General features: G+C 43.1%; 5 protein-coding genes across 8 annotated transcripts in view; 2 read left to right on the top strand and 3 right to left on the bottom strand.

The window, feature by feature from the left end:
* Positions 1-24,536: 24,536 nt before the first annotated feature.
* On the top strand, positions 24,537-86,546 carry LOC135540047 (cyclin-dependent kinase 18-like). Its single transcript, XM_064966360.1, has 16 exons — positions 24,537-24,805; positions 56,031-56,166; positions 69,189-69,337; positions 70,799-70,945; positions 72,669-72,725; positions 76,438-76,552; positions 77,234-77,328; positions 77,443-77,505; positions 78,076-78,199; positions 78,666-78,786; positions 82,954-83,051; positions 83,167-83,272; positions 83,360-83,402; positions 83,496-83,586; positions 83,714-83,791; positions 84,142-86,546. The coding sequence occupies exons 2-16, from the start codon at positions 56,058-56,060 to the stop codon at positions 84,174-84,176; spliced, it is 1,431 nt and encodes a 476-aa protein (XP_064822432.1). The 5' UTR covers positions 24,537-24,805; positions 56,031-56,057; the 3' UTR covers positions 84,177-86,546.
* Positions 86,547-86,881: 335 nt separating this feature from the next.
* LOC135540044 (major facilitator superfamily domain-containing protein 4A-like) lies at positions 86,882-94,630 on the top strand. The gene is made up of 10 exons (XM_064966357.1): positions 86,882-87,427; positions 91,503-91,701; positions 91,884-92,138; positions 92,389-92,518; positions 92,811-92,926; positions 93,022-93,195; positions 93,610-93,757; positions 93,834-93,904; positions 93,985-94,105; positions 94,191-94,630. The coding sequence occupies exons 1-10, from the start codon at positions 87,195-87,197 to the stop codon at positions 94,235-94,237; spliced, it is 1,494 nt and encodes a 497-aa protein (XP_064822429.1). The 5' UTR covers positions 86,882-87,194; the 3' UTR covers positions 94,238-94,630.
* Positions 94,631-94,973: 343 nt separating this feature from the next.
* On the bottom strand, positions 94,974-115,144 carry LOC135540045 (ETS domain-containing protein Elk-4-like). 2 transcript variants are annotated; one of them, XM_064966358.1, is made up of 6 exons: positions 114,602-115,144; positions 103,813-104,027; positions 102,049-102,783; positions 101,634-101,882; positions 100,836-100,961; positions 94,974-100,620 (listed from the first exon to the last, which is right to left on the bottom strand). In XM_064966358.1, the coding sequence occupies exons 2-6, from the start codon at positions 104,017-104,019 to the stop codon at positions 100,522-100,524; spliced, it is 1,416 nt and encodes a 471-aa protein (XP_064822430.1). In that variant the 5' UTR covers positions 104,020-104,027; positions 114,602-115,144; the 3' UTR covers positions 94,974-100,521. The 2 variants fall into 2 exon arrangements, with proteins under 2 accessions (XP_064822430.1, XP_064822431.1); XM_064966359.1 differs by having other exon boundaries at positions 101,634-101,876.
* A 14,502-nt stretch (positions 115,145-129,646) lies between these two features.
* On the bottom strand, positions 129,647-141,342 carry si:ch211-117k10.3 (Krueppel-like factor 15). The gene is given in 4 exon segments (XM_064966356.1): positions 129,647-131,857; positions 134,100-134,244; positions 134,247-135,175; positions 141,242-141,342. Coding segments are annotated over 3 exon segments (1,188 nt in total). The 5' UTR covers positions 135,121-135,175; positions 141,242-141,342; the 3' UTR covers positions 129,647-131,688.
* Positions 141,343-141,996: 654 nt separating this feature from the next.
* The window catches only part of LOC135540042 (solute carrier family 45 member 3-like), a 13,734-nt gene continuing 11,551 nt past the window's right edge, over positions 141,997-144,179 (bottom strand). For all 3 annotated transcript variants that reach the window (XM_064966354.1, XM_064966355.1, XM_064966353.1), the window contains exons 6-8: positions 143,788-144,053; positions 143,357-143,584; positions 141,997-143,219 (exon numbers count right to left, since the gene is read on the bottom strand). In XM_064966354.1, coding sequence (XP_064822426.1) covers positions 143,028-143,219; positions 143,357-143,584; positions 143,788-144,053 — 686 coding nt within the window. In that variant the 3' untranslated portion in view covers positions 141,997-143,027. The remainder of the gene's footprint in view (positions 143,220-143,356; positions 143,585-143,787; positions 144,054-144,179) is intronic.

Genomic DNA, 144,179 nt, shown 5'->3' with positions numbered 1-144,179 from the left:
TTGAATTTACCACAGGTGGACTCCAATCATGTTGTAGAAACACCTCAAGGATGATCAATGGAAACAGGATGCACCTGAGCTCAATTTCGAGTCTAATAGCAAAGGGTCTGAATACTTATGTAAATAAGTTATTTATGTTTAAACATTTTTATACATTTGCTAAAATAAAATAAAACTGTTTTTTCTTTGTCATTATGGAGTATTGTGTGTAGATTGCTGAGGAGTATTTATTTTTCAATCCATTTTAGAACAAGGCTGTAATGTAACAAAATGTGGAAAAAGTCAAGGGGACTGAATACTTTCCGAAGACACAGTAAACACAAACACAGTGCATCAACAAGTTCATTTGCTCCTCCTCATGAAATATCATTGCTTTCTTCCCAGTTTCTCCATGTCATAGCCTGGGTGATGGGCTTGGGTGGGCAAGCCCATTGCACAAACCAGCACATACAGTACACACACACAATGTGGGCATAGAGGAATGTATCATCCCATGGGTTTACCTTCCACTCTTACTCTGTTCACCCTTTCTTTTTCTATCTTCTCTTCTAGTTTTCTAAACAGGTCTCATACCTTCTTCTTTATCTGGCTACATTCACCTAATTTCTCTTTGTTCATAAAGAAAGATATGCAGGCGACTCCTGATAGGTGCACAACAGATCTCCTCCCATTTATTTTTCCTACACCTGCATGGATTTGTCTCTATCGTTGTTCCATACAAACCAGACCTGACTACACCATTAATACATATATAAGGCAAGATACCTGCACCCACATTTCTCAACAATCCCCTGGAAGGCCTCCCCTTCACTCTCAATGTACTGCTTAATAGTTTTGTCTCCCAGCCACTTAGAAAAAGTGAACAGCACTATGGTGTGACTCACAGTAAGATGGCGCCGAAGAGGATGGCTGACGGTTTATATGCTCCTAACCAACTGTGCTATTTTGTTCGTTTTTTGTGTTGTTTGTAACTTTCCCAAAAACAGGCCCAAATCCCTGTCATTTGCGTGAAGAAAAGACGAAGAAAAAGGGGGTGCAGGTCAGGCTGCCTTCTGAGAATCCGTAGGCGAGCGAGTAAACTCCCACTGCCATCCGTTCAACTGGCTAGCATACAATCTTTGGAAAATCAAATTGATTACCTACAATTACGATTATCCTACCAACAGGACATTAAAAACTGTAATATCTTATGTTCCACAGAGTCGTGGCTGAACGACGACATGGATAATATAGAGCTGGTGGGATTTTCCATGCACCGGCAGAACAGAGAAGAAGCTACGTCTGGTAAGACGAGGGGTGGGGGTGTGTGTCTGTTTGTCAATAACAGCTGGTGCACAATGTCTAATATTAAAAAAGTCTTGAGGTATTGACCGCCTGAGTTAGAGTACCATATGATAAAGCTGTAGACCACACTACCTACCAAGAGAATTCTCATCTATATTATTCGTAGCTGTGTATTTACCACCACAGACCGATGCTGGCACTAAAACCGCACATAACCAACTCCATAAGAAAACAAGAAAGCAATAAGAAAACAAGAAAATGCTCATCCAGAAGTGGCACTCCTAGTGGCCAGAGACTTTATTGCAGGCAAACTTAAATCAGTTTTACCAAATTTTTACCAGCAAGTCACATGTGCAACCAGAAGAAAAACATTCTCCATTTGGCAAATCTGACCATTCTATCCTCCTGATTCCTGCTTACAAGCAAAAACTAAAGCAGGAAGTACCATTGACTCGCTCAATACAGAAGTGGTCGGATGACACGGAGGCTACGCTACAGGACTGTTTTGCTAGCACAGACTGGAATATGTTCCGTGATTCAACGGCATCCAACGGCATTGAGGAGTATACCACCTCAGTCATCGGCTTCATCAGTAAGTGCATTGACAACATCGTCCCCAGAGTGACAATACGTACATATCCCAACCAGAAGCCATGGATAACAGGCAACATCCGCATCAAACTAAAGGCTAGAGCTGCCGCTTTTAAGGAGTGGGACACTAATCCGGATGCTTATAAGAAGCTGTGCCCTCAGATGAACCATCAAACAAGCAAAGTGTCAATAGAGGATTAAGATTGAATTCTACTACACCATCTCCGACGCTTATCAGGTGTGACAGGGCTTGAAAACTATTATGGACTACAAAGGGAAACTCAGACGTAAGCTGCCCAGTGACGCGAGCCTACCAGACGAGCTAAATGCCTTTTATGCTCACTTCGAGGCAACCAACACTGAAGCATGCACGAGAGCACCAGCTGTTCTGGATGACTGTGTGATAACCCTCTCGGTAGCCGATGTGAGCAAGACCTTTAAACAGGTCAAAATTCACAAAGCCACGGGAACAGACAGGTTACCAGGGCATGCGAGGATGAACTGGCAAGTGTCTTCACTGACATTTTCAACCTCTCCCTGACCGAGTCTGTAATACCTACATGTTTCAAGCAGACCACCATATCCCATGTGCCCAAGGAAGTGAAGGTAACCTGCCTAAATGATTACCGCCCCGTAGCACTCACGTCAGTAGGCATTAAGTTCTTTGAAAGGCTGGTCAGGGCTCACATCAACAGCATCCTTCTGGATACCAGAGCCCTTGTGTTGTCTTAAGGGTTAAAAATGACCCGCCACTATGTTAAACAGCAGAAAAAAACACCTAAATAATATTTAATTCAACTTGAAATTTGTTGACTTTTCCTAGAGTGACCCCAACATTAGAAAAAGTGAAACATTGCCTTTGTTCATATTTCCATGAAAGCTGTACACCACCAGGGTACAAAGATTGTCTTAGGGTCATTTTTGACCTGGCAGTTATACAATCATTTACACACCACAAAAACCACAAAGACACACACACACACATACAATGAAAAATTTAGATTATGTGTGCTACTGATTGAACTCAGCCAGCAGCTCCTGAAGAGGAAGATCACCATAGTTGTCAGAGTTAGAAACAACAAGCCTGAGCTCCCTCCTGCACTCCTCGCAACAAGGGGGAGAGAGGCCTTCTCATCAAAGCCTTCACCCCCACCACCACTCTAGTTTCTTACCTCCCAAAGAGGAACAAGAATGTGGTCCTCCTGAGCACTGCACAAAGTGGCTGAGTTCAGTGATCGTGAGGTCAGGAAGCCAGCCATCATCCTCGACCACATCCTCAACAAAGGGGGCATAGACAACCTGTAAAAGGTGATTGGAACTTAAAGCTGCAGGAGAATGATTGCCCGCTGGCCCCTGGCCCCTGGTCATCTTCCATAACATCATTGATGTGTCCTCATACAATTCTTTCGTGATATGGAACAAGATCAACCCTACCTGGATGCTTGATAAGCAGAACAAGAGCAGGGTGTTCCTGGAGCAGCTGGGAAATGCACTTGTAATCCCACACATTCAAAGAAGGGAGCACCTCCCCCGCACAGCAGCCTCTGCAGCGCTTATGAAAGCTGTTCAGGGGGCTGAATCTTGTCCTGAGATGCCAATTCTGCCCCCCAAAGAAGAACTGTAAAACAAATACTATGTGCTGCACATATGAGAAATACATCTGCAAAGTTCATGCACACACACTTGCATACTGTCCTACATGTGCTAATTAGAGTTGATTGATTTATGTTCTTCATGTTTTTGTTTTGTATCTATTATCTTATTTTATTCTTATTTATTGTTGTTATTTATAAGACTAGTATTTTGTAGTTGAATTCCTCATTGTACAGTATTTAAGAATATACCACTATGTTGCCAAAAAAGTTCAAGACTGTTATTGTTTCCCTTCAATAAAATGTCTTCAAAACTACTTTCTGCACATTTCTGCTACTTACTAAGGCTATACAAGTGATAACTCTTACTAAAAAAATGTGTTTACACCTATGCAGTACCTTTAGTAATAATAATAAACCTCTACTTTAGTAAAGAAAACAATTATGACAGGTGTGTTGTAATAAAAAGAGTGGTGTCCACTGATTAAATGCAGTCTTTCTGCATTGTGAACAGGGAAAACCCAAATATTTACAAAGTTTGTGATGAATGACATGTTCTTTCTTCATGCAAAATAGATGTGGGGGTTAAAATCCAATTAAGCTGCTTTATTTTAGGGTTTTAGTGAAGGCGGGTTATTTTTTTACCTTAGGACAAGGGGAGTATACAAAATGTTAAGACTACACAAGGGCTAGACTCACTCCAATTCGCATACCGCCCCAACAGATCCACAGATGACGCAATCTCAATCGCACTCCACACTGCCCTTTCCCACCTGGGCAAAAGGAACACCTAGGTGAGAATGCTGTTCATTGACTACAGGACAGTGTTCAACACCATAGTGCCTATGAAGCTCATCACTAAGCTAAGGACCCTGGGACTAAACACCTCCCTCTGCAACTGGATCCTGGACTTCCTGACGGGCCACCCCCAGGTGGTAAGGGTAGGCAACAACACATCTGTCATTTGAATCGTCAACACTGGGGCCCCTCAGAGGTGTGTGCTTAGTCCCCTCTTGTACTCCCTGTTCACCCACGACTGCATTGCCAAACACGACTCCAACACCATCATTAAGTTTGCTGACAACAACAATGAGACAGCCAATAGGGAGGAGGCCAGAGAACTCTCAGTGCCGTGCCAGGACAACAACCTCTCCCTCAATGTGAGCAAGACAAAAGAGCTGATCGTGGACTACAGGAAAAGGCGGGCCGAACATGCCCCCATTAAGATTGATGGGGCTGTAGTGGAGCAGGTTGAGAGTTTCAAGTTCCTTGGTGTCCACATCATCACTGAACTATCATGGTCCAAACACACCAGGACAGTCATGAAGAGGACACGACAAAACCTTTTCCCCTCAGGAGACCGAAAAGATTTGGCATGGGACCCCAGATCCTCAAAAAGTTCTACAGCTACACCATCGAGAGCATCCTGACCGGTTGCATCATCACCTGGTATGGCAACTGCTCAGCATCTGACCGTAAGGCACTAGGTGCTCCTCTACTGGTCTTCTGCTTACCTCTTTAAATTAAGTATCTGTATCTATGACAAAGAGGAGTGCATGGGGTCCCAGAGGACACAGTGACACACTGTGCACAATCTCCTTTTGAACCAGCTCAATGGTGTTTTCTATAGGGCTGTATCGCCACTAGCCTGGTGCATCGACCACAGTGACCTGTCCACTAACACATTCTCTTGTCCCTTAACAAACTGGGCAGTTCTCTACAGTATTGAGTAGTGAAATTGAATGCTTCACGGGATGCTGTTTCCTACAGCACTCTTCCTACAATACCTGGAGCCTATAACCACAATACTCTCTGAGAGATGAGGAATATCACCTAAACAAGGGAGGGAGTTGACCAAAATGAACATTAGTTTTAGATTGTTGAACTTCAAATCAATTTCAATCAATTTGTCTTATGCACCGAATACAACAAGTGTAGACTTTAAACGTAAAATGCTTACCAAAATATTTACTTAGTAGACTAAAATAAAAAGTAAGTAATAATAAAAAGTAAGACAATAAGAATAACAATAACGAGGGGGCACCGTTACCGAGTCAAATTGTCCGGTGGCGATTTTATTAATTGTTCAGCAGTCTTATGGCTTGGGTATAGAAGCTGTTGAGGAGCCTTTTGGTCCGAGACTTGGTGCTCCGCTACTGCTTGCCGTGCGAGAGCAGAGAAACCAGTCTATAACTTGCAAACCAGTATCAGTCAGATAAATATCTGATTCAATAAAATAAAAAATATTTTTGACATCTCACCGCCTGATCTGGTTTGCATCCTCTTCCACTCATTTGATCTTTTGTTTTCTTCCTACTTTTTCTCTTCAACTTCCTGTAAAATCGTTCTGTCGATTTCATAATGTTGGCCTCTGTTTCTTTCCACCATATTCCTTATCTTCTTGAGCAGCTTTGTGACTTGAGTGCCATTACCGCTTTTCTGATTGTTGAAGACCTGACACCTTTTCCCATTTTCCTTTTAGAGCCACTGAAGAGCCTCCCCTTTACTGTCAACGTACTGCTCAATGGATGTCAGCCCGTCTCCTTTAGTGTACAGCACTATTGTGTGACACCAGACTCTCTCACTGAGAAGCTCCAAGTGCTCCTCTGCTACTCTTCAGAATTTCTCATAGAAGTTCTCTAAGTTCACATCAAATGAATAGAAGGAAAGTATGGAGTCCTGGAGTACACCGAGACACACTGCACGCAATGTCTATTTTCACAGTGACCTGCCTCCCTGCTTCTCTTCCCTTTCTCTTCACACACATAAGCGTTGCCCCTGAGTTAAAGGTTGCGCCTGTGTTAAAAGCCTCTCTGCCGAGAATGGTCTCTTCCCAACTTGTCTCGTCCACAGCAGCTCAATCTTCAGTTCTGAAGGAAGGAGAGACAGAAATTATATACATAAATCTCACAAAATAGACTATAAGAATAGTTTCATAAATCAAGTAATCTCATTTACAAATGTTAAGATACTTTAGGACACATTTTCTCATGACCTCTACAGGCCAGAATGCTGAATAAAATTACAGTTGTCTGTTTGGTTGGTCCTTTTTGCAGGTAGAAATGTGCGACAAAATATCCACAAATTAGTGTAATCAACTCGACCTTAAGTCTGCTGGTCTGTATAGCATTTGCATATCCTTTTTTATTTTCAATACTGTTGCAAATCAAACGTGACAAACACTTGTGTAATATGGCTGAGCCTAACTGAACTGCAAACAATTCCAGCTGATTGCAAGGAATGTGCTTCAGTCGACTACATTCGGTTACATTTCATTATTGTTTACACATTGTGCATCGCGTGCAATGCGGCAACAGATTGAAAATGCAAGTGACATAATTTACCAGCGCCACAAACAGCCTTCCTGTGGATACCCTACCTCCACCTCCTACCGTCAAAAGGACCAAGAGCATGTTCAACCGGCAAAGTAGGTATAAATATACTTTTATTCAACATTCTGCCTTGTAGAGACTATTTCATCTTTTTTACAGCGACTTCTTTCAGACTGATATTCATGGAGTAACCATGGCAACAGTATGATGTTTAAGCAACCATACTCTTTCACTGTTCTACAAAAAACAGTTTTTGTCTCGATCATTACTGAGATTGGGGGAATTCCATCCTCTGTCAGCCAATGATCTATCTACAGTGACTTCAGAATGTACTCACTCCACTTGACCTTTTCCACATTTTGTTATGTTACAGTCTGAATTTAAACTGGATTAAATTAAGATTTTTTTTGGTCACTGTTCTACACACAATACCACAATGTCAAAGATTTTTTTGTTTTTTTTCCAAAATGTTTACAAATTCATTTAAAAGGAAAAGCTGAAATGTCTTGAGTCAATAAGTATTCAATGACTTTGTTATGGCCTACATAAGTTCAGGAGAAAAAAGTTGCTTAACAAATCGCATAATAAGTTGTATGGACTCACTCTGTGTGCAATAATAGTGTTTAACATGATTTTTGAATGACTACTTCATCTCTGTACATCACACGTACAATTATCTGTAAGGTCCCTCAGTCAATTAGTTAATTTCAAACACAGATTCAACCACAAAGACCAGGGAGGTTTTCCAATGTTTCGCAAAGAAGGTCACATATTTGTAGATGGGTAAAAAAAAGCAGACATTGAATACCCCTTTGAGCATGGTGAAGTTATTAATTACACTTTGGATCGTGTATCAATACACCCAGTCACCACAAAGACACAGACTTCACCATGAGGCCAATGGTGACTTTAAAACAGTTACATAGTTTAATGGCTGGGATAGGAGAAAACTGAAGATGGACCAATTACATTGTAGTTATTCCACAATACTAACCTAATTGACAGAGTGAAAAGAAGAAAGACTGTAGAGAATAAAAATATTCTGTTTGCAACCAGGCACTAAAGTAATATTTCAAAAAATTCACTTTTTGTCATGATTATAAAATGTTATGTTTGGGGCAAATACAATACAATACATTACTGAGTACCAGCCTCCATATTTTCAAGCATAGCGGTGGCTGCATCGTGTTATGGGTATGCTTGTAATCGTTAAGGACTGGGGAGTTGTTCAGGATAAAAACAAAACAGAATGGAACTAAGCACCGGAGAAAATCCTAGAGGAAAACCTGGTTCAGTTTACACCAGACACTGGAAGATTAATTCACCTTACAGCAGGACAATAACCAAAAACACAATGCCAAATGAACACTGGAGTTGCTTACCAAGACAACATTGAATGTTCCTGAGTGGCCTGGTTACAGTTTTGACTTGAAAATCAATGACAAGACTTGCAAATGGTTGTCTATGTAATCAACAACCAATTTGACAGGGCTTGAATTTAGAAATTAATAAATGGGTAAATGTTGCACAATCCATTTGTGAAAAGCTCTTAGAGACTTACCAAGAAAGACTCACTATAACTGCTGCCTAAGGTGCTTCTACAAAGTCTTGACTCAGGGGAGTGAATATATGTAAATGAGATATTTCTGTATTTCATTTTCAATACATTTTCAATAAAATCACCTGCATATAAGTTACCCTTGTTTATTGAGGTGACAAGACATGTGTGCCCATTACCTAATTGGAACGTTATCTCAGGCTGAATGATGCTGGGGATACGTCAGTAGTGGAATGGTTAGTTGTCTGGTTGTGAAGGAGAGTCTGTGAATGGGCTGTCACAAACAGACCTGCTCTTAGATCTTTCCAACGCCTAATTTACCTGTGGATGGAGTTTTTTTATGTTGAATGTGGCAAAAATCATGCAGGTGCATTCCTTCATATTCCTTTAGAAGTCGGGTAGGATGATAACGTGGCCGATAGTAACTGTGGGTGGTTGGCTGGGATTACGGTCTAGGACAAGCCTAGAAGGAGATAAGGAGAGTGACGGAACCGGTGAGGGTGTTCTCAAGATAACTAGAGCTAACTTGGAGTGTAGGTCATAGACTACGACTAAGAACTGAGATCTGATAGACTAAGATCTGATAGAATGGTTATGTTTTTATTAATAATTTTCCATAATCTACTAATGTTTGTATTGAACTTTTGTTTTTAGAGGCAAAAACAAGTCTGTTTTGAGTATTTGTCAACTCTGTCATTGACTTGTCAACTCCATCACTTAATGGCTAACCTCCATTGAATGGTAATCACCATTCAGCAACATATACTATTTGCTGTGCTAGACCTAAGGGATAATGTTTGCTTTATAAATGTTGTTTTATGTTCTAAATCTAAAAAAAACATGACAAAATGCTAACACATTTAGCCCTCGAGCCTTTAATAGTGCTAAAATAAAATAAAAATTAATTTGGAGATTTTTATTACATATTTCAATAATCTAATGTTATAATTAAACAATCAATGCCTTTAAACACTTTTTGGAGAATAATTGTACAAATGAATTACCTTTTCTGGTGGCTGACAGACTCGACATATATAGCCCCAATGTTTTTTTAAATTGTTGTTGTTATGAACTTGAGTGAAGACCCAAACGCGGTTTTAACAGAAAACAGAGTTCTTTAATAAAAAACAGGAATGGCATAAATCCTCTTCCAACGTAGTCAATGGAACAAAAGAACGTAGTATAATGCAGGTTGCACCTGCCATGCAGACTCCGACAGGACAGGACAAGGTGGAAGCAAACGAGACGACAGCTTGCTTCTGGCATCAAAAAACACAAACAAGAATCAGACACTGAAAGTAGCAGGAACAGAGAAAGAAATAGAGACCTAATCAGAGGGGGAAGAGAGAACGAGCTAGTTAGGAGAAATGTAGAACAGCTGAGGGATGAGAGACAGAGAAGGTAACCTAAAAAGACCAGCAGAGAGAGAGAATGAAGAGAAAGGACAGGAACAGACATAACAAGACATGACAGTACCCCCCCCACTCACCGAGCGCCTCCTGGCGCACTCGAGGAGGAAACCTGGCGGCAACGGAGGAAATCATCGATCAGCGAACGGTCCAGCACGTCCCGAGAGGGAACCCAACTCCTCTCCTCAGGACCGTACCCCTCCCAATCCACTAGGTACTGATGACCACGGCCCCGAGGGCGCATGTCCAAAATCTTACGAACCCTGTAGATGGGTGCGCCCTCGACAAGGATGGGGGGGGGGAGGGACGAGCGGGGCGCGAAGAACGGGCTTAACACAGGAGACATGGAAGACCAGGTGAACGCGACGAAGATAGCGGGAGAAGAAGTCGCACTGCGACAGGATTAATGACCTGGGAAATACGGAACGGACCAATGAACCGCGGGGCCAACTTGCGAGAAGCTGTCTTAAGGGGAAGGTTCTGAGTGGAGAGCCATACTCTCTGACCGCAACAATATCTAGGACTCTTGGTCCTACGCTTATTAGCGGCCCTCACAGTCTGCGCCCTATTACGGCAAAGTGCCGACCTGACCCCCTTCCAGGTGCGCTCGCAACGCTGGACAAAAGCCTGAGCGGAGGGGACGCAGGACTCGGCGAGCTGAGATGAGAACAGCGGAGGCTGGTACCCGAGGCTACACTGAAAAGGGGATAGACCGGTAGCAGACGAGGGAAGCGAGTTGTGGGCGTACTCTGCCCAGGGGAGCTGTTCTGACCAAGACGCAGGGTTACGAAAAGAAAGACTGCGTAAAATGCGACCAACAATCTGATTGGCCCGTTCGGCTTGACCGTTAGACTGGGGATGAAAGCCGGACGAGAGACTGACGGAAGCCCCAATCAAACGGCAAAACTCCCTCCAAAATTGAGACGTGAACTGCGGGCCTCTGTCGGAAACGACGTCAGACGGAAGGCCATGAATTCGGAAAACATTCTCGATAATGATCTGAGCCGTCTCCTTAGCAGAAGGGAGCTTATCGAGAGGAATGAAATGAGCCGCCTTAGAGAATCTATCGACAACCGTAAGAATAACTGTCTTCCCCGCTGATGAAGGCAGTCCGGTGATAAAATCTAAAGCGATGTGAGACCACGGTCGAGAGGGAATGGGAAGCGGTCTGAGAGGGCCGGCAGGAGGAGAGTTCCCAGATTAAGTCTGCGCGCAGACCGAACAAGCGGCGACAAATCGACGCGCGTCACGTTCCCGAGTGGGCCACCAGAAACGCTGGCGAATGGAAGCGAGCGTACCCCGAAGGCCGGGGTGGCCGGCTAACTTGGCAGAGTGGGCCCACTGAAGAACGGCCGGACGAGTAGGAACGGGAACGAACAGAAGGTTCCTAGGGCAAGCTCGCGGCGACGGAGTGTGAGCGAGTGCTTGCTTTACCTGCCTCTCAATTCCCCAGACAGTCAACCCGACAACACGCCCCTCAGGAAGAATCCCATCGGGGTCGGTGGAGACCTCAGAAGAACTGAAGAGACGAGATAAAGCATCAGGTTTGGTGTTTTTGAGCCCGGACGATAAGAAATAACAAACTCGAAACGAGCGAAAAACAGAGCCCAACGAGCCTGACGCGCATTAAGTCGTTTGGCTGAACGGATGTACTCAAGGTTCCTATGGTCAGTCCAAACGACAAAAGGAACGGTCGCCCCCTCCAACCACTGTCGCCATTCGCCTAGGGCTAAGCGGATGGCGAGCAGTTCGCGATTACCAACATCATAGTTACGTTCTGACGGCGATAAGCGATGAGAGAAAAACGCGCAAGGATGGACCTTGCCGTCAGAGAGAGCGCTGAGAAAGAATGGCTCCCACGCCCACCTCTGACGCGTCAACCTCAACAACAAACTGTCTAGAGATGTCAGGTGTAACAAGAATAGGTGCGGATGTAAAACGATTCTTAAGAAGATCAAAAGCTCCCTGGGCGGAAACGGACCACTTAAAGCACGTCTTAACAGAAGTAAGGGCTGTGAGAGGAGCAGCCACCTGACCGAAATTACGGATGAAACGACGGTAGAAATTAGCGAAGCCCAGAAAGCGCTGCAGCTCGACGCGTGACTTAGGAACGGGCCAATCAATGACAGCCTGGACCTTAGCGGGATCCATCTTAATGCCCTCAGCGGAAATAACGGAACCGAGAAAAGGGACAGAGGCGGCATGAAAAGTGCACTTCTCAGCCTTCACATAAAGACAGTTCTCCAAAAGGCGCTGGAGGACGCGTCGCACGTGCTGAACATGAATCGAGAGAGACGGTGAAAAAATCAGGATATCATCCATGTAAACGAAAACAAAAATGTTCAGCATGTCTCTCAGGACGTCGTTAACTAGTGCCTGAAAGACAGCTGGAGCGTTAACGAGGCCGAAAGGAAGAACCCGGTATTCAAAGTGCCCTAACGGAGTGTTAAACGCCGTCTTCCACTCGTCCCCCTCCCTGATGCGCACGAGATGGTAGGCGTTACGAAGGTCCAATTTGGTGAAAAACCTGGCTCCCTGCAGGATCTCGAAGGCTGAAGACATAAGAGGAAGCGGATAACGATTCTTAACTGTTATGTCATTCAGCCCTCGATAATCCACGCATGGGCGCAGGGACCCGTCCTTCTTCTGAACAAAAAAGAACCCCGCGCCGGCGGGGGAGGAGGAGGAGACTATGGTACCGGCGTCGAGCGAAACCGACAAATAATCCTCGAGAGCCTTACGTTCGGGAGCCGACAGAGAGTATAATCTACCCCGGGGGAGTAGTTCCCGGAAGGAGATCAATACTACAGTCATACGACCGGTGTGGAGGAGAGAAGTGGCCTTGGAACGACTGAACACCGTGCGCAGATCGTGATACTCCTCCGGCACCCCTGTCAAATCGCCAGGCTCCTCCTGTGAAGAAGAGACAGAGGAAACAGGAGGGATAGCAGACATTAAACAGGTTACATGACAAGAAACATTCCAGGATAGGATAGTATTACTAGACCAATTAATAGAAGGGTTATGGCGCACTAGCCAGGGATGACCCAAAACAACAGGTGTAAAAGGTGAACGAAAAATTAAAAAAGAAATGGTTTCGCTATGATTACCAGAGACAGTGAGGGTTAAAGGCAGCGTCTCACGCTGAATCTTGGGGAGAGAACTACCATCTAAAGCGAACAAGGCCCTGGGCTCCCCTAACTGTCTGAGAGGAATGTCATGTTCCCGAGCCCAGGTCTCGTCCATAAAACAGCCCTCCGCCCCAGAGTCTATCAAGGCACTGCAGGAAGCAGATGAACCGGGCCAGCGGAGATGGACCGGAAAGGTAGTGCGTGATCCAGAAGGAGAGGCCTGAGTAGTTGCGCTCACCAGTAGCCCTCCTCTTACTGATGAGCTCTGGCCCTTTACTGGACATGAGGTGACAAAATGACCAGCGGAGCCGCAGTAGAGACAGAGGCGATTGGTGATTCTCCGTTCCCTCTCCTTGGCCGAGATGCGAATACCCCCAGCTGCATAGGCTCAGCATCCGAGCCGGCGGGGAGGGTGGCAGTGATGCGGCAGGTGGCAGTGATGTGGAGAGGGAGCAACGGAGAACGTGAGCTCCCTTCCACGAGCTCGGCGACGAAGATCAAACCGTCGCTCTATGCGAATAGCGAGAGCTATTAAGGAGTCCAGACTGGAAGGAACCTCCCGGGAGAGGATCTCATCCTTAACCTCGACGTGGAGACCCTCCAGAAAACGAGCGAGCAAAGCCGGCTCGTTCCAGTCACTAGAGGCAGCAAGAGTGCGAAACTCAATAGAATAATCCGTTATGGATCTATTCCCCTGACATAGGGAAGACAGGGCCCTGGAAGCCTCCTCGCCAAAAACAGAACGGTCAAAAACCCGTATCATCTCCTCCTTAAAGTCCTGATACTGGTTAATACACTCAGCCCTCGCCTCCCAGACTACCGTGCCCCACTCACGCGCCCGTCCGGTAAGGAGAGAAATGACGTAGGCGATGCGGGCTGCGCTCCTGGAGTAAGTGTTGGGCTGAAGAGAGAACACCACATCACACTGAGTGAGGAATGAGCGGCACTCAGTGGGCTCCCCAGAGTAACACGGCGGGTTGTTGATCCTGGGCTCCGGAGACTCGGAAACCCTGGAAGTGGGCGGTGGATCGAGGTGGAGTTGGTGAACCCGTCTTGTGAGGTCGGAGACTTGGACGGCCAGGGTCTCAACGGCATGTTGAGCAGCAGACAATTCCTCCTCGTGTCTGCCTAGCATCGCTCCCTGGATCTCGACGGCGGAGTGAAAAGGGTCCGGAGCCGCTGGGTCCATTCTTGGTCTGATTCTTCTGTTATGAACTTGAGTGAAGACCCAAACGCGGTTTTAACAGAAAACAGAGTTCTTTAATAAAAAACAGGAATGGCATAAATCCTCTTCCAACGTAGTCAATGGAACAAAAGAACGTAGTATAATGCAGGTTGCACCTGCCATGCAGACTCCGACAGGATAGGACAAGGTGGAAGCAAACGAGACGACAGCTTGCTTCTGGCATCAAAAAACACAAACAAGAATCAGACACTGAAAGTAGCAGGAACAGAGAAAGAAATAGAGACCTAATCAGAGGGGGAAGAGAGAACGAGCTAGTTAGGAGAAATGTAGAACAGCTGAGGGATGAGAGACAGAGAAGGTAACCTAAAAAGACCAGCAGAGAGAGAGAATGAAGAGAAAGGACAGGAACAGACATAACAAGACATGACAGTTGTTCCTTTACATGGTGTGATAGCGGATACTTCGTCTATCAAAATGTATATCTCTAATTTTGTTAAGACAAATGTTTGAGATTGTACCTTCTTTCAAGAATCCCTGAGCTCTAAAACAGCAATATTTTCTCTCAGTCTCATTGCAAAATAGCATGAGATTGGCTACAAAACTGCACATTTTCCCCATTGCTCCATGGCAACAGAAAATATGTATACAAAAATAAATACAAATAATAATTTTTCTTTTTTGTGTTGGGGGGGGCTTGCTCGAACCTCGCGAAACTGAGCTAAAGCACTGATGTTCATATTACAATCTGTATGAGGAACTAATTGATACATTTTTTAAAAGATGATAGCTCTGCATTATAAGAAAATAAGTAAAGCACAGGTTAATATTAATTTGACAGGTTTGCAAAAATTATCTTCCTTTGTGTTGCTTCAAGTTAAGGAAGGTTTGAAAGATACAGCGCAAAGTTAATTTCTCCCTCATAGCTACAAGATATAGGTTTAACCAGTTAAATGAGAGGAGTCTCTCATGAAAAGATACTGTACCTATGCCTATGACATATAACTTGAAATAAGAACGCACAACTGATAGACATAGACTAGTCAATAGAAAAAACTGTGAAACAAATGTTGTTTTTTATCACAATGACTTTGCTGGAGTTCCTATCCTGAGTGGACTCTTCTGTACTACTCTGAGAGAGACATGCCTTTAGTCTGACATCTAGTGATACAAACACGGCAAAACAACTAACTGGGGGAAAAGGTGTTATTCTGTCTTCCTCTCCTTTTATCTACAGCTAAACACAAAGATAAAATGACCAGGTTGACCATTTTAGGATGTCTCTGAAATCTGAAGAAAAAAATCACCACTGGTCAGTGAAAACTTGTGCTTGGTAAATAAGATTCTTGAGTTGAGCTTCAAACTGAAAAATACTTTTCTCAGGCTGGAAGAAGGTTACATGGGTAAACATTGTCACCTTCTGGTGTGTTGGGGAAGTACACAGTATGAGGTCCCCCTTCTCAGTCCCCCTTCTATAATTACATTTGGCTCATTTGGCAAAAAACGAATTGTGAGGTGTGGTAAGAAGATCACATACTTTATTGCAAATGCTGATCTACTGATTATTTTCTGAATTTGAGTCTTTTTCACACTTTTGAGCTGTATGTGCACTGAACATTTGAGGCTTAATGTGTGTTCTATTTGTCCCTCCCTCCCTCCCTCCCTCCCTCCCTCCCTCCCTCCCTACCTCCCTCCCTCCCTCCCTCCCTCCCTCCATCTCTATAAAGTCAGTCTTACCTGCTGGGCTTGTGGCAAGCGGTCTTGTTGGTAGAGCAGAAAAAAGAGAAGAAGACAGGTGGGAGGAAGGAAGAGGCAGAGCAGAGAGGGGGGGAGAGGCAGAGTAGAGAGGGGAGGAGGAAGAGTCAGAGCAGAGAGGGGGAGGAAGGAAGAGGTCAGAGCAGAGAGGGGGGAGAGGCAGAGTAGAGAGGGGGGAGGAAGAGTCAGAGCAGAGAGGGAGAGGAAGGAAGAGGCAGAGCAGAGAGGAGGGGGAGAGGCAGAGTAGAGAGGGGGGGAAGAGTCAGAGCAGAGAGGGGGAGGAAGGAAGAGGCAGAGCAGAGAGGGGGAGAGAGGCAGGGTAGAGAGGGGGGGGAAGGGGCAGAGCAGAGAGGGGGAGGAGGGAGAGGCAGAGCAGAGAGTGGGGAAGGGAGAGGCAGAGTAGAGAGGGGGGAAGGAAGGGGCAGAGCAGAGAGGGGGAGGAGGAGAGGCAGAGCAGAGAGGGGGAAGGGAGAGGCAGAGTAGAGTGGGGGAGGAAGAGGCAGAGCAGAGGGGGAGGAAGGGAGAGGCAGAGCAGAGAGGGGGAGAGGCAGAGCAGAGAGGGGGGAAGGGAGAGGCAGAGTAGAGAGGGGGGAAGGAAGAGGCAGAGCAGAGAGGGGGAGGAAGGGAGAGGCTGAGCAGAGAGGGGGAGGAAGGGGAAGGAGATGGAATGGCGGAGATGAGGGAGGCCTAAGCCCATTGAGGCTAGAAGGAGAGAGCTGTCTTGATAAAAGACAATGTGTCACTTACATATGCAACACGCCATGCTCATGAGTTGTTTAAAACAACTGAGTTACAGGGTTTAGGCCTATGTTCTATACAGCCACGCTGAACGGAACACGCAAAAGCACGCATAACAAATTACACGCTTGTTAGGGCTAAGACTGTTAGGCCTCAGAGGTGTGAAATAACATGCATGACTGGGGGATATTAACACTTTCAGCTTTAAGCTAGAAAGGAGGGGAAAGAACAAGCACAAAATGTAATAATTTCAATCAAAGTATTTTCTTACATCTTTTGGGGTATTTATGTACCTTTCGCCATATAATAATGATGGATTACATAACATTTAAATAGTGCTTGTCACATGGTTTTCCAAGTACCTAACCTGAGTGATGCACGGCAGCCATTTTGTGCTAGAATGGGCCATGTATCTACCTGCTACTCCCTGAATATTGTGGATGGGTGGATGATGGATGAGAGTAAGCAGCAAGCTCCACGAGCTCCTTGACCCTTACCTTTAACATTTGGAATTAATGCTTAAACCTAACCTTCAAAATCTCTCTGCCTCTCCCTCTCTGCCTCTCCCTCCCTCTCTCTCTCTCTACATTGCTCTTTAAACCCGCATCTCTCTGGTTGAGGAACGGTCCATTCTCTCTCCTCTTCCTCCCTGTCTTCTATAGCGCATCTGGATTGCATAATTCAAAAAGCTAATTTATCACTGAGAATTTAATTTGTATGAATGGAGCAGACTGAATGGCACACACACACACACACACACACACACACACACACACACACACACACACACACACACACACACACACACACACACACACACACACACACACACACACACACACACACACACACACACACACACACACACACACACACACACACACACACACACCAATAGAGTGTTTGGAGACTCTGAGATATCTGAAAGGGAATGGTATTCACCATAATATTAAACATAGACTAGTCAATGCACAAAACTGTGGAACAAATGTATTTTGGTAATGTCTAGATTTTTTTTTTACAACAATGACTAAAATCTCATTTATTTTGTAGTTTCAGAATAGGAAGGAATAGGCAAAATAGTTCCTATCCTGAGTGGCCTCTTCTGTACTTGTCTGAGTGGCACAGACACAGCAAAACCATTAACTGGAGATTTTTATTCATTTATTATGTCTTGTGCTCTCTTTATGTATAGCTAAACACAAATATAAAATGACCAGATTGACCATTTTAGAATGTCTCTGAAATTTTAGAATGATTAACTGAACTGATCAGTTGTGCTTTTTGTAAAGTAGATTCTTGAGCTGAGCTTCAAACTGAAAAATACTTTTCTCAGGCTGGAAGAAGGTTACATGGGTAAACATTGTCACCTTCTGGTGTGTTGGGGAAGTACACAGTATGAGGCCCCTCTTCTAAGTCCCCCCTTTGTAATTTTATTTGGCTATTTTGTTAAAAATAATTGTGGAATGCGGTAAGAAGATTACATCATTTATTGCAATACTGATCAACTAATTATCCCCCCCAGCTCTCCACCTCTCTGTCGCAGCTGGCAGGGACAGACCCGGTCCAAACATAACCAGAAACCCAGAGAGAACACGTCTTATACAGTCAGTTATGATAATTCATGGTAATAACCCGAGTCTCCAGCATATCAAATTGTCAGTTCTCCCAATTAATGTCACCTCTCTGGGAGTACATTTAGCAGGCAGAGGAAAGAACAGTCACCTGTTTTGGCAACCTGAGCCTCACCACAGCAGACAGAGAGACAGATGTTTACCTACATCTGAAAACCTACCAAACAATGATTTACACGATTTTAACTTAAACCTATCCTATGCATTATATAATATTTGTGTATGATGATACGTTATGTAATAAAGCTTGTCAATAAGGAACCATAGAACAGGTTAACATTTACTCCATTGTAGAGGCTCTTGTAGATACACACGGAAGCCATGTTAAAGTGAGGGAGTCGAGAAGAGTTGCAGAGTTTGAGGGGTATCTATAGATCAGATCTTTACTGGCCACATGTCCAAATACCTCCATGCCTCCACTCAGTTACCCAACTCTACCTAACTGGACTCAGGGGCAGACGTAACAGAGTAAACGTAAATCCGAGACACTCCTGTTGGTATGATATGTTCCCAAACCTTAAACCTTTAACATAACCATTCGGAGTGAATGCCTAAACTTAACCTTTGAAATCTGACGTTTATGGACAAACCTTCTGCAGTGAGACTGTGAGAGCTTGTTGCTCTCTCTCTGTCTGAGGAAGGGTCCATTCTCTCTCATTTTCCCCCTTTCATCTCTGTCTTCTAAAGCCTCTCTGTCTGGATAGCATAATTAAAAGAGCCATTTTATCACTGAGAATTGAATTTGTATGAATGTTGCAGACTGAATGACACACACTCACGCACACACACGCACACACACGCACACACAAACACATCTTGTATAACTAACACAATTCAGTCCCATTCAAAATTCTATTTTCCCTAACCCCTAAACCTAACCCTGACCCTAAACCTAACCCTAGCTCCTAACCCTTCCATAACCATAAACCTAAATGCATCCACACACACAGACGCACACACACCCACGCATGCACGCACGCACGCACACGCACACACACGCACACACACACACACACACACACACACACACACACACACACACACACACACACACACACACACACACACACACACACACACACACACACACACACACACATACACTCAGGAATAATTGCCTCTCTGCGATCTTCCCTCCAGTCTTTGCTGTCACCATCACCAAATGGACAATAAAATAATAGTCTACAGTGTGGTTCTCCAGTATGTGGCTTTCAGAGAGTTACACTATTGTGTAATTAGACAATATTTTAAACAGACAGTGAATACATTATTACCTGTCAATACAGCATAATCATATTGAGAAACCACTACAAAAATGTACATTAATTATAATTCACATTTCCTTTTGGTGTAGGATTATTTTCCTGCTGTAGCAAACTGGTTCAAATTAAGATCCTACATCTGTAATTAGTCTAGGCTGGAGGGTTCCTTCCTCTGCTTCTGAGATTCATGTGATGCTAGTCATCTGCCCCTGCTTACCAAAAGTGTGTGTGTGTGTGAAGCAGGAGACAGTTACCTCTACTGTATATGGTGAAATATAGTCAGTTGATGGTGAGACTCTCCTCCCACACTCAGAACTCAAAGTCCTCTGAGTAATCCATGTGCAAACCACAATAGTGCAGGCTAGTTTGCATTCATGTGTGCATGGATGTGTGTGAGAACATGTGTGTGATCTCCAAAGGAACGTGTGTGCAACAACCCATTCTGGTCTTGAAACTGTATCCATCAGAAATCCTACTGGACATCCTACTAACTCTTTACAGGCTATCCAACTGGTCCAGTTGACTTGGTTGATTCAAAGTGTTGGATTCAGCTCCTGCATTGGGCACACACAGTATATTGATTATACTAATTTCTGTCACCAAAATATGAGGACACAAACAGACTGTCCCCTCTCCTCTGCATATATTGGACCATTAAAATACCTGAGAGAGAGAGAGACTCAGCTCCATGTCCTGTTCTCTGTTTGTTTATTTTAATTTGAAAGATGTACCCCTTTTTCGTGGTATCCAATTGGTAGTAGTTACAGACTTGTCTCAACTCGCAAAGAGCCACGCGTCTTCCGAAAAACAATCCAACCTAGCCGCACTGCTTCAATGCACATCCAACCCGGAAGCCAGCCGCACCTATGTGTCGGAGCAAACACCGTACACCTGGCAACCTGGTCAGCGTGCACTGCGCCTGGCCCTCCACAGGAGTTGCTAGTGTGTGATGAGACAAGGATATCCCTGCCGGCCAAACCCTCTCTGACCAGGACGACGCTGGGCCAATTGTGCGTCGCCCCATGGACCTCCCGGTCATGGCCGGCCGCGACAGAGCCTGGGCTCGAACCCAGAATCTCTGGTGGCACAGCTAGCACAGCGATGCAGTGCCTTAGACCACTGCGCCACCCAGGAGGCCCATCTCTGTTTGTTTATTAAATAGTAAACCCCCACTTTGATGCCAGCAGCTCCCTGGAATAGATTTACATTTACTGTTATGTTCATCTCCTCATCCAGCACTCTGTGTGTGTGTGTGTGTGTGTGTGTGTGTGTGTGTGTGTGTGTGTGTGTGTGTGTGTGTGTGTGTGTGTGTGTGTGTGTGTGTGTGTGTGTGTGTGTGTGTGTGTGTGTGTGTGTGTGTGTGTGTGTGTGTGTGTGTGTGTGTGTGTGTGTGTGTGTGTGTGTGTGTGTGTGTGTGTGTGTGTGTGTGTGTGTGTGTGTGTGTGTGTGTGTGTGTGTGAGAGACTACATTTCATTCATGTGTTTATTTGTGTTTCAATGGATTGTGCTGTTGTAAATACAGTATAAGACCACATTACTGATCCTAATTCTATTTTGTTATTTATATGAACTAACAATGGTGATTCTAAATAGAGAATATAATGGACTATTCTGGGATAGAGAGCTGCTTTAAGAGCTGACCTTCCGGCCCTAATAATTATGTCATGAGCATAACCTTCTTTCTGCACTAATGACGACCTTAGCAAAAAAGATGGAGATGGATTGCTGTGATTTACTATAAGGTACATTATTATTTGCGTCAGTTCCATCAATATCAGGAAACTGAGACCATGAGATGACTTGGGTTTCCTAGGCTGTGCACACATCATATTTAATGCAAGATCATACCTGTACATTTAATTTGGTTGTGTCTCAAGTCAAATGACACCTTATTCCTAGGGGGAAGTAATGCACTATATGAGGTATGGCAGATTTTCCCTTTGTGACCCACTACCCGTGGTGGAAAGTTGTTTAAAAGGACACCTCCCCCAGAGAGGGTCAGATAGTCCCTGAATGAACAGAGAAGGTGTTGGGAGCTAAGGTGGCTGTAGAGGGTAAAATGAAATTAGGTCGTTGAGGAAGGTGAGGTAGCTGTGGAGGGTGAGGTGGCTGTGGAGGGTAAAATGAAATTAGGTCGTTGAGGAAGGTGAGGTAGCTGTGGAGGGTGAGGTGGCTGTGGAGGGTAAAATGAGATTAGGTCGTTGAGGAAGGTGAGGTAGCTGTGGAGGGTGAGGTGGCTGTGGAGGGTAAAATGAGATTAGGTCGTTGAGGAAGGTGAGGTAGCTATGGAGTGTGAGGTAGCTGTGGAGGATAAAATGAGATTAGATCGGTGAGGAAGGTGAGGTAGCTATGGAGAGTGAGGTGGCTGTGGAGGGTAAAATGAGATTAGATCGGTGAGGAAGGTGAGGTAGCTATGGAGGGTGAGGTGGCTGTGGAGGATAAAATGAGATTAGATCGGTGAGGAAGGTGAGGTAGCTATGGAGGGTGAGGTAGCTATGGAGAATAAAATGAGATTAGATCGGTGAGGTAGCTATGGAGGGTGAGGTGGCTGTGGAGGTTAAAATGAGATTAGGTCATTGAGGAAGGTGAGGTAGCTATGGAGGGTGAGGTAGCTATGGAGGATAAAATGAGATTAGATCGGTGAGGAAGGTGAGGTAGCTATGGAGGGTGAGGTAGCTATGGAGGATAAAATGAGATTAGATCAGTGAGGTAGCTATGGAGCGAGAGGTGGAAGGTGAGATAGTGAGAGATGGTTGTGTTGATATTTCACCAGCAGAGGCGACGTAACAATGCACCGATGCAGATGCAGACAGGAGAGGAGAGGAAGAAAACATCACTTCTGCCCCCCCTCTCCCCCTCTCTCCCTTCCTTCCAGACAGTCTTGCCTATGGGGACTGTTGCTAGTTACATTTTGAGGGATTTGTGTTAATTCCACTGCAAGCCAATAATACAATTAATCCTATAAGCATCCAATCATCAGCGGGCCTTTGTTACCCTACTTCCTGTTTTCTGGCCTCATTCTGGTCAGGCACTCTGATCCTGACATCTGAACCCTCAGCACCAATCTTCTGCACCGCAAAGACCACTGTTCACACCGGTACACCTCCATTGGGAGGTTCAACACGTCCCCGAGTTATTCAATACTTTCATGTCTGAATGTCTATTAAATGTTGTTGGTTGGTTGTCCAATAGACAGTACCAGGCGAATATAGACAGAGGCAGGCACAGAAGAGTAGTCCTGTGTTGGCATCAAACATCTGTGGCCATATGGGCATAACCATGCCAACGGAATGCAGACAAGCCTGAATCAGATGCTGGGAGTTCGTATCTGTCTGAGGAATGTCCACTTCTATGTTAAAGCAACATGAGCTCAACAGATAACATTCAGAATTTTATTTTTCCTAGCTCTCCGTTCAAGGTCAGGTTTGGTGACCACTCACGGTTCTACAGACATAGTGAATGATTGTATGTCTCCTTTCAGTGGCCTTGTAAGTCATGACCACAATACAGTCTTACTGTCCTACCAAACAGCTCTCATGTATGACCATTCACATTAGCCAGCTGAGCTGAAGCCTAGATGTTAGGTTAACCTGGGTACTCAGGTGTCAGGGAAGGTTACTCATAAGGTGAGGATTGCTCAGGGAACTACCCCTCTGCTACATTCACACGTCACTGAGTTCCCCACTCAATGCTCATAGATGCTGACTCACACACAGTCACACACACACTGCTGAAATGGGCTGCAGTGGAGCCAGTTGAGAGTTTCAAGTTCCTTGGTGTCCACATCACCAGCGAACTATCATGGTCCAAACACACCAAGACAGTTGTGAAGAAGGCAAGACAAAACCTTTTCGCCCTCAGGAGACTGGAAAGATTTGGCATGGGTCCCCAGTTCCTCAAAAAGTTCTACAGCTGCACCATTGAGAGAATCCTGACTGGTTGCATCAATGCCTGGTATGGCAACTGCTCGGCATCTGACCGTATGGCGCTATAGAGGGTAGTGCGTACGGCCCAGTACATCACTGGGGCCAAGCTTCCTGCCATCCAGGACCTATATAATAGGCGTTGTCAGAAGAAAGCCCATAAAATTGTCATACTCCAGTCACCCAAGACATAGACTGTTCTCTCTGCTCCCGCACGGCAAGCTGTACCGGAGCGCCAAGACTAGGACCAAAAGGCACCTTAACAGCTTCTACCCCCAAGCCATAAGACTGCTGCTGTTTATCATCTATACACAGTCACTTCACCCCTACCTACATGAACATGTTCACCCCTACCTACATCTAACCTGAACCCCCGCACACTGACTCGGTACCGGTACCGGACCCCCCTGTATATAACCTCGTTGTTGTTATGTTAATGTCTTACTTTTATCATTTTTTTATTACATTTTTTACTTTAGTTTATTTGGTAAATATTTTCTTAACTCTTCTTGAACTCCACTGTTGGTTAAGGGCTCGTAAGTAAGCATTTCATGGTAAGGTCTACACTTCTGGTATTCGGCTCAAGTGATTAATAAAGTTTGATTTGAAATGGCTCTTCTAGATGCTATGTCATTACAACTATCCCCAGTTCAAAAATGTATTTTACATTTATTTAAGAAGAAATTCTTATTTTCAATGACGGCCTAGGAACAGTGGGTTAAACAACAGATTTGTACTTTGGGGATTTGAACTTGCAACCTTTCGGTTACCAGTCCAACGCTCTAACCACTAGGCTACCCTGTCGCCCTGCCAGTCAATTGTCACCATGTTCAAATAGTTCTCTCTCCTGTCACACGCACACACACACACACACACACACACACACACACACACACACACACACACACACACACACACACACACACACACACACACACATGCTCGGAGGCATATTGAATTAGCTGATTAAAGTGAGAATCATGTCAACACTGCAGGGCTGGCTGAGGAAGGCTTGTGCTATGCTGAGCTGTGATTGGCTGTTGCTATAACAATGAGGGCGGGGGAGAAAGAGGCAGGGGGGCGGAGAGAGAGGCTGATTATAAAATCCTCCATATAGCTCTCTCTTTTCCTCTGGGGATTTTCTCTTCAGGTTTTCTTTTTTTCTATTTTTCAGGCAGCGGAGTGATTGCATGCAGGAGGACGGAGGGGTTGAGTCGTGCGCTGTCAGAGGGGAAGACTGGAGTTGTTGTCTCTCTCTACCATTCTCTCTCTGTTTCTCGCTCTGGTCTGCGTCTTCTGCCTGCTCCGTCAGAATAACATTAAGACACACAGACACACCTGGGAAGTCTTTGGACACCGTGAACAGAAGGAGAGCGGCTTCTGTTTCCTTTAGCAGACGACCTCTTCACTCCTGTAAGTACAACTGTTGCTGCTCTCGGTCTTTATCCCTCCCTCACTCTAGATCTTTCTCTGTATATCTCTCTCTCTTTATCTCTCTCTCTCTCTCTCTGTCTCTCTTTATATCTATTTCTGTCTCCTTACTTTGTCTTTCTATTTATCCCCCTCCTCTATGTCTCTGTGATTGTGCTGGTCTGGGACATGTCATCCTGACTATGATTGATCAGAACCAAAAAGGTGACATCAGGTTTAGACTGTCCCTGGGACAGTTCTAAGGGCATCTTCTCTACTGTGCTATGGACCATGCTCTGTTTTTACATATCTGGAACTTTGTGTGTTTCAGTTAATCCTAGTCACTCTGTGTTTTGACTCCCGCAGTATTTTATTGCCAGAAATATTATTGTGTGTGTGTGTGTGTGTGTGTGTGTGTGTGTGTGTGTGTGTGTGTGTGTGTGTGTGTGTGTGTGTGTGTGTGTGTGTGTGTGTGTGTGTGTGTGTGTGTGTGTGTGTGTGTGTGTGTGTGTGTGTACAGTGAGTTCAAAAAGTTCTGGTACAGTGACACATTTTCTTTTTGGCTCTGTACTTGAGCACTTTGGAACGATACAATGACTATGAATTTAAAGTGCAGACTGTCAGCTTTAATTTGAGGGTATTTTCAGCAATATCGGGGGAACTGTTTAGAAATTATAGCACTTTTTGTACATAGTCCCTTCATTTTAGGGGACCAAAGGTATTGTGTTCACTTACAAAGTAAAGTACCAGTCAGAAGTTTGGACACATCTACTGAAGGGTTTTTCTTTATTTTTACTATTTTCTACATTGTAGAAGAATAGTGAAGACATCAAAACTATGAAATAACACATATAGAATCATGTAGTAACCAAGTGTTAAACAAATCAAAATATATTTTAGATTTTAGATTCTTCAAGGTAGCCACCATTAGCCTTAATGACAGCTTTGCACACTCTTGCCATTCTCTCAACCAGCTTCATGAGGTAGTCACCTGGAATGCATTTCAACAGGTGTGCCTTGTTAAAAGTGAATTTGTGGAATTTCTTTCCTTCTTAATGTGTTTGTGCCAATCAGTTGTGTTGTGACAATGTAGGGGTGATATACAATTTCAAGAACTTTCAAGGTTTCTTCATTGCAGTCGCAAAAACCATCAAGCGCTATAATGAAACTGGCTCTCATGAGGACAACAACAGGAAAGGAGGACCAGAGATACCTCTGCAGAGGATAACTTCATTAAAGTTAACTGCACCTCAGATTGCAGCCCAGATAAATGCTTCACAGAGTTCAAGTAACAGACACATTTCAACATTGACTGTTCAGAGGAGACTGCTGAAGATATTTCTGATGAAACCACAACTAAAGGACACCAATAAGAAGAAGAGACTTGCTTGGAAAACGAACAACGGACATTAGACCAGTGGAAATCTGTCCTTTGGTCCAAATTTGGTTCAAATTTGAGATTTTTGGTTCCAACTGCCATGTCTTTGTTAGACGCAGAGTAGGTGAACGGATGATCTCTGCATGTGTAGTTCCCACTGGAAAGCATGGAGGAGGATGTTATGTACTTGAGTGAAGACCCAAAAGCGGTTTTAACAGAAACAGAGTTCTTTAATGAAAAAACAGGAATGGCATAGATCCTCTTCCGACGTTGTCAATGGAACAAAAGATAGTTAGTAGAGTGCAGGATGCACCTGCCAGGCAGACTCCGACAGGATAGGACTAGGTGGAAGCAAACGAGACGATAGCTTGCTTCTGGCATGAGAAACACAAACGAGAATCTGACACCGAAAGTAGCAGGAACAGAGAGAGAAATAGAGACCTAATCAGAGGGAAAAAAGGGAACAGGTGGGGAAAGGGTGAATGAGCTAGTTAGAGGAGATGAGGAACAGCTGGAGAAGGAGAGAAAGAGAAGGTAACCTAATACGACCAGCAGAGAGAGACAGAGTGAAGAGAAAGGACAGGAACAGACATAATAAGACATGACAGAGGAGGTGTGATGGTGTGGGGCTGCTTTGCTGCGGACACTGTAGGTGATTTATTTAGAATTAAAGACACACTTAAGCATCATGGCTACCACAGCATTCTGCAGAGATACGCCATCCCATCTGGTTTGCACTTGTGGGACTAACATTAGTTTTTCAACAGGACAATGACCCAAAACACTCCTCCAGGCTGTGTAAGGGCTATTTAACCAAGAAGGAGAGTGATGGAGTGCTGCATCAGATGACCTGTCCTCCACAAATACCTGACCTCAACCCAATTGAGATGGTTTGGGATGAGTTGGACCGCAGAGTGAAGGAAAAGCAGCCAACAAGTGCTCAGCATATGTGGGAACTCATTCAAGACTGTTGGAAAAGCATTCCTCATGAAGCTGGTTGAGAGAATGCCAAAAGTGTGCAAAGCTGTCATCTAGGCAAAGGGTGGCTACTTTGAAGAATCTCAAATATAAAATATATTTTGATTCATTTAACTGTTTTGGTTACTACTTGATTCCATATGTTATTTCATAGTTGATGTCTTCACTATTATTCTACATTGTAGCAAATAGTAAAAATAAAGAAAACCCTGGAATGAGTAGGTGTGTCCAAACTTAGGACTGCTACTAATATATATATATATATATATATATATATATATATATATATATATATATATATATATATAAAATATATTGTAACGGCGTTCTTCGTTTGTCGAAAGAGAGTCGGACCGAAATGCAGCGTGGTGGTTACTCATGTCTTTAATGAAACAAATGACGATACATGAAATAACTTATAAATACAAAAAACAACAAACGGACCGTGAAAAACCTATACAGCCTGTCTGGTGAACACTAACACAGAGACAGGAACAATCACCCACAAACACACAGTGAAACCCAGGCTACCTAAATATGGTTCCCAATCAGAGACAACGACAATCACCTGACTCTGATTGAGAACCGCCTCAGGCAGCCATAGACTAATCTATACACCCCACACAACCCCAAGACGAAACACACTACAAATAAACCCATGTCACACCCTGGCCTGACTCAATAATTGAAGATAACATAATAAATATAGACCAGGGCGTGACATATATATACTGAACAAAAATATAAACGAGACAATTTCAAAGATTTTACTGAGTTACTGTTCATATAAGGAAATCAGTCAATTGAAATAAATTTAGTAGACCCTAATCTATGAATTTCACATGACTAAGCAGAGGCACAGCCATGGGTGGGCCTGGGAGGACATAGGGTGGGCCCCACAAAAGGGCTTTATTACAGACAGAAATACTCCTCAGTTTCATCAGCTGTCCGAGTGGCTGGTTTCAGACCATCCCACAGGTGAAGAAGCCAGATGCGGAGGTCCTAGGCTGCGTGGTACCTGTGGTCTGCGGTTGTGAGGATGGATGGATGTACTGCCAAATTCTCTAAAATGACATTAGTTAGAGAAATTAACATTCATTCATTTGGCAACAGCACTTGTGGACATTCCTGCAGTCAGCATTCCAATTGTACACTCCTTCAAAATGTAAGACATCTGTGGCATTGTGTTGTGTGACAAAACTGCACATTTTGGAGTGGCCTTTTATTGTCCCCAGCACATGCTGTTTAATCAGCTTCTTGATATGCCACACCTGTCAGGTGGATGGATTATCTTGGCAATGGAGAAATATTCACTAACAGGGATGTAAAACACATTTGTGACGGACCACCTCGATTAGGTCTTTTGTAGCAAAATTTGAAACTGTGTTTTTTAAATTGGATAAAAGTAGAGACTAAGCGCTAGAAAATGGTATATCATACACTGCAGTTGAGGAACGATGGGAAAGTAATTCTGCTTTGAAAGTTCACACCTACTTAAGCCTGAGCCCCACCCATCTCTTTAAGGATTCACATGAGGCCATGTGAATGGCAGGAAGCACCAGTGACTAGATCAATAAAAAAATTCCTTGGTGTCCACATCACCAACAAACTAACATGATTCAAGCACACCATGACAGTCGTAAAGTGGGCACAACAAAACCTATACCCCCTCAGGCGACCAAAAATATTTGTCATGGGTGCTCAGATCTTCAAAAGGTTCTACCGCTGCACCATCGAGAGCACCATCGAGAGCATCCTGACAGGTTGCATCACTGCCTGGTATGGCAACTGATCGGCCTCCAACCACAAGGCACTACAGAGTCTAGTGCGAATGGCCCAGTACATCACTGGGGCCAAGCTTCCTGCTATCCAGGACCTGTATACCAGGCGGTGTCAGAGGAAAGCTCTGAAAATTGTCAAAGACTCCAGTCATCCTAGTCATAGACTGTTCTCTCTGCCACCACACGGCAAGCGGTACCGGGAGCGCCAAGTCTAGGTCCAAGAAGCTTCTAAACAGCTTCTACCCCCAAGCCATAAGACTCCTGAACATCTAGTCAAATGGCTACCCAGACTATTCACATTGCGCACCCTCCCCTCTCCACACCACTGCCATTCTCTGTTGTCATGTATACATAGTCACTTTAATTAACTCTACCTACATGTACATACTACATACTAACCGGTGCCCTCGCACATTGACTCTGTACCGGCACCCCCCTGTATATATTGTTATTTTTTACTGCTCCTCTTTAATTACTTGTTACTTTTATATCTTATTCTTATCCATATTCTTTTAAACTGCACTGTCGGCTATGGGCTCGTAAGTAAGCATTTCACCTGTTGTATTCGGCGCATGTGACTAATAAAATATTATTTGACGTGGTAAACACACACTTTATCAAACAAAATCTATGTTTATTTGTCACATGCACAGGATACAGAAGGTGTAAACGGTGCACTGACATGGTTACTTGCATAGTAGCAATATCAAAACAGAAAGTGTCCAGATAAAACTATTTTATCATTATTAGATGACGGTTACCAGACACCCTTTTCTAAATTGATGGGTCATGTGATGGAAATGCGCTAACCACCCCCCAGCCACATCGAGCTGAGTGGATGGGTCACTATAGTCTAGACATGTACACATGTTCATGAAATACAAAAGATAGACGTAATCACCCCCAGACACACCTGGCTAATGTGATGGGTCATGTAATAATAGGGCCAAAGTGGAGTCTTTTGTTTAGATCAAAGAACCGGCATAATCAATGAACCAGCATAATCCAATCCCTGCAGTATGAATCTGCAGGTAGCTAAAGCTCCTGTTAAATTCAGGGCATCAATGTTGTTGAAAAAAGTAGCAAAACTTGTGTAGTTTTTGATGGCTAACGTTATATCTTTCAAAAACGGCACTGTAGAAAGTACTAGCAACACGTACTGAACAGCTCATGTTACAGACAGAAGCGTGCTACAAGGCAGACCAACTCTCTAGGTTTATTCCTAGGTTCTGGCCTTTCTAGGGAGTTTTTCCTAGCCACCGTGCCTCTACACCTCCATTGCTTGCTGTTTGGGGTTTTAGGCTGGGTTTCTGTACAGCACTTTGAGATATCAGTTGATGTAAGAAGGGCTTTATAAATACATTTGATTTGATTTGAATCCAAACTCATCTCCCGTCATGTCCGGCACATCCATTATCTCAGCCAATCATGGCTAGCAGGAAAGTTCCTGACATTTTCTGTGGCTAAACCAACTCATATTTTAGCAATTTATTTATATTTATGGATGGAATACAAGTTTGTTATTAAGGCTCGTGAAAGATCACATGTTCCAAAAGGAATTTCTGCCCCCAAAAAAGTAATTCTGCTTTAAAAGTTGGCAAACTTGTAACCCCATTTTTGAGAAAAAGGGCCTTGAATATTTTTGGTACACCTACTGGAGAGCTCTTCTTTGTCTACACACATTCAGCATTGTTCACACCCTCTTAAACCAGCCCCACCTATCTCTTTAAGGATTCACATGTGAGGTCAAATGCTAAACAGTGAGTAGTGTAGTAAAGATTAAGACGAGTTGGTAAAAGTAGTAGCCAGCAATAAAGAAAAATTCAAGGTAAACAGAAAGTGTCCAGATAAAAAAATATATATATTAGATGACACACTTGTCTAACTTGATGGGTCATGTGAAAGAAATGCTATAACCCCCAGCCACATCTTGCCAAGTGGATGGGTCTCTACAGAAGATGTAAACGGTACAGCCAAATGGTTACTTGTATAGTAGCAATATCAGAAATAGTGTTAATATAAAGAAAAAATGAACAAGTGTTAATGCCAGTAGAGAAAGAACATAATATACAGTATGTACAAGAACAATATCAGTGATAGATGGGGTAGTTATATGCATACAATCAGAGGTAAAGTGGCTGAGCAGCAGGATAAAAAAAGAGTAGCAGAAACATATGGCGTGTGTGTGTTAGGAGAGAGTCATGTGAATAGAGGCACTGCAGATAGTGCTGCTGACTGAGAACACACCCCCAGTGAACTGGTACATCCGAACCACAAATGAACAAGGGAATCTACATTTGGAGAGCCTGTTTCTGTCATGCCCTTGACTTTGGTGCAGGGTATGTGATGTCCATAGCATCTTCGTCGCAAAATTCCCTGATCTTCTCAAAAATATAAGTTTGTCTAGCTTTGTCCTGTCCAGGTGGTGCCTTGTACAGGCAGACCATCTATGGGAGGAAGGATGTCAGTGTTGCGCAGCAGCTGAAACCTGGTCCCTTCTAAGTCCGAACCCTCCTTGGAAACAATGACACCAAGCTCCAGAGCATCAAAGCTGTAAAACAGGAAATAACAAAAAAATGTAAGACATTACAACCTTGCATAACATCAATTCACCTCCAAAGTTTAGATACGAATAATAACCTCATACAATGCAATGAAAATTATATTCACCTGAAGTCCTGGTACTGCTTGATCTGTGTCAGCAGCCTGAAGTACGGAGTCAGGTGTTGTTGCCAGCCATAACTTTCCACCAGCACTGTACCATCCTCCAATCCAACCAGCTGTGGGATGTTGACCCCTGTCACAGTGCTGTCCTTCCTCAATGATCATGAGGAAGGTGAGGGATCAGCCCCGAACTACACGGCAGGACCTGGTCAATGACCTGAAGAGAGCTGGGACCACAGCCTCAAAGAAAACCATTAGTAACACACTACGCCGTCATGGATTAAAATCCTGCAGCGCACGCAGGGTCCCCCTGCTCAAGCCAGCGCATGTCCAGCCCGGTCTGAAGTTTGCCAATGACCATCTGGATGATCCAGAGGAGGAATGGGAGAAGGTCATGTGGTCTGATGAGACAAAAATAGAGCTTTTTGGTCTAAACTCCACTCGCCGTGTTTGGAGGAAGAAGAAGCATGAGTACAACCCCAAGAACACCATCCCAACCATGAAGCATGGCGGTGGAAACATCATTCTTTGGGGATGCTTTTCTGCAAAGGGGACAGGACGACTGCACCGTATTGAGGGGAGGATGGATGTGGGAATGAACTTCTCTCCAGAAGTTCAGTGAGGATCTCTGAATGATCCAATGTTGACCTAAATGACTAATGATGATAAATACAATCCACCTGTGTGTAATCAAGTCTCCGGATAAATGCACCTGCGCTGTGATAGTCTCAGAGGTCCGTTAAAAGCGCAGAGAGCATCATGAAGAACAAGGAACACACCAGGCAGGTCCAAAATACTGTTGTGAAGAAGTTTAAAGCCGGATTTGGATACAAAAAGATTTCCCAAGCTTTAAACATCCCAAGGAGCACTGAGCAAGCGATAATATTGAAATGGAAGGAGTATCAGACCACTGCAAATCTACCAAGACCTGGCCGTCCCTCTAAACTTTCAGCTCATACAAGGAGAAGACTGATCAGAGATGCAGCCAAGAGGCCCATGATCACTCTGGATGAACTGCAGAGATCTACAGCTGAGGTGGGAGACTCTGTCCATAGGACAACAATCAGTCGTATATTACACAAATCTGGCCTTTATGGAAGAGTGGCAAGAAGAAAGCCATTTCTTAAAGATATCCATAAAAAGTGTCGTTTAAAGTTTGCCACAAGCCACCTGGGAGACACCAAACATGTGGAAGAAGGTGCTCTGGTCAGATGAAACCAAAATTGAACTTTTTGGCAACAATGCAAAACGTTATGTTTGGCATAAAAACAACACAGCTCATCACCCTGAACACACCATTCCCACTGTCAAACATGGTGGTGGCAGCATCATAGTTTGGGCCTGCTTTTCTTCAGCAGGGACAGGGAAGATGGTTAAAATTGATGGGAAGATGGATGGAGCCAAATACAGGACCATTCTGGAAGAAAACCTGATGGAGTCTGCAAAAGACCTGAGACTGGAAGACAAATCTCCATCCCAACAAGACAATGATCCAAAACATAAAGCAAAATCTACAATGGAATGGTTCAGAAATAAACATATCCAGGTGTTAGAATGGCCAAGTCAATGTCCAGACCTGAATCCAATCGAGAATCTGTGGAAAGAACTGAAAACTGCTGTTCACAAATGCTCTCCATCCAACCTCACTGAGCTCGAGCTGTTTTGCAAGGGGGAATGGGAAAAAATGTCAGTCTCTCGATGTGCAAAACTGATAGACATACCCCAAGCGACTTACAGCTGTAATCGCAGCAAAAGGTGGCGCTACAAAGTATTAACTTAAGGGGGCTGAATAATTTTGCACGCCCAATTTTTCAGTTTTTGATTTGTTAAAAAGTTTAAAATATCCAATAAATGTCGTTCCACTTCATGATTGTGTCCCACTTGTTGTTGATTCTTCACAAAAAAATACAGTTTTATATATTTATGTTTGAAGCCTGAAATGTGGCAAAAGGTCGCAAAGTACAAGGGGGCAGAATACTTTCGCAAGGCACTGTATATATATATTGTGTGTGTGCATCTATCCATCTATGTCCTTAATCAGTATAAAGGAGGACATATTGCTTACTTGTTGAGCAAAATCAAAGCTGTAATACATCCTGATGTCTTTGCTTGTTGGTTCAGTAGGGACCCCCAGAGACGACTGCAGGTCTTGACAGGTGGTCTTGCAGTCAGCAACCATCTTCTGGTAGACAGACCGCTCACTCTGAACAAGTGCTTGCTTGGAGCAGCTCTCTTTTTGATTGGAGGCGTTAGACCATTCTCCTTGTATGACTGGTGGACGAGAGTGAAGCATGTTCTACTCAGTGGTGGGCCGTCAGGGCCAGCAAGGCCTTCTCTGCTGGCCTAAACATCATCAGAATATATACATTTTTTAAATATATTTTCCCACAAATATGTATTAAATTATTCCCCAGAGTAAGAGTTACACTCTTCATTTCATAGCGTTCCTCTTGGTTGCACTGCTTCCAGCCCCAGGTTGAGATTTGGAGGGCTGGTCTTTATGTTAGATATTGTATCCAATCATATTCAGCCATCATGTGTTGCCAGGGGTCTAAAATCTGCCCTCAGGCCTTCAGAATCAACATTGCGGGCACTTGTAGCTTAAAGTGAATGGAAATTAAAATTTTGTGTCAACCAATCAGCTTTAGAGTTGGCTATTGTACGCCTGCTGGCTGGCTCCAGTGTTACACAGGAGCCAGCTAGCAGGCGTAGTGCCTGCACGTCTTTTGATTGGATTACCAATATTGAGAGGCAGGTCCTATATGGGCAGGTCTCAGAACTAGGAAACTGAAATTAATTTGCGTACTACTAAGCTGTTTTTTCAACCCATAATGGCGGAAGGAGTAGATATCGATTTGGTCGAGGATATAATTATAACGCCATTCTCAAGACAAACTTTTCAAGAATAGTTAGACATTGTCAGGAGAGGTAGACGCCGACGCTACAAAGCCTGTCACAGGCGGGAAAGGGGTTCGTTCGCCACTTTCAATTATGGGCGCTATCAATGACTCACAGGCTCCGAGAAGCACTGCAAACTGTACTGCTGTGAATGCCTATTATTTGCAAGTGATCGATTTGGTGTTTGGAGCCACACTGGCTTTGCAAACCTGAGTTGTCTAACCAAGGCAGCAAAGAGACACCAAAGTACGGCTGGGCACTTACAAACAATGATGCTTTTGAAAACTTTTGGGGACACCCGAGTACAGCTCAACGAACAAGCGCGCAGCGCAACGAAGCTGCACATTGAAAAGGTATTGTACTCTTCCCTTGCAATTCTCTGAATAAAAATGTCAATTTCAAGGTGACGCAACGCCTGGTTATACTGCGTTTCTGTCTAAACGTATAGTGTCTAGAGCCATGGCATCATAATGATGGTAATAAGAGGTGGATTAATTCGGGTGGGACTGTGTAGGACTTCACTGAAGGCCCAGGCCCCAGAACCACGGCACGCTACTGGTTCTACTGATGCTAAAAGACAAATTCCAGATACAAATATTTTAGCATTATTATACAATAGATAGCCGTAATCACCGTCGGACACACCTGGCTAACTTGATGGGCCATGGGATCATCTGGCAAAGTGGAGTCTTTTGTTTTAGACATGTAGCTAGCTAGCTAAACAATTAACCAAAATCCCAATCCATAGAGTATTAGCAATACAAACCGATTAACTAGCTATGACAAAGTTAACAAAATAGGTTCAATGGCAGCTAGTTAGCTAGCTAACATAAGGCTATAACTAGCAATGCAAATGGCTTTCTGAGATAATATTACTCCACAGATCATACACGTAATGTTAGCTAGCGAGCCAGCCACCTAACATCAGCTAGCTAGCTAACTGTAAGCTTTAACTTGCAATGAAAACGTATAACATCTGAAACTGTAGCTAGACTCTTGCCCGTATACATGAATGAACTCTTCACGACAGACTGCAACCCCTTTCATTAAATAACACGTCCTGTGTCGTTTCCATTTTGTTTGTACAGCTTGCTTGGCTCATTGTGTCATGTCACTCTGGTTCACATTGTCTGATTCATTTTCAGAGTCAGAGAGAGCCTGCATGATTCGGTCGTCCTCCTGAAAGTAGTACATCACAACTTCTTCCCACTGATAGCGGGAAGCGCCTGATAAGCACCTAGACATATAGCGGCCTTGACATGTAGGGCTAACGACTAGCCTGATAGTTCAGGGCAGCAATGTTATTGAGAGCAGTAGCAACACATTTGCACTTCCCCATGGCTAACATTATATCTTTAGAAAAAACTGCAGTTGAAAGGATTATCTACTCCTAACGAGCATCTCATTATATAGACAGAAGATGCTATACGGCAGACCAATCCGAAACTCATCTCCTGCCGTATCCAGCCCATTCATTATCTCAGCCAGTCATGGCTAGCGGAAAGGTTCTTGTCTTTTTCTGTGGCTGAACCAACTAGGCTTGTAATGTAACAACTTCACTCGTATTTACAGATGGCATACAGGTTTGTTATTAAGGCACATGAAAGTTCAAATGTTGAAGAAGGCATTTCTGCCAAAAAATGCATTTTGATAAAAAATAAATGTTCAAACGCCTCTCCTGTGAAGGTAGTGACTTGCGACATATCAAATCAAATCAAATTTTATTTGTCACATACACATGGTTAGCAGATGTTAATGCGAGTGTAGCGAAATGCTTGTGCTTCTAGTTCCAACAATGCAGTAATAACCAACAAGTAATCTAATTAACAATTCCAAAACTACTGTCTTATACACAAGTGTAAGGGGATAAAGAATATGTACATAAAGATATATGAATGAGTGATGGTACAGAGCAGCATAGGCAACATACAGTAGATGGTATCGAATACAGTATATACATATGAGATGAGTATGTAAACAAAGTGGCATAGTTAAAGTGGCTAGTGATACATGTATTACATAAAGATGCAGTAGATGATATATGCCTAGTTTGCTGAAATGAGTCACATTTGTGCATAACATTTGAGAGACATTTTTGGGGGTTTTGTTTGAAAACTTTCTGGGATCTTTTACTTCATCTCATGAAACATGGAACCAACGCATTACATGTTGCGTTTATATTCTTGATCAGTATATATACATATAGTACATACTAATTCGTGGAGGCCATGGGTGTTCAGTGGCATGTGTTTGATGTGCCACTCAAACCACCTCGCTGGCCGGATTGAATGGGCCTGCTGGCCGTATGTTTGACACCCCTGCTGTAGAGTGTGTGTGACGTGTGCATGCTGCCATGATTGGCTGCTCTGTGCCAGAAATGGAGTTTGCCCAGTGTTCATTGGCTGTGTGTATGTGTGTGTGTGTCACCTGCACTGACTCTGATTACAAGCAGGCAGTTGATTTGTGTCATGTTGGGTTGTATGGGGCACATTACACTATTTACATAACTCACGTCCAATTGTTGGCTCTGACTCATCGAACACCCCCAAACCCGTTTTTAATCATGCTAATATGAAGCAAGAGCCACGGCATAGAGAAACAATGGGCCTGGATTCATCAAAAAAATACCACGGATATAAATACACTCACTGGGAATACAATCAAGCCCAGATTTATACACACATGCTAAGCCACACACCAAGCTGGTATCATTGTGTGTGCGGAAAAGCGTGTGTGTTTCAGTCAAACTTCTCACCTCTCCCACTACAAGATGTCCAGGTTCGAAAGTGATTCCCTTGGTGTGAGGGGAGGGAGGGAGGGAGGGAGGGAGGGAGGGAGGGAGGGATGGAGGGGGAGGGAGGGAGGGAGGGAGGGAGGGAGGGAGGGAGGGAGGGAGGGAGGGAGGGAGGGAGGGAGGGAGGGAGGGAGGGAGAGACGAAGAGAGGGAGAGAGGGAGGGAGAGACGAAGAGAGGGAGAGAGGGAGGGAGAGACGAAGAGAGGGAGAGAGGGAGAGAGAGAGAAGACTGATCTGTTTCCCAAAACCATCGTTATTAACACTCGTAATCTTTTATTTATTTATTTCACCTTTATTTAACCAGGTAGGCTAGTTGAGAACAAGTTCTCATTTGCAACTGCGACCTGGCCAAGATAAAGCGTAGCAATTCGACACATACAACAACACAGAGTTACACATGGAATAAACAAAACATACAGTCAATAAAAGAGTAGAATAATATAATTTATGCTATGAAATCCTGACAATTTATTAGGGCAATTCCCCCTCATATCAAATAGCTGGCAAAACAATCCAAGCAATGATCGCATGGCCTATGCCCCCATGGAGGCAGAGCTGCTGATCCGTCATCAGTATTGGGGAATGATTCTAAAGTTAAGGTAAGCTTTCAATGGAGAAAGCTGATCTGAGCGCAGCTTGCCTTTCTTTTCATCCTATCAGCATCAACACATGCCTGAAAGACACATTTAGCGAACGTTCTCTCTGGGTGGTGTTTTGGGAAACGAATGTTACATTTTTGCCTGTTGTAGGAAAGATGCTGTGTTAAAACACTAGTAAGCCTAAGTTATCGGGAAACCGGGCCCAGGTGTCTAAGTCAAGGTCAGTCTGACATTATCAACCAACTCAGTGGAACAGTGATCAAACACCATGCTAAATCCAGTGATCTCTCCCTCACTCTCCTGGGGGTGTGCTTGAGGTTAGAGGAGGAAGGGGAATAACTGCACACTGTTTAGATACAACAGAGACACTAATGCAGCTCAACAGGAACAGTCAGCACATATGAGCTTTCATGAAAGACACATAATAGCCTTAACTCTTTACACCTCCCCCCCCAGCTGCAGCACATCATGTGCTCCTCAGAGGCCCCGGCAGAGACACCAGATCAGGTGTGCTGCTCATAACAACAGCCATGTAATTCACACAACCCTTGCAGTCTGCATGGGGTCAACTTTATTCCAGAACAATCAGTTATTTATACCTGAAAGCTACAGTGTTTTCACAGAAACCATCCGCCTGATGTCTTCTGCCTTGAGAAAAATATGTTTTAATCCGATGAGGTGTTTTCACATTTTCACATCCAGGCACATAGTTGTTTATAGTAAGAGCTTCTAGTCTTCCAGCTTTATAGTCATGTTCAGTGACTTCTAATGAGATGCACACAGAAACTTATCTGAGGCAACAAATTCTCCACAATGATCATTGCAGTGACTTCATCTCTGGCACTCTTGCACAATCACACTTTTTGAAAATAAGGATCTTTGTGCTAATTGTCTCTCTCTGTTTTGTTCCCCTCTGAGTGGTGAAGTGAACTGTTGGTCTGGTAGACTGTATTCTAATCTGGCTGGCTGTTCTGAGGCAGTCTGATGAGGTGATTTTAGATAATTGCCAGCTTGGTTCTCCAGAAGCTAACTCTAGCTGGGTAAGAGCTCATTAAAGACACTGGTTGTGTCCGAATACGCATTCTACATACTTAAACCGCATACTATTTACTCATCGTCGCACACTGTTTATCACGTACTGTTTAGTCAAAAGTATGCAGTATGCCATGGCGGTAACGAAGTATGGGCTCCTAATTGGCTGAGTAGGTGGGATTTTTCCAAATTCAACAAACATGTCGTTGTTGAGCCAGCCAAATAATAAAGTCTGAATTGAATAGGAATGGATCTATAGGCCTACTCAGGTTGGTTATAGGCAGACTATCACATTCGACATACAGTGCCTTCAGAAGGTATTCATACCCCTTGACTTATGCCACATTCTGCTGTTATACTGCCTGAATTCAACATGGATTCAATTGTTGTTTTTTCACCCATAATGACAAAGTGAAATCATGTTTATAGAAATGTTTGCATATTTATTGAAAATGAAATTCAGAAATATCTAATATATACTGAACAAAAATATAAATGCAATATGCAACAATTTCAAAGATTTTACTGAATTACAGTTCATATATGGAAATCAGTAAATAAATTCATTAGGCCCTAATCTATGGATTTGACGTGACTAGGAATACAGATATGCATCTGTTGGTCACAGATACCTTTAAAAACAAAAGGTAGGGGTGTGGATCAGAAAACCAGTCAGTATTTGGTTTGCCTGCCATTTGCTTCATTCAGCATGACACTCCTTCGCATAGAGTTGATCAGGCTGGTGATTGTGGCCTGTGGAATGTTGTCACTCCTCTTCAATGGCTGTGTGAAGTTGCTAGGTATTGGCTGGAACTGGAACATGCTGTCGTATATGAGTATTTACACCCTTGAGTCAATACATGTTAGAATCACCTTTGGCAGCGATTACAGGTGTTTCGTCTTTCTGGGTAAGTCTCTAAGAGCTTTGCACACCTGGATTGTACTACATTTGCACATTATTATTTAAAAAAATGCTTCAAGCTCTGTCAAGTTAGTTGTTGATTATTGCTAGACAGCCATTTTCAAGTCTTCCTATAGATTTTCCAGCTGTTTTAAATCAAAACTGTAACTAGGCCACTCAGGAATATTCAATGCTGTCTTGGTAAGCAATTTCAGTGTATATTTGGCCATGTGTTTTGGGTTAATGTCTTGCTGAAAGGTGAATTTGTCTCCTAATGTCTGTTGGAAAGCAGATTGAACCAGGTTTACCTAGGATTTTGCCTGTGCTTAGCTCTATTCCATTTATTTTTATCCTAGAAAACTCCCTAGTACTTGCCTATGGCAAGCTTACCCATAACATGATGCAGCCACCACCATGCTTAAAAATATGAGGTGGTACTCAGTCATGTGTTGTGTTTGCCCCTAAACATGCCTCAAACATAACACCTTTGTATTCAGGACAAAGTTAATTTCTTTGACAATTTGGCCTATGCCTGCCTCTGGAGGCTCTGCAATTGCATCACACCCTCCATATGGAGCCTCCGATGACATTTTCTAATCAAGCATAAACTGTCTTTTAGCCCGAGCGCTGAAACATGTAGTGGTGGTCACTCCTCAACCATGACATGAGTCATGTTGATTTTATTGGTCTGAGGCACAGACGTATGGGCGAAAGGCCAGCAGTCAGCGCTAACCTTCTCTGGCCTCTATTTCACACACACACACACACACACACACACACACACACACACACACACACACACACACACACACACACACACACACACACACACACACAGTGTTAGGTTATTGATTGTGAGTGAGCTGGGGGACAGATCGTAATAGGCAATTTGAGAGTACTCTGACATAAGGGCCAGATAAAACCATCAACAGAGCCAATGTCACCACTCAGCTGTCCAGGACATGATTACTTCACTACAACTGATCACATTCAAATGGTCAGGCCGGTGACATCATCAATGACAATCAGTACCGTTTAGATGGCCAGGCTGTGACATCATGAATACTTTATGAAAGAGAATTGTTCAGCTCACTTAAGGCATTCCCACTGCCAGCCATTGTTATATTTGGGTCATTGTTGATTTTTTTATTTTTTTTACCATTATGATAACATTATGCCACCAGTAGGAGTATTAAAACCAATGATGGTAACACTAATGACACATTTTAGATAATTGAGGATTTTCTCAAATTGATGCCACATTCAGTATTCTAAAATCTAAGGCCATTTACCCTTTCAAAACAATTTACTAAAGTGTTATGATTAATCCTTTTGCTCGTAATATAATTTAAATTGAGTAACACCAATGACACTTTATTTAGAGACACCAAATTATCAATGGAATCCTAAAATGTATGACATGCTAAAGTGTATAAAACTTTGGGACACAATGTTATGTTACTTGTTATGTGTGACAAAACTGCACATTTTAGAGTGGCCTGTTATTGTTCCCAGCACTAGTTGCACCTGTATAATGATCCTGCTGTTTAATCAGCTTCTTGATATACCATACCGGAGGTGGATGGATTAACTGGGCAAAGTAGAAATGCTCACTAATAGGGATGTGAACAAATTTGTGCACTTTGGAGAAATAAGCGTTTGGTGTGTATTGGAAATTTTCTGGGGATCTTTTGTTTCAGCTCATGAAACATGGGACCAACACTTTACATGTTGCGATTGTATTTTTGTTCAGTGTAATAGTGGTTTGTATTGTAAGGGGGGACTTGCTGATGTGTAGTACCCAGTTTTGTGCTGTTTAGGAAAACTAAGAAAACTGATGCTGTACATGATGGATACGGAATCAGACCTCGGGAAGAAACTAACTTACAGTAATAACATTGATTGCTGTAGGGGAGAGTGGGGAATGTTGAGCCATTTTATACATTCAGCATCACTACATCAAGGGAAATATTGTATTATTTCTAACAAAGATATCTACATATATTTCAAAATGTTGTCTATCCCTGGAGGTAATCAGAATTCATGCTGTCCAAAAAATGGTCCTCTTCGCACAACATACGCCGGATATGGGGTAAATTGAGCATAGGCACAGGACAAGTTGAGCCACCTTGGGGTAAGTGGGTGATGGTAGGTCAACGTTTAATTCATGGAATGGGGGTGTGGTATATCTTAAATGTATGCCTACGTTCAGATATTGTATCTTTTGTCAATGTACCTGTTCAGTGTCATTCAGTCCATTTTTTCATCCTTTGCTGTTGCTCCAATGGACTTCTTCCCTTCTCTCACTTCCTTGGCTGCTCTCCCGAGAACCTCAAGGGGCTAGAACTTTGCTTGTTTAACATTAAATGTACAGTTTAACACGGGGCATGATGATGGCTGCTCTGTAACAACACAAGTGCACTTTACAAACAAAGTCTAACTTGAGTTCATGGCTCAACTTACCCCAAGGCAAACATTGACTATATTAGCTGACACAGCAACAATGATGCACTTTCATGCTAGGTTTAGGACCTCATATTGTAGCTTATAGAGACCAACTGATCTACTTTGATTGAGATACAAGCATCATAAAACCTATAATGCAATAAATTCCTTTGACATTGTGAAAATAAGTTTTGAAACTAACTTGATTACCACTTTTTCTATGTGGTTTCTTCTTTCAGACTCCAATAAATTATGACCTCTTCCTAAATCGTTGGTCACATTAATAATTGTGTGTATGATTTCCTAGAAACAAAGGGTGGCTCAAATAACCCTTTGGCTCAACTTATCACACTCTCCCCTAGTTGGAATTCAAGCACACTGCTGAACATAACACGGACACACGTACACAACATCATACCCAACTGTGTGCGTGTGTGTGTGGGCTTCAGAACCATGCTACTCATGATGACATCCCTAACATGTTCTTATCTGCTCTATCCTGTGTGTGGTGGGACAGACGGATTTACAGATGTTGAATCTAAAGGCCCTATTCCCACTATTGAATAATGCAACCAAACCATACTACACTCTTGAATAATGCAAGAATTCACAAGCATGTGCAGACAGGGTTTATCTCCTTGTCTGTAGGTTACACTCATTGCCTTTCAGCTTCAAGACAAAATCACAGTTGCTAACAGCCGTCTTCATCAAGTAACAATAGACTAGACTATTAACCCTCTCATACGAATATAAAAGTGCAGTAAGCCAACCATACAACATTACAACAAACCAAGCTTCATTTTTATCAACATCATGCAAATCATTGTGGTAAAAGCAAATTGTGAGTATTAGTGAATTCACTGCCACAAGCTGTTTTATATGGAAGCTCATCCCTGCCACAAAAATAACAAAAAAATTACTCATGATTTGTCAATGTGCACAATTAGTCTGATCAACTGTAGCCTACTGTTAACCACAGCTGCAGGTAGTCTAGAGAAACCATCTGGACCTGGCCAGGGCAAACGTAACATCATATTTTTATAGCCTAAGCTATGTATTTATAGTAGTATTTATAGCTTAAAATAAGCCCATTTATTTGTGTTCTGGAAAATGTGAACGTGATCAAATTTGGTTTATATTCAAACTTCGGCTGGCGAGGTTACATAGGCCTTTTAAATCCAAAATGATTGACTGTATGAGTATATGTTTAAAGACAGATGCAAAGGCCTGAAACCCTGCGAGCTCAGCCCCGTTAGTTTTATTGTCCAATCGCAGTGGTTGTCTCTTTGTCCATGTAAAGGGTTTGTTTTCGTCTTCACTAGGAGCAGGAGTTTTTCCAGCCTCCTGAGCATAGTGAATGACTGCAGTAATACCCTCTGCAGCACACTGCGGTCAACACAGCCACGGTCGACATCAGATGTTCCAGGTGCAATCACATCACATGCACCTGCAGAAGTACATGAACACACACACATACATACATATATACTTTTGCAGGCTCACAAACAGACATGCTCACACACATTTACCATATACACTTTTACAATATTTATACTTGCTAACATTGAGTGCACAAAAAGCCCTTCTGATTACAAGCACAAAATGACTTTAAGCAAAAAGCAATTGACCAAACATGATAAGAAGTGTAACATAAATTACCTATTACATAAAGCTGTATGTTCAGGCCTGGAACACAATGTTGCACTCTGATGTTGACCCAGCAGTGAGATATTTGTTTTTCACTCAGGCACATGGTTTACAGTAGGCCTTCTATTCAGAAAGAGAGAGCAAGAGAGACAGATACACAACAGACCAGAGGGGGAGAGACAGCGAGGGAGGACAAGAGAGAGACCAAAGAAAGGAGCATTTGTTTTATTACGAAGCATCACTGCCGCTGGCGAGAAAAATACAAAAGGTCATCTTTATTATTGTCTCACCACAGTTTAGGAGAGAGGGATGGTTGGGGAGGAGGGAGAGAGTGGGGGAAAACTCCCACCATGCATGGTGCGTCTCTAGAGTGCATGAGACACGTGAGACTGTGATGTTGGACACATGACAACAGTCCCCATGGAACATGACCAGAGGAGAAACAACACAGCTCTTCACCATTGTACTTATTATCTACAGTCACACACAATTACCACAACAGCCCTTTAGAATTAGAACATTTCATTAAAAGCAAATCAGTGCTTCCAATTCTCTGTTTCCTTTGTGCATAATCATTGTTTTATGTTCTGAGAGTAGCCTGTCTTTTTTTCTCTTGCACCTGGAAATAACCAACTTTGCGCAGAACAGCTCAGAGGCGGCATGTGTCTGTGTGAGCGCGTGTACATTGGTGCGTATGTGATCTGTACTCTGGTACATGGGGGACAGATGTTCAATGTTCCTGTGTGTGCCTTCTGTCTGCCGTCCATCTGCCATCCTCTGGGGACATTCTCTGTTGGAGTGAGTTGTGCATGTTGCACATGTGTGTAGAGACAGAGTGTGTGTGTGTTCTTGTTTTCCTACCTTATCAGGACCCCAGTGTCCTAACAATTCACCCTTATCTCCTGACAAGGTAGTAAAACAAGAACATTTTTGAAAAGTAAACTTTTATCATGTCCTGAATTTGTTCAAATGCTATTTTAAGCTTAATGTTTTTTTTAAGGTTAAGGTTAGGGTTAGAGTTAGGTTAAGGAAAAAACATTTTTACTCTCCAAAAAGTCCTGAGATTTCATGAAAATAAAGGGAAATGTGTCTTCAGCATTTAACCCAATCCCTCTGAAACAGAGAGGTGCTGGGGGCTTTCTTAAATCAACATCCACGTCTTCGTCGCCCGGGAAACAGTGAGTTAACTGCCTTGCTCAGGCATTAAACAAGCTTGGGGATTCGATCCAGCAACCTTTTGGTTACTGGCACAACGCTCTAACCACTAGGCTCTGTGTGTGTGTGGCTATTTGGCGGTTACACAGGCAGCACTTGAATGACCAGTCTTTCAGTGCGTGTGAACTGTTGGGGCGAGAGTTAATATGACCAAAGGCCCAGCGTGATCCTTACTACTGCGCAGCTAGGCACACACACACTGCAGAAGAACAGTCTGTCCGTAGTACAGTAGAAAGACACACACGCATTCATTATTCTTCCTGAATTTCATTTATAAAAATAAACACCAGCGCTCCATCTTTTCTCTTCTTCTCACACCCCCCTCGCATCACATGCCATTCCTGCTACATGTGCTTTCCATCTCTTTCTAAACTCCTCTCTCATTTTGCAGAATTCCTAGAATGGACAAAGTCCATCAAACCATGTCAATGGAAACCCAATATGGCTGAGGTGGTATTTAGGATTGTGATGCATACTAGCCATGGGACATTGAACATCTATTTCAATTTTGTCATCCTCTCTTTTTCCAAGGAAATATCTGTCTGTGTGTGACTGTTGTCTCCTCTCTGGTGACCAGAGCTAATGTTATTATGTTGGAGTGGACAGAAGGTCTGCCAGGTTCATATGAAGTCATTTTAAAATCACACTCATCAGATTAGACTGCTGACACACTGGGTGGTAATGGCTTTTCCTACCACTCAGCCCAGAAACACATTTCAGCCTATTGCAGGCTAGTTCAGGTGTGTATGAGCCAGAGAAGGAAAGGCACAGAGAAAGGGACAGAGTGAAAGGGACAGAGTGAAAGGGACAGAGTGAAAGGCACAGAGAAAGGGACAGAGATGAGAGATGAGTCAGAGAGGTCAGGGTAGCACCATTAAGGCAGTCTGTGTCCAGGAATGATCAGAGGGAATGAACGGCTGGACTGAGCACCCCAATACGACCAGATGCTCTTTGATAGTGTGACACACACACACACAGGAGACTAATAGAGAGTAGGAGACCATAGAAACCAGCCTTCACTGCTGCTCAGAGAATGATGAGAGAGCGAGAATGATTAGAGAGATGGCTAGAGAGAGATATGTAATGAGTGTGAGGGGGGGGGGGTATGGTTATATAAGGTATTGACACAGCAGTGTCTGGGTTGTGAATAAGAGGTGACTGTATTGATTAAATGCTATCCTGCTGCTTTTCTGCCTCATTATTCAATCCATCCGTGATCTGAGATTAGCATCAACAACAGCCAGGGAACACCACACACAGAGACTGCCTCTGTCTCTCTGTTCCTGACCTCAACCAAAGACCACAAACCAATCACTGGCTGTTCTGTTTGGTGTGGAAGGGCATCCAGTGCACATTAGGTAAGGGAACATTGGCTCAGCAATGGGCTGGCTCCTGCCTGTGCAATTCGCTGGCAGGATGATACCATCCCTCAGTTATACAATTTATTCATTTAGCAGATGCTCTTATCCAGACAGATTTACAGTTAGCACATTCATCTTAAGATAGCTAGATGGGCCAACCACATTTTTTCCTTAATAAAGTTGCTTACAGCAAAGTCAGAGCTATTACAGGGGGGGGGGAGTCAAGTGCAGGTGTTGGTTCACAAAATGCATATTTGGGGGTGGATTAATTAAGATGCTCTTGGGAAGAGGTAGGGTTACAGATGGTTCCACCATTGGGGTGCCAGGACAGAGAAGAGCTTGGACTGGGCTGAGTGGGAGCTGTCCTCCCATAGGGGTGGGAGGGCCAAGAGACCAGAGGTGGCAGAACTGAGTGCTCGGGTTGGGGTGTAGGGTTTGAGCATAGCCTGAAGGTAGGGAGGGGCAGGTCCTCTTGCTGCTCCGTAGGCAAGTGCCATAGTCTTGTAGTGGATGTGAGCTTCAACTGGAAACCAGTGGAGTGTGTGGAGGAGAGAGGTGACATGGCAGAACTTGGGAAGGTTGAACACCAAGTGGGCTGCAGCATTCTGGATAAGTTGTATGGGTTTGATGGCACAAGCAGGGAGCCCAGCCATCAGCGAGTTTCAGTAGTCTAGACGGGAGTTGACGAGCGCCTGAATTAGGACCTGTGCGAGGTAGGGTAGTACTCCATGGATATTGTAGAGCATTAACCTGCAGGAGTGAGTCACAACTTTGATGTTTTCAGAGAACAACAGGGTGTTGTGCAGGGTCACGCTAAGGTTCTTTGCACTCTGGGAGGGGGACACTGCAGAGTTGTCAGAGGTGATATAAATATCTTGGAGCAGGCAGCTCATCCCTGGGAGGAAGAGCAGCTCTGTCTTGTCGAGGTTGAGCTTGAGTCATAGGATGAGGAAAGGGAGAAGAGTAGGGTTGAAGAGGCAGAATCAGGAGACAGAAGCATTTAACAGAAGGGGAGATGATAGGATAGAAGAGGAAAGAGGGGGAGAGAGAGAGCGAAGATTGAGACAGCGCATTAACATCTGGGTAGGAGCTGAGTGGATAGGGTTGGAGATGGAGACGAAAATAAACAAAGTAGTGATCAAAGACCTGGAGGGCAAGTCAGTTAAGAACAAATTATTATTTAAAATGATGGCGTAGGAACAGTGGGTTAACTGCCTTGTTCAGGGGCAGAACGACAGATTTCTACCTTGTCAGCTCTGGATTAGATCTAGCAACCTTTCGGTTACTGGCCCAACACTCTGACCAATAGGCTACCTGCCGCCCCTAATATTAGTAGGCGAACAGCCTCTCTCTTGTAAAGATGAGGTCAAGCATATTGCCTGCCTTGTGAGTGGGAAGGGACTGTGAAAGGGAGAGATCAAAAGAGGCAAGGAAGGGAAAGAGAGTTGGAAATAAATGAATCGAAGGCAGACATCAGTTGGTTGAAGTAGCCAAGTACGACGAGTGGTAAGCCATCGCCAAGAAATTAGCTTATCAAGGGGTCAAGCTCATTGAGGAAATCTCGAAGGGCACCTGGTGGGCGATAGATGACAATGTCAAGATTGAGGGGACAAGTAACAGCACGGAATTCAAATGAGGAGATGGACAGGTGAGTGAGAAAGAAAATATGATTGAAAATGTAGTGAGATTAAGAGAGAGCAGCTGGAGTAGCAGTGTTATCTGGGGTGATCCATGTCTCCGTCAGGGCCAAAAAGTCAAGGAACTGAAGGGCAGCATAGACTGAGATGAACTCTGCCTTCTTGACCTTAGATTGTCAGTTCCAAACACTGACAGAGACCAGGAATTCCACACAGGTTGTGCGCGCAGGGTACACTAAATTAGAAGGGTTGCAGCCAAGGGGTGTGGAGCAAATAACAAGGAAAGCGAGAGGGTGGTATGGTGCCTTCCTCAATTGTCCTTCCTCGAATAACTCCGCACGACAACGCGACCGCCGCTGACACGACCACCGGTACACAGCTGCTGATGAGAAAACAAAGGAGACTGAAGTACATTTATACGAATTGTCTTGCAGAGGTGAAGAGCACACATCCCGGTACTAATGACAAGTCATTTTTCAAACAACTGTTTACAAATCGATTATTTCACTTATAATTCACATTATCACAATTCTGGTGGGCCAGAAGTTGACATATACTAAGTTGACTGTGCATTGAAACAGCTTGGAAAATTCCAGAAAATTATGACATGCCTTTAGAAGGTTCTGATAGGCTAATTGACATAATTTGAGTCAATTGGAGATGTACCTGTGGATGAATTTCATGGCCTACCTACATCTTTGCTCGACATCATGGGAAAATCTAAAGAAATCAGCCAAGACCTCAGAAAAAAAGTCTGGTTTCCAAAAGTACGCAATAATAAACACCATGGGACCACGCAGCCGTCATACCGCTCAGGAATCAGACGCGTTCGGTCTCCAAGAGATTAACATACTTTGGTGCGAAAAGTGCAAATCAATCCCAGAACAACAGCAAAGGACATTGTGAAGATGCTGGAGGAAACAGGTACAAAACTATCTATATCCACAGCAAAACGAGTCCTACATAGACATAACCTGAAAGGCCGCTCAGCAAGGAAGAAGCCACTGCTCCAAAACCATCATAAAAAAACAGACTACAGTTTGGAACTGCACATGGGAACAAAGATAGTACTTTTTGGAGGAATGTACTCTGGTCTGATGAAACAAAAATAGAACTGTTTGGCCATTATGACTATCGTTATGTTTGGAGGAAAAGGGGGGAGGCTTGCAAGCCGAAGAACACCATCCCAAGCGTGAAGCACGGGGTGGCAGCATCCTGTTGTGGGGATGCTTTGCTGCAGGAGGGACTGGTGCACTTCACAAAATACAGTGCCTTGCGAAAGTATTCGGCCCCCTTGAACTTTGCGACCTTTTGCCACATTTCATGCTTCAAACATAAAGATATAAAACTGTATTTTTTGGTGAAGAATCAACAACAAGTGGGACACAATCATGAAGTGGAACAACATTTATTGGATATTTCAAACTTTTTTAACAAATCAAAAACTGAAAAATTGGGCGTGCAAAATTATTCAGCCCCCTAAAGTTAATACTTTGTAGCGCCACCTTTTGCTGCGATTCCAGCTGTAAGTCGCTTGGGGTATGTCTCTATCAGTTTTGCACATCGAGAGACTGAATTTTTTTCCCATTCCTCCTTGCAAAACAGCTCGAGCTCAGTGAGGTTGGATGGAGAGCATTTGTGAACAGCAGTTTTCAGTTCTTTCCACATATTCTCGATTGGTTTCAGGTATGGACTTTGACTTGGCCATTCTAACACCTGGATATGTTTATTTTTGAACCATTCCATTGTAGATTTTGCTTTATGTTTTGGATCATTGTCTTGTTGGAAGACAAATCTCCGTCCCAGTCTCAGGTCTTTTGCAGACTCCAGGTTTTCTTCCAGAATGGTCCTGTATTTGGCTCCATCCATCTTCCCATCAATTTTAACCATCTTCCCTGTCCCTGCTGAAGAAAAGCAGGCCCAAACCATGATGCTGCCACCACCATGTTTGACAGTGGGGATGGTGTGGTCAGGGTGATGAGCTGTGTTGCTTTTACGCCAAACATAACGTTTTGCATCGTTGCCAAAAAGTTAAATTTTGGTTTCATCTGACCAGAGCACCTTCTTCCACATGTTTGGTGTGTCTCCCAGGTGGCTTGTGGCAAACTTTAAATGACACTTTTTATGGAAATCTTTAAGAAATGGCTTTCTTCTTGCCACTCTTCCATAAAGGCCAGATTTGTGCAATATACGACTGATTGTTGTCCTATGGACAGAGTCTCCCACCTCAGCTGTAGATCTCTGCAGTTCATCCAGAGTGATCATAGGCCTCTTGGCTGCATCTCTGATCAGTCTTCTCCTTGTATGAGCTGAAAGTTTAGAGGGACGGCCAGGTCTTGGTAGATTTGCAGTGGTCTGATACTCCTTCCATTTCAATATTATCACTTGCTCAGTGCTCCTTGGGATGTTTAAAGCTTGGGAAATCTTTTTGTATCCAAATCCGGCTTTAAACTTCTTCACAACAGTATTTTGGACCTGCCTGGTGTGTTCCTTGTTCTTCATGATGCTCTCTGCGCTTTTAACGGACCTCTGAGACTATCACAGTGCAGGTGCATTTATACGGAGACTTGATTACACACAGGTGGATTGTATTTATCATCATTAGTCATTTAGGTCAACATTGGATCATTCAGAGATCCTCACTGAACTTCTGGAGAGAGTTTGCTGCACTGAAAGTAAAGGGGCTGAATAATTTTGCACACCCAATTTTTCAGTTTTTGATTTGTTAAAAAAGTTTGAACCTTGAACAGAGACTGTTGACATCTAGTGGAAGCCATGGGAATTGCAATCCGGGAGCTGGAATTGCATAGGACCCATAGCTTTTCATTGTAATTTTCATTGTTATTTTAACATTTCTACAAACGTCAACATCTTTTCTATCCAATGGTACCAATTATATGCATATCCTTGCTTCTGAGCCTGAGTAACAGGCAGTTTATTTTGGGCATGTCAGTCAGGAGGAAATTCTGAAAAGGGGACCTTAGCCCTAAGAAGTTATTAATGTTAACATATCATGTGTTATACAAATTTGGAATAATAAGCGTTCCTGCATCTCACCAGAAGAAACGGGCCAGCTACATTTCCTTGTTGTAAGCAAATCACAATACCCACAATTCAGTGATTTCAGGTTGTGGATGACTGCCCCGTGGAGGTTCAAAGAGGAAGGCATCCGATCAGCCAACATCCGCGCAGCAGAAAAGAGCTAGCTAGCTTTCAGAATATAGAGTCTGATCCCATCTGCATCCACATCAAGCTCAGCACCAGAAACGAGTGTAAGTCACATTCTAAAATCGACTAAATCTTTCCCTGACTCCTCCATGATGAGCAAATAAATCTAATGGAGCTAGGCATAAACATGGTCTGTGTATTGTTGTCATAGTTGGTGTGTTTATAAGTTGGCTACAATTTATACAGTAGTTTTCTGTATTATGGAGGCTTAGTTGATTGTTCATGCAGGGCTTAAAGTGTAAATTGGAGAAAGGGAGGTATTAGTAAGGAGGAGGTGTGGGTGACTGACTGATGTCTGTTGGGGGTGGATATTGTGTGTGAAGGTTAGTATGCATGATTTATTGACATGAAAAAAAAAGCCTTTTACTTTTGTTGGCAGTGCTTGTCTACTTAACAGCACAACTACAAGCCAACACTTTTTACATGTTGCATTTATAGTTTTGTTTTCAGTATATAAAACACATGTCAAGTGTTGGTCCCATGTTTCATGAGCTGAAATAAAAGATTCCAGAAATGTTCCATATAAAGCTTCTCAAAGTTTGTGCACAAATTTGTTTACATCCCTGTTAGTGAGCATTTCTCCATTGCCAAGATAATCCATCCACCTGACAGGTGTGGCATATCAAGACGCTGATTAAACTGCATGATCATTGCACAGATGCACCTTGTGCTGGTGATAAAAGGCCACTCTAAAATGTGCAGTTGTGTCACACAACAATGCCACATCTCAAGTTTTGATGGAGTGTGCAATTGACATGCTGACTGCAGGAATGTCCACCAGAGCTGTTGCCAGAGAATTTAATGTTAATTTCTCTACCAAAAGCCACCTCTGCTTTATCAAATTTGGCAGTTTGCCCAACAGGCCTGACAACGTGTATCCACGCCAGCTCAGGACCTCCACATCCATCTTCACCTGCTAGATCGTCTAAGACTGTTAGAAACTGTCTCGGGGAAGCTCATCTGCGTGCTCGATGAGCTTCCCCAACACCAAACTACAGTTTAGATGGAAACCCGGTTACTATAGCATAAGTAGACATGGCTTGTATTCAAGAAAGCATTTATTTGCTCTGGAGACCGAGGTGAGTTTACACATCAGTATGCAGGAACAGTTATGGCAATCTATGACATATACAGAAGAAGACAAATATACTACTAACGCTTTAATAAATACTAGAGTTCTATATAGGGAATACTTGCAAATGGTGTATTTGGGTGGTGAAATTAGGTGTTCTGAGTCACTTTGATACAAGGGGAGATCATTGTTATGGGACCTTTCACATCTCCTCGAGTCCTCAACCTCTTTGTATCCAAGCGGTATTGTCTGTGAGAAAGACAAATGCCATTACACATTCATGAGCAATCATTGTGTACTGTGTGTATTCCTAATGTAGCAACATGGTGTAGCATGAGACATCTCACAGACATGTTAGCTAGCTAGCTACTACACACACAGGTTTAGTTACTCCAAGAATAATATGAGTCCTCAAGCCAAAGTCATTATTTTACCCTCTGCCATTATCATCAAAACATTTCTACAGTTTTGCTCCTAATGAGAGGCACTGAGGCAAGCTAGGCTAGTTAGCTAGCTAGCGATAACATTAGACTACAGTATATTTTAGGTATAGTAAACACAGCTAGCTAGCTAAATTTGGCCAGCTACGGTACTAGGAAGCACTGTTATGGACGAATTGATCACCAAATTGTACTGAACAACACGGCCTTGTGTAAAAAAAGCTTATATTGCTAGCTGGCTACCAACAGAAAACAACTTACTCGTTTGTCATTTACCATTCGGAGTCCTGGTCCAGCTGGTCTCGCAATTATTCTCACTGTCTCAACTCCTCTTCAGTGTATTCCGGCTCAACTAAATAAGACTGTATGTTCCTATGTAAAAGAACATAAAAAATGTTTGGTCGTCCAGCTCTTCTTGGAAAGAGGAATCATCAGAAGCAGCCATTGTAGCAAATTATTTAGCAATCTTGGATAGACAGTGCATGGTAACATAGCTCCGGTGAAACTGTAAACTAGTACTGCTCCCGTTTTGAAAAGCCTGCCTTCGAGAGTGGGAACAAGAAAGTATGGCTCCCGTCAGGCTTTAGTCTTTACAAAGCCTGGGGAAATGAGTCAACCTAGACATCCTGCCAAGTCCTGGCAGATAGGAGCCAATGGCTGTATTGAACAGGGAAAACCTTACCTACTCGCTGCTAGCGTGATCATGCAATTGTTGAAACACAAAGGCCACAATAATTGCTACAAAACATGACACCATTCATTGTTAGATAAGACAGCAGGCTCAATCAAACAGTGACATCCTTGGTTGAACTCTCCCGGCACAAATACAGCTATAGTGCATAATAGAGGTCGACCGATTAATCGGAATTTCATAACAATCGGAAATCGGTAATTTTGGACGCCGATTTTGCCTTTTTTTTTACACCTTTATTTAACTAGGCAAGTCAGTTAAGAACACATTCTTATTTTCAATGACAGCCTAGGAACGGTGGGTTTAACTGCCTTGTTCAGGGGCAGAACGACAGATTTTTACATTGTCAGCTCAGGGATTCAATCTTGCAACCTTACTGTTAACTAGTCCAACGCTCTAACCACCTGCCTCACGAGGAGCCCACCTGTTACGCAAATGCAGTAAGAAGGCAAGGTAAGTTGCTAGCTAGCATTAAACGTAATCAATTATAATCACTAGTTATAACTACACATGGTTGATGATATAATAATCTATAATCGATGCAGTGCACATTCGCGAAAAAGGACTGTCGTTGCTCCAACGTATACCTAACCATAAACCCCAAAGCCTTTCTTAAAATCAATACACAGAAGTATATATTTTTAAACCTGCATATTTTGCTAAAAGAAATCCAGGTAAGCAGGCAATATTAAACTAGGGAAATTGTCACTTCTCTTGCGTTCATTGCACGCAGAGTCAGGCTATATGCAACAGTTTGGGCCGCCTGGCTCATTGCGAACTAATTTGCCAGAATTTTACGTAATTATGCCATAACATTGAAGGTTGTGCAATGTAACATGAATATTTAGACTGATGGATGCCACCCATTAGATAAAATACGGAGCGGTTCCGTATTTCACTGAAAGAATAAACGTCTTGTTTTCAAGATGATAGTTTCCGGATTCGACCATATTAATGACCTAAGGCTTGCATTTCTGTGTGTTATTATGTTATAATTAAGTCTATGATATGATAGAGCAGTCTGACTGAGCGATGGTAGGCACCAGCAGGCTCATAAGCATTAATTCAAACAGCACTTTTGTGCGTTTTGCCAGCAGCTCTGCTGTTTATGACTTCAACCCTATCAACTCCCGAGATTAGGCTGGTGTAATGATGCGATGTGAAATGGCTAGCTAGTTAGCTGAGTGCGCACTAATAACGTTTCAAACGTCATTCGCTCTGAGACTTGGAGTAGTTATTCCCCTTGCTCTGCATGGGCAACGCTGCTTCAAGGGTGGCTGTTGTCGCAGTGTTCCTGGTTCGAGCCCAGGTAGGAGCGAGGAGAGGTACGGAAGCTATACTGTTACACTGGCAATACTAAAGTGTCTATAAGAACATCCAATAGTCAAAGGTATATGAAATACAAATGGTAGAGAGTGAAATAGTCCTATAATTCCTATAATAACTACAACCTAAAACTTCTTACCTGGGAATATTGAAGACTCATGTTAAAAGGATCCACCAGCTTTCATATGTTCTCATGTTCTGAGCAAGGAACTTAAACATTAGCTTTCTTACATGGCACATATTGCACTTTTACTTTCTTCTCCACCACTTTGTTTTTGCATTATTTAAACCAAATTGAACATGTTTCATTATTTATTTGAGGCTAAATTGATTTTATTGATGTATTATATTAAGTTAAATTAAGTGTTCATTCAGTATTGTTGGAATTGTCATTATTACAAATACATGTTAAAAAAATCGGCCGATTAATCGGGATCGGCTTTTTTTGTCCTCCAATAATCGGTATCGGTGTTAAAATCATAATCGGTCGACCTCTAGTGCATAATTATGTCAAACACCCTCATCATCATGTAAGTAGAACCACCCCCAAATAGTGTCTAGTGGTGAAGTTTCCCTTTAAAGTAGATGGCCCTAGCTAGCAAAAAGACAGTACTAGACAACAGATGAAGACAAAAATTATACTTACCACTCCTGGAGATATCAGGAGTAATAACAACAAAGAAGTTACATTCACTTTCCTCTGTTCAGACAGTCTCATCGTTATTCTTTTTCACCCAAGGGGTTATTGTTAGTGGTGGTTGAAATTATATTGTAATGAAACAGCAGGGAGCAGGTCTCGAACCCTTGACCTTCGAGCACGAGTTCCGGTGCGCTATCGACTGTGCCGCAAAAGCATGCTCATGCGGCAGGGTCGATTTCCACGCTTATAAACCCAGGGTCATTACAATATAAATGTGGTTGTAGAGTTGGCCTCTTCTTCTGTAAAAGAGTAAAGGACATGGTGTTGTTTGAGTACGTTTGCTTTGGTTCTGAAAACTTGTTGTAGCTCCCTGGGCTAATGCTTTGGCTTTACCTCAGTGGGCTAACATGTCTTGGAGTAATACAGAAAAACAGGGTTCAATACCCAGTCATTTCCCTACACATATGCCTTGTCTGACTGTCTCGCGCTCTCTTCATCAGGTACTGCTCCTCTGCAACATTAACAAGATGAAGAACTTTAAGCGACGTTTCTCTCTGTCCGTCCCTCGCACCGAAACCATAGAGGAGAACGAGTTCACCGAGCAAATCAACCAGCTCAACATCCAACACACTCAGGGTAAGACCTTTAACCCTACCCAACAATGCCCAATGACACAACAATCCTCTCCTCTGTCCTTGTCTCCAGTGGGTCTTGCTGCTCTGAGCGTTGCTAAGGGAATGACCAGTCCCTTTCACAGCATATTGGGACTATATTTAGACACAGGAAGCTCAAAGTCCTGATCCCAGATCTTACATTACTCCCATTCATTAATGGATCAGGCCATTCTTGGATCCGTTTATAATCAAACCACCAGCCCAGTCATCTCTGTACCAGCCCCACTTAGTCTCCACAGCCTGATTAGTAGCACTGATTTCCGATTAGGCTGAGGGAAGGCTGGGGTTTAGAAGAGGTTAAGACACATTTATACAAGCTCTGAGTGGAGAGATGGAGGAGATGTGAAGGAGAAAGAGATGTGTGAGAGTGTAATAGGGGATGCCAGGAGCTGAGGCTGATTAGCAGGGTTCAAGACACATTTATACAAGCAAATCTCCCTCGCTGTGGTCTACTGGGTCACACCCATCCTCTAATCTAGCACCAGTCTGCCCTGCAGCAGTGATAGAAAACAATATTCACAATATTGATTATTATTATTTTAATTATATCAATATTGTAAATCTCCAAAGTGAGCTTTGGCAAAATGTACATTTTTACGTCATGCCAATAGAGCAAATTGTGAAGAAATTCAAAACCTTTTAAACAGTGTGTTCTTGGTGTTCATGCTGTTCACCATTTCTCATGCACACTTGACACAGCAACACTTGACCTCATAGTTACTTCTCTCACTATTGAGGCAGCTAACCTTGTACAGAAGTTTAGTTTATTAGGATCCCCATTAGCTGGTACATATGCAGCAGCTACTACTCCTGGGTTCCACATAAAATACATGTACATGAAAGATTACAGAACAGTTATAGACAAGAACAACATGGAGCACACTGGGATTCAGAATAGAGGTCTGGATGGATGGGAATGTAGCGTTGTGTGATGCCAGCCGTCATCAGCTGTCTGGGGGAAGCAGCTGTGTCTGTGATCTAACACCAGAGAGTCCTGTACCCCCTGATGCAGAGAGAACTCAAGGTCTGAGTGAGTGAGTGAGTAAGTGATAGAAGTGTTAATAGGTTCTCTGTCAATCCAGACATTCTGCCCTTCACAACCCCTTCTTCCATCACAGCCTATTTCAGACAATAACTGAACAAAATGTCAAAGTAATCCTTGATTTGAATCAGAGCAATGCTGTCCAACTGTCTGTCCATGACGAGACGGCCTACAGACGGCCTACAAGGAGGAGGTGAGGGCCCTCGGAGTGTGGTGTCAGGACAATAACCTCACACTCAACGTCAACAAAACTAAGGAGATGATTGTGGACTTCAGGAAACAGCAGAGGGAACACCCCCCTATCCACATCGATGGAACAGTAGTGGAGAGGGTAGTAAGTTTTAAGTTCCTCGGCATACACATCACAGACAAACTGAATTGGTCCACCCACACAGACAGCATCGTGAAGAAGGCGCAGCAGCGCCTCTTCAACCTCAGGAGGCTGAAGAAATTTTGGCTTGTCACCAAAAGCACTCACAAACTTCTACAGATGCATAATCGAGAGCATCCTGGCGGGCTGTATCACCGCCTGGTACGGCAACTGCTCCGCCCACAACCGTAAGGCTCTCCAGAGGGTAGTGAGGTCTGCACAACGCATCACCGGGGGCAAACTACCTGCCCTCCAGGACACCTACACCACCCGATGTTACAGGAAGGCCATAAAGATCATCAAGGACAACAACCATCCGAGCCACTGCCTGTTCACCCCGCTATCATCCAGAAGGCGAGGTCAGTACAGGTGCATCAAAGCTGGGACCGAGAGACTGAAAAACAGCTTCTATCTCAAGGCCATCAGACTGTTAAACAGCCACCACTAACATTGAGTGGCTGCTGCCAACACACTGACTCAACTCCAGCCACTTTAATAATGGGAATTGATGGGAAATGTAAAATATATCACTAGCCACTTTAAACAATGCTACCTAATATAATGTTTACATACCCTACATTATTCATCTCATATGTATATGTATATACTGTACTCTATATCATCTACTGCATCTTTATGTAATACATGTATCACTAGCCACTTTAACTATGCCACTTTGTTTACATACTCATCTCATATGTATATACTGTTCTCGATACCATCTACTGTATCTTGCCTATGCTGCTCTGTACCATCACTCATTCATGTCTTTATGTACATATTCTTTATCCCCTTACACTTGTGTGTATAAGACAGTAGTTTTGGAATTGTTAGTTAGATTACTTGTTGGTTATTACTGCATTGTCGGAACTAGAAGCACAAGCATTTCGCTACACTCGCATTAACATCTGCTTACCATGTCTATGTGACAAATAAAATTTGATCTGATTTGTTTGGAGGCAGACTTGGCTCACATTTTTCCCAGGATTAACCACATTCTCTGGATGTTCCTTCAACTCCTAATGAGGTTGGGATACATCAGCAACAGACCTTCAAATAATGTTTTTTTTTCATGTTAAAATATAGTTCAATTAAATTCCCTGACATAAATACCATAACACACAATAAGTTGGTCACATCAGAGGAGCTGTCTTTACAGTGGTCACATTTATTGCAAAAAAAGAGAATAACACAATCAGCTCGCAGATCAGAATTACCATCTAGGTTCGTTAGGGAAGTTTTATCAACCTAATATCCCCTTCAGTAGCCCTTCTCAGCTGGTAAGCAGCTACATCAAACTTAAAATGACAAAGAAAAGTCAGTCACACCTGAATTAGGCTGATTAATTCAGTATCATATCCCACAGGCTAACAATCTCAGACATGCACACACACCGCACATCTACAGTGTTACAGCTAACCTAATGAGACATCCCAAATCAGTTTGGATTAGCACACAAGCCTAACACAATTACCACTCCACTACTGCAGGACTAGGTGTGTGTGTGTGTGTACCAGGGAGGCCACCCGCCTGCCACTGCCAGTCTAATCTTTAAGTCAATCTAATACCTAGTTAATATCCAGTGCAGCTTCTCAATTAAATCATCATTTTTGAAATTCTAACAAGTGTACTGATGGAAAGATAAATCTAATCAAATCAGTTCAGATGATTACTGTCATACTAACTTTTAACAGAGCCAGCCAGTGAAGAATGGATGTAGAAACCTATTAGTAGCCTACAACGCTGTAGAAACCTATTAGTAGCCTACAACGCTGTAGAAACCTATTAGTAGCCTACAACGCTGTAGAAACCTATTAGTAGCCTACAACTCTGTAGAAACCTATTAGTAGCCTACAACGCTGTAGAACCATATTAGTAGCCTACAACTCTGTAGAAACATATTAGTAGCCTACAACGCTGTAGAAACATATTAGTAGCCTACAACTCTGTAGAAACATATTAGTAGCCTACAACCATAAGTTTCATTAGAATGTAGTGAGGAACCAAAAGTCAGCAGACAGTTCAGGCTCCATTTTAACCTAATGCAGTGGTAAATCTAAGGGCTCCATTTTAACAAACCTAATGCAATAGTATATCTAAGGGCTCCATTTGAACAAACCTAATGCAGTGTTTAATCTAAGGGCTCCATTTTAACAAACCTAATGCAATAGTAAATCTAAGGGCTCCATTTGAACAAACCTAATGCAGTATTTAATCTAAGGGCTCCATTTTAACAAACCTAATGCAATAGTAAATCTAAGGGCTCCAATTTAACAAACCTAATGCAATAGTAAATCTAAGCACAGGTGGTAGCACTAGAGTCCAAAATATTTGTAGCTATTTTCACCATTACATTTTTCAGTGCACTTGCTGGCATTGGCGCATAATTCTATAATATTAATAATAAAACACAGCAGACTATGGAGGTTTTTACACACATCAAAACGTTTCACAGTAGCTGGAAAAAGATGCAATATGCAGCACCAGTCAAAAGTTTGGACACACCTACTCATTCTAGGGTTTTTCTTTATTTTTACCATTTTCTATATTGTAGAATAATAGTGAAGACATCAAAACTATGAAATAACACATATGGAATTATGAATTAACCAAAAAAATGTTAAATCAAAATATATTTGAGATTCTTCAAAGTAGCCACCCTTTGCCTTGATGACAGCTTTGCACACTCTTGGCATTCTCTCAACCAGCTTCCAGTTTTATTTTTGAATATATTTTTTATTTATTTCACCTTTATTTAACCAGGTAGGCAAGTTGAGAACAAGTTCTCATTTACAATTGCGACCTGGCCAAGATAAAGCAAAGCAGTTCGACACATACAACGACACAGAGTTACACATGGAGTAAAACAAACATACAGTCAATAATATATTATAAACAGTCTATATACGATGTGAGCAAATGAGGTGAGATAAGGGAGGTAAAGGCATAAAAAGGCCATGGTGGCAAAGTAAATACAATATAGCAAGTAAAACACTGGAATGGTAGATTTTCAGTGGATGAATGTGCAAAGTAGAAATAAAAATAATGGGGAGCAAAATAAATAAATAAAATAAATAAATACAGTAGGGAAAGAGGTATTTATTTGGGCTAAATTATAGGTGGGCTATGTACAGGTGCAGTAATCTGTGAGCTGCTCTGACAGTTGGTGCTTAAAGCTAGTGAGGGAGATAAGTGTTTCCAGTTTCAGAGATTTTTGTAGTTCGTTCCAGTCATTGGCAGCAGAGAACTGGAAGGAGAGGCGGCCAAAGAAAGAATTGGTTTTGGTGGTGACCAGAGAGATATACTTGCTGGAACGCGTGCTACAGGTGGGTGATGCTATGGTGACCAGCGAGCTGAGATAAGGGGGGACTTTACCTAGCAGGGTCTTGTAGATGACATGGAGCCAGTGGGTTTGGCGACGAGTATGAAGCGAGGGCCAGCCAACGAGACCGTGCAGGTCGCAATGGTGGGTAGTATATGGGGCTTTGGTGACAAAACAGATTGCACTGTGATAGACTGCATCCAATTTGTTGAGTAGGGTATTGGAGGCTATTTTGTAAATGACATCGCCGAAGTCGAGGATTGGTAGGATGGTCAGTTTTACAAGGATATGTTTGGCAGCATGAGTGAAGGATGCTTTGTTGCGAAATAGGAAGCCAATTCTAGATTTAACATTGGATTGGAGATGTTTGATGTGGGTCTGGAAGGAGAGTTTACAGTCTAACCAGACACCTAGGTATTTGTAGTTGTCCACGTATTCTAAGTCAGAGCCGTCCAGAGTAGTGATGTTGGACAGGCAGCGATCAGTTGAAGAGCATGCATTTAGTTTTACTTGTATTTAAGAGCAATTGGAGGCCACGGAAGGAGAGTTGTATGGCATTGAAGCTTGCCTGGAGGGTTCAAATCAAATCAAATGTATTTATATACCCCTTCGTACATCAGCTGATATCTCAAAGTGCTGTACAGAAACCCAGCCTAAAACCCCAAACAGCAAGCAATGCAGGTGTAGAAGCACGGTGGTTAGGAAAAACTCCCTAGAAAGGCCAAAACCTAGGAAGAAACCTAGAGAGGAACCAGGCTATGTGGGGTGGCCAGTCCTCTTCTGGCTGTGCCGGGTAGAGATTATAACAGAACATGGCCAAGATGTTCAAATGTTCATAAATGACCAGCATGGTCGAATAATAAGGCAGAACAGTTGAAACTGGAGCAGCAGCACGGCCAGGTGGACTGGGGACAGCAAGGAGTCATCATGTCAGGTAGTCCTGGGGCATGGTCCTAGGGCTCAGGTCCTCCGAGAGAGAGAAAGAAAGAGAATTAGAGAGAGCATATGTGGGGTGGCCAGTCCTCTTCCGGCTGTGCCGGGTGGAGATTATAACAGAACATGGCCAAGATGTTCAAATGTTCATAAATGACCAGCATGGTCGAATAATAATAAGGTAGAACAGTTGAAACTGGAGCAGCAGCATGGACAGGTGGACTGGGGACAGCAAGGAGTCATCATGTCAGGTAGTCCTGGGGCATGGTCTTAGGGCTCAGGTCCTCCGAGAGAGAGAAGGAGAGAATTAGAGAATGCACACTTAGATTCACACAGGACACCGAATTGGACAGGAGAAGTACTCCAGATATAACAAACTGACCCCAGCCCCCCGACACATAAACTACTGCAGCATGGAGGCTGAGACAGGAGGGGTCAGGAGACACTGTGGCCCCACCCGAGGAGAGTCGGGTTGTTAACACAGTCGGGTTGTTAACACAGTGTCCAAAGAAGGGCCAGAAGTATACAGAATGGTGTTGTCTGCGTAGAGGTGGATCAGAGACTCACCAGCAGCAAGAGCGACATCATTGATGTATACAGAGAAGAGAGTCGGTCCAAGAATTGAACCCTGTGGCACCCCCATAGAGACTGCCAGAGGTCCGGACAGCAGACCCTCCGATTTGACACACTGAACTCTATCAGAGAAGTAGTTGGTGAACCAGGCGAGGCAATCATTTGAGAAACCAAGGCTGTCGAGTCTGCCGATGAGGATGTGGTGATTGACAGAGTCGAAAGCCTTGGCCAGATCAATGAAAACGGCTGCACAGTAATGTTTCTTATCGATGGCGGTTAAGATATCGTTTAGGACCTTGAGCGTGGCTGAGGTGCACCCATGACCAGCTCTGAAACCAGATTGCATAGCAGAGAAGGTATGGTGAGATTCGAAATGGTCGGTAATCTGTTTGTTGACTTGGCTTTCGAAGTCCTTAGAAAGGCAGAGTAAAATATATATAGGTCTGTAGCAGTTTGGGTCAAGAGTGTCCCCCCCTTTGAAGAGGGGGATGACCGCAGCTGCTTTCCAATCTTTGGGAATCTCAGATGACATGAAAGAGAGGTTGAACAGGCTAGTAATAGGGGTGGCAACAATTTCGGCAGATAATTTTAGAAAGAAGGGGTTCAGATTGTCTAGCCCGGCTGATTTGTAGGGGTCCAGATTTTGCAGCTCTTTCAGAACATCAGCTGACTGGATTTGGGAGAAGGAGAAATGGGGAAGGCTTGGGCGAGTTGCTGTGGGGTGTGCAGTGCTGTTGACCGGGGTAGGAGTAGCCAGGTGGAAAGCATGGCCAGCCGTAGAAAAATGCTTATTGAAATTCTCAATTATAGTGGATTTATCAGTGTGACAGTATTTCCTATCTTCAGTGCAGTGGGCAGCTGGGAGGAGGTGTTCTTATTCTCCATGGACTTTACAGTGTCCCAGAACTTTTTGAGTTAGTTTTGCAGGAAGCAAATTTCTGCTTGAAAAAGCTAGCCTTGGCTTTTCTAACTGCCTGTGTATAATGGTTTCTAGCTTCCCTGAACAGCTGCATATCACGGGGGCTGTTCGATGCTAATGCAGAACGCCATAGGATGTTTTTGTGTTGGTTAAGGGCAGTCAGGTCTGGGGAGAACCAAGGGATATATCTGTTCCTGGTTCTAAATTTCTTGAATGGGGCATGCTTATTTAAGATGGTTAGGAAGGCATTTAAAAAAAATAACCAGGCATCCTCTACTGACGGGATGAGATCAATATCCTTCCAGGATACCACGGCCAGGTCGATAAGAAAGGCCTGCTCGCTGAAGTGTTTCAGGGAGCGTTTGACAGTGATGAGTGGAGGTCGTTTGACCGCTGACCCATTACGGATGCAGGCAATGAGGCAGTGATCGCTGAGATCTTGGTTGAAGACAGCAGAGGTGTATTTAGAAGGCAAGTTGGTTAGGATGATATCTATGAGGGTGCCCATGCTTAGGAGAGGTACCTGGTAGGTTCATTGATAATTTGTGTGAGATTGAGGGAATTAAGCTTAGATTGTAAGATGGCTGGAGTGTTAAGCATGTTCCAGTTTAGGTCGCCGAGCAGCACGAGCTCTGAAGATAGATTTGGAGCAATCAGTTCACATATGGTGTCCAGAGCACAGCTGGGGGCAGAGGTTGGTCTATAGCAGGCGGCAACGGTGAGAGACTTGTTTTTAGAGAGGTGGATTTTTAAAAGTAGACGTTCAAATTGTTTGGGTACAGACCTGGATAGTAGGACAGAACTCTGCTGGCTATCTTTGCAGTAGATTATTGCAACACCGCCCCCTTTGGCAGTTCTATCTTGTCTGAAAATGTTGTAGTTTGGGATGAAAATTTCAGAATTTTTGGTGGTCTTCCTAAGCCAGGATTCAGACACAGCTAGAACATCCAGGTTGGCAGAGTGTGTTAAAGCAGTGAATAAAATAAACTTAGGGAGGAGGCTTCTAATGTTAACATGCATGAAACCAAGGCTATTACGGTTACAGAAGTCATCAAAAGAGAGCGCCTGGGGAATAGGAGTGGAGCTAGGCACTGCAGGGCCTGGATTCACCTCTACATTGCCAGAGGAACAGAGGAGGAGTAGGATAAGGATACGGCTAAAAGCAATAAGAATTGGTCGTCTAGAACGTCTGGAACAGAGAGTAAAATGAGGTTTCTGGGAGCGATAAAATAGCTTCAAGGTATAAATGTACAGACAACGGTATGGTAGGATGTGAATACAGTGGAGGTAAACCTAGGTATTGAGTGATGATGAGAGAGATATTGTCTCTAGAAACATCATTGAAACCAGGAGATGTCATCACATGTGTGGGTGGTGGAACTAATAGGTTGGATAAGGTATAGTGAGCAGGACTAGAGGCTCTACAGTGAAATAAGCCAATAAACACTAACCAGAACAGCATGAACAGCATTTATGAAGATAATCCTACACATTCACACATCTCCAGAATGTGTGAATGTGTACAACGCATCCAACGTTGTAACCATAAAACCAGGAAGGTGAATCATACTATTTAATATATATTTAACTAGTCAGGTAAGAATGAATTCTTATTTTCAATGACAGCCTAGGAACAGTGGGTTAACTGCCTTGTTCAGGGGCAGAATGACAGATATTTACCTTGTCAGCTCAGGGATTCAATCTAGCAACCTTTCAGTTACTAGTCCAATGCTCTAACAACTAGGATACCTGCCGCCCCAATAAGATAGGTTTTAATACAATTAAACCGAAAAACAAGCAAATACATGTAAAATGTAATGATTTAATCGACAGGATAAAAAGACATTGCATTGCTGTTTGAAATGGAAAACAAGCTATTTTTACAGGTTACAGTTTTCAGAACTTGTAAATACGAGGTTCCCCGGTATTCACAGGTACCCATCTCTCATTTCATGATGGGCATGGACATGTAGCCTACATCATGGAGGGGTTTTACACACGTAGCCTACATCATGGAGGGTTTCTACACCCGTAGCCTACATCATGGAGGGGTTTTACACACGTAGCCTACATCATGGAGGGGTTTTACACACGTAGCCTACATCATGGAGGGGTATTACACACGTAGCCTACATCATGGAGGGGTTTTACACACGTAGCCTACATCATGGAGGGTTTCTACACACGTAGCCTACATCATGGAGGGGTTTTACACAAGTAGCCTACATCATGGAGGGGTTTTACACACGTAGCCTACATCATGGAGGGGTTTTACACACGTAGCCTACATCATGGAGGGGTTTTACACACGTAGCCTACATCATGGAGGGGTTTTACACACATAGCCTACATCATGGAGGGGTTTTACAAACGTAGCCTACATCATGGAGGGGTTTTACACACGTAGCCTACATCATGGAGGGGTTTTACACACGTAGCCTACATCATGGAGGGGTTTTACACACGTAGCCTACATCATGGAGGGGTTTTACACACGTAGCCTACTTCATGGAGGGGTTTTACACACGTAGCCTACATCATGGAGGGGTTTTACACACGTAGCCTACATCATGGAGGGGTTTTACACCCGTAGCCTACATCAGGGAGGGTTTCTACACCCGTAGCCTACATCATGGAGGGGTTTTACACACGTAGCCTACATCATGGAGGGGTTTTACACACATAGCCTACATCATGGAGGGGGTTTACACACGTAGCCTACATCGTGGAGGGGGTTTACACACGTAGCCTACATCGTGGAGGGGTTTTACACACGTAGCCTAACATCATGGAGGGGTTTTACACACGTAGCCTAACATCATGGAGGGGTTTTACACACGTAGCCTAACATCATGGAGGGGTTTTACACACGTAGCCTAACATCATGGAGGGGTTTTACACACGTAGCCTACATCATGGAGGGGTTTTACACACGTAGCCTACATCATGGAGGGGTTTTACACACGTAGCCTACATCATGGAGGGGTTTTAGCCTACATCATGGAGGGGTTTTACACACGTAGCCTAACATCATGGAGGGGTTTTACACACGTAGCCTACATCATGGAGGGGTTTTACACACGTAGCCTACATCATGGAGGGGTTTTACACACGTAGCCTACATCATGGAGGGGTTTTACACACGTAGCCTACATCATGGAGGGGTTTTACACACGTAGCCTACATCATGGAGGGGTTTTACACACGTAGCCTAACATCATGGAGGGGTTTTACACACGTAGCCTACATCATGGAGGGGTTTTACACACGTAGCCTAACATCATGGAGGGGTTTTACACACGTAGCCTACATCATGGAGGGGTTTTACACACGTAGCCTACATCATGGAGGGGTTTTACACACGTAGCCTACATCATGGAGGGGTTTTACACACGTAGCCTAACATCATGGAGGGGTTTTACACACGTAGCCTACATCATGGAGGGGTTTTACACACGTAGCCTACATCATGGAGGGGTTTTACACACGTAGCCTACATCATGGAGGGGTTTTACACACGTAGCCTACATCATGGAGGGGTTTTACACACGTAGCCTACATCATGGAGGGGTTTTACACACGTAGCCTACATCATGGAGGGGTTTTACACACGTAGCCTACATCATGGAGGGGTTTTACACACGTAGCCTACATCATGGAGGGGTTTTACACACGTAGCCTACATCATGGAGGGGTTTTACACACGTAGCCTACATCATGGAGGGGTTTTACACACGTAGCCTACATCATGGAGGGGTTTTACACACGTAGCCTACATCATGGAGGGGTTTTACACACGTAGCCTACATCATGGAGGGGTTTTACACACGTAGCCTAACATCGTGGAGGGGTTTTACACACGTAGCCTAACATCGTGGAGGGGTTTTACACACGTAGCCTACATCATGGAGGGGTTTTACACACGTAGCCTACATCATGGAAAGGTTTTACACACGTAGCCTACATCATGGAGGGGTTTTACACACGCAGCCTACATCATGGAGGGGTTTTACACACGTCCAATACGGGACCTACATGGCTAAAATCATGTGGGCCTCCCATCTGAGCACAAGCGAGCTGATATAAGACAGATGAATTGCCGAACATTATGGCTGGAAAATGATGTAAGACAGGTGAATTGCCGAACATTATGGCTGGAAAATTATGTAAGACAGGTGAATTGCCGAACATTATGGCTGGAAAATGCCAGTGCACCCGTTTTTACATGACGAAATTGCAAACTGACATACGTTTGACACGAAAGCCACCTTAACGCCAGCAAGAAATAGAGCCCTTCATGTCTTTGTCCACTTCTCCAATGATTGTGTTTCCTAACTTGCCATGTGAGAGCCTGCAGTCTGCCCTTTACCACATAATTCACTTCAATAGATATACATCTCCCATCTCAGACAGGATCGGACTAGAGCATTGTGTGTGTGCATGTCTCACCTGACCTGGTCCCAATTAAGAGCAGACAGATCAAAGGGTTGCTGTAACTGTGATATTTAAATGATGAGCCAAACAGGCTCCCTTTCTCTCTCTCTCTCTCTCTCTCTCTCTCTGTGCCCACTCACAGCAGGAATATTAATCAAACTTAGAACCATTCATCTATTGCCACTTCATTCCATCCAATTCCCCCTCTCTCTCCTTCGTTGATCTCTCTATCGCTCTTTTGTCACATCTGTTTTTGTCACCTTATTTTTCTAAACACTGAGAGCTACTTGCCTCCTAACTTTTAGCTCAACTCAAATCTAACATCTAAATCTCCATCATCACCTGCATGGATGTACACCCAAAAATGGTCTCTGTGTGAGTCTCTGTGTATGTAGGAGTAGCCAGGGCTTTTTAATTTCCACTAATAACAGGCTGTGATACTGTATCTGTCAGAGAGAATAAGTAGACCGAGAGGGATACAGACAGAGAGCGAGAGCTCACTGGGCACACACTGGCTGAAACCATCCTCGACTAACCGGTGCCCCTGCACACTGACTCTGTACCGGTACCCCCTGTATATAGCCTGGCTACTGTTATTTTACTTCTTTTATTTTTAACTTCTTTTTTTACTTAACACTTTTTCTTAACTGTAGTGTTGGTTAAGGGCTTGTAAGTAAGCATTTCACTGTAAGGTCTACACCTGTTGTATTCATCATTTCACTGTAAGGTCTACACCTGTTGTATTCATCATTTCACTGTAAGGTAAGGAACACCTGTTGTATTCAGCGCATGTGACACATTGATTTGATTTGCTGTTATCACTTCATTTCAATGAAATTACGTTGAATAGTCATTGAGTTGATGTCTTTGCCTTCTGAGAGAGAGAGGATATCTCCCTCCGTTTAGCCACATGCTCACACCCTTTTGTTAACAATCAGTGTCCCCATGGAAACACGGAGTTAAAGAGCTCACCGCAGTCTACATCAAACACCCGAGAGGCAGCGGGCTGAACACACATACACAGAGGTGTCAGTCGACGCGATGGAACAGACTTATCCACTCCAAACACATCCAACAGCAGCCAGACCAACAAGCCAGGATCAAACCAAGGCTGAAACACAAGCTGTTCAGAGGACTGTAAACACATGCACACATTTCCACACTGTAGCTGATGGAGCCTTGTGTCGTGTCTGAATGAGTGCTGTGTCTTTTTTATTTGTAAAGTGTAATTGTCCACTCAATCTGCTGTGTACAACACTGAAGAGAGGATGTTCAAGCAAGCCTGTCCGTGTGTGTTTAAGGCTACAATATGGAGTATTTCTCAGCATCTGTGTGTTAAATGTTTTCCATAACTCTAAAGTGTGCGTTCTCTCTCTCCGTCTGACCTGCAGCACTGACTCCAGACAGCCTGACCCTGCCGTCGCTGCACCTTGAGGCCAGTCCCAGTCCAGTGAGCCCTGAGCCAGCCACGACCGGAGCACAGTCCCCCTCCCAGCTCCAGTACCGCAGCAAAGCGCCCCACCGACACTTCTCTATGGTGGTGAGACAGGGAGGGAGAGTTGTGGAGAAGGAGAAATAGGAATGTTTAGAAATTATAAAGTTCACATTGACATGCCAATTAGTATAGTCTAGCTCACAACACCAAAGTGGTTCCAATCCGAGAGGAACTGCTCTACTGAGAGGGACACTAAAGCAAATGTAGCCTCCTGTACAAATGTAGGTCAAACCTTACATAAGACATTCATAACACCTTTACAAAACCAGTTATTACACCTTTATAATTTAAGAGCTACTGCCTGGGTTCATCTCCTCCCTCTCAAAACAGAGTGGTCATAACTTCCTCTCAGCCTCAGAGCAGCAGCAGCTGCTACACAGCCCCCAGGGAATTACAAGCCATCGTCTGAATGTTCTTTTCCACATAACCCGCCGGGCCAGACACCTTTAGTTCGAAAATTCAGCCATCTTACTTTTCAACAAAAATAACTGCAAAGAGTGACAGTCACAAACACGTGTTTGTGCATGCACACACACACACACACACACACACACCCTGGGGAAATTCACACACACACAAACACCTTATTTCAGACAGTTCCAGAAGTGTGGTGCAGAGGGGGAAGTGTGAGATAGATAGTCACTCACAGGAGAAACTGTGTCATAGGGTGGAAGAACAGATTAACAGAAGAGAATTGATTCGTCTTGTCCTACATTAAGACAGGTTTGTATTCAGAACCACAGACAGAATAGAAACACAAACAGAAGATTACTTTCTCAAACTAATGATCGTCTAATCATCCCTAGCTTTAAGTAGACAGTAAAAACCGATCACAACATTAACCTAAAACTAACCCTACAAATAGCACTGTTAGCCATTTGTAAAGTCAGCCAATCATTTAGCATTACATAATAATACTGTTAGCAATACTCTTTGGATACTATGAGATTAGAAAGGTTCAGAGTTCAGAAGCACAGTCGAAAAATATATGGCACATGGAAATTGAGAAAGGATGGGCTACGGAGATAGGCGGGGTGGGCTGAGGAGATAGGCGGGGTGGGCTACGGAGATAGGCAGAGTGGGCTACAGAGATAGGCGGGGTGGGCTACGGAGATAGGCGGGGTGGGCTACGGAGATAGGCGGGGTGGGCTACGGAGATAGGCGGGGTTGGATTAACAGCACATGATCTGTAACAGTTAGGACCGAAAATACCATATAATGTGAAGATCAAACTATATTGTGTGTCATGTAATACTGTGTATAGAAGTACCATGTATGTGAAAGTTATGAATAATGTGTATGTAAAAAAATTGCATTTATTTTAGTAAAACAAAGTCCTCCAAAGAGGGTGGTGGATGGAGGAATAAATCATAACAATAACAACAATAATAAACCTGTTCTGGTCCAATGTGTCATGTGAGAATATTGCCCTTTTATGATGTGTGTATTTGCACAAATAATGATTGTGTGAGTGTTGCATATCGATGACTGATTGATTCTCTACAGGATGTGAGTAAGCGTATGTCTCTGCCCATGGACATCCGCCTGCCTCCAGAGATCCTCAAAAAGCTACAGATGCAGAGAGAAATGGAGCATGAGAACAACTCTCCTCCCTGCAAACCCCTCAGCCGCATGTCTCGCCGTGCTTCACTGGTTGGTACCCTTATACCCTAATACAGTTGTTCCCAATCTTTTTCGGTTACTGTACTACCAAGTGAATTTTGCTCTGCCTGGAGTATCCCTGAAGAACCCCCTCATTTGAATATTACCAGTAGGCCTATGGTCTCATGAGTCTTCAAGTACCCCTTGTGGATAGACCAAGTACCCCAACTGGTCCTAGTACCCCTTGTTGGGAACAACTGCTCTAATACCACAATACCCTAACCCCTCAGCTGCATGTCACTACAGGCTTCACTGGTTAGTATCACAAACCTCAAACCCCTATATACCCATACCGCAATACACCCATACCCCTAAATCAATCCACTCAGACACATCGTGACAGTCATCACTGTTCAGTACCCTGTACCCCTTTACACCCATACTGCAGTACCCTAATACACGCATACCCTAATACCCTAAATCAAACCCCTCAGCCGCATGTCCCTGCGGGCTTTACTGGTCAGTAGACTACCCCCTGTACCCAACACCATGATCCCTAAACCATATGGTCATAACCTTACATACAGTGCTATGAAAAAGTATTTTCCCCTATATAAATTTCTCAGATTTTACATGGTTTTTTTATACTGAATGTTAGAGCTTCAACCCAAACCTAATATTAGATTAAAGGAACCTGAGTGAACAAATAACACAACAATTACATACTTTTTTCATTTAATTGATAAACAAAGTTATGCAACACCCAATTCCCCTGTGTGAAAAAGTAATTGCCCCCTTACACTCAATAACTGGTTGTTCCACCTTTAGCTGCAATGACTGCAACCAAACGCTTCCTGTAGTTGTTGATCAGACTCTCACGACACTGTGGAGGGATTTTGTCCCACTCTCCCATGCAGAACTGCTTTAACTAGTTACATTTGTGTGGTTTTAATCATGAACTGCTCATTTCAAGTCCTCCCACAACATCTCAATTGGGATTAGGCCTGGATTTCGACTAGGCCATTCCAAAACTTAAGATGTGTTGCTTTTTAGCCATTTTCAAGTAGACTTGATTGTGTCTTTTGGATCGTCTTGGTCCTGAGGCAGCAAAGCATCCCCAAACTATCATATGACCAACATGCTTGACTGTTGGTATGAGGTTCTTACTGTGGAATGCAGTGCTTGGTTTTCACCAGGCATAATGGGACCAATGGCATCCAAAAAGTTATACGTTTGAATAATCTGTCCATAAAACAGAGTCTTGAAAACATTGTCAGAGTCTTGATCATCCAGATACTTCCAGGTGCTTTTTGGCAAACTTGAGTCAACTTTTTGGACAATATGGGTCCCATTATGCCTGGCGAGAACCAAACACTGAATTCTACAGTAAAACCCCGATACCAGCATTCAAGCATAGTGGTGGTAGTATGATGGTTTGGGGATGCTTTGCTGCCTCAGGACCTGGACAACTTTCCTTAATAGAAGGAACCATGAATTCTGCTCTGTATCAGAGAATTCTACAGGAGAATATCAGGCCATCTGTCAAAGTCCAGACCTAATCCCAATTGAGATATTGAGATGTTGTGGCAGGACTTGAAATGAGCAGCTTATGCTTGAAAACTCACAAATGTTGCTGATCTACAGCAGTTCTGCAAGCAAGAGTGGGCAAAAATCTGGCACAAACAGCTATTGAGCGTAAGGGGGCAATTATTTTCTCACAACGGGGGAATTGGGTGTTGCATAACTTTGTTACCTTGTGTATTCTTCCATACAGTCTGACATTGGCTTTGGAAAGCTGGAGACGTACGTGAAACTGGGAAAACTGGGAGAGGTAAGAATGTCGCTATGGTTACGTGCTTTCAGCTGCAGTTTAAGGCACACATCCAGCTGTTTTAATAGGTGCAGGATACAGAGAAATTAGAATGGTTGAAACTAAAGGTGTGAGGGTATTCCCAGTGTAGTTATTCAGTGTGTGGATTTTCACCTTCTATTTAACCCCTGAGATGAGAGGAATTTGTGTATTTCATAAGAGAATGTAATATAAAGTTCTTTATAAATCTTTAGAACTACGAAATTATGTTTGTTGAAAAGCAGAAAGACTCCATCCCAAACCTATTTCTAAGTTACTAGGTCAAGCCATGTGGTAAGTAGCATTGGGGGGGAATTGTCACATGGAACGTGGGGTTGGTTGTCCCTATCAACTCCATTATAACCATATATTAATTGGGGACATTGCCACTGCCAGTATACAATAAATCACAAGCTCTTTTGTGCTGTTGCTATAAAGACCTCCCTTACCAGTAAACACAAACCCTTTTGGCCGACATATCAAAATGTCTTGGGAATATGTAGTGTGGAGAGCGTTTACACAGAGGAAAGACGTCGCCGAGACACCAGAAAAGAATGTTGATGCCTGGCCGACGTATAAACAATGTAGAATTTAGAATGTAGATATTCTAAATACATCTTCCCGATGCAACATGTATACATCCGTTGGGCAGAGGAATCTGTGCCATCTGGGTTTGTTGCCGCACACATTGTTTCTGACACACACCCACACAAACCTACTCAAAATGTCATATGTTGTTCTCAAGTCATAAAATGCAGAATTTTGTTTGAAATATTGTTTGGCTATTTCTAAGACTATGTATGCTATAGTGCTTCTTTTCCTGTTCCAAAAGGAATAGGCTACTAACAAACACTGTGACAACCAACTACACACTGGTTGTCGCAAGTGTACAGAGTGTGTTTGATTGCTTATAACTCCATGTTGGAATAAGATGAGGATAGAAATGGTCCCCATTTCAACCCAAGGCCTTTCTTTCTATAATGTTGAAAAGAGTCTTGTAAGATAGACTGGTGCTGAGAACGACACGAGAGTAAAATGTGTGACAACCAACCCCAGTCTCCCCTACTGCATACCTAGTTCTACATAGCAATATTAGATGGATTTATAGAACTGGTGTGTGTAGTCTCACACACAGTGGCTACTTATCTGTTGTCTCAGACTGTACTCATGAACCCTGAGTTACTGTTAGTGCAGAGGAGCAGTCAGACTAAATAGGCTACATCTGTCCTAGTCATGCTCAGTCATTAGGGTCAACAACTGGGCTACATCTGTCCTAGTCATGCTCAGTCATTAGGGTCAACAACTGGGCTACATCTGTCCTAGTCATGCTCAGTCATTAGGGTCAACAACTGGGCTACATCTGTCCTAGTCATGCTCAGTCATTAGGGTCAACAACTGGGCTACATCTGTCCTAGTCATGCTCAGTCATTAGGGTCAACAACTGGGCTACATCTGTCCTAGTCATGCTGTCATCTGTCCTAGTCATGCTCAGTCATTAGGGGGTCAAGTCAACTGGGTCAACAACTGGGCTACATCTGTCCTAGTCATGCTCAGTCATTAGGGTCAACAACTGGGCTACATCTGTCCTAGTCATGCTCAGTCATTCAACAAGGGTCAACAACTGGGCTACATTTGTCCTAGTCATGCTCAGTCATTAGGGTCAACAACTGGGCGACATCTGTCCTAGCCATGCTCAGTCATTAGGATCAACAACTGGGCAACATCTCATAACAGAAAGTTGTCCCTTTCTACCTGTCCTCAGTCACCCCGTTTCACAATAGCTGGATAGGTGTAAGCAATCCCTGTATTTAGTTTCCTTCATATTGCGTCATATTGAAACCTATGCAGTCCTGCCAGATCTGTGGAGGAGTGAACATGGAAGACAGCAGGGTGGGAGCAGTGTTCTGGAATGGCATGCAGTCTAGGTCGAGGGGGCGGGGGTTAGTTTACTGTAAACACATGTCCTAACAGAACTAGTGTCTGGTCAACTATGACTGCTCATCTACATAACAAGGTGGTCATGTTTAAAATACCTTACATCCTGCCATGAGACAAGCCAGTGTTTCAAAAAAAGAGACAGCAATGACAAAGATACCTGGTAGCCAAACGAACCTTCTTTATAAGTTAGGGCTAAGGTTATGGGGTAGGGTTAGTATTAGGGTTAAGGTTATGGGGTAGGGTTTGTATTAGGGCTAAGGTTATGGGGTAGGGTTCATATTAGGGCTAAGGTTATGGGGTATGGTTAGTATTCGGGCTAAGGTTATGGGGTAGGGTTCGTGTTAGGGATAAGGCTATGGGGTAGGGTTCGTGTTAGGGATAAGGTTATGGGGTAGGGTTCGTGTTAGGGATAAGGTTATGGGGTACGGTTCGTATTATGGGTAAGGTTATGGGGTATGGTTAGTATTCGGGCTAAGGTTATGGGGTAGGGTTTGTATTATGGGTAAGGTTATGGGGTAGGGTTTGTGTTAGGGATAAGGCTATGGGGTAGGGTTCGTGTTAGGGATAAGGTTATGGGGTACGGTTAGTGTTAGGGATAAGGTTATGGGGTACGGTTCGTGTTAGGGCTAAGGTTATGGGGTACGGTTCTTGTTAGGGTTAGGGTTTTGGGGTACCGTTCCTTGTTAGGGCTAAGGTTATGGGGTACGGTTAGTGTTAGGGCTAAGGTTATGGGGTACGGTTCGTGTTAGGGCTAAGGTTATGGGGTACGGTTCGTGTTAGGGTTAAGGGGTATGGTTAGTGTTAGGGATAAGGTTATGGGGTAGGGTTCGTATTATGGGTAAGGTTATAGGGTAGGGTTAGTGTTAGGACTAAGGTTATGGGGTAGTAAGGTTATAGGGTAGGGTTAGTGGGCTAAGGTTATGGGGGGGTTACGGTTCGTGTTAGGGCTAAGGTTATGGGGTACGGTTCGTGTTATGGGGGCTAAGGTTAGGCTAAGGTTATGGGGTAGGGTTCGTGTAGGGCGGTTCGTGTTAGGGTTAAGGTTAGGGTTAGGGGTAGGGTTCGTGTTAGGGTGTTAGGGTGTTAGGGCTGGTATGGTATGGTTAGTGTTAGGGATAAGGTTATAGGGTAGGGTTAGTGTTAGGACTAAGGTTATGGGGTAGGGTTCGTGTTAGGGCTAAGGTTATGGGGTACGGTTCGTGTTAGGGCTAAGGTTATGGGGTACGGTTCGTGTTAGGGTTAAGGGGTATGGTTAGTGTTAGGGATAAGGTTATGGGGTAGGGTTCGTATTATGGGTAAGGTTATAGGGTAGGGTTAGTGTTAGGGATAAGGTTATGGGGTAGGGTTAGTGTTAGGGATAAGGTTATGGGGTAGGGTTAGTGTTAGGGATAAGGTTATGGGGTAGGGTTAGTGTTAGGGATAAGGTTATGGGGTAGGGTTAGTGTTAGGGATAAGGTTATGGGGTAGGGTTCGTGTTATGGATAAGGTTATGGGGTAGGGTTCGTATTATGGGTAAGGTTATGGGGTAGGGTTAGTGTTATGGATAAGGTTATGGGGTAGGGTTAAAGTTATGGGGTTGGGTAGGGTTAGGGTTAATGCTATGGGGTAGGGTTAGTGTTTGGGATAAGGTTATGGGTTATGCTCAGTAGTCAGGGTTAGACATTTGGCATGGCCATAAAGTGATGACCATTGTATATGTAAAAAACTGATGTGATTAACTAATTATTCCCGTTTCCTATTTCCTGTTCCTGTGTAGGGGACATATGCCACGGTGTTTAAGGGGCGGAGCAAACTGACGGAAAACCTGGTGGCGCTGAAAGAGATTAGGTTAGAGCACGAGGAGGGAGCGCCCTGTACAGCTATCAGGGAAGGTAAAAACACACAGCACCCTATACAACCATAGTCTCGGAAATGCCCAGGCCTAGAGGTACAGTGCTAGGTCTGGGAATGATGTTGGATTTGGAGGACGCTCTTCACACAGACAACTCTCCCAACAAATCACGAGTGGGTGCTTAAAAATAATTCCCTCGGAAACATGACAGAGGTGGACACACAATACGGACGAAGATAGCTCGGTTAGTTTTATCCACAGCCAGTCAGTGGTTGTAAGCTTGTAACACTAACGTCATAGCGCATGCAAACGACTCGCTTGCAGAATACACTCATGGAAAATATCCTCGGCAAGCTCCATCTCGCTAGCTGCTGGAAACGTTTACGGCAGGAAACGTTTACTCCACCCTTCCCTCTCTTCCAAACTGACGGCGGTCTAAGTACAGACGTGTATGCTGGAACATTGGTACATTGTGGGAGGCATCACGTCCATCTAGAGAGACTGACTTAAATGTAAATGTAATACAACCATCAAACCTCTCCTAATCTCTTCTCACAAAACACATACTGTACCAACAGGGTTTTTGCCTCAGATTTACTACAGTAGCTTTTCAGAAGAACTCAGGAGCAGAACACTACCACCCAGTGGCGCTAAAATGTCATTAGGATGTCCTCACTCCTCCAGAGCAGCATCCAACCATTTTCTCTGTGCGTCTCTGCAGTGTCTCTACTGAAGAACCTAAAACATGCCAACATTGTCACGCTGCATGACATCATACACACAGAACGCTCCCTCACTCTAGTCTTTGAGTACCTGGTGAGTAGTACACACCTTTCAAATACTTCATGATCAGTATAATAACCTGTGTTATATCTGCTTGTTTTACTTACAAGTTAAAGTTCTGAAAATGTGTGCATGTGTGTCTCTCAGGACAGTGATCTGAAACAGTACCTGGACAACTGTGGAAACCTCATGTGCATGAACAATGTCAAGGTTAGTCCAGCCTACTGAACACCGTTAAGCATCATCCGACAGAGACGTTATGGTTTCCCTCTCTCTGCCCCCTCTCCTTCTCTCTCTCTCTGCCCCCTCTCCTTCTCCCTCTCTGCCCCCTCTCCTTCTCCCCTCCTTCTCCCTCTCTGCCCCCTCTCCTTCTCCCTCTCTTTCTCCCTCTCTTTCTCCCTCTCTGCCCCCTCTCCTGCCCCCCTCTCCTTCCCCTCTCCTTCTCCCTCTGCCCCTCTCCTTCTCCGCCCCTCTCCTTCTCCCTCTCTGCCCCCTCTCCTTCTCCCTCTCTGCCCCCTCTCCTTCTCCCTCTCTGCCCCCTCTCCTTCTCCCTCTCTGCCCCCTCTCCTTCTCCCTCTCTTTCTCCCTCTCTGCCCCCTCTCCTGCCCCCTCTCCTTCCCCCTCTCCTTCTCCCTCTGCCCCCTCTCCTTCTCCGCCCCCTCTCCTTCTTCCCTCCCTCTCTTTCTCCCTCTCTCTCTCTGCCCCCCTCTCTCTCTCTCTCTCTCTCTCTGCCCCCCTCTCTCTCTCTCTCTCTCTCTCTCCCCCTCTCTCTCTTTATAGATCTTTATGTTCCAGTTGTTACGTGGTCTGTCCTACTGCCATAAGAGGAAGATCCTTCACAGAGACCTCAAACCTCAGAACCTGCTCATCAACGACAAGGGAGAGCTCAAACTAGCAGACTTCGGTATGACACACACACACACACACAGTCTCACCATACAGATACACTGACATTGGTAACCTAGTAACAGATCTCCCTCTATATTATCTAGGGCTGGGACGATACCATCGCGTTACTCTTTAGTATCGTGTCAAGGAAAGAAAACACGATTTAACTTCTTTAGGAAAACTGCCCTAATGTTAGAACCAAACAGCAGTATGTTGTCATCCAGAGTAATTTATTTATTTTCCAAGCTATAGCACACATTAATTTACCTACAGATTGTTTTTAAAAGGACCAAAGAGTTTGGTCTGCTTCCTGTTTTTATTCTTGGCATACAAACAAAAATTGCGAAATTGGTATTGCCCCAGCCCTAATACTATCCCTAACCTTTTCAACACGTATCCTGCATGTAGATAGAAAACCAGATCAGTAGATAAAATGCTCCCTCTTTGAGATCCAGCTCATGACTGTTTGTTTGATTGGTCAGGTCTGGCCCGGGCCAAGTCTGTGCCAACTAAGACCTACTCCAATGAGGTGGTGACTCTATGGTACCGCCCCCCTGAAGTACTGCTGGGTACCACAGAGTACTCTACACCCATCGACATGTGGTGAGTAAATTCCACACACGCACACACGCGCACACACACACACCTCCATTCTGACTCACAGAGACAGAGGCATTTCAACAAACCTACTCAGTGTCACATTGTTTAAAACCCCTTAAGGATCGGCCTCTCTTTTTTTTCAATTTTCGACTAAAATGACATACCCAAATCTAATTGCCTGTAGCTCAGGCCCTGAAGCAATGTATACATTTTCTTGGTACCATTTAAAAGGAAACACTTTGCAGTTTGTGGAAATGTGAAAGGAATGTAGGAAAATATAACACAATACAAAAGGGGAAACACATGTTGTTTTTCTACCATCATCTTTGAAATGCAAGAGAAAGGCCATCATGTATTATTCCAGCCCAGGTGCAATTTAGATTTTGGCCACTATATGGCAGCAGTGGGTGTGAAAAGTTTTAGACCGATCCAATGAACCATTGCATCCATGTTCAAAATGTTGTATCAAGACTGCCCAAATGTGCCTAATTTGTTTATTAATAACTGTTCATGTTCAAAACTGTACAGTCTCATCAAGCAATAGCATGGTATTCTTTCACTGTAATAGCTACTGTAAATTGGACAGTGCAGTTAGATTAACAAGAATTTAAGTTTACTGCCATTATCAGATATGTCTACATCCTGGGAAATGTTCTTGTTACTTACAACCTCAGTCATCCAGCAGGGGACATTAACACTACCAGAGTGAAAACCTAAATGAGGGAGAACATGTTTTGATTAGATATGTTTACCACACTATGAATCATCACAGCAACATAGCTAAGCTGTTCCTTTACTTAACTCGCATGTAAGCCACCACTCTTGATGTGAGCAATCACCATGGTGATCATTTCTGCATCACATTCATTAACCTTGAATCTCCAAAGGCTATTATCCAGCAACACAACAATACAGAACCTTTCATAAACTCATTTGCAAAACATTCCTTTCATCAGTGGATGGGTCTCCATCGGCGCAGACACCCTCAGTGATAAACAAAGGGAAGCAGTGTACTCGGACACCCTGCCTCTTACACAGGCCTGCTCGTGATCCCTACACACAGTCTTTGATGTGTGTCTGTGTCTCTGTTCTACCGACGAACCTCTTGCTGTGTGTGTGTGTGTGTGCAGGGGTGGGGCAGATTAGTGTGTGTGGACATTTTTAACTATACTTATGTGGACCAGAAGTCCCCATAAGAATAGTAAACAAACCCCCAAAAAAGGAAAAAGGCTATTTCTAAGGGGTTTAGGTTTAGAATTAGTGTTAGGGGTTAAAGGATATATTTAGGAGTTCGGTTGAGGGTTAAGGTTGGGGAAAATAGGATTTTGAACGGGAGTCTATTGTGTGTCCCCACAAGTTTAGCAAAACAAGTCTGCGTGTGTGCATGCTGGCTCCCATGTGATGTAATGTTATGATTCCATCAGTGTGTGTGTGTGTGTGTGTCTCCAGGGTTTTGTTATTTCCATGGAGACACTACCAGAGGGGACCGTTTACACGGTCCCAGAACCCACGGGACTGAGTGTCCTCAATTTAACAAGCAAGATATTGAGCCCTGCACATTTATGAAGGGTTATCCTTTGTGCCTACAACTCAGTGCAACGATTTCGATGTTAAGGTAGACATGTTCAAGTTAAGAAACATCTGTTTAAGGGAATACTTTAGCTACCCTAATCATGATGTTTCTACTGAACAAGTAGGTTGCTCACCTGCAGGTACTCTGACTCCTTTTAGAAGTATTTTGTACCTCCATCCAAATCACAATCACTCTATTGAGACATATTGCAGACTCGTTGAATAATATGTTGTTCAGTTCCTTAAGAACAAACAGGAGTACATATCTTTCCAGAATTTATCTAAGGATGAAAAACAAGCTTTGTTTGATTTACAATCCGTTATGTCAGTCCTTACCCCCCTGCTGATAAGGGTGGGTTGGTTGTACTAATGGATAGGACTGTTTATGTATAGGAGTGTCAGACAACTTCTTGACAACACCTTTTACAAGAAACTCAGAAATTACCCTACTTCCCAATTTCAGAACACGATCTTTACCGTCTTAGATGGGTATTTAAGTTCTGGTCAGATAACCAAAAAATAACATAACTTTTTGGCTATTCAACACTTAAGATTGCTACTTTTTATACTTTGCCGAAATTACACAAGAATGTTCCAAAACCTCCAGGGCGCCCTATTGTAGCAGGCATTGATGCAGAAACGGCACCTTTATCATTTTTTGTTGACTTTTTGATTAGACCACTTGCAGAACAGCTCCCCTCCTTGGTAAAGGACACCAGCAGTATGATCTCTATCATTGAATCTCTTGATCCTCTCCCTGAGAATACCTTGTTAGTAACTTTTGATGTTGAGTTATTATACATTAATAATCCACACGAGGGCGGTATTGAAGCTATGGAACATTTTCTTCTGCAACGTGATACCTTCCAGTGCATGCTTTATAACATTGGCTGAAATAGTAGACACACACACCTACTTCATGTTTCATTACTTCTTTATTCAGACGCAGGGTACTGCTAGGGGATCCCCCATGGCTCCTAACTATGCTAATTTCTATGTGGGTTACATGGAAAAACAGTCAATTTTCAATCCTCTCAAAAATACTTTCTTGCCGAACATCATTATTTGGCAACGGCATATTGATGGAGGTGTGATGCCAAAGAGCTCCAGGCATTCCATGCTTTTCTTAAATCTTGTTCTGATCATCTGAGATTTACTATGCAATCTGACACGCGTCAAATATTTTCCTTGATCTTCTGTGAGGATAATGTTCTATACACTGATCTTTGCAGGAAACCTACTGACCGTAACAGTTTGTTGAGGGCTGATTGTTTTTCAAGGGAATCAGGTGACAACTGTTTGCTCTACAGCCAATTCTGTCGAATCAAAAGAATTAGCAAAAAACGAATCACATTTCGACAGAAAGAGACGCAAAGAAAATTAAAGTAGAGGGGGTACAAAAATGGTCAGATTAATACTGCCATTGAGAAAATTCAAAACAAACCGAGACATGACCTTTTTCAAGGACAGTCTCGCAAAAAGAAGCATTCTTGCGTTCTAACCCGCTATTCAAAGTGCTCTGAACAAATTAAGGAAATCGTTCACAAATATTGGCACATTCTAAGATCCGATGACAGTATCGGTAATGCGTTTTCGACCCTCCTTTGATCATATTCTTGCGGGGCAGAAATCTCAGAGATTAACTGGTAAATGTAGATCCTTCAAACACCCCCAAACAGGGATACAGATCCCAATCAAAGGTGTTATCACGTGCTCCACTAAGGCAGTTATCCTATAACTTGTCCTTATGGAAAAAATGATGTGGGTAAAACAAAGCGCGATTTAAAAGTACGAATCGCGGAGCATTGTAGCACCATTAGGTGCAAAAACTCGATTTACCCAGTTGCAGCCCACGTTTTGGAAGCAAACCACTCGATTTCGTCCCTACGTTATATCGGCATCGAACATGTCACCCTCCCTAGGAGAGGGGGTGACCAAAACAATTTGTTAAAACAAGAGGCTGCCTTGATCTTTGATTTAAAGACCCTTGCTCCCTTCGGACTCAATGTAGACATTGATCTGAAGACTTTCTTGTGATTGTGATTTGCTATTGTAAATGTTTGTAGTCCTATGTGGCTGAATTGTATCTATGATCGTATGCTATCCATTTATGTTTTTGGAATGTTGTTTTTATATCTGAAGATTAACCAATGATATCAGGCCACACCCAGCCATGATTAGACACCTGTGTGTGTCCTTTGACACTATATAAAACTAGTGACCCACAGTGTTTGTCATTATACCCTGATGAAGAGAGCACTTCTGTCGAAACGTTGGTTATTAGGTTATTACATTATTGCATCTGAGCTCCTAGAGTGCGGCTCTCCTTTCATTTTTAAGACACTACCACCATTACCGCCTCCCTTCAGGCATTAGTCTCCAAAGATAAATTTGGCTGTGTTTGTGAGCAGCAAATCCATGATGCATCATGGGTAAATGGTGACTGACTGACCTACAAACAATACTGAGTATTTATTTATGACGCAAGGTGATTTGTAGATCAGTCTTGACTCAACTTTAAAGTCGGCTGCAATGTCGAACGTTCCCCTTCACTTTCCATTTAAATCATGTGTGTCTGTGCTTTCTGTGTGTTAAAAGGGGCGTGGGATGTATTCTATTTGAGATGGCGACGGGTCGTCCCATGTTCCCCGGCTCCACAGTGAAGGAGGAGCTGCACTTAGTCTTCAGACTCATTGGTAATTATATTCTTTCATTTACACCACAGCAAGCCATCTTGCTGGGGTAAGTAGTGAGGATTCAAATACATACAGACATAGAATATGAAGAATGACCCTCTCCCGTCTCTCTCAGGTACACCAACCGAGGACAGCTGGCCAGGTATCTCCAATAATGATGAGTTCAGATCCTACATGTTCTCCCAGTACAGACCTCAACCACTCATCAACCACGTGCCCAGGTTACACAACCACAATAAGACCACTTACCAACCACTTGCTCATGTAACATAAATCACAACTAAACAAGTACTGTGTTTCTTCTCCAGGCTGGATAGTGAGGGGATTGACATGCTTACTGCTCTACTCCTGGTAAGAAACCACTCCTACACCAACCTGTAACCACTAGTGTTGTATACCAAACTGCTATTCTGGTTTTAAGTGTGAATCTCTGTTTTATTTCAGTATGACACTAGGACCAGAGTCTCGGCTGAAGCATCTCTTAGACACCCCTACTTCCTCAGCCTGGGAGAGAACATCCACAGCCTCGTAGACAGTAAGACACACACACAGATGTATTTGACATCAGTCATGTGCTGAGGATTATGTATTAAGTGGCAATTTGTTTTGTGCATTATGTGCAGAAAACAGCATTGACCAATATTTCTCACCCCCCACCTTAGCCTCCTCAGTGTTTTCCCTCAGAGAGATTCAACTGCAGAAAGACCCAGGCCACCGCAGCTCAGTGTTCCAGCCTCCAGGTACATTCTCAACACAGTGCAACACATTACGTCCATAAACCATCACAACAATACAAAACTACTACTGGAAATAAACCATGTTCAGTCATGTCATGCCCGTGTTCTCTTTACCAAACCCAGGTCATGTTCAGTCATGTCATGCCCGTGTTCTCTTTACCAAACCCAGGTCATGTTCAGTCATGTCATGCCCGTGTTCCCTTTACCAAACCCAGGTCATGTTCAGTCATGTCATGCCCGTGTTCTCTTTACCAAACCCAGGTCATGTTCAGTCATGTCATGCCCGTGTTCTCTTTACCAAACCCAGGTCATGTTCAGTCATGTCATGCCCGTGTTCTCTTTACCAAACCCAGGTCGAGGAAAGAACAGAAGACAGAGCATATTCTAAAGGATGACCAGCCAGAGGGGTGCAGACTGGGAGAGTCTATTCTAAGAAAGCCTCAAGGAGGAATCGGATTTGAAGACAAACACACACCAATGCCCCCATACAAACACAAATACAAACATGGAGGTCATATCCAGAGCCCTATACTACGAATGTAGTTTGAGGAGTTAGCGAGGTCTCCTCTGAGTTCAACTTGGGTAACTGGTACCACGAAAGTGTCTCACCTTTTAGCCAGGTACATGTTTATGTCAACTAACCCTTCAGATCTAGCCTGCTCTGGGCCAGTCTAACGAAAAGACATTTAAGTGTCTGAGCCACGAGTTAAGGACCAATGAAATCAGATTCCCTCTCCCTCAAAGATTGCATCATCCACTTCATTTGAGGAAGACAACGGATTAAATATTTTATTAGTCAAATGTTTGCGTGTAAAAAATCCAAATGTTAAAATACCTATCACATTTTATTAATGACAAATGCATTTAAAACATCACAACACAGTAAAAATGTTGTATGACTTTATAAAAGTATTTTATTGATGGAGTGGGGAGAATGTGCTCATGCATTGATAACCACACCAAAGAAATCAATCAAAACGTCACTTCTGAAAGTCCATTTCAAATAATATCCTGCTGAATTTTGATTTTGGCACAAATGAAAATGTGGCACTGACTTGCCCATGAATTGATGTTTCAACATTGTCTCAATGAAGGATTCGACTAGTCACATGCACACACAGTTACAACCCTGCTAGGGTTAGCGGCAGGCGGACGAGCAATATTGTAGAACGGTTGAAGCCCAAGCTGGAATTGGAAGCTAACTGAAGCTGGCTAGCTTCAGAAAACATTGAGTAGATAGATCTAGTTTGTATCGTGGTCAACCTCAAAGGTCTTTCCTGGTTAAATAAAAGTTAGATGAACAAACATATCTGATCCTCTCATGCTCCCAACACCAGAGAATGGATACAGACAAGGTTTCTGAGAATGAGCTTGTCATATAAATTATACCATTTATGGGGATTTTTTTTAACCAATTCTCTATAAATAGCCTATAGAAAGAATATTATTACATTATATAAACAGACAATAAATGTCTAAATGATTGATTCCTTCAAAAGCTATGAGTGTTATATGATACAAAATCACTTGTTGCATTTGCAACTTGTCAGGGTATGGCTATTGATTGACAGAATTGTTTGTATGGAATGTTGGCATATTGACAGTTAATTTGACAAAATATTGGAATCATTCCACTTAAAATGGTTGGCTAGTTAGATAAACATACTGTGCAGATAATCTTCAAATTCATTGTTTTACACAATATCTTATCACAGAACTGGCTTATCAACTCCCTTGCCAAAATGGCTGACCTTTTATACCGTCATAAGAAGGTTAATGTCCATTCTCTGATGTGCAGTCGGGCATCAACCATAAAATGAAGGTTCAAAACAATAGTGACGAAATGTGCAACCCATGAATATTAGCATTCTACTGTAATGTTAGTAACACACTGGATTCCCACTGCTGATTCTGGGGACTGACCAGGAACTCTCTCCCATTCTCCTACTCAGGAAGTCCCCTCAGCCCCATGCAGACATCCAAGCCAACCAATCACTCTGCATGTTTCACTGACCTCTTCTCTTTTCGCCATTTCTACTTCTCCCTTTCCATTCCTTCTGTCCATGCCTACCGTGAATCTGCTAAAAGCTGTCTGCCCAGCACTTTCACATCTGATGAAGTAAAGGAGACAAGGAAAAGAAGCCACTTTAGACTAATGCGATGCAGTTAGCTTTACCGCACACGGGAGAAGAAGCCAATACTCTTATAGAGCTACCTTTCCATGTGTCCTTTGCTTTCTCACCCCCAAACTGAAAGAATTGAAGAGGTGAAAGCAATATGGTGGACACTGTCAGTGGTCATGAAGGAAAGAAGGTGAGAGTGAAGCCATGTAAAATCATTGGGATCCACTGGGAGATGGTGATATGTGTGTTACACTTTAAAACTTCCCCTCTCTATTTTAGCAACGCATGAGGCAGAAGTATTATTGTATGTGTTTTGTTGTGGTAAATTAAGATATTTTAAGTACTGTAATGAAAAGAAATATGTATTTTAACAGATGTTTTCATGTTCTTTCTCAGTGAATTTTTATGCCAGATGAAACAAGAGAAGACTCTATTAAATGACTGTAGATGTCTAAATGTTTTATAAAAGACAAGTATATTTAGATTTTGTATGAAATGTGATATTCTTGTGTGATTTGTTTACTGCGCTATCATTAAAACCAGAAACTGAATGTATTGTGACTGCCAAGAAGCCAAAAGTGATCAAATAAGAAATAACAAATAAATGAATACATTATATCACTCTGTAGAACATTGACTAGCTCTCATTAAGTTCTAATACAGTATACAATACAGTCTGAGTGTCTTCCATTATGATTGAAAAGAAAGAGAATATTTGAAGTGTTCAACAGGCCTTACCACAATTCCCAATCTGTCTTTAATACCACTTTGGCTATCTAATCATCCTTATTTTGTCACTTATGATCCTTTGTATATTGACTAATCTACCTATTGAGACCATGAGGACCGACAGGTGGCGCTAGATCCACAACAGAGGCCAAATAGACAGGTCTACAGATATATTTCATAAAGAGATCCAGAAAATGTAGTCATCCATACAAATGCATTACACGGAAAATAACGTGTAAATCATGACACTTCACATCGCCGTGGAAGATGTCCTAGTCTCCTACACTGCGGCACAGTTAACTGATGGACATCGGTTTCCAGGGGAGGGCACTGCTAGTTCGACAGGTTTATCAGCGTGACGTGACTGGAAGGCAAATAAAAGTTTATCAACTCTCCTTAACAACCATATATGCTAGCCATATGCAGGCATCCCAACTTTGCCAGTCCACTTACACAAACGTCAAGGGTTGTGTTGTCGGCGCGCTTAAAGATTCTTAAAACCTTCCTCCCAATGAAACCATAACCTGCTCCAGCGTTCATCACGCAACAACGAGATGATGTTAGTAGATGATCGTGTCTGGGCTCTGTTCAAGGGACACTGGCAGCACACACTGACTTACTGGAGCGTGTTCTTCAGTTTCGGGCTGTGTATCGCGTTCTTGGGGCCGACCATCCTGGACTTGAGGTGTCAGACTCAGTCCACTCTGCAGCAGATCACTTGGGTCTTCTTCGCCCAACAGCTCTTCCTCATGCTGGGGAGCGCCCTAGGAGGACTCTTCAAGAAGACGTGAGTGAAAGCTGTCTGGTTTTGACTAGATGGTATACAGTTAATGTCAGAATTTACTTCTCGTAGCAGGTAAGGATCATTTACATAGGTTCGAGGAATTCGGTGAAGGTTAAGCTAGCCCAGGGTTTCCCAAACTCGGTCCTGGTCCCCCCTCCCTGGGTGCACGTTTGGATTGATTCAAATAACCAACTCCTCATCCAGCTTTGATTACTTGAATCAGCCTTGTAGTTAGTGCTAGGGAAAAAAACAAATTGCACCCAGTTTCTGATGAACTCCACCAATGGAGTTGAGCAGAGACAAGGCTTTGTAGAATTCAGCTTGGACTACATTCACCCCAAGTCAATACTTACAATAATTGTACCATGAAACGCTTACCTTGTACCTATGTTTGTCCTCTGTAGTGTTATGATTAGTTTACTGAAATCCATACTTTTTAATAAAACCTTAATCAAATACAACCAGACTATATCCTTGTTGCCATCTTAGAGCAGCAGCAATGAGCAAACAGTCATTGGTTGATTTGATTAAATGTTTATTTTAAAAGTATATATTTCAGCAAACAAAGGCACGCACGCAAATACAGAGGACAAACATAGGTACAAGGTAAGCATTTAATTATTGACATTTTTGGAAGTATTGACCTTGGGCAAACCGATGTAGTCGGAGCTGAATTCCACAAAGCCTGGTCTCTGCTCAACTCCGTTGGAGTTCATCATGGAGTTGAGTTGTCAGCTAGGTTTATGCAGGTACAGACTGGGACCAGAAACTGCCCAGCATCTATTACACACCCGCCCTTTTATGTTGAGGCCCCCATTATTAGCCAAATAATAATTTATGCAGGCTAAATATGGCCCAGCGGATCTGACGGTTACCACCAGAACTGCTCTATGACAAAGATGGCCTCAAACTCAGCTCTGGACCTCGAAGCCAGTTCCACTGCTTTTTCTTATTCTCATTGTTCCTCTCTAATCATGAACTGATTTAGATTTGGGACACCAGGTGGGTGCAATTAATTATCAGGTAGAACAGGAAACCAGCAGGCTCTGGACCTCATAGGGTAAGAATTGAATTCCCCTGGTCCTATAACATTGATGAGACAGTGACCACTCTAACAATGGAAATGCGTCCTCAAAGATGGGAGGCGAGATCAGGTGGGACCATTCTAGCCAATGAGGGCAGATATGCTTGTAACAGGCCATAGAGATAGAGGGGTGATCTTTATCTGTGCCATTTTAGCTTCTGTGGCAGCATGGGCAGCGCTATTATGGACCCTTTGTGTCCGGAAGTAATTTAGCCATTTATTGTAGTCATTGCGCTCTGTAGAGTTGCTATTTTCTTGAGTTTTCACGTGTCAATTAACTTGTGATATTACTGGAATGCTCATTATACATAAACAGAAATAAAGGATCCCAAAAAATGTCCATACGCACAAAAAGCTTATTTCTCTCATTTTGTGGACAGATTTGTTTACATCCCTGTTAGTAAGCACCTTGCTAGATTGTCTGATACCAGCCACCCAAACAGCTGATGAAACTGTGGCTTTGCACAACTGAAGAATGTCTGCACAAACGGTCAGAAACCGTCTCGGAAGCTCATCTGCATGCTCGCCATCCTCACCAGGGTCTTAACCTGATTGCAGTTCGGCGTCGCAATCTACTTCAGTGGGCAAATGCTCACTTTCGATGGCCACTGGCTCGCTGGAGAAGTGTGCTCTTCATGGATGAATCCCGGTTTCAACTGTACCGGCCAGATGGCAGACAGCATGTGTGGCATTGTGTGGACGAGTGGTTTGCTGATGTCAGCCTTTTGAACAGAGTGCCCCGTGGTGGTGGGGTTATGGTATGGGCAGGAAGGCATAAGCTATGGACAAGGAACACAATAGCATTTTACTGATGGCAATTTGAATGCACAGAGATACAGTGATGAGATCCTGAGGCCCATTGTCATTCCATTAATCCGCCATCACCTCATGTTTCAACATGATAATGCCCTGCCCCATGGCGAAAGGATCTGTACCCAATTCCTGGAAGCTGAAAATGTCCCAGTTCTTCGATGATATAGTTATTTCAATCAAATGAAAGCTTTGAAAGTTTGTTTTTTAACCAGGAATAAGGAGTAGAAAGCCAAGATCACAGACTGTTTCCGAACTCATTCATTCAGGCTCTCTACAAAAAAACTTGTTACAGGCCACGGTCAGCACAGCAACAAAGATGACAAACTCCCGAAAGTCCACTTCGCCATCTTTGTTTTCATCCAGATCACTCATGATCTTCTCTACCATAAGGTCCTTACTTGCCACCAGGAAGTCACTCACCAGACATTGAGCATGTTTAGGATGCTCTGGATCGACATGTATGACGGCGTGTTCCAGTTCCTGCCAATATCTTGCAACTTCGCACAGTCATTGAAGAGGAATTGGACAACATTGCACAGGCCACAATCAACAGCCTGATCAACTCTATGCGAAGGAGGATGTGTCGTGCTGCATGACTGTTTTTTTGATTCACCCACCTTCCTTTTATTACGGTATCTGTGACCAACACATGTATATCTGTTACCCTAGTCATGTGAAATCCATAGATTAGGGTCTAATTTATTTCAATTGACTGACTCCCTTATATGAACTGTAACTCAGTAAATCTTTGAATTGAATGAAATTGTTTCATGTTGCATTTTATATTTTTGTTAAGTGTATTAATAGTCTGAATTAATCCACAAATATGATAGTCCGTTTAAAAAAGGTTAAGGCAGTGGTTCCCAAACTAGGGGTCGCGACCCCATGTGGCTTTGCCTGATATAAATCCAGAAAAAAAATACAACAAAATATATATTATAATATCGTCTTTGTATCTCAATCATTGTACTGTGCTTAACGTTAAATTCAACCAGAGAGCACCCTCAGATCATGGGTAAAAGCTGCACTTGACCATTACACTTGAATCATTCCCACAAGGAATGGCTAGGCTTGCTACGCTATGAAATCACACACTATCGCAGAACACTCTTATATTACCGGCCGGAGGCCGCAATTGATATGGTGAAAAAAAATGTGTGGGGAGACACAAACTCACATCAATACCTTTGTCAGATAACTGTTAAACAAAGCATTTATGCTATTGCTAGCAATCAAGAGGAAACTCTGACTGAACGACTCAAACTCCCCAGTTTACGCTCTCCAAATGGACGTTAGCTGTGAAGGCCGAGATGCCCATGCAATGACTTATGTTCAGTATACGTGTCGTTGCCAACAAGGCCTTGAGCCTGGCTGAGTGTGAATCTCAGTGATGCTCATGAATTGGAAAGTTGAGTATTTTGCTCTCTCACCACCCCAGAATATAACAAATGATTTCCCTCTGACAACTGGAAATATTGTTCCTATACTAATTACGTTTGTTTGAACCAAATGTATCTGTCTGTCCTTGTGACCTTCATATCTCCAGTCCAATAGTTCTGCTCCGATATGTTTCCTGAGCTACTGCCAGATGACTGGTGTTTTAAATACACATACACCTGTATCAGAGCTGAAGAGATAGAGAGGAGAGAGAGAAAATGGTGAGAAGAGCGCGAGAGACGTGGGGGAGGGAGAGACCTAGAAAAAAATAGAGATTTACATTCTGTTTTTAATTGCAACTTGTTGAACAGAACATTACTACTGAGGCCACTACACAGTTAGTGGAAAGTTGGCAAGGCAGCAGTGTAGATAAGGCGTCTCCTGCTGTAGGTGCCTCAGGGGGTCTGATAAACCAGGTAAATAAATGGCTCTTACCTAGGTATTGGGTCAAGGTGACATTCCAGCTACAATACTGCCCACGTTAGCAAAGCTGGAAAACAGCCCCTCATCTACCCCTCCATGGAGTTGCCTCTAGCACCGGGCTAAAGAGGTCTGGGTCCCGTCGCTTCCTGGATGGCAGACCAGATGAGACTGGAAGTGGAGAGAGAGGGTCAGTAAGGGTGCTCAATTCAATCAAACAGAGGGAGCTATAAATTGTAGTTAAATGAAAAGTTATTTCCCAAAAGCCACTATTACCCAAAAGAGTGCTCTAATATCCTCTCTCTCCCCCCCACCCCTTTCCAGGCTCCGCTGCTCCCTCTCAGCTCTCTTCGTCTCCAGTCTTGTCATCTCCGTGGTGTTTGCCATCATCCCACTTTGCCACCATGTGCTGATGCTGGCTGTTGCCATGGCGATATCCGGCACGGCAATGGGGGTGATTGACACTATCGCAAACCTGCAGCTGGTGAAGCTCTACCAGAAAGACTCAGCCATTTTCCTACAGGTCAGGGAGAGGCAGGAGGAAGGGATGAGGGGGAGGAGAAAGTAATGGGGGTCAGGGGTATTTTGATCACAAATTATGCAAAGATGATTCAAAGAACAGGTGGTCATTTTCTCTCCTTCTCCCACCATACCCCCCTACATTTACCTTTCTTTCTCTCCCATTCCTCCCTGTCTTCTACCCAGGTCCTGCATTTCTTCATAGGGCTGGGAGCGTTGGTCAGTCCCCTGGTAGCAGACCCATTCCTGTCAGAGGGGAGTTGTGTTCTGGGGGGGAACATGACAGCCAACTCCTCCACTGACCTCCATCACCTCCGCAGCTACCTGGCAGGTAAGGGGACAACCCCTCTGCACAACGTATCCCACCACTACCACCTCCACACAGAGGGCATCATCACCACCAATGTGTCCTACGCATTCTGGATCATGGCTCTTATCAATGTAAGTGTATGAACACTTTGTTAGCAATTGGATTGTGGTGATGTGGCTGTAGGTTGGTGTTGTAGGTTGATACTGTAGCTGCAGGTTAGCAGTAGTGACTGGTATATTTGAATAGCAAAACAAAAGGGAGATTGTTCTGCAGGGCAGGCTTCCTCTATCACTGAAATGGCTCTTTTGCATAGACCGTAACGAGGGAGTCACAGAGAGAGATGTGTTTTATTTTTTACAACTGCGTGCGTGTTCTCTCTAGCTGCCTGTACCAGTAGCAGTGTATGTGTTGATGTATCGTGAGAGGCTGTTCCCCTGCTCGAACCACAGCCCACGTCTACTGGACAAGGAGAAAAACTCACAGAAGAACCAACAGGACCACAATATCCAGGGTAAGACCACCCCTTACCCAACTCAGGGTAAGCCTCACAATGCTCCCCTCACACCTCCACAGATCCCGTGTTAAACCCTCCCACACATTCACACAACCCAAGGAAAGACCCCCCCCTCCTCAAATATATACAATGGCTGCCAGGGTAGAATCCCATACAGCCCCATCTCCAAATGTCTCACCAACTAAAACATGGCTAGTGCTGGGCTGGAATAAAAGCCTGCACAACCTGTAGCGCTACAGGTGTGGGGTTGAAGACCCCTTAACTAAACCTTCCTGTGCTGTCCATCCAGGTCACGGGGGTTTGTTTGGCTGCTGTAACTATGCTGATGTGAAGGATCGCCCTGCCTCCTATTTCCTCCTCTACATTCTGGCCGGAGCCGTGCTCTTCATCACTGATGGCATAATAGTGAGACTGAACCTTGACCCCCCCCAACACACACGACTGTTAGTGCTAACGATCACCATCAGCCTTCTAACATACAGATGTGTTCTCTTACATAGGGTTCTTACACAGGATTCATTTACACCTACGCAGTGTCTCCTCCCCTCTCTCTGCCTCACAAGACGGCAGGCTGTCTGACCAGTGTGTTCTGGGCATCTGTCACTGCGGGCAGACTGGCATCTATATATCTGTCATACAGATACACACAACAACGACTCATCTCGGTCAGCCTGGTACGGACATACACTTGTGTTTTTGCATACTGTATGAGTAGTGAAGTGAAACTGCTTTTAAAACAGATGTTATTTGAGAGATGACGTATTTGATGGGTGTTTTTAAAACAGTCCAGTGGATGGCTTTCTTGCACACGCACAGTATACACACACACAATGCATCCATGCACACGTGAAGAGCAAGAAACGCAATTTGAATTCAAATAGTTATACATATCTGCATCAATGTTATTTTGTGTCATGCGAAATGCATAGCAAGCATATAGATACTTAACAAGTGTATAGATTACAGGTGGTAGATATGCTGATGTCCTTACAACATTTAGGGGAAAAGGCATGGACATGATATGACCATGTGAAAATAAATAATTTACCTCCGCTGTCCTGCGCTCCCTCCCTCTCTCTGTGTTTCAGGCAGGGATGATGGTGGTGCAGTGTCTGCTGTTGATCCTGTACTCCAGCCCTGTGTTCCTCTTCATGGGGACGTGTGTGTTAGGCCTCTTCATCAGCAGTGTGTTCCCCTGCATGGTGGCCCTCACAGAAGACATGGTCAACTATAAAGGTATGTGCGCACACACACACAGTAAGAATGCTTGTATTTAAATGTTAAAGGGTAAAGTGTCCTCTCCCTATCTTAGGGTGTGCCACTACTGTCCTGGTGACCAGTGCTGGTACAGGAGAGATGGTGCTGCAGCTTCTCACAGGACAGGTAAGGAACTCAGGGGGGTTACTGCTCTGTGAATAGGCTAGCCTATGTTCTCTAGGTGTAATGCGTCTTTCTCTCTTCAGTTGATCCACAGTAAAGGCAGTTATAGTTTCATGTTGGTTGGTATGATATCATCCTGCATCGGATTCACAGTATTCCTGGGCCTAATCTACATCCAGCATCTACACAGGAGCTCCCAAGCAGGTACACACTCACACATACATCAACAGGTTGTGAGGAAACTATTTTAGTCAACTAAATCTCAAATCGTATTTATTTCCCTCCACAGCCACTAGTAAGGAAATCGCCATGACAGAGAAGCCTTCAAGTGAGTAATGGAGAGGCCGTGAGGAAGAATCAATGGAAATAGAGGACTGTTTAAACAAATGACGGAAAAACAGAAATGACCCAAATGTTTAAAATGGCTGGAGGAAAGACAGTCTAATGTTAGACTTCAGTCCCTCTGCTCCTTTCATCCGGCTCTCAACACCCAGACAATCAAGTTAAACGCAAAGACTACCTACCCCCCCCCCCCCTCCCCCCAGATCAAACAATCTGATTGATTCAGCTGGCCATATATACCAAAATACATCTTCCAATTTATCATTCTAAGCAGTATTTGAGTGGAGACAGTATTGTATGTTTTTGAACTGGGAAATGTTTTATGCACTACCTGTCTGACCATGACTGTAGCATTCATAAACCAGGAGTTGGGAGAGTAGATGTTAACTTGTTCATGTCTTTTTAAATGCTCTCTGACCCATGACACAGTGTAAAGCCATGAACAGGTGGAGACCAAAGCTTCCTCCATTGGCATGCTGTTTATTCAAACTCAACGGCAGCTGGTGTCCTGCTGGATCCTTACTGCTCCATGTCTTATAGAGCTTTCATGTAGACAGTGACCCGTGTGTCTCCAGTGGAGTGGTCACATGAGGACAGATGGTGTTGCTATGTGAGCAAGGTGTGGTGGTTAGTTACCTCGTAAAACTCACTGGATTAGGAAAACAAGTCTTGTGGGGACATACTTCCAAATCTAGTCTTCAGAGGCTAAGGAACAGACAAACAGGGTGACTAGAGCAAGGTTTTTTTAATCGTCTTCTGTTAAACGTTTCCTATTTCACCTCAAACACAAACAGCTTGTAAACATTTGAAAAGCATTGAACAAATAATTTACAGAAGTGAACAAAACAAGAACGATAGAAGCAAAAGTACTGGTTTTATAATTGAATTGTGATTCAAATAAAAACAATTGTTAAATTGTAAAATAACCTTTTTTTAACAGAAATATGCACTAGGTGTAATGCTGGGTTGAATAGGGTCTAATGAATGAAACCTGAATCAGAATGATCACACCTACCTTCATCTACAATATGGCTGCCTATTCAGAGGTTGTCTTTATCAAAACTGGTCATATTATAGAACTCGGACTACTGTATCAACTTAACAAATCTAATTCTTTAGAATATACACATTTGTAATAGGGCTTAACTAAAGGGACTCTGCCACTTTAAGAGGCATTAGGATTTTAAATGAAGCAATCAGCAGTTGAAATGATAAAGCGGTGACTCACCCTTGTTTCAGTAAAAAGGATGGGGCTGCAGAAATGTAAGCACTCAAATTCAGATGGATGCGAGGACTATATCAAAACTATAGTTTTAAACATGTTTTGAGGCTATATAGTGTTTGTTTACATTTACTTTTTTTTCAAACACGAGTAAAACAAGCTTATTCTGGGTTCTGTTGGCCAGGAGATTTGAACTAAGCTCATGAACCATTAAGTTATATTCTTCAAGAATCAATAGGTACATATTCATAAGTCAAATGGATGTAGCAACTGCTAATTGCCCATTTAAAGATGCACTTCCTTAGAATAAACATTTTAAATGTAATCTTTAGATTTGCAATATTAAAGTATTTTGTGCATAGGTTCTGTTGATTTGGGAAAAGAAATGTACAGAATTCGTTTACAACTATAATTAGGGTTAATATAGATTTTTCAAACACAGGAAAAAAAAGTTATTTAAAACAAAAGAACAAATCCAATACGACAGGTACCCTATTGTTCTAAGTGCCAATGTTGACACACACACACAATATTAATGTCCAATGCATCAGTTTCTCAACATCAAATATTTTATGGGCAACAATTACCTTACTGATTGTTCAATAAAATTTGTCAAAAAGCAACAAAAATAGCAATATCTCAATCAATAATTTTGCTAGGACTGTCAGGGAGAGGTTTGAGTGGGGAGGGGAAAACTGAAAAGGAGTTTGGAATTGTTTCTTATTGGTCTATTAACTAATTTACCGCATGGTGTCGCCATAGAAGGCCAAAACTCCATCCCACCAAAACGGGCTTAAGTTTCAGGCAGTCTTTTCAAACAGCTCTTAAACAGAAAGGGCATTATCATTTTCACAATATCATTATTCTTCCAACCTCTGGATGGATTGATGGATAAAAACACATGAAATCAAGTCTGACTGCACTGGGCCTTTAACAATATCAAAATACTTTACAAAGACGGATTTAAGTTTCCCTCTGTAAGGCTTTGATTTGCAAATAGTCAATGTCATCATCACTTCCCAACACTGAGTAAAGAAAACCCACGGAAAAAAACTAAATCAAACAAGACATCAGCGTTAAAAACAGACTACAGAACAGCATTGAGCCTAGCATCTGGCCATGTTACAAAAACACATTACAATTCAGTCGGAGGGGGGGGGGAATGGAATTCAGCTGAAGTAAATACACACTTGTTATTTGATTGTCTTATTTACTTGTCAGATACAGAGGGAAAGGGAGCTTTGATTGTGTGCTGAAAATGTCTTAGTAGTGCAAAATCGAGCTTAGCAGAATCACTCTAAACAGGATTCTGGTACATTAAAACCTCATTCATTTTCCTGATTCACAGGACTTGCAAATGTGGGTGACGATATTCCATATACTTAAAGCTGGAATCCTTAATTGTGAAACAGCCACGTCCGTTTGCGATATTAGAACAAAGAAGTTACTGCAAACAGTTTTTTCCCCCTCGGTCATCATTGTACGCACGATAGAAGACCTATGTCCTGCGTTTGTTTTCTCAGCTCGGCCAGAATAATAACAACAATGATGGTGTGGCCAGGGGCACGGATTCCATCTTTAAGGCAACTGTCATTAAAATCAAAATAACTATACAAACCTGTTCTAAAACATGAATCATACAAAGAAAATGTGTTAAGTCACAAACCATATTGCTTTGTGTCATACTTTGAACGCCCTGTGTGGGTTTACTCCCAGTAGCCTGGGTAACAGACTGGTTATGGCTTCAACCATGCCACATCAGTGCCCTTCCCAAAGTCTTGGCAAGGTGACATGTTGGCAAAGCAGAAACAGACCGACACCAACCAGGCTATTCACTGGCCATGTCATGGGAATGGCTGTTTCACCCCCACCTGTTAGTTCAATGGGAGAGGAAACATACTGTACATAGGAGAGCAGACATTAGACAAGTAAAGGACTGGTAGAAATCTAGAATACTTACACTCTGCATTCTAGTACTTCACCAAATACTGTTGTAGTGCTCTGTTGAAGTTTGCGCCCAGGGAGACCAGGGCAGTAGGGAGGAGGGTAGAGAGTGGACAGGGGAGGGGATGGCTGTTCCCACACTCCTCAGGTTTGGCTTTAGAGGTTTAAGGCACCACGTTAACATGGCTGATTCTTATGGAGCAACCTTACAGGTTAGTGATAAACTCCTCTGCCATCCAACAATTCAATTCTATCAGAGTCCAGATGTGATTTCCCTTCACACATTTCATGTTTTCCTTATAGCTTCACAACAGAAATGCACAGCCTTAGGGTTAGTTTATGGCGAGGATCCTTATTTGCTCAATCTCCACAAGGTTAGTAGTTATTTGGCAAAGGAGGTGATATTAATCTGTCCAACTATCTGAGGTGGCAGGGTTGTTTATAAGTTAAGAATGTGGTTAAGGCTAGGTTTTAGGTTGGGGTTACAGTAAGGGTTATGGCTTCTCATAAATTGACCTACAGGCATAGGGCCATTTTGCATACATAAATTCAATATCTTACAAGCATCACACATACATAAGTCCCATAAATATGCGTGTTTTTCTCTGGTAGAGACTGAGGTGGTTTGGTTCTGTTCCGATTTGGCTGCCTGTATACTGGTCTAAGTGAGAGAATTACAGTAAGAACTTCATTAAATAACACATTTTGTTATGGCAAAAGACCATTACACACCGCAGAGAGCAGAGTCACGACCTCACACTGCTTTATATATATTGGCAGGCCTCGCACTGCTTTATATATACTGGCAGGCCTCGCACTGCTTTATATATACTGGCAGGCCTCGCACTGCTTTATATATACTGGCAGGTCTCGCACTGCTTCATACAGTTGAAGTCGGAAGTTTACATACAGGTTGGAGTCATTAACTCGTTTTTCAACCACTCCACAAATATCTTGTTAACAAACTATAGTTTTGGCAAGTCGGTTAGGACAAGTCATTTTTCCAGCAATTGTTTACAGACAGTAACTTATAAGTGAAATAATCTATCACAATTCCAGTGGGTCAGAAGATTACATACACTAAGTTGACTGTGCCTCGAAACAGCTTGGAAAATTCCAGAAAATGATGTCATGGCTTTAGAAGCTTCTGATAGGCTAATTGACATAATTTGAGTCAATTGGATGTATTTCAAGGCCTACCTTCAAACTCAGTGACTCTTTGCTTGACATCTTGGGAAAATCTAAAGCAATCAGCAAAAACCTCAAATTGTAGACCTCCACAAGTCTGGTTCATCCTTGGGAGCAATTTCCAAACGCCTGAAGGTACCACGTTCATCTGTACAAACAAAAGTACACAAGTATAAACACCATGGGACCACGCAGCAGTCATACCGTTCAGGATGGAGACGCGTTCTGTCTCCTAGAGATTAATGTACTTTGGTGCGAAAAGTGCAAATCAATCCCAGAACAGAAGCAAATGACCTTGTGAAGATGCTGGAATAAACAGGTACAAAAGTATCTATATCCACAGTAAAACGAGTCCTATCGACATAACCTGAAAGGCCGCTCAGCAAAGAAGAAGCCACTGCTTCCAAAACCGCCATAAAAAAGCCAGGCTACGGTTTGCAACTGCACATGGGGACAAAGACCATACTTTTTGGAGGAATGTACTCTGGTCTGATGAAACAAAAATATAACTGTTTGGCCATAATGACCATCGTTATGTTTGGAAGAAAAATGGAGAGGCTTGCTAGCCGAAGAACACCATCCCAACCGTGAAGCACGAGGGTGGCAGCATCATGTTGTGGGGGTGCTTTACTGTGGGGGTGCTTTACTTTAGGAGGGACTGGTGCACTTCACAAAATAGATGGCATCATGAGGTACGAAAATTTTGTGGATAAATTGAAGCAACATCTCAGGAAGTTAAAGCTTGGTCGCAAATGGGTCTTCCAGATGGACAAAGACCCCAAGCATACTTCCAAAGTTGTGGCAAAATGGCTTAAGGACAAAGTCAAGGTATTTGAGTGGCCATCAAAACCCTGACCTCAATCCCACAGAAAAATTGAAGGCAGAACTGAATAAGCGTGTACGAGCAAGGAGGCCTACAAACCTGACTCAGTTACACCAGCTCTGTCAGGAGGAATGGGCCAAAATTCACCCAACTTATTGTGGGAAGCTTGTGGAAGGCTACCTGAAACGTTTGACCCAAGTTAAACAATTTAAAGGCAATGCTACCAAATACTAATTGAGTGTATGTAAACTTCTGACCCACTGGGAATATGATGAAAGAAATAAAAAGCAGAAATAAATCTCTTATTCTGACATTTCACATTCTTACAATAAAGTGGTGATCCTAACTGACCTAAGACAGAATTTTTGCTAGGATAAAATGTCAGGAATTGTGAAACTTAGTTCAAATGTATTTGGCTAAAGTATGTAAACTTCTGACTTCAACTGTACTGGCATGTAGATGAGGGGATTGACAGTTAAGGGAAAAGTAGAGTTGGTGTTGGCAAGCATTTTCCATCTAAGAGAGCCGGTGAGGAGAAACATTAAGGTTAGCTGGTTAAAACACGTTAAAAACATAACTAATAACTGGGAAATTATCAATTAAAAAACATCTAAAAACTGAGTTGGGAATTGACAACACACCATCAAACAGTTTGTTGTGAAAGTGTGAAGTTCCACAAAAAGAATAGAAGGAAACTATGAAGGTTCAAATAGAAAGAAAAAGGTCTGTAATCCCTTTGGTCTCAGAGCGGAGACACAATTGGCTGTTCAGGTAAAGTGATGCACATTTCTGACTGGTCAGCATCAAATCACTAGTCTTTGCAGCACCGGTTACCATGGCAATTCCTAAAAATACTTCTTTAGAAGAGGTGTCAATGGAGACCTGAAGATGGCAAGTTAAAAGAACAGGAAGTGTTCAGGGAATCAAGATGTGTGCGTGTTGGAAACCTCTAACTGTCTCAGTCCCTCCTGGCAGTGGATGGTCCTCATTTATCCAAATCATCAACCCCCATGTCTCCTGTGTCTGTTTGGGAGTGTGCGGGTAGAGCAGAAGTAGGGCCTCTGCATCTGGGGGCTCCACAGGTTCCAAGGGTAAGGCCACTTATGTCTTATGGGAGTCTGGAGTGAGGGGTCCGGGGGTGTTGGTCCCATCCAGACTGTGTGTGGGGATATGGAAATGAGGGGTGAGCACTGAGGGGAACTGGAAGAGAACACAAGAGAACACAGAACAACTTCAATGGGTCATATAGAGCAGAATTTGGGTCAAAAATAGAAGATACGGTATAGAGCAGAGACACAGACAGAACAGGCTCGAGCAGGAACCAACGAGGACAGAAAGCGCGATGAGAGAAAGACACTGAAGTGCAGAAAGGGATGAGAGAGGATTGCGATGAGAGAGAGGGGGTGTGTTCTGACCTGGAACAGGGTGTGTGCTCCCTGCTGGCGGCGGGTGGCAGGGCTGAGGGGAGCCACCGGACTGAGCGTGCTCCAGAAGTGGATGTTAGACAGCAGGGGACTGGGGGTCAGCAACAGAGTAGGCGTCTGTAAACACACACACACTAGTAGTTAGGAGAAAGACAGAAACAATGTCAAGAAAAAAAACTTAAAACATACTCAAATTGCCATTTGGGAATATCTCAAAATTATCACCAATTGGTACAAAAATATTCTCAATGCTGAAATTAGAGCTGTAAGTGATAGTATTTTAATTGAAAACAACATTCTCTTTTGTATCCATAATGGAGGTTTTGATTGTTTACCAGCAGCCCAAGGCAAAGCCAACCCAGATGAGAAGCTGGCCAGGGGCTGGCTCCAACGGAGCCATCTCATGACCGCAGTAGCATAGATGTTAACCCACAGAGGGAAAATCTGAGAGAATAATGAGACCATTGTCAGGTCCTGCTGATATAATCTAATATTATGATCACACTAGGAACATGTGGTCAAACGGCCAACATCCCATTGACAGGCCAAAGGAATGACAACAGCTGTTGTCTTGGCATATCAGTTCAGTCAGAGAGGAAGTGTGTTCAATGAAACTACAACACTGCTGCCATCTGCTGGGGAAAAACTATCAATGACGTTTGTTTACATGTCACCTCATCCCTAATCGTAAATGTATCTTCTCCTAATCAAGAATACATCTTAAACAATACTGTGAGTGTGGAGTGTAAAGATTGTGGAAAAATGTGTGTGTGTGTGTGTGTGTCTCACCTGTAGCAGTGCTGGCGTGAGAGAGGCGGTGGGTAGTGAGGGGCTGTAGAGGTTCATAGGTGAAAGGTCAGAGGCAGTGACCACCAGTGTAGGAGTGGAAAGCTCCAGGACTTTAGGAGGCTTGCGGGCCTTGCCCCCTGTGATATGGCCACTCACACACGCCGGAGACAAACTCAACTCCCTATTCCCTCCCTTGTCCCCGTTTCCTCCACATACCTCACCACTTGACACATGGCCAGAACTCTGCACCTGACAGAGAAAAGGAGAGAGAATGAGGAAGCACACAGTCAGTTGAATCACAGAAAGCAAAAACACGAATGCTAAATCCATCTTCGTGTTGAGTAATCTACATCTCAGTGGATTGGACAAAGATGGGCTCCATGTCGCAGAAGGTGTGTGTGCACATTATTCTTACCGCCTGTATCTGAATCTCTGTCGGTTGGGAGGAGATGGACTCGATGTCACTGTCAATCACCAGCTCCTGGGTGGAGTCCGGCACCATGCTGGGGGAGGGACTCCGAGAGGGCAACTCTGATAAGCTGAAACTATGCAGGATTCGAAGATTCGAGGATTCCAAGGTCTTGGCTTGCTCAAACGCGTACACAGCCTGAGGCAGGAGGGTGGAGTGTGTCCTCACTGCATCATCTATGGGAGGCGGGACTTGGAGAGGGTACAATGGCGGATTGGATGTTTCTATAGTAACCTGAGGTGGTGGAGGGCTTCTCTTGGGAGGGGTGGTCCCAAACTTGATGACTGACGGCGATGGCATTGGCTGAGAGGGTGGGTCTTGGGCCCGGGTATTGGACTTCCTGTCGGCCATCTTGTCTCCGGGGTTCTCCATCTTGATGGACTTGAACAGCTGCCGTCCATTTTGCAGCGAGGTGAGGGTGAACGAGGTGTACAGACCAGAGTGGATGTAGTCATTACGGTTGGACGGCTTAGTACTGGACCCCCGTGTCGCTGTCACACCTTCACTCCTGTCCCCACCCTCATCATCTCTGAATGTGTTGTCCCCCCTCTCTGAAAGGGGCAGGTCACCCCCTGCACCCCCCTCCCCATCGGGCCGAACAGAGGCATCCCCTTTCAGAATGTCTGGGTATGAGACAAAGCGGTACACAAACTTCTGCCCATTCACCTTCTTAATGATGTTCTACAGGAGAAAACAAGGAGAGGGATGTTACATTGTGGAGAAAAAGTAGACAGCTGAATGAAAGACAGACAGACACTCTCCTCCCTTTGACTGTCTTTTCTCCCTCTCTTACAAAAACAGCCCACAGAGTAACTTCTGCGTGGGAATGTTCCATCCTTCCTGTCTGTGCCAAACAAACAGCCAATCAGGCCTGTCGTGCTCGGTCTTCAGCTAAACACAACTCACCACCCCACCCACTGACAGATGCAGGCTGTCTTTAGGCCAAACCACAGAGAGAGTGGGCAAGATACACAGCAACCGAGCAGTACTCTGAAGGACTGGTGCTGGGTGGTGACATGTCACAGGAGTGCTTAACCACAAAGAATTCCTTGCCCACAGCTCTACCCAGCCTAGCACTAAACTAAACCTAGGGCCCTATAAAATCCGCAATGCTGAGAACGCAGACGGAATCCAGACACTAAAATAGAATTCAACAGTATTCAAAAAATGTACTGAACTTACAAGGAAATCAACTAAATGTATTGAACTTCCTGAAGAGGCAACGTGGGAATGCCCGTCTGTGTGCGTGTTTGTCTACCACTGTGTAGCTGTTAGCGATGATGCTAATGATAACAGTCTACTGATAGGTGGAAAGGCATTCCCAAAAACCTTCTATTAAATGTTAACTACAAAGTAACCTATGCCTACATAGCAGAATTCTTATTTGCAAACATATATGCGCTACAGAAACACTGCCAACCAAACAAGTCTCTTGCTGGTGTGTACTTGAATTAAAGGGTATCTACACCCAAAAATGAAAATGTCTTAGTGGTCTCCTGATGTGGTTTAAGCATTGTTGTAGACTTAGAAAAACAACAATGTTGGGTGTTCTATTTAAAAAGTGTGATTGAGAAGTCAGAAACCTGGACAAATCTGAAACTAAACGGAAAAATAAAACCGATTTTATAGGGCTCTATGAACCCTGGCCTCATTTTCTCAACTTGCCTCATCGATGGGCCCCTTGTCTATGCTAATGTGAGGTGTGTGTACCTTGTCATAGTAGTATCTCAGGGCTCTGCTAAGCTTGTCGTAGTTCATGTTGGGTTTGTTCTTCCTGGCGCCCCAAAGCTTGGCCACCTCCTCCGCCTGCAGCAGCTTGAACTCGCCCTCCTCATTGGTCCAGCAGATCAGCTGATCATTGGTGGGGTCCAATAGGAGCTGGAGCAAGAACTGCCACAGGGTCACAGAGCTGTCCATGCTCCCCGCTACAGAGAAAAATAGAAGGGAAGAAGAAGACAGATCAGACAGTTATCAAACTGTTGAACTGCGTCTACTCATAGCCTGATAGAGACCCCGATTCAGAATCTGCAGCCTCAGTCAACAAGCCTGACATACAAAATATTATAATTGGCACCAATGTTATCAGACATCAATATAAGTGCCAGCATTTTCTAATCATCTAATAATAAGTTTCTGTTTGGAATTCAAGGTGATTTGAAGATCAGTGATTCAGCACAGCCTAGTGGCTTGGTCAGGCCTTTCATCTCAAACGTCCTTAAAACAGTGTTTTTTTTATTCAATCAGTTGTAACGACGACAAGCTGTTTTCTAAAAAACGTTTGGAGAAATGCTGTACACATTACTTAATTTGCTCCAAGACCTCTCCATGACGGTTGACAACTCCACGATGTCCAGAGTGCAAATAACCTTGGCGTGACCCTGGACAATAGCCTGTTGTTCTCTACAAACATCAATGCAGTGACTCACTCCTGCAGGTTCATGAGTTCGACTAACTCACACGAGGAGCAGAGCAGGTCCATTTCCAGGCTCTTTTCATCTCCCTACTAGACTACTGCAACTCGCTGTTGGCTGGGCTCCCTGCTTGTGCCATTAAACCCCTGCAACTTATCCAGAACACTGCAGCCCGCCTGGTGTTCCACCATCTCAAGTTCTCCCATGTCAACCTGCTCCTCCACTGGCATCCAGTCGAAGCTCGCATCCACTACAAGACCTTGAACACTTGACGTGCCCCAGCCCACCCACATTTTTTTGACTTGTAGAGGTGCAGATGACACTTGGAGGACAACAAAGGAGCAGGGAGCTTTGTGCTGTAGTCCTCAGCTGTGAACTTGGCAGTGAGCGAACACACAGGCTTTGAGAGGAGAGCTCTACTGTATAAATGTCATATATAGGAAGTAAGGGGGATGCTACTCCAGTCCAGGCCCATTAAATGTCATGTTGGACAGCATTAGATTTTCAAATGAAAAGTAATTGACAAGAAAAGCTCAACTGATTTCAATTGATTGATTGGGCCTGTAAATGCTAAACAGGAAAATTATACTACATTAATCATAAATAGCTTAACCAGTTAAGAACAAATTCTTATTTTCAATGGCGGCCTAGGAACAGTGGGTTAACTGCCTGTTCGGGGCAGAACGACAGATTTATACCTTGGGGGTTTGAACTTGCAACCTTCTGGTTACTAGTCCAACGATCTACTAGGCTACCCTGCCGCCCCAAATGAAGGTTGGGTTTTGATGTGACGATGTACCCTTGCACATTAATATGGGGTGAGCAGTTGTGGTGATGGTGCTCGATCCAATAGCATAGACAGAGACAGGTCTACCCAGCAGAACGACTTTGTTTACATAAGACAACACACGTTGCATTGTTTTACTTCAGAAATACTGCACAAAACACCTTTAGATATAAAATTGCGCAACCAAAACACTTTGCAAAAACATTAAAATTACAAACTTCTTGAGTTATCATTCTGGGAATTTTGAGGAAGTGAAATGTGCTTCTGCAGAATTGGTCAGGAAACACACCTCCAAGACTGAAATCTTGTTTTTCTAATGAGCAACAGAAATGCCCATGCCAATCAGTGGGTTGATTTGATTTTATAACATCAAAGTAAGCTACAGTGCATTCGGAAGGTATTCAGACCCCTTAACTTTTCCCACATTGTTACATTACAGCCTTATTCTAAAATTGATTAAATATATATATATATTTTGAAACTCAATCTACACACAATAATGAAAGTGAACAGTTTATTTTGTTGCAAATGTATAAAATAAACTGATACCTTAATTAAATAAGTATTCAGACCCTATGAGACTCGAAATTGAACTTAGGTGCATCCTGTCTCCATTGTTCACCTTTGATGTTTCTAAAACTTGATTGGATTCAATTGATTGCACATTATTTGGAAAGGCACAAGTCTATATAAGGTCCCACGGTTGATAGTAGTAGAAAAATTATGATTTTTCGATACCGATTATTGGAGGACCCCAAAAAGCTATACCGATTAAATCAGCAAATTTCATATATATATATATATTTGGTTTAAATAAAACAGAAACAAAGTGTTGGAGAATAAAGTAAAAGTGCAATATGTGCCATGTAAAAAAAGCTAACGTTTAAGTTCCTTGCTCAGAACATGAGAACATATGAAAGCTGGTGGATCCTTTTAACATGAGTCTTCAATATTCCCAGGTAAGAAGTTTTAGGTTGTAGTTATTATAGGACTATTTCTCTCTTTATCATTTGTATTTCATATACCTTTGACTATTGGATGTTCTAATAGGTATTTTAGTATTGCCAGCCTAATCTCGGGAGTTGAAAAGCTTGAAGTCATAAACAGTGCAATGCTTGAAGCATTGCGAAGAGCTGCTGGCAAACGCAATAAAGTGCTGTTTGAATGAATGCTTACGAGCCTGCTGCTGCCTACCACCGCTCAGTCAGACTGCTCTATCAAATCATAGACTTAATTATAATATAGTAACACACAGAAATACGAGCCTTAGGTCACTAATATGGTCAAATCCGGAAAGTATCATTGTGGCATCCACAAGTCTAAATATTGCTGTTACATTGCACAACCATCAATGTTATGTCATAATTACGTAAGATTCTGGCAAATTAGTTCGCAACGAGCCATGCGGCCCAAAATGCATATACCGTGACACTGCGTGCAATGAATGCAAGAGAAGTGACAATTTCCCTAGTTTAATATTGCCTACTAACATGAATTTATCTTAACTAAATATGCAGGTTTAAAACAATATTCTTCGGTGTATTGATTTTAAGAAAGGCATTGATGTTTATGGTTAGGTACATTCGTGCCACGATTGCGCTTTTTCACAAATTTTGTTTTTGTTAAATCATCCCCCATTTGGCGAAGTTGGCTGTCTTTGTTTGGAAGAAATGGTCTCCACACAGTTCACAATGAGCTAGGCTGCCCAAACTGCTGCATATACCCATATACCCTGACCCTGCGTGCAATGAACGCAAGAGAAGTGACAATTTCCCTAGTTAACTTCTTTAGGGGGTGTGGGGCGGTAGCGTCCCACCCGGCCAACATTAGTGAAACTGCAGAGCACCAAATTCAAAAACAGAAATACTCATTATAAAAATTCATAAAACATACAAGTGTTGTACATCGGTTTAAAGATCAACTTCTTGTTAATCCAACAACGGTGTCAGATTTCAAAAAGGCTTTAACAGTAAAACGCATACCATGCGATTAGCTGAGAGTTACCAGCAAAGTAGAGGTGTTACAAGTCAGAAATAGCGATAAAATGAATCACTTACCTTTGATGATCTTCATATGGTTGCACTCACAAGATTCCCATTTACTCAATAGATGTTTGTTTTGTTCGATAAAGTCCCTCTTTTTATCCAAAAACCTCTGCTTTGTTTGCGCGTTTTGTTCATTAATCCACGGGCTCAAAGGCAGTCACAACAGGCAGACAAAATCCGAAAAGTATCCGTAAAGTTCGTAGAAACATGTCAAACGATGTTTATAATCAATCCTCAGGTTGTTTTTAGCATAATAATGAATAATATTTCAACCGGACAAAAGATTTGTCAATATAAAAGGAAAACAAGGCACGCTCTTGGTCGTGCACATGAAAAACCTCTGGGACACTGCATTGTCCACTCATTCAGAGTGGTCTGACTCCCTAATTTTTCAGAATACAAGCCTGAAACAATTTCTAAAGACTGTTGACATCTAGTGGAAGCCATAGGAAGTGCAAATCGAGTCCTACGTCAATGGAATCTGTATAGGCAATAAATGGAAAACTAAAAACATTTTTAAAATCCCACTTCCTGGATGGTTTTTTCTCAGGTTTTCGCCTGCCACTTCAGTTCTGTTGTACTCACAGACATTATTTTAACAGTTTTAGAAACTTTGGAGTGTTTTCTATTCAAATCTAATTATATGCATATCCTAGCTTCTGGGCCTGAGTAGCAGGCAGTTTACTTTGGGCGCGCTTTTCACCCGGAGGTGAAAATAGTGCCCCCTACCCTATTGAGGTTTAAATAAATTCATGTTAGCAGGCAATATTAACAAAATATGCAGGTTTAAAATATATACTTGTGTATTGATTTTAAGAAAGGCGTTGGATGTTTATGGTTAGGTACACATTGGTGCAACGACAGTGCTTTTTTCACGAATGAGCTTGTTAAATCACCCGTTTGGCGAAGTAGGCTGTGATTCAATGATAAATTAACAGGCACCACATCGATTATATGCAACGCAGGACAATCTAGATAAACTAATATCATCAACCATGTGTAGTTAACTAGTGATTATGTTAAGATTGATTGTTTTTTATAAGATATGTTTAATGCTAGCTAGCACCTTACCTTGGCTCTTTGCTGCACTCGCATAACAGGTAATCAGCCTGCCACGCAGTCTTCTCATGGAGTGCAATGTAATCGGCCATGATCGGCGTCCAAAAATGCAGATTACCGATTGTTATGAAAACTTGAAATCGGCCCTAATTAATCGGCCATTTCGATTAATAGGTCGACCTCTAGTTGATAGTACATGTCAAAGCAAAAACCAAGCCATGAGGTTGAAGGAAGTGTCCGTAGAGCTCCGACAGGATTGTGTCGGGGCACAGATCTGGGGAAGGGTACTAAAAAATGTCTGCAGCATTGAAGGTCCCCAAGAACACAGAGGCCTCCATCATTCTTAAAGGGAGCAGTTTGGAACCACCAAGATTCTTCCTAAAGCTGGCCGCCCGTCCAAACTGTGCAATTCGGGTAAAAAGGGCCTTGGTCAGGGAGATGACCGAGAACCTGATGGTCACTCTGACACAGCTCCAGAGTTCCTCTGTGGGAGAACACCACTCCTCCAATCAGGCTTTTTTATGGCCAGACAGATGCCACTCCTCAGTAAAAGGCATGACAGCCCACATTGAGTTTGCCAAAAGGCACCCAAAAGACTCTCAGACCATGAGTAACAGAATCCTCAGGTCTGATGAAACCAAGACTGAACTATTTGGCCTGAATGCCAAGTGTCACATCTGGAGGAAACCAGGCACCATCCCTACGGTGAAGCATGGTGGCAGCATCATGCTGTGGCAATGTTTTTCAGCGGCAGGAACTGGGAGACGAGCCAGGATCAATGGAAAGATGAACAAAGCAAAGTACAAAGAGATCCTTGATGAAAACCTGCTCCAGAGCGCTCAGGACCTCAGACTGGGGCAAAGATTCACCTTCCAACAGGCCAACAACCCTAAGCACACAGGTAAGACAATGCAGGAGTGGCTTCGGGACAAGTCTCTGAATGTCCTTGAGTTGCCCAGCCAGAGCCCGGACTTGGAGAGACCTGAAAATAGCTGTGCAGCGATGCTCCTCATCCAACCTGACAGAGCTTTAGAGGATCTGGAGAGAAGAATGGGAGAAACTCCACAAATATAGGTGTTGCAAGCTTGTAGCGCCATACCCAAGAAGACTAGAGGCTGTTGCCAATGGGGCATGAACAAAGTACTGAGTAATCAGAAATGCTATCAGATCCCCAAATGAGTACATTTATAGTAGCAGTCTAAAGTTTGGGCACACCTACTCATTCAAGGGTTTTTCTTTATTTTTTATTATTATTTTTTACCATTTTCTACGTTGTAGAATAATAGTGAAGACCTCTAAACTATGGAATACTGTAGTAACAAAAAAAGTGTTAAATCAAAAGATATTTTAAATTTGAGATGATGTATGTACGTACATTTGAAGTCAGAAGTTTATGTACTCCTTAGCCAAATACATTTAAACTGAGTTTTTCACAATTTCTGACATTTAATCCAAGTAAAAATTCCCTGTCTTAGGTCAGTTAGGATCACCACTTTATTTTAATTATGTGAAATGTCAGAATAATAGAGAGAATGATTTATTTCACATTCATAGTGGGTCAGAAGTTTACATACATTAAATTAGTATTTGGTAGCATTGCCTTTAAATTGTTTAACTTGGGTCAAACGTTTCAGGTAGCCTTCCACAAGCTTCCCACAATAAGTTGGGTGAATTTTGGCCCATTCCTCCTGACAGAGCTGGTGTAACTGAGTCAGGTTTGTTGGCCTCCTTGCTCGCACAAGCTTTTTCAGTTCTGACTACAAATGTTCTGTAGGATTGAGGTCAGGGCTTTGTGATGGCCAATCCAATACCTTGACTTCGTTGTCTTTAAGACATTTTGCCACAACTTTGGAAGTATACTTGGGGTCATTGTCCATTTGGAAGACCAATTTGCGACCAAGCTTTATCTTCCTGACTGATGTTTTGAGATGTGGCTTCAATAAATGCACATAATTTTCCTACCTCATGATGCCATCTATTTTGTGATGTGCACCAGTCCCTCCTGCAGCAAAGCACCCCCACATCAACAAACAATTATATTTTTGTTTCATCAGACCAGAGGACATTTCTCCAAAAAGTACGATCTTTGTCCCCATGTGCAGTTGCAAACCATAGTCCGGTTTTGGAGCAGTGGCTTTGTTCTTGCTGAGCGGCCTCGGTACATCCGAACATCACACCTGCAGGACAGATACAGGATGGCAACAACAACCGCCCGAGTTACACCAGGGATGCACAATCCATCCATCAGTGCTCAGACTGTCCGCAATAGGCCAAGAGAGGCTGGACTGAGAGAATGTAGGCCCGTTGTAAAGGCAGATCCTCACCAGACACCACCGGCAACAACGTCACCTATGGGCACAAACCCACCGTCGCTGGACCAGACAGGGCTGGCAAAAAGTGCTCTTCACTGATGAGTCACGGTTTTATCTCACCAAGGGTAATGGTCGGATTCGCATTTATTGTCGAAGGAATGAGCGTTACACTGAGGCCTGTACTCTAGAGCGGGATCGATTTGGAGGTTGAGGGTTCGTTATGGTCTGGGGCGGTGTGTCACAGCATCATCAGACTGAGCTTGTTGTCATTGCGTGAAGGTGCCTTAGGCATGCTGCAAGGAGGCATGAGGACTGCAGATGTGGCCAGGGCAATAAATTGCAATGTCCGTAATGAGACGCCTAAGACAGCGCTACAGGGAGACAGGACGGACAGCTGATCGTTCTCGCAGTGGCAGACCACGTGTAACAACACCTGCACAGGATTGGTACATCCGAACATCACATCTGCGGGACAGGTACAGGATGGCAATAACAACTGCCCGAGTTACACCAGGAACGCACAAACACATGCTGAGAGAGGCTGGACTGAAGGCTTGTAGGCCTGTTGTAAGGCAGGTCCTCACAAGACATTACCGGCAACAACGTCGCCTATTGGCACAAACCCACCGTCGCTGGACCAGACAGGACTGGCAAAAAGTGCTCTTCACTGACGAGTCACAGTTTCTCTCACCAGGGGTGATGTTCAGATTCATGATTATCGTCAAAGGAATGAGCATTATACCGAGGCCTGTACTCTGGAGCGGGATCGATTTGGAGGTGGAGGGTCCGCCATGGTCTGGGGCGGTGTGTCAATAGACTGAGCTTGTGGTCATTGCAGGCAATCTCAACGCTGTGCGTTACAGTGAAGACATCCTCCTTCCTCATGTGGTACCCTTCCTGCAGGCTCATCCTGACATGGCCCTCCAGCATGACACTGTCACCAGCCATACTGCTCGTTCTGTGCGTGATTTCCTGCAAGACAGGAACGTCAGTGTTCTGCCATGGCCAGCGAAGAGCCTAGATCTCAATCCCATTGAGCACGTCTGGGACCTGTTGGATCGGAGGATGAGGGCTAGGGCCATTCCCCCCAGAAATATCTGGGAACTTGCAGGTGCCTTGGTGGAAGAGTGGGGTAACATCTCACAGCAAGAACTGGCAAATCTGGTGCAGTCCATGAGGAGGAGATGCACTGCCGTACTTAATGCGGCACACCAGATACTGACGACCACACCAGATACTGACGATCACACCAGATACTGACGACCACACCAGATACTGACGACCACACCAGATACTGACTGTTACTTTTGATTTTGACCCCCCCTTGTTCAGGGACACAATTTCTGTTAGTCACATGTCTGTGGAACTTGTTCAGTTTATGTCTCAGTCGTTGAATCTTATGTTCATACAAATATTTACACGTTACTTTTGCTGAAAATAAACGCAGTTGACAGTGGGAGGACGTTTCTTTTTTTGTTGAGTTTAGCATTAGTTCCTTTCACCTCTATAGTGGCATCCAGCTTAAGCAAGGCCCAGCTCCACTTGTTTAACAAGCAACACCTCATTTTCACCCCCCCACCCAAACTTTTCTCATCAGATCTACACGAATCATGAAGGTCACCTATTTTGGATTCAAAATGGCGAATTTTGTCAAAGGATGACTAGTTTGTAACCCAGCAAAATACTATGCCATTAAAGCTCAAACTACGCTAAACAGCACTATCACAATAACCATGTATTCTTGGCGGCATAAGAGTGGACATTATGGGCATAGTTTTAGTTTGACTGTTTATTGGCCTAACATGCTGACCACACCACTCCCGTTGCAAAATAAAATGTACACATACATGTTATTCAATCATTGCCCCCAAACTCCTCGTGAGCGTCTGCATGCCCAGGCCCTGAAACAGAAATTGCTTATATTTGTGACGCTCAACGTGCTGCATATCGGGCCTCTCCCATCTCCTCATTGGTTTTTAGGAGCATATACCCACGTGGGTGATTGAAAGATGAACTTAGGTCCACACTCCCGTAGGTTGTAGTAATGCTGTAAAGTTGGTTTCCAACCGCCTTATAAAGTCCAAAGAAGAAAGGCGCCTTAAGGAAGGAGAGATGACGAGAAACACATTTGCTTTACTGTTTTATATGTGGATTAATTGTCGGAGTTAAGGACGTTGTGCATTTCAGGTAAAATAACAACACAATGTTTACTTGGGCTCCAGAGTGGCGCAGCGGTCTAATGCACTGCATCTCAGTGCAAGAGGCATCACTACAGTCCCTGGTTCGAATCGAGGCTGAATCACATTGGCCGTGATTGGGAGTCCCATAGGGCAGCGCACAATTGGACCAGCATCATCCGGGTTTGGCCGTCATTGTAAATAAGAATTTGTTCTTAACTGACTTGGCTAGTTAAATAAAGGTTAAATAAAAAATTATATACCAGGACAAATTAGTTAGCAACAGCAAGCTAGCTAAATTGCCATACATGTGTAATGCTTTTTGACCTGTCCCCAAATTAATACAATTGGTTCTGAGTTTGTTTTGATATTTCTACCTGTGTCATGATTGCTTCTGGTGTGGGTGAACAAAATCAACATTCACGCGCGTCCAGTTCGGTCAGCATGTGGAACGAACTACAAAAATCCCTCACTAGCTTTAAGCACCAGCTGTCAGAGCAGCTCACAGATCACTGCACCTGTACATAGCCCATCTGTAAACAGCCCATCTATCTACCTCATCCCCATACAGTATTTATTTATTTATCTTGCTCCTTTGCACCCCAGTATCTCTACTTACACATTCATCTTCTGCACATCTACTATTCCAGTGTTTAATTGCTATATTGTAATTACTTCACCACCATGGCCTATTTATTTCCTTATCTCCCTTATCTTACCTCATTTGCACTCACTGTATATAGACTTTTGTTTTCTTTTTTTATACTGTATTATTGACTGTAGGTTTTGTTTATTCCATGTGTAACTCTGTTGTTGTATGTGTCGAATTGTGTGCTTCATCTTGGTCAGGTCCCAGTTGCAAATGAGAACTTGTTCTCAACTAGCCTACCTGGTTAAATATGTTTATTTTAATTTTAGATGTGTCATAAATACCAAAAAGACTCTTACATCAGAACTGATAATGAGTATACATTTGTTGCATTCTGCATATATATATTTTTTATTCAAGCAAGCAGGCCAGATCAGGTTGTGTAATGAACACTACCTACAGTGTGTGTGTGTGTGTGTGTGTGTGTGTGTGTGTGTGTGTGTGTGTGTGTAAGAGGCTTAGATGAAAAGTAAATCTGCCCTGACTCATCTATCCCTGACACACCCCCACTCACAATCCGTCTCATTCTCACGGTGTAAAACGGTACAGACAGGCTCACAGTGAGGCCACCAAGGGACACAAGATTATAGATATGATTAGAGCGTTTCTGATTATGTAACGAGGACGAAACAGCACTCAGCTAGGACCCACAGAGCAAAGAGCACAGACAGTGATGTCACTTGTAATATATGTTGCAGTTAAGTTGTCGTTTGGCCACCCAAACAATATCATAATATTATATAACAAAAATCACTAAGATATGGTGTAAAAATGTGATGCGTAGTTAGCAGTTAGAAAAAAGTAATGTCAACAACTAACAGTTGGCTCGCTTTAAATCACAGACTCTGTGAAATGGCCATGTTGTAACGTTAGCTAACAGTTAACGCTAGCTGCACGAAATCAACCACTTGTTAGCTTGCCAAATGCTGATATTTTGGCTAGCTATGCATTTACCTAGATTGCAGCTAGTGCAATTACTTATATCATTAATTTCCCTACGTTGTCACATATCTTACAGTTTAGAGTAACTAGCTATCTAGGTTAACTGCAGTAGCTTACCTTACTAGTCGAGCTCGTTGAAAATTTGAGACACCCAGAAGTGTCGATACAACTCCCAAAACATGACAGAAAATGAGCTTGCTAACTGAGTAGCAAATGGCTATCTAGTACGCCCTTTAAGTGAAAACTATAAAATTGCCATATACATTTTTGGCAGGGAAAAATGTGTGCTAATCTTTAAGAACAGGAAATTAAACGCATGCTGAGATCACTTCCCCTTGTTTGCGTTCCATATGCGGGTTGTTTTCTGTCCCCGCTGTGGTTTTGAAGTGTCGTCGCGCCAACCACTTTTACTTTCAGCTACATTTGTCTCGACAAAAATGTTTACAACGATGCTTCACTTTTGCTGTTGACCGAAAAACACGTTACATGTTACATTGTAATCTAATATCACAAGTTACATTGTAACAGGCAAGTTTGCAAAGACTTGACTGTTGTTGTCATGCCTCTGCTATGCTCGTCGCGAGAAGCATTCGCGCGTGGGAGGCATGGTGAGAAATATTGCGGCAACAGCTTCTTCTTCTTCTTTGTGTGAATTTCCGGGAGACTATATGCTGTGTTGCTTATTGTTGCATTCGCAGGTCGGAGTGCGGATTGCACGTTTAGGTCCCCCCCAAAAAGGGAATGGGAAAATCTTTAAATTGCACCTCCATCTAACCCTGCACCATCTAACCCTTACAAGCATTTCCTAGATCCTCGCCAAACTGCAGATGTCACAAACAACAGGAATAGTATTTTTCATTTGATTTACCTCTACACTCAACACTAGCCCACTGATCACCCTGTTGAACAGCGCCCTGTTCCAGTGAGAAAGCACGCCACAGTTTGATCCCCGAGCTCAACAAGACAGACAGGGTATGCTCAGTCTCTCAATTGCCACTGGGTCTACATCTCACCAAACTGCAGGTGTCACAAACAAGAGACATAGTTTCTTCATTTGATCTACCTCTACACTCAACACTACTGATCACCCCGTTGAACGGCACCCTGTTCCAGTGAGCAAAGCATGCCACAAATTGAGCCCCAAGCCAAGTGATGTGAAGCGCTTGACACAACATATGGGTTGGGCAAAATGCAGGAATCCACTCTTTACAAAAATCTCACTTCCACTGGTCCAACATCTTCTCCGGTAGGATTCACAGGGAAAATATTGGAAGTCTCTACCACACCTGTCGCCACAGGTAGGCCCACTTTATCCTGGTCTGGCTCAACCTCAGAGCTCTCACCACTGCCGACCGACTCCATTTCGAGATCCTCAAGGTTCTCAAGATAACATGAAGAACTAAAGGTAAGTTTAAATGGTTTGTATTCAGGAGACAAAAGTACATACTCAGGAGTCGAAGGTGTGTACTCAGCAGACCAAGGTCTGAACTTAGCTTCATTCTTACGCTTTTGTGTCATCGCACTTCTTCCAGAAAAACCTTTACATTTTCTAGCTAGCTAGTTATGGCTCCATGCATTTGATTTCCTCAAATTTTACCCATATCTAGCTAACTATCTGGTTGTCTTCAGAGAAAGCTATGAACGAGACTACAGACACAAACTCACTTCCTTTGCAGCCCAAATTAGCGCTGAAGGCTATTAGTTTTTTATGGGGTTTTTTTCTTCGTTTTTTTCTTCGTTTATGTCATTTATTTAATAATTGTGCATTCACAACAACATTTGTAATTTCGTAAATACCAGCATACGACTGGGTAAATACAAATTGTTTACAAATTGTTGATACAAAATATATTCCTTTTGATTTAGAAAGTGAAAGCAGCTCTGGATATTATTTTATGCACAAAACAAATGCATAACAATCACAAGCCTTCTAGTGACCTCCGTTTAATGGTATTTCCCAGTTCAAAATGTGAATGCCCCCAACTCGTATTTACAACTTAACAACTGGTAATTACCACTTTCCCACTTGGTTATGAACAAAGCATAAAAAAGCTTATTTATTTCAGCCTTTCAGGTGTCCCCATTATCCAGAAACACGAATCCAGGTAGGAGCCACATGTTCTGTTATAAAATAATAGCTTATAATAGGCTCTTTTCTGTTTGATAAGTAAATCTAAAATGTGTTTATGCTTACATATGCTTTTGACAGTACAATGTTCAGAGCAGTACTAAAAGGTCAGAGGTCAAACTAAATTCAGGACAACCTGCTCAACAAATACCCCATCTGACCATAGTGTGGCAGCCTGGTACCAAATATTGATTTTATTGATCATCAGGTTTTCAAATGGGGAAAGAATGTACCCAATGTACTCAGTCTCTACTGTCCAGAGATGGATTGTATGCTGCCCCAGGAAAAGAAAAGGCTTTTTCTGTACCGTGGAGGTATCTGGGGTGTGGTATTCGACTGTCTAACTCATACCTCTATTGATCAGATGCTTCAGTGGCTGTGGTGAACTTAAATTCAGCTACTTCCATGTCGTGGATATGTTTCATTATCACGAACTAGCCCCAAACAAAGTATACGGTCATAACAAGCATAATGTATGTAAAGGGAACTTGTATGAGACACAGTAATATAGGCTAGTAGGTATATTAAAACGGTGTAATTAATGTAATACTTTAGTAATGTTATGTTAGTTTAGCTAAGTCTACGAGAGTGTGTTACCTGTGCAGTTCACAGTATTGAGGGCACTAGATGAAGAATTATTAATAGAATAGTCATGCCAGATTGGAATTGCTGCATGACTGTACCCACGGATATTTACCAGATCAACAAAAAAATACTAGTTTACTATAGAATACTTCAGTGTAGAGTATAGGATTCTACAGTTTACTAAAGAATTCTACAGTAGGTACTGTATCCCTCGATCGTGTAGTGCTTACTGTAGGCTTTTGTAGTATACTGTAGAAAACTTTACTACACACTATACTATTCCTTGATCAAGTGTAATACTTACTTGAGAATTTTCTAGTATACTATGGTAGAAAGAATATACCTATGGTGCCTTTATTATGTCATGAGACATTTTTACATCATGTGTGTTTCCGATCAAATAGCCTAAATGGCGCCATAGCAAATACAAATTGCTTTGATGTAAATATGAAATAAAATGTTAACAAACACACCATATCTCTGTTCTATTACATTACATATTAGAGTCATTAGACAAAGGAGTCTTCTGTATGGGGGAGTTTTGTTACACTCTGAAGCTCGGTCTGAAGCTCGGTCTGAACATTAACACGCATTGCTTCAGCCACGGTTTGGAAGCAGAAGCACCTTGTTTTTCATATCAGTGAGAAACAATAATAAATAAACTTTCAATTGATACTCACCTTTAAAATATTGGTGTTAGTATTCCCACACACCCATTTATCCATGTTACAGCACGTGTTTAGAGAAGGCAGAGTGACCCCCTGTGCTAATTAGTTATCTAACACTCTTTAAAAATATATATATATATTTTATTTTATTTATTATGAACACAACAAATAAAATAAAAAACAGAAATATACAAACAAGAGTACATAAACCTAACAGACAGGATTATTACATATCAAGATTTATTTTCAGTTTGTTAAATACTTTTATGGGCGTATTGCTTTTTTGTTTTTACATTTACTGATCATTTCAAAATAATATTTTAATTCTATCTTAAATAATGTGAAGAGGGGTTTGTTCTCTGCCCACTTCATTTTATGGACAAAGAATCTTCCATGAAAGATAAACAAATGAACAATGAAAGTTAAATCAGGGTCCATATCATTTGGTTCAAAATAAAACATAATATCAGAGTCTTTCAAATTAACATTAATAGTTGTCTCTTTTAAAATAAAATCTTCTAACTCACACCAAAATCTTCTGCCATAAGAGCAGTCCCAAAATAAATGGGCAAGAGTCTCTGGCTCACAATCACAAAATACACATTTGTTATCAATAGCTATTTTAAATCTGTGTATAATAAAGGTCTTTACAGGGTAGATGCTATGAATGAGTTTGTATGATACTTCTTTCACTTTATTTGATATACAATATTTACCAGATAACAACTAAACTTTGTTCCAGTTCACTTGTCCTAGGGCTGCATTCCAGTTCACTTGTCCTAGGGCTGCATTCCAGTTCACTTGTCCTAGGGCTGCATTCCAGTGTACTTGTCCTAGGGCTGCATTCCAGAACACTTGTCCTAGGGCTGCATTCCAGTTCACTTGTCCTAGGGCTGCATTCCAGTTCACTTGTCCTAGGGCTGCATTCCAGTTCACTTGTCCTAGGGCTGCATTCCAGTGTACTTGTCCTAGGGCTGCATTCCAGAACACTTGTCCTAGGGCTGCATTCCAGTTCACTTGTCCTAGGGCTGCATTCCAGTGTACTTGTCCTAGGGCTGCATTCCAGAACACTTGTCCTAGGGCTGCATTCCAGTTCACTTGTCCCAGGGCTGCATTCCAGTACACTTGTCCTAGGGCTGCATTCCAGTACACTTGTCCTAGGGCTGCATTCCAGTTCACTCTTCCTAGGGCTGCATTCCAGTACACTTGTCCTAGGGCTGCATTCCAGTTCTCTTGTCCTAGAGCTGCATTCCAGTACACTTGTCCTAGGGCTGCATTCCAGTACACTTGTCCTAGGGCTGCATTCCAGTTCACTTGTCCTAGAGCTGCATTCCAGTACACTTGTCCTAGGGCTGCATTCCAGTACACTTGTCCTAGGGCTGCATTCCAGTACACTTGTCCTAGGGCTGCATTCCAGTTCACTTGTCCTAGGGCTGCATTCCAGCACACTTGTCCTAGGGCTGCATTCCAGTACACTTGTCCTAGGGCTGCATTCCAGTACACTTGTCCTATGGCTGCATTCCAGAGTCACTTTTCCTTGGGCTGCATTCCAGTACACTTGTCCTAGGGCTGCATTCCAGTACACTTGTCCTAGGGCTGCATTCCAGTACACTTGTCCTAGGGCTGCATTCCAGTTCACTTGTCCTAGGGCTGCATTCCAGCACACTTGTCCTAGGGCTGCATTCCAGTACACTTGTCCTAGGGCTGCATTCCAGTACACTTGTCCTATGGCTGCATTCCAGAGTCACTTGTCCTAGGGCTCATTCCAGTAAACTTGTCCTAGGGCTCATTCCAGTACACTTGTCCTAGGGCTGCATTCCAGTTCACTTGTCCTAGGGCTGCATTCCAGTACATTTTAGCAGAGGGAATAGTAACATATTGACATAGTTTCCTTATATACCTGTTATTACATTTATAGTTTAAAATGTCAATTCCTTCTAATTGTTTTGAGGCTACAAAATCCTCAACAGTTGCACTTGGAGTATTGTTATATTCTCCTAAAAGATTAATTGCACCTTTAGGGATGGCTCTAACAATTTGATACTCCTCGAGAGTGAATGTAACATTGTGTGTTCTAATAAATTCTGGATAATCATATAGTTGTCCATCACTATTCAGTAATTGTTTAACCCAAATAATGTTGTTGTCAAACCAGTTCTGGAAAAACAAAGACTTGTTTTTGTATTTTATGTCTTTATTATTCCAGATTGAATACCTATGAGGGGGGAAATTGTGTTTGTACATGAGGTTCCAAGTTAGAAGTATTTGTTTCTGAAAGTTTGCAAGCTTGATAGGGATTTTACCCACATCAAAGTTGCATTTGAGTAAGAATTCTAGACCACCAATATGTTGGAATATTAAATTAGGGATGATATTCCAGATGCAATCCTTATATCTTAAATAGTTTTGTATCCATTTAATCTTAAATATTATATATTAGAGGTTTTAAAATCCAGAGTATTCAACCCTCCCTCACCTTGGGTGCTACATATTACCACTTTTCTTAAATAATTAGGTTTATTCCTCCATATAAAGTTAAATAATTTGATACCAACCATTTTAGTTACTGACAGAGGAACATCCAAGGCAAGGGAGGTATAAACTCATCTGGACCTTCAGATTGTGATAAAAGTATACGTCCAGATAAAGAAAGATCTCTTAATAACCAGGAGTTAAATCTCTTTCAAATTTTCTCTACAATAGGAGATACATTTAAGTTGGCCCTTTCTCTCTGATCTTTGCTAACTGTAATACCAAGATATGTGATCACATCATTTACAGGGATATTACATACGGAGTTTAAGTCACATCTTTTCTCTACTGTAATACTTGACATGTCCTAATAATCAGAGATAAACCTGATATGTGTGTGAAGGCATTAATACACTCAATAGCTTTCTTGACTTCATTATGATATTTTAAAAAAAATGGTGGTGTCGTCAGCCAATTGTGAACATTTTATCTCTTTGTCTTGTATCTGAATACCCCTAAAACTATCCTTATTTATATGAAGTGCCATAACTTGTGTGACCAATAAAAATAAGAAAGAAGAAATTGGGCATCCTTGTTTAATTCCACGTCTAATGTTGAATCTTTGTAAAGTTCCATGGGATAATTTAACAGAGCTGTTACTATTATTGTAAAGTGTCTTAATTACACTTTAAAAAATATTGACCAAAAACCAAAAATCGAAGATTCTCTAAAATAAAATCATGTTCAACTGCATCAAATGCCTTGTAAAAGTCTACAAATAAAATAAAGCTATCTTCCATGATGTGCTCATTGTAGTCTATCAAGTCCAATACTAGTTGAATATTATTACATATATGTCTGCCCTTCATAAAACCAGACTGGGTTTCATCAAATCAAATCAAATTTATTTATATAGCCCTTCGTACATCAGCTGATATCTCAAAGTGCTGTACAGAAACCCAGCCTAAAACCCCAAACAGCAAGCAATGCAGGTGTAGAAGCACGGTGGTTAGGAAAAACTCCCTAGAAAGGCCAAAACCTAGGAAGAAACCTAGAGAGGAACCAGGCTATGTGGGGTGGCCAGTTCTCTTCTGGCTGTGCCGGGTAGAGATTATAACAGAACATGGCCAAGATGTTCAAATGTTCATAAATGACCAGCATGGTCGAATAATAATAAGGCAGAACAGTTGAAACTGGAGCAGCAGCACAGCCAGGTGGACTGGGGACAGCAAGGAGTCATCATGTCAGGTAGTCCTGGGGCATGGTCCTAGGGCTCAGGTCCTCCGAGAGAGAGAAAGAAAGAGAATTAGAGAGAGCATATGTGGGGTGGCCAGTCCTCTTCCGGCTGTGCCGGGTGGAGATTATAACAGAACATGGCCAAGATGTTCAAATGTTCATAAATGACCAGCATGGTTGAATAATAATAGGGCAGAACAGTTGAAACTGGAGCAGCAGCACGGCCAGGTGGACTGGGGACAGCAAGGAGTCATCATGTCAGGTAGTCCTGGGGCATGGTCCTAGGGCTCAGGTCCTCCGAGAGAGAGAAGGAGAGAATTAGAGAACGCACACTTAGATTCACACAGGACACCGAATTGGACAGGAGGAGGACCACTAAATCAACTGCCTCCTTAAAAACATTAAATATAAATTCAATAATATCCTCCTGAAAATATTTATAGAATTCACTGATAATGCCATCATTCCCTAGAGATTTCTCTCTTTTAACTTGCTGATACATTTTTTTATTTCATTAATAGAAATCATTTCATCACAAGACTTTTGGAAGTCTTCATCTATGAATTTAGCAGTCTTTGACAGAGTCTAGAAAGGCAGATATGTCACTAGTAGGACAGGCATTACTGGTATAAAGGTTACCATAGAATTCTGAAACATATTTTGAAATATCTTTGGGGTTTTCATTTTCTTTGCCATCTATATTGAGCTTATGAATAGATGTAAATTCAGAATTCTTTCTTTCTAAATTGTAAAAGTATTTTGTATTTTTTTTTTTACCTTCCTCCAACCATCTCCTTCTTGATCTTACAAATGCCCCTTTTGCTCTCTCTTGATACATTCGGTCCGTTTCTAGTATCTAACACTCTCTTGTAACCAGTGTGAAATTGCTAGCTAGTTAGCCGGGTGCGTGCTAATAGCGTTACAATCGGTGACGTCACTCGCTCTGAGACTTGAAGTAGTTGCTTTTGTGGAGAGACAGGTAACGATGCTTCGTGGGAGGCAGTTGTTGATGTGTGCGGAGGGTCCCCGGTTCGAGCCCAGGTAGGGGCGAGGAGTTGAACGGAAGCAACACTGTCACACTCTGAACACCTGTGTTCAGTAACGGAAGAAGGCCACCAGAAACGTGTTGTCACTGACAGATAGTGTCAGCTGCAACTGTGATAAAGCTTGTTAAAAAAGTAAGTGTATATTTTGCATTTTTGAAATTATTTTGATGTAATATGAAAGTAAAGGGCTTTATGTTTGTAGAACCATATCGCCATTGAGAATCAATTCACATTTAGATTAAGAATGTGGCTGTTTTCGCTGCCAGAGCCAGTCTCCCTCTGAAAATAACATACACTACATAACCAAAAGTATGTGGACACCTGCTTCTATCATTCCAAAATCATGGACACAAATTTGGAGTTGGTCTGCCCATTGCTGCTATGACTGCCTCCAGTCAAGTTCTTCCACACCAATCTCGACAAACCTTCGCTGTATGGACCTGGCTTTGTGCACAGGGTCATTGTCATGCTGAAATAGGAAAGGGACTTCCCCAAACTGTTGCCACAAATTTGAAAGGACAGAATCATCTAGAATGTAATTTTATGCTGTAGTGTTAAGATTTCTCTTCACTGAAACTAAGGGGCCTGAATCATGAAAAACAGCCCCAGACCATTATTCCTCCTCCACCAAACTATACAGTTGGCACTATGCATTTGGACAGGTAGCATTCTCCTGGCATCCGCCAAACCCAGATTCGCCCGTCGGACTGCCAGAGGGAAAAGTGAGATTCATCACTCCAGGGAACTCGTTTCCACTGAGTCCAATGGCAACGAGCTTTACACCACTCCAGCCAAACGCTTGGCATTGCGCATGATGATCTTAGGCTTGTGTGCAGCTGCTAGGTCATGGAAACCTATTTCATGAAGCTCCCAACAAACAGTTCTTGTGCTGTCCCTTTCTGTGAGCCTCTGTGGCCTACCACTTTGCGCCTGGGCTGTTGTTGCTCCTAGATGTTTCCACTTCACCGAAACATGCCCCGCCAAACCGCACTTCTTAACGCCCGCCTGCACCAATGTGTCAGAGGAAACACCATTCAACTGACGACAGGCTGACCTTGGCCTGCCACAATTACTTTTTTATTTAACCATTATTTTATCAGGTAAATTGACTGAAAGCACATTCTCATTTACAGCAACAACCTGGGGAATAGTTACAGGGTAAAGGAGGAGGGATGAAAGAGCAAATTGTAAGCTAATCACAAGAAGTCACTAGAGCCCGATGAGCCAAGTAAAGACTCCCCGGCCAAACCCTCCACTAACCGGGACGACGCTGGGCCAATTGTGCACCACCCTACGGGACTCCCGATCACAGACGGTTGTGATACAGCCTGGGATCAAACCCAGGTCTGTAGTGACGCCTCTAGCACTGCGATCCAGTGCATTAGACGGCTGCGCCACTCGGGAGGCCCCACAGCATAATTATTAACTTGACCATGCTTAAAGAGATATTCAATGTCTGATTTGATATTGTTGCAGATCTACTAATCACTGGCCTTTTATGAAGCTTTCAAACGGCTCCCTGGTCTTTGTAATTGAATATGTGCTTGAAATCCAATACTTGACTGAGAGACCTGACACAGAGGAAAGTGTTGGTCATAAAACATCCTGTCAACCCCTATTATTTCACACAGTCCATGTAACATATTCTGTGAATTGTTAAGCCAAATTTGACTCCTGAACTAATTTAAGCTTGTCTAAACATAGGCTAAATACTTATGCAATGACTGTATTTTAGTTGTCACATTGTTTTCTTCATCCAGAGTATTTAATATCACTTTTTAACACAATAAAATGTGAAGAAATCCAAGGGGTATGAATAATTTTGCAAGGCACTGTATACTTATAGTGTACTTGATCGCTCACAAACAGAGTTTCATAAAAAAAAGTAATCAATGCTTCATTTAAAAACAACTCTATGCGTTTCAAATGGAAGCACAATGAGTGTGTTTAAGTTCAATCATAGTGAATATATAGTATACTTAAAGGCTAAAAAACTATTCATTTAAAGTACACTTTTAATAAGTGTTTTGATGACAGTATATTTATTGTATACTAAAAGATTGAGGTTCTGGTACTTTGCTCCATTCATCTTTCCCTTGATCCTGACTAGTCTCCCAGTCCCTGCCACTGAAAAACATCCCCACATGTTACATAAATAATTGGAATATATCTACAACTTTCAACATTTCAAAAAATTAGATGAACTTACCACAAAATCGTTTTGTTGAAATATCTCCAAAAGTTGTGCTGACACAGAGGGCATTTTTTGTTGTTGAGCAAGAGCAGCTAAGGAAAATAATTTGGTGACAGCATGTGGTCTTTGTCTTGTTTTGCACACGATGAAAAAAATAATAAAATGCAGTACTACAGATTATTTCTTAACGTAGCTCTTTATTAGCTAGCTATAACTGGCATGTTCACCTATCGCCAACCAGGATCAAACTGACCATGACCTAACCATTTGGGTGGTCTTAACCAATCATAGCACAGTATGATATGGCGGTAAAATGCATCCAATTACAATTCAGTATGTTTACACATATGAATATTACAGTCTTAATATGAATTACAAGGGCAGAGTTAGCCCCCAGGGGGCTAATGACACATGTTCATAATTGTTACTCTTTTATTTTGCAGATGCTCTTATCCAAAGCATCTTACAATAGTGAGTGCATACATTTTCACATTGGTCCCCCATGGGAATCAAACCCACAGCCCTGGCGCTGCTAATGACATGCTCTAGCAACTGAGCCACATGGGACCACATACTGCTTTTGTCATGATAACTAGGCCTTCTTTATGGCTATGCTTGCTACTTTTGTTAGCTTTATATTGTTTGTTTGCCACGTTATGTAGCCATTGATAAATTAGCTTGCTATAGCTTCGGCCTACCATGCTATATTTATGCATAACTTTGCTAATTTACACTGAGTGGACAAAATATTAAGAACACCTGCTCTTTCCATGACATAGACTGACCAGATGAAAGCTATGATCCCTTATTGATGTCACTTGTTAAATCCACTTCAAATAAGTGTAGATGAAGGGGAGGAAACAGGTTAAAGAAGGATTTTTGAGCGTTGAGACAATTGAGACATGGATTGTGTATGTGTGCCATTCAGAGGGTGAATGAGCAAGACAAAAAATATAAGTGCCTTTGAACGGGGTATGGTAGTAGGTGCCAGGCGCACCGGTTTGTATCAAGAACTGCAACACTGCTGGGTTTTTCATGCTCAACAGTTTCCTGTGTGTATCAAGAATGGTCCAGCACCCAAAGGACATCCAGCCAACTTAACAACTGTGGGAAGCATTGGAGTCAACATGGACCAACATCCCTGTGAAACGCTTGACACCTTCTAGAGTCCATGTCCCGGCCAATTGAGGCTGTTCTGGGGGCAATATTGGGTGTTTTTAATGTTTTGTACACTCAGTGTATAGTATTCACTGTAGTGTTTTTGCAAACATGACTGTAGTTACACCTGCCAACTAGGGTTAGCTAAAATGGCACAACTACCAGACTAGACTGTTAATGTTTTGTATACTGTCACGTTTGTAGTCGGACGGCATGGACCAAAACACAGCATGATAAGTGTTCATGATACTTTATTACTCAAAAACACTAACAAAATCACAAAGAGAAAACCGAACAGTTCTGTAAGGCAAAATGACGATACAGAAAACAACTACCTACAAACACAGGTGGGGAAAAGGCTGCCTAAGTATGATTCCCAATCAGAGACAACGATAGACAGCTGCCTCTGATTGGGAACCACACTTGGCCAAAAACAAAGAAATAGAAAACATAGAAATAAAGAAACTAGAATGCCCACCCTAGTCACACCCTGGCCTAACCAAAATAGAGAATAAAAGCCTCTCTATGGCCAGGATGTGACATATACTCAGTGTAGTATACTAGTCATGTTCGCAAAAACTCAACAGTAAATACTACAGTATACTATGGTCATGTCTGCAAAAACACTACAGTGAATATCAAGGGTTGGAACCGGTTCAGGGAACAGAACCAAAAACCATAAAATAACTAAATGATTTGATGAATAGAACCTGAACCGGAAGCAAAAGTTATCTTTACTGTTCCGGAACAGAACCGTTATTTTAAAAGCATGGGAACCGGTTAATAACGTTATTTTACTTTCAGGGTATTTTTTTCCATTGCCACAAAAATCCTAACAAAGCTCCTATGCAAAGCCCTGACTCTGTCACTCAGAAAGCAGCATCTGCCTGCTAGCTGAAAATCTTTGCCAGTGGATGTGTTTATGTGTAGGCTACCTGCCCCACTCCTCTGAAGCATAGGTTACTATAGTCTACTGACAACTTTACAAGCATGATTCAGAAATTAGGGAGAAATGTTTAAAATAATGGATTCAGTTTTTAATGCTAGTTAAAGATACTATAGTCATCACGTTTCACATTGGATTTATTAACTACAAAAAGGTAAGACATGTTTTTAATTCTACTGCTGCTTTGCACACACAAGCTTGTTAGCTAGCTAGCCAACTAACTAACGTTTGCTCTGGTCCAATGTTAAACCAATTTGGATGTTCAAAGATATTCAAAGTTCCTCCATAGAAGCCGCTCCTCCGTAGTATATTTCTGTGCGCCTAATTCAGATAATTCAGGTCATAACAAGATGCCCAGCGCTTCAAGGCAAGCCTCCTCCTTCCTTCCTCTCTTGCTCTCTCCTCACCCACAAAATGTCAGTTGCATTGCACACCCTACACTGACTGGCAGCACAGTGTGTGTTTGTCTTTCCTTATGAGTATACCATGCTGTTACCGCAAAATGCAATTTACTCTTAACGACTTCACTATACAGATTAAATCGCTTACCCGCTGCATAACAAGCTGCGCTATCCACACTGATTGGTGAAGTAATTTAACGTTGTGCTAAACGTATATTTCAGAGGTTTAAATAGGAACAGAAACAATCTATTACATAAACCTGTAATTTATTTAGGTTTCCACCAGTTCAGCATTTTATTTTGCTGGTGGAACAGTGGAACGGAACAAAATAATATATATATTCTGTTCATAATGAAACGGTAGGAAAATAATTACAACCCCTGATGAATAATATAGTAATCTACAGTCATGTCCGCAGAAACACTACAGTGAATACTATAGTATACAGTATAAATATAGTAATACTACAGTATTTAGACCATAGTAGACTAGTGTATTTTTTAATGTGTGTCTGCAAAGTACACTGAGGTTTTCAATTAAAGAGAAAATGTATGCTACTAACATCACACTGGTTCAAGCGCTGGACAGAAAACACAGGAAACAAATGTTAAAGATTTGTCAAACCATTTAATCACTGTTGGGGTATATAAAAATTGTGGACAAATTATTCACCTTTTCAAATTCTGTGAGGGTTTAAGGAGATGGACTGTAATGTATTTTTTACTGAGATGGGCCTAGTACCTGCACATAGTAGAAGTAGCCCGTCGGCACAGATTTAGGATCAGTTGGGATACACTCCCTCCCCAATCTAAACCTCAACCACTAACCTGTGAAGCGTGATGTCACCTGTGGCTCTCATTGGAATGCATCCACAGCTATAGGGCCAAGAATGATGTATGTTTATTCTAGAACGACAGTAACCCCTGGGCCTGGGCAATATGGATGCTTATTTGCAGCCTCATAATTCTTCTAGCGATCTCAGGACTGCACTTCATTCCAAAAAGATGTCTCCTTCCCTCTGCTCTCGTTTACTTCCTTTCACATATCTGGATAGATGAGAACAACACACCGGGAACTAGGGTGAGTGATGGAGGCATACACCGACCCAGTCGTCTCAGGTTTGTGAACGGGAGAGTCAAGTGAACAAGGGCAGAGGGGAGGGGATGCTATTTTCTTTTAATGAAATGCAGTCCAACCTTCTTTCAGACACACCTTCAGTCCCAGAGCGACTCAGCTCCACACAGTGCCAGACATTCCAGTCTTACAGGCAGGCTGGTTTCTGAAGCACACTGGGAGAATTTCTCTCTCTCTAGCATTGTAAACACAAATTTCTTCACTCTGTAACAGCGGAATCAATGTTAGAAATATGCCAGGGTTCAGAGTACTGAAGCCTACGGCATTCTCTTCCGAGGCAGAGACTTGTAGGAACAGCCTCCCACTGTGCCACAATCAACACCTTTATTTGGGGCAGAGACAAAGCAATAGTTTTACAATCTTTGAATGTCACTCCAATGAAAGAATAGATGGACTTAATGACTTCCCAATGAAAGCATGGATAATTTTGTTTCTTGAAATACACAAAAACAAAAAAAAGCCATGACTCAAATAATGACGAGGATCATGTTTACATTTTCTTATCCTTTATTCTCATACATAGGAAAATAGCATTTCTGGTATTCAAATCTTTTTTTAACGTGTATTTCAGCAGAACTGAATTATTACAGTAGTTAGATAGAGTTACTGGGAGAGAGCGACCTATGGTTGAAAGTAAGGCAGAAAGGGAAATATTTACAATAGGACTGAATCAGAGGGACCCGATCAGCCATGGACACACAGCTGGGTCAGACGTCTGTCTAGGTGGGTTGATGTGGTCGTGATCTAATCAAACGAGTCATGTCCAAAGAAAGAAATACACAAACAATATTAAATAACAACAAACTGTTTCTGTAATGGCAAGATACCATTTAATGATGATGATTGCCAGCGATACTGATGATGTGGTGGTCCATTCTGAGTTTACCCATCCAAATGGGTAAATGTGTTGTTTTTTTTTAAAAGGTTGGCTCATCATAAATTCTGAATCACTGGGATGGATGGCAAATGTGAGTGATGGACTGGAAATTTGAGTACAATATAAGTGGGTTTAAAGCGCATGTACCCACTCTGGTTTCTCTGAAGGAATATGGGCCAAAACTGCTACCCTGAAAAGTCCATTGTTTTCTCTATATGGTTTCCTAAGTGCAGTAGCCTGTTGAAAAAGCACATTTTACACTCAAATCCAGAGATACAGCTTACATACTGGTAGCAGAGCCCTCCAGTCCTTGGCATAGCATTTAGAAAACAACTTTATTGTCCATGTCTTACAGCACACATCACACACAGTTGAGACAAGCACAGGGTCAAGCTGCAGTGCAGGGCCCCTGGATGGAAAGCATGCTGTGGGGTTAAGGGCCCAACAGTAGAAGAACATCTTTAGGATGTGAATCCAGCAGCCCTTCAGTTACCAGATCAATTCACACCTATTTTTCCAGTGCCCGCCACAGGACTTGAACCAGACACCTTTCAGCAACAGGTCCAATTCCTTAGCCGTTGGGCTACCTATAACTTTTCTCCATGCTTAACCCTCTCCTGCTGGACCTGCTAACATAAGTGCACTTGAGAACAGAGGGCTCATATTGATGAGGTGTGATGGGTTAACTCATTAATGGAAGAGTGAGTCTCATAATTAACTCCCGTCTGGCTGATCTGATGACCCCTCAATAACATGCCACAGTTTCACCAAGCACAGACACCACTGGATAGCTTAATGTACTGACTAAGGGTTTTTCTGGAAAGGAGCTTCTATATGTTCTGTACATGTAAATGTTATATTTTACAGACACAGATTGGACAACGATCAGCTGCCCTTTTCAGGTACAGTACTGTACACTATAAATGACTAGCTTTGCTTGCTGACCTAACCTACTAATTTACTACTGTAAATGACTAAGCACTTCTTCATATCGGATTGCTTTGCATTGAAAAGCCCATGTATAAAACATACAGTATACACATAAGTAGCTTTCGCTGAGTCTCTTTTGTCAGTTTAACATTGATTTCAAAGACATATAAAGAAAGTAAAAGAGCTTATATGTTTAAGAGTGTGGACCAGGTGGGCTGCGGTGTCTGCTGGTTTTTTCTCAGTTACTTGCCTTCAATCAGCATCTGACGCAAACCTGAGAAACCAGGTGGCTGTGAGTGGACTCTTAACTAACCAGTTATTACATAATGGACCAGTAAAGCACCATGGTGAAAACCAGCAGACACTAACTAGTCTGCAGCCCTGAGGTGGGAAGAGGCACGAGGGAGTGGGAAGAGGCACGAGGTCAGGTAAGCGGTGATAACAGTACTGAATTGGCCGTTAGGGTCAGGGGGGATGTGATTGGGCCAGAGGTTTGGCACTATGGGGAGCAGGAGGGGATATGTAAGAGATTTAGACTCAAACCTGTTCTCTGAGAGAATCTGGCAGCTCACATATCAACACAGTACTTTCAAATTTTAACTGGGCTAATAGCACAGATTATGGGCTAGAATGAGCTGGGTCAGTGCATTTACCTCAAACTGTCTTGAGGGTCTAACTCCTGAAGCAGATTCACAGAGCAATATCATATGTAGAATAGAATGTGTGACAGTGTAGTCTTTTAAACACAATCTAACACAATCTAATGACATATACAACATTATCTTCTGACCTTGTGCAGCTGCCTGTCACACTTGTCATCTGCTAAGGGTAGCGAGGTGTGTGTGTGTGTGTGGCAGGGGGATTTGATTTAACCTAAAGGCCTGAAATCCGCTTTAATCTGAACAATCCCATCCTTGAGATGGCCGTTACCTGTTAGTTCACTGTCTAGCACCAGGACAAGCACTCATCTGTTAGTTCACTGTCTAGCACCAGGACAAGCACTCATCTGTTAGTTCACTGTCTAGCACCAGGACAAGCACTCATCTGTTAGTTCACTGTCTAGCACCAGGACAAGCACTCATCTGCTTTGCTGCAGGAGGGAGGAGAGGAGAGGGTGAAGAGGGCAGAGCTCAGCGGCGTCTGAATCAGATTCAGAACCCTACTAAGTTCTGGCCCAGGTCTGCTCCTGTAGCACCAGTGTCCTGATGAGGACTGATTAGTCTGTTCGCCTGTGGTCGGGTTGAGGTTGGACTGGGCAGGGTTGGGCAGGCACAGCCAGGGTGTAGGTGTGGGACCAGGCTGCTCTGAATTCTAGAGGAAGGTACTAATAATTCTGCCGTCCAGGTCAAGTGCTGCAACGGGGTTAAGGGTGGCATCAGGATCACGACTGGGCTGAGCTGGGTTTGCTGTGTTGAGATGCTGGCTGGGTCAGACGGTAGTTCTTACGATTCTGCCAGGCCGGGGGCTGCGGTGCACCTTGGTGTGTTTGGAGAGGTGGTCACTGCGGGCAAACTTCTTCTCACACAGAGAGCACTCGTAGGGCTTGACCCCGGAGTGGGAGCGCCGGTGACGAGACAGCTCATCAGAACGAGAGAACCTACAGAGATAGAGGTGCTTTAATGACTTGTTTCTACGTTAAACACTTAGCTCAGTTGGTTCCAGCTAAGTGTGTCAGGAGGCCTGTTATTCCCACTGTTTGATTGCCCCCATATTAGAGCTCAGACCCAGCTCTGAGGGAAATAGGAACACTAAATGGTGGGTCAAACAGTATTTACAATATACAGTGTCGGCAGAGAGTATTCATACCCCTTGACTTATTCCACATTTTGTTGTGTTACAGCCTAAATTCAAAATGGATCAAATATGTTTTATTCTCACCCATCTACACACAATACCCCATAATGACAAAGTAGAAATTTGTGCACATTTATTGAAGATGAAATACAGAAATCTAATTTGCATAAGTATTCACACCCATGAGTCACTAATTTGTAGAAGCACCTTTAGCAGGGATTACAGCTATGAATCTTTCTGGGTAAGTCTCTACGAGCTTTCCACACCAGGATTGTTTAACATTTGCCCATTATTCTTTTCAAAATTCTTCAAGCTGTCAAATTGGTTGTTCATCATTGCTAGATAACTATTTTCAGTTTTTGCCTTAGATTTTCAAGTAGATTTAAGTCAAAACTGTAATTCGGCCACTCAGGAACATTCACTGTCTTCTTGGTAAGCAACTTTAGTGTAGATTTGGCGTTGTGTTTTAGGTGATTGTCTTGCTTAAAGGTGAATTAGTCTCCCAGTGTCATGTCAGGTGGAAAGTAGACTGAAGCAGGTTTTCCTCTAGGATTTTGCCTGTGCTTACCTCCATTACATACATTTTTTTATCCTGGAAAAACTACCCAGTCCTTGTTGATTAGAAGCATACCCATAACATGATGCAGCCACCACCATGCTTCAAAAATATGAAGAGTGGCACTCAGTGATGTGTTGTGTTAGATTTATCTCAAACATAACACTTTGTATTCAGGACAAAGTTAATTGATTTGCCCCTTTTTTTGCCTTATTACTTTAGTGCCTTGTTGCAAACAGGATGAATGTTTTAGAATATTTGTATTATGTACAGGCTGACTTAATTTCACTCTGTCATTTAGGTTAGTGTTGTGAAGTAACTACGTTGCTAATCCATCCTCAGTTTTCTATCACAGCCATTAAACTCAAACTGTTTCAGTCACCATTGGCCTCATGGTGAAATCCCTGAGCTCTGTCCTTCCACTCCAGCAACTGAGTTAGGAAGGACAACTGTATCTTTGTAGTGACTGGATGTATTGATACACCACCCAAAGTGTAATTAATAACTTCACCATGCTCAAAGGGATATTTAATGCCTTTTTTTTAATTTATTTTTTTACACCCATCTACCAATATGTACCCTTCTTTGCGAGGCATTGGTAAAACTCCCTGGTCTTTGTGATTGAATCTGTTTGAAATTCATTGCGCGACTGAGGGACCTGTGTGGGGTACAGAGATGAGGTAGTCATTCAGAAATGATATTAAACACTATTATTGCACACAGAGTGAATCCATGCAACTTATTATGCAAATGTTAGGCTTATTTAGGCTTGCCATAACAAAGGGATTGAATACTTATTGACTCAAGACATTTCAGCTTTTCATTTTTAATTAATTTGTAAAAAATTCTAAAAACATCATTCCACTTTGATATTATGGGGCATTATGTGTAGGCCAGAAAAAGAGGAATCTCAATTTTATCCATTTTAAATGTGTGCTGTAACACAACACAATGTGGAAAAAAGTCAAGGGTTGTGATACTTCTGAAGGCGCTGTACAAACATTATAAGCATATCCTTTCACATCTTCTAACTACTTTAATAACCCTAAGCCCAATCATTTCCTTACAGAGCTCACTGCAGTTACATATTGGGAAACTGTAACTGTTAGCAACAGTGAGTGTGTTGTAATATCTAATATTTGCTGAGCTTCTATATTGTTACCATTTCATACCAGCTCTACTCCCTACCTCTGCAGGGACAGAACAATATTTTCTTTATGCTCAGCTTTACAAAATAATTACAGTGAAATACTGTATTTCAATATCCCAACAAAAATAACAACTGTGATAGAGCATCTGTTTGTCACTGTCATCATCATAACCACTTCATTTTAAACCAGTCATTACAGGCTTTTCTTTCTTCTCCCTCCGTTTTAGTATCCTATCACATGTTAATGGCTAGCCTATATGGTAATAAACTACATTTAACAAACCCAAGGTTCCTGTGTTTTCTCTGCATGTTGACTAGCATTGTTATGATTTAACCCACCTCCAGACACAGTCAGGCCAGCTGCAGGTGTATGGCTTTTCTCCGGTGTGTCTGCGGAAGTGGGCCTTCAGATGGCTGCTCTTGGTGTACATCTTCTCACAGCCCGGGTGAGAACATTTGTGTACCCTCAGCATCTCTTTAGGAGGGGTCTGTTGACCCTAGGGGGGGCCACAGATTTGACCACAACCCCTCCACTGTGACCCCCAATAACTGTTGCCCCAACAAGCCCCCCGGCAATCCTCACAGTGATCGGTAGAGGGGCAATCTTCACGTACTTCTGGTCTGGAGCGTCCGTGCTGGCTATGTTGAGAAGGGTGGCTGAGGTGGAGGGCACCTGTGAGGCCAGCAGGGTAACATTCTGCCCTCCGTGGAGTCCCAGAACCAGGTGGGCCAATCTCAGCCCACTGGATGCACCAGGAGGAGAGTCTGTCTGGGGGTGAGGCTGGGCCAGAGGCAAGGACTGGACCTGGAAAACCAGGGGTGCTCCCAGGCACACTGAGGGGGTGAGGGGGGATAGGCTTCGGGTGTGAGGGCAATTGGGGGTTTGTGGGGTGGGGGGTGACAGAGCATTGCTGGTCCCTGGCTCACTGTGTCCCCCTGAGGAGAGGGGTTGTTCCATGGAGCTGGAAGGGGAGGGAGCTGGCTCCTCTATGGGTTCACTAGAGAAGAGAACCCCCTCTCTCACCAGCTCCATCTTCTCCCTGAGGAACTCCTCGATGTCCTCCATGGTGGGAGAAAAGGGTGAGGGCAGGCGGGGACTGAAGTCAGGCAGACCCTCTGTGGGGGCCAGATAGAGTCGGAGCAGGCCCCCTTCCTCTTCGTCATCCTCCTCCTCTCCAGGGCTGAAGCTGAGTCGAGCCCCCATGTCCCCGGCCTCGGGACTGTAACAGGAAGTAAAGCTCCCCCCCTCACTCCCCCCCTCACTGCCCTCTCCCTCTACAAGCTCCAGGGAGACCAGGCTAACACCTTCCCTAAAGAGGTCATTATCAGAGACCAGCGCTCTGTTGCTTAACGACACCATTGATACAGTCCAGATACAGTCCAGATACACAGGAGAACCACGCTTCTCACTACACCTGCATAGAAAACGTTGGGGATACCGTAGTTAGAAACATAAATGCTGAATCATGAATAAGAATATAATATTTAACACCGATTTAATTAAGTACCTAATTATAGGGCAAAATAAATATCATGGGGATGTATAGAAATGGTAGTTGAAAGCATTAATTCTCGTAAGAAAGTCAAACTCATTCAATTGAATGCGTTTCATTAGCAAGATCTCTTTAGTTATTACCATTTCGCAACCTGGTAATAATAACTGAAACCTGACAATCTACAAATGACTAGGCCAAACATCCAATCCAATGGGATCAAGGCCTACACGCATGTACTGAAACAGAGCAAATCTTATCACCAAATTAAAAATAATGAACACGTTAGTGCTTTTTAATGTCATTCATACCAATGTAGCAAAACTCTGGATAATTAAATGGATACATTGTGCATAATAATGTGCCCACTGTAAACAGTAGCAGGGTTGCCATGTGGGCGGTTTTCCTTTGATAACCATATCTGCGGTTTTCCTTTGAAAACCATATCGTGGGTGAAAATGGCATTTCTCTTTTATTTGTATTAAATTTCACTCTTACCTCCTACTACTGATAATCAGGGAGTGATGCAGGCTGTTGCTGAGTGAGTAAGTCAGTGGCCGTGTTCGAGGGGATCATAACCACAATATCATGGGTAAATTGTGACTGACCGATCTACAAATAATAATGAGTTGTTATTCATGATGCAAGGTTATCAGTCAGTCGACAGTCACCTGCAGTCGTTTTGATGTTCTTGAACACTGCCAATGAGTGGTGGGGAGGGAGCGCCGGAGGGGTGTGTGTGTGTGTGTTGAGTACAGTCATTGGTGTTGACAGAGCGCTGCAGAAGGAAGTAATGACACGCGATGTGAGAACAACAAACTAATAAACTAGCACTAGCTAGCTACTTACTTCTCCCTCATAATTCTTGTTTGCCTCGTTCGCTGTATCCTGACCACCCCCAGTCCTACCAGTCATTACTAGAGCCAACACTGCAAGGGAGAGAAACTGAGAAATTTCAGCAAGAGGATCGAACTATGTGCTTTTTCTCTGGGTAAACTATGTAGCCAGGGCTCAAAATTAAGGGCCCCCCGTCGTCCCGGGACGATAAATAAAAATGTCTGGGATGATTTAAACAGACACTAGGACAGTTCTAGGCCGATAGATTCTAAATCCTACAACTACTGTACATTAAAAAATAACAAGTTAAGCAATGAGGCTAATGCAACAGATCAGAACATTTAGCTTAAAATAATGATGAACTATTTCTTCACATTAGTGCAGCAATGTGCACACAGCAGTAACCTACACGCGAATGTTCCAAAATGCAATTAGCGGGAACGCACCTTTCTAAAAAGCGCACCACACATGCGAGGGGTTTCATGTGACAGAAATTAAAATGTCCTTTTGAAATTTTGAAAGAGGGGAGATCTAAAGATGCAACAACTAGCATGGGTTGCTAATATGGCTAAGTTTGAGTCTTTGCCTGCTGGACAATGAAAAAGTTGATTTGAAAATCAATAGAAAATTAGAAAATGTTAGTTTCAACGGCATAAGGATTTATTTTTATTTTTTATCATTCCCTAAACATATGGTCTGATTTTGGCTAAGCTACTTTGAAACAAGGTAAGACATGCCTCATGAATAAAATGTTAAATGTTATGGCTTATTAGTTTCAAAATGCTGACTGCCTCCACTCAGATTTCAAAGTGGGTGATGTGTACGGTGCGCAACGGGAACTGGCCTTTCTCTCTGCTGTTGTGACCATTTCATCTGAACGAAACGTGTTGGAGTATGTCAACAGAATCAAACCTTTAGATGTTAATGTTAATTATAAACTGTGTGATTCTAGCCCTGAATGCTGATTGGCTGACAGCCGTGGTATATCAGACCGTATACCATGGACATGACAAAACATTTATTTTTACTGCTCTAATTACATTGGTAACCAGTTTATAATAATAGCATTAAGGCACCTGGGGGGTTTGTGGTATATGGACAATATACCACGGCTAAGGGCTGTGTCCAGGCACTCCACGATGCATCGTGCACAAGAACAGCGCTTGGCCGTGGTATATTGGCCATATTCCACACCCCTCGTGCCTTATTTCTTAATTATTTGCATTTTATTTCACCTTTTATTTAACTAGGCAAATTACAATACTTTAACTAGGCAAATTATACTACATTATAATTGTCAAACATGACTATATAAACATAGCCTATATTTAAGTAATTAAAAGTATCAGTAGTATTAACTCCATTACTAACTATCAAATTATAATAGCAGTGATTGATTAATAGTACAATAAACTCTGTTGATGTACTGGACTCATGATGGATGGCTTCTCTCCATTTCACTTTCCATGTTGCTCCAGAGGGGTGGATGACTAGGACATCAGACTGCAGCCACACATTAACTTACTTTAATTAAATAAAGTAACGTTCTGTGCTTCACGGAAACATGGCTCACTGGAGAGACGCTATCCGAAGCGGTGCAGCCAACGGGTTTCTCCACGCATCGCGCCGACAGAAACAAACACCTTTCTGGTAAGAAGAGGGGTGGGGGTGTATGCCTTATGGCTAACGAGGCATGGTGCGATGAAAGAAACATACAGGAACTCAAATCCTTCTGTTCACCTGATTTAGAATTCCTCACAATCAAATGTAGACCGCATTATCTACCAAGAGAATTCTCTTTGATTATAATCACAGCCGTATATATCCCCCCCCAAGCAGACACATCGATGGCTCTCAACGAACTTTATTTAACTCTTTGCAAACTGGAAACCATTTATCCGGAGGCTGCATTCATTGTTGTTGGGGATTTTAACAAGGCTAATCTAAAAACAAGACTCCCTAAATTTTATCAGCATATCGATTGCGCAACCAGGGGCGGAAAAACCTTGGATCACTGTTACTCTAACTTCCGCGACGCATATAAGGCCCTGCCCCGCCCCCTTTCGGAAAAGCTGACCACGACTCCATTTTGCTGATACCTGCCTACAGACAAAAGCTAAAAAAAGAAGCTCCCACGCTGAGGTCTGTCCAACGCTGGTCCGACCAAGCTGACTCCACACTCCAAGACTGCTTCCATCACGTGGACTGGGACATGTTTCGTATTGCGTCAGATAACAACATCGACGAATACGCTGATTCGGTGTGCGAGTTCATTAGAACGTGCGTTGAAGATGTCGTTCCCATAGCAACGATTAAAACATTCCCTAACCAGAAACCTTGGATTGATGGCAGCATTCGCGTGAAACTGAAAGCGCGAACCACTGCTTACAATCAGGGCAAGGTGTCTGGTAACATGACTGAATACAAACAATGCAGCTATTCCCTCCGTAAGGCTATCAAACAAGCTAAGCGTCAGTACAGAGACAAAGTAGAATCCCAATTCAACGGCTCAGACACAAGAGGCATGTGGCAGGGTCTACAGTCAATCACGGACTACAGGAAGAAATCCAGCCCAGTCACGGACCAGGATGTCTTGCTCCCAGGCAGACTAAATAACTTTTTTGCCCGCTTTGAGGACAATACAGTGCCACTGACACTGCCTGCAACGGAAAAATGCGGTCTCTCCTTCACTGCAGCCGAGGTGAGTAAAACATTTAAACGTGTTAACCCTCGCAAGGCTGCAGGCCCAGACGGCATCCCCAGCCGCGCCCTCAGAGCATGCGCAGACCAGCTGGCTGGTGTGTTTACGGACATATTCAATCAATCCCTATACCAGTCTGCTGTTCCCACATGCTTCAAGAGGGCCACCATTGTTCCTGTTCCCAAGAAAGCTAAGGTAACTGAGCTAAACGACTACCGCCCCGTAGCACTCACTTCCGTCATCATGAAGTGCTTTGAGAGACTAGTCAAGGACCATATCACCTCCACCCTACCTGACACCCTAGACCCACTCCAATTTGCTTACCGCTCAAATAGGTCCACAGACGATGCAATCTCAACCACACTGCACACTGCCCTAAACCATCTGGACAAGAGGAATACCTATGTGAGAATGCTGTTCATCGACTACAGCTCGGCATTCAACACCATAGTACCCTCCAAGCTCGTCATCAAGCTCGAGACCCTGGGTCTCGACCCCGCCCTGTGCAACTGGGTACTGGACTTCCTGACGGGCCGCCCCCAGGTGGTGAGGGTAGGTAACAACATCTCCTCCCCGCTGATCCTCAACACTGGGGCCCCACAAGGGTGCGTTCTGAGCCCTCTCCTGTACTCCCTGTTCACCCACGACTGCGTGGCCACGCACGCCTCCAACTCAATCATCAAGTTTGCGGACGACACAACAGTGGTAGGCTTGATTACCAACAACGACGAGACGGCCTACAGGGAGGAGGTGAGGGCCCTCAGAGTGTGGTGTCAGGAAAATAACCTCACACTCAACGTCAACAAAACTAAGGAGATGATTGTGGACTTCAGGAAACAGCAGAGGGAACACCCCCCTATCCACATCGATGGAACAGTAGTGGAGAGAGTAACAAGTTTTAAGTTCCTCGGCATACACATCACAGACAAACTGAATTGGTCCACTCACACAGACAGCATCGTGAAGAAGGCGCAGCAGCGCCTCTTCAACCTCAGGAGGCTGAAAAAATTTGGCTTGTCACCAAATGCACTCACAAACTTCTACAGATGCACAATCGAGAGCATCCTGGCGGGCTGTATCACCGCCTGGTACGGCAACTGCTCCGCCCTCAACCGTAAGGCTCTCCAGAGGGTAGTGAGGTCTGCACATCGCATCACCGGGGACAAACTACCTGCCCTCCAGGACACCTACACCACCCGATGTTACAGGAAGGCCATAAAGATCATCAAGGACAACAACCACCCGAGCCACTGCCTGTTCACCCCGCTATCATCCAGAAGGCGAGGTCAGTACAGGTGCATCAAAGCTGGGACCGAGAGACTGAAAAACAGCTTCTATCTCAAGGCCATCAGACTGTTAAACAGCCACCACTAACATTGAGTGGCTGCTGCCAACACACTGACACTGACTCAACTCCAGCCACTTTAATAATGGGAATTGATGGGAAATGATGTAAATATATCACTAGCCACTTTAAACAATGCTACCTTATATGTTACTTACCCTACATTATTCATCTCATATGCATACGTATATACTGTACTCTATATCATCGACTGCATCCTTATGTAATACATGTATCACTAGCCACTTTAACTATGCCACTTTGTTTACATACTCATCTCATATGTATATACTGTACTCGATACCATCTACTGTATCTTGCCTATGCTGCTCTGTACCATCACTCATTCATATATCCTTATGTACATATTCTTTATCCCCTTACACTGTGTATAAGACAGTAGTTTAGGAATTGTTAGTTAGATTACTTGTTGGTTATTACTGCATTGTCGGAACTAGAAGCACAAGCATTTCGCTACACTCGCATTAACATCTGCTAACCATGTGTATGTGACAAATAAAATTTGATTTGATGATTTGATTTAAAGGAAGCCAAAAAGCTAACTTTTTGGGCTTTTCGATTTATAGTTCAAATAATTTGGTGTGATAAACCATTAACAAATGGATAAATGTAGAGAACAAGGTAAAGCAATTTACCAGCTGTATTTAGATTGTCATTATGGAGACACCTATTGAATAAACGTGTCAACTCTTCACTTGCTGCGAAAAACATTTTTTGGCATAGTTCAGGCCTTGTGGGTGGGTTTTGAGCAATAAATGGCTCAACATTTAACCTGGACCTGGCAACCCTGAACATTGGCCACATGACGCGCATATGTGTATCGGGCGCAAAACAACATGGATCAGGACCGTAATAAGTGCGTATTACACCGAAGTGAAAACTGTAATAGGCCTACAATCGATTAACTATCTTCGACATCCGCAAACAGTATTATTTACAACTTCAACTGCTTTTAAATTCAGCGTATGGGCAGGCGAGGCACATGGCAAAAGGGACCTGACTACAACAGCCAGACAGGAATTCACAAGTTCGGAGTGTAGGGTCAACCGAAAACAGCAAATACCACTAGTGAGGGTGAACTTACCGTTGATAATCATTAACTATATTAAAACCTTTCGAAATGACCGTCCTCGAAGTTTTTCGCCGTCTTATTTTTGCAGAAAGGGATCCCGTCCTTGCCACAGTTCCATGTTGGCATTATTTCTGTGGCCATTACATGACTGCATTGCTGTACACTAGGAGGCATTGATCCAATTCCGCCGTTCTGATTGGCTAAGCGTACGGAGGCTCGCCCTAAAACAAGGGATTCTATTGGTTTCCGCTCGATGGGCGTCTTTTTGCCATTATTTTGGGAACTGTCACTATTGTAGGTTCCTGTCCAAGTAGCCTACTTGAAGGGTGCCGCATTCAAGTGCTAATCGGAACTAGGACACTGACATTTGACTTGTTAACTGGTCTGCTTGTCGTTATACACGTGTCGCCTTCAAACAGTTAACAAGTCGAACATTTCCAAGTTCACTAGTACGTGGCAAATGTATCCAGTGTTTTCGAAATTGTCATATACAACGTGGCTCATTCAGTAACTATGTCAGTCATGAACTGAGTAAGATGCTAGAGCTTTGCACTGCAGGTCTGGTACAATGGCCCTTTTTTCGTATTAACAGTGACAGCTTTCTTCATGCTTAACCAAATGTTGGTGTGACTCAGCCCCGTGGAGAGCACATGTATGAACATGAAACTAGAGACCTCCATTCTGATGTTTGGGAGAGTGCAGCAATACAACCTTTGTATTGCACACAAAGGACTGTTCAGGTCATATCATTTAGATTACATATGAAAAATGTTTTGGTTAAAATATTTTATTCATAAAAGAGAATGCTTGCATATAACCTATTATCCTGTGTAATAACTTAACCTTCAATTATTATTATTTTTAAAACACTGGATGCATGCAGTGTAATGTGATGTTTTACAGGGTCAGCCATAGTAGTACGGCACCCCTGGGGCAAATGAGCTATTACCCTGTATAATAAATCTTTTCCCTTGATACAATTAAACAGTTTAAACCGTGAAAAACAAATCAATATATTATGTAAAAAAAATAGACCACATTTTTGCATTAGGCGAAAGCATGTCTGAGGACACCATGCCAGGAAAACATGGAATAACTGTACATTTCCCACCTGATGACAATCTATTATGACATTCAAATACATGGTTTAAAAATAAGGCATTTAGCCAGCAGCCTACAACAGAAACTGATTTACTTGCACTGAGTTCCCTGAGGAATAAAATGCCACATTCCCAATGCATACGTTATCAATACATACCATATCACTCTTCGAGTAATTATGATATCATAGCATACCGAAAACAGAAGATTTACATGTTGGGTTAAGGGATAGGTGACAGACTCTTGATGTATTATCCAAAACACAATTGGCACTGTTCATATGACTACCTAGTTCTTTATGTCAACATAAGAAACTAAGGTTCGTAAGTTCATTACAATCCCAGAAAAAGAAACGCCATAGTGGAATGAGACACCAACCAACAGTAGAGTAATATATCTACAAAACTATATGAAATGTGCCCAGAAGTAACTGCACACAATGTGATTCTGTGGCTGGAAGAAAAAAGGTATGTGCAGAAAGAATGATCCGTCTCTTCGATTGTGTTAACCTCTACCGGTGTCAACACAGCACCTGTCTGTCTCAGAGGTGCTGATGTCAGAGCTGCAATCCCCAACCCTTTGAGGATTCATACGGCATATTTTTCATGCTACAGGATTCTATAACGGACTGCCAAAGTCCAGTAAAAATCTACAATTCCACAATAGAACACAGATACAAACTAGAATCCACAATGGATTAATCCTTTTGCCCCCTCAGCGTTGGAGTGTCGCCCTTTGACCCTGTGAGCTTGTGGAGGTCGCTGCGTGTGAAGACGACCCCGGTGGAGCAGAGCAGGGACAGGAGGCTAAGGAAGCAAGCGGAGGCCATATAGGCACTGACGCTGTGGGATTGCTGCACTATGGAGCCCAGACACAGAGCAGGCAGCACCTGCAGGGGAGAGAAAAGAACAGTATATTATTAGCCATAATTGTTGAGACAAATATTTGTCCCAAGCAACACAAAGACACACATACAAGCACAGGTCAACCGGTCTAACTTGTAGAGAGACGAGCAGCTGTCCTTACCTGGGAGAGCAGGTAGGCACTGTCCAGGATAGCCATGTCCAGACACATCCCTCTCTGAGGCAGGGGTATGGCCTCTCCCTCTCTCGCCAGGGGCAGAGACACATGGGGGGAGGCAGAGGTGAGAAGCGGGGTCTTGCCATGGTCGGGGGTAAGGAGTGGCTTTGAGTTGGTGTGGTCGTCACTTTCTCCTTGGTGAGAAGGTCTGGATTTGGAGCTGGAGAAAAAGACCTGAGAGAGAGATGCGGTTTATCTACTGTGATTACTTCTGTCAGAACGTGACGTTTTGGTCGGCGCCGGCCATTCATCTGGCTCCTGTGTGTGGGGGTTCTGCTGGGTCTGCAAGTCTTGTCCCAGGCTTCGCACCTAGCTGCCCTGCTCTACCCACAGCGCCCCTGCTGGCTAGAGTGGTAATGTATGTGTGTGTGTCTTACCCGTTTGTCAGAGTGGTACAGACACAGCAGGGTGTAGGGCAGGACCTGCAGCACACAGAAGGTATATCCAGTAGCTGCAGCCATGACAGTGACCATCACTACACTCTTTGAGAAGCTCATCACAGCTGTAGCTAACGCTAGCAGGATCACACTGCTAACGTAAACAGCCCGGGTGCCTAGCAACACCATCCAGCGCTCCATCAGGATGGAGCAGACCACTGAGATCAGGCACTGCAGAAACAGACCCACACTCGCCATGCGTACACCTGGTAGATACGAGGGGAGAGTAGATCTATGGCTGCATTGAAATGGGTGAATTGAAAATCTTATAAAAATGTCACAGGGTAAGGAGGATTGGAAAAGAAAAACAGAGGTCAAATTCGCAGCAACTT

Source organism: Oncorhynchus masou, chromosome 5 (genome assembly GCF_036934945.1).
Source record: "Oncorhynchus masou masou isolate Uvic2021 chromosome 5, UVic_Omas_1.1, whole genome shotgun sequence".
NCBI classification, from domain to species: Eukaryota; Metazoa; Chordata; class Actinopteri; order Salmoniformes; family Salmonidae; genus Oncorhynchus; species Oncorhynchus masou.
Note: the sequence above shows the minus strand (reverse complement) of the source record. Positions and strands in the feature narration are given on the sequence as shown.

Bases quoted from the DNA above. Each gene is read 5' to 3' on its own strand.
- LOC135540047 (XM_064966360.1), top strand. From the start codon at position 56,058: ATGAAGAACTTTAAGCGACGTTTCTCTCTGTCCGTCCCTCGCACCGAA. The intron at 70,946-72,668 runs GTTGGTACCCTT...TCTTCCATACAG, and splicing joins TGTCTCGCCGTGCTTCACTG to TCTGACATTGGCTTTGGAAA. The intron at 72,726-76,437 runs GTAAGAATGTCG...GTTCCTGTGTAG, and splicing joins AACTGGGAAAACTGGGAGAG to GGGACATATGCCACGGTGTT.
- LOC135540044 (XM_064966357.1), top strand. From the start codon at position 87,195: ATGATGTTAGTAGATGATCGTGTCTGGGCTCTGTTCAAGGGACACTGG. The intron at 87,428-91,502 runs GTGAGTGAAAGC...ACCCCTTTCCAG, and splicing joins GGAGGACTCTTCAAGAAGAC to GCTCCGCTGCTCCCTCTCAG. The intron at 92,139-92,388 runs GTAAGTGTATGA...TGTTCTCTCTAG, and splicing joins GGATCATGGCTCTTATCAAT to CTGCCTGTACCAGTAGCAGT.
- LOC135540045 (XM_064966358.1), bottom strand. From the start codon at position 104,019: ATGGACAGCTCTGTGACCCTGTGGCAGTTCTTGCTCCAGCTCCTATTG. The intron at 100,962-101,633 runs GTGAGACACACA...GTGTGTTTACAG, and splicing joins TCACGCCAGCACTGCTACAG to ACGCCTACTCTGTTGCTGAC. The intron at 100,621-100,835 runs GTCAGAACACAC...GTTCTCTTCCAG, and splicing joins GAGCACACACCCTGTTCCAG to TTCCCCTCAGTGCTCACCCC.